This window comes from Eucyclogobius newberryi, unplaced genomic scaffold (genome assembly GCF_026437365.1).
Source record: "Eucyclogobius newberryi isolate DKJ021-1_F unplaced genomic scaffold, fEucNew1.0.hap1 SCAF_13, whole genome shotgun sequence".
Lineage (NCBI taxonomy): Eukaryota > Metazoa > Chordata > Actinopteri > Gobiiformes > Gobiidae > Eucyclogobius > Eucyclogobius newberryi.
Genome location: NW_027315757.1, coordinates 29,048,237 through 29,190,546, shown reverse-complemented (window position 1 = coordinate 29,190,546; position 142,310 = coordinate 29,048,237). Strand labels below are relative to the sequence as shown.

Genomic DNA, 142,310 nt, shown 5'->3' with positions numbered 1-142,310 from the left:
TGCAGGTCTAAAAATTGCTCCCATTTGATCAAAACCAGTCCGATTAGGACCAAATTTGAATCAGTTGTTAAACTTTCTAGTTTGGACCAGTTTAGGCTGACAAAATTGAAATGGCAGTGATAGCGCCCCCTACAGAGTGACCTTTAAATTAACATTGAAGGTCAAAAATTAGTTTTACCAAAATTGTCTAAACTTTACCCAAAATTCTATTTTGCCGTCCCGATCACAAAAGCCAATCACAAAAATGCCTAAATTTTTACGCCGTAGTCGTAGCGATGACAGAAACCTCCCATGTTATCCCTATGGGAAAACCACAAAATCTCTCAAATTACCACATTTTTATGTTTTACACTTTAACGAAGTCCTCCTAGTGCGTTTTGCCCACCAACCTCAAAATCGGTGTACGTCCTCTAGACAAGTGGTGTATCTAAAGTTATCCAAATTTTAAGGATAACTTTTACGGTCTTTGTGCGACGGAGCCGCAAACGTTTCCCAGAATTCTGACTATTTGGCCTTCAGAGTGGCCTATAAACAATAGAGTTTTTCCAAATGACATGATATTTTGAACGAAATTCTAATTTGCCATCCTGATCATACAAGTATGAGAGCCAAAGTCATATTTTGTACGGCGTAACCGTAGCGTTGACAGAAACATCCCATGTTATCCTTATGGGAAAATCGTAGAATCGCTCAAATCACCACATTTTTACGCTTCACACTTTAACAAACTCCTCCTAGGGCGATTGTCCGATCAAGTTCATATTTGGAGAATATCATCTACACAAGCGGGGCATCAAAACTTACCCATATTTTGATTCTAAGTGCTACGGTCTCTGTGTGGCGGACCCGCAAATATATGTCAGAAATGGGAAAACAGCGAAATCTCTAAAATCACCACATTTTTACGCTTCACACTTTAACGAACTCCTCCTAGGCCGATTGCCCGATCAAGCTCATATTTGGGGAAAATCATCTACACAAACGGGGCATCAAAAGTTATCCATATTTTGATTTTAAGTGGTACGGTCTCTGTGCCGTGGAGCTGCAAATATACTGTCACAAATGGGAAAAACGCCAAATCCTTGAAATGTTCACATTTACGCTTCACACTTTAACAAACTCCTCCGTGGGCAATAGCTCGGTCAAGCTTTACTTTGGGAAAAATCATCTACACAAGCGCGGCATCAAAAGTTATCCATATTTTTATTCCAAGTGCTACGGTCTCTGTGCGGCGGCGCAGCAAATTTGACTGACACTTGTGTTCATTTGCACTGGATTGGCCATGTCCATTGTGTCGCCGTCTGTCAAGTTCTTTTTTTATTCAACACACAATAAGGGCGCCATCTTTATCAAGTCAAAAGCGCAGAGTCGGAAGGCCGGCGGCCCGCGAGGGCCGTTGGATGCCGCTTGCGGCTTTAATTTTTATTATTTTTCTTGTTCTTCTGCTTTTTGAGCTCTAATTTTACCACCTGAACATGCTCAAAAACTCACCAAACTTTACCCAAAATTCCAAATCGGCGAAAAATTTTGTTTTTTCTGGGCCATTTTTTTTTTCGTTAAAAAATGGCGTGACAACGCCACCGACAAAAGTCAAAATACATTGCGCCTATGGGAGACGCCCCGAGGTCAACTTTGTCGTAGAGCTACGAAATTCGGAACACGCATTCCTCTTGTGAGGACAAAAAACAAATATTATTGTGGCCACGCCCCCAGAATTACCCTATGCCCGCCATCTTCCTTTGAAAATGAAAACACGCTGTGTTAGCCATTTTGTTCACGTCAAACTTTGACGAACTCCTCCTAGGGCGTTTTGCCCACCGACTTCAAAATCGGCGGACATCCTCTGGACAAGTGGGGCATCTAAAGTTATCCAATTTTTTGAGATACCTTTTACGGTCTGTGTGCGGCGCAGCCGCAAAGTTGGACAACTTATTTTGGGATATTGCAGATCTAAAAATTGTTCCCATTTGATCAAAACAAGTCCGATTAGGACCAAATTTGAGTCAGTTGTTCAACTTTCTAGTTTGGACCAGTTTATGATGACAAAATTGAAATGGGCGCGATAGCGCCCCCTACAGAGTGACCTTTAAATTAACATTGAAGGTCAAAAATTAGTTTTACCAAAATTTTCTAAACTTTACCCAAAATTCTATTTTGGCGTCGCAATCAAAAAAGCCAATCAGACAAATGCCTTAATTTTTACGGCGTAGTCGTAGCGATGACATAAACCTCCCATGTTATCCCTATGGGAAAACCGCTAAATCTCTCGAATATCCACATTTTAATGTCTTACACTTTAACGAAGTCCTCCTTGTGCGTTTTGCCCACCGACCTCAAAATCGGTGTACGTCCTCTAGACAAGTGGGGCATCTAAAGTTATCCAAATTTTAAGGATAACTTTTACGGTCTCTGTGCGACGGAGCCGCAAACGTTTCCCAGAATTCTGACTATTTGGCCTTCAGAGTGGCCTATAAACAATAGAGTTTTTCCAAATGACATGATATTTTGAACAAAATTCTAATTTGCCATCCTGATCATAAAAGTATGAGGGCCAAAGTCATATTTTGTACGGCGTAACCGTAGCGATGACAGAAACATCCCATGTTATCCTTATGGGAAAATTGTAGAATCGCTTAAATCACCACATTTTTACGCTTCACACTTTAACAAACTCCTCCTAGGGCGATTGTCCGATCAAACTCATATTTGGAGAATATCATCTACACAAGCGGGGCATCAAAACTTATCCTTATTTTGATTCTAAGTGCTACGGTCTCTGTGTGGCGGACCCGCAAATATATGTCAGAAATGGGAAAACAGCAAAATCTCTGAAATGTTCACATTTACGCTTCACACTTTAACAAACTCCTCCTAGGGCGATTGTCCGATCAAACTCATATTTGGAGAAAATCATCTACACAAGCGGGGCATCAAAAGTTGTCCATATTTTTTTTATTCCAAGTGTCACGGTCTCTGTGCGGCGGACCCGCACATTTTACCGACACTTGTGTTCATTTGCACTGGATTGGCCATGTCAATTGTGTCGCCGTCTGTCAAGTTCTTTTTTAATCCAACACAATAAGGGCGCCATCTTTATCACGTCGAAAGTGCAGTCGGAAGGCCGGCGGCCCGCGAGGGCCGTTGGATGCCGCTTGCGGCTTTAATTAGGCCCGAGCGCCACAAGCTGGCGAGAGGCCTATTAATCTCGTAAGGCCGTGCGAAGCACGGCTGCGAAAGTGCGCACGTAGTGCGCACGAAATCGAGCGCGAAGCGCTCGCCCACTTCCAAACACTCACTAACGCACTCCTCCACTCATGCACGCCCCGTGCATACTAATTAGTTGTAGGAAAATGGAACATTACCGTTGTAAACGGGCGAAGCCCGTGCAAAAGTTCGCACTAAACGAGCACTTTACATTGGGATGACGACCGCGAAGCGGTCGTCATCCCCATATAAAGCACTCATTTGCGCTAAGTAGCTCACGAATACGTTCCCCATCTCTTGCATGTTCCGTGCATATAAGCATGTAATGCAAAAATTGAACATTATTACTGTATAGAGGGCCAAAAACACAAAGTGGGCGGAGCCCACTCAAAATTATCGAAAGTACCCGTCAGTGACCAGGGACCCACACCATGAGGTAGGAAAGCGCGAGCGCTTTCCGAAAATGTATAGTTTATGATATTTGAAAAATGGGAAACATTGTTTTCGCATCGGAATATTATTCTTTCTTTCTTTCTTTCTTTCTTCTTCTTCTCGGGACCAACCCCCCTATTTTTCACCCAGTGAACATTGACGAAAAGTCACAAAAATTTGCACACCTCTAAAAATCGTGCCTCTCTACATTCTGGCTATTTCCCTTTTCTAAAATAAAACAAATTGGCGCGTCAGCGCCACCAAATGTACCAAAAATGCATTGAGAGATGGGAAATGACCCAAAAAAAATCTGATCGTAGAATCATGAAATTTGGCGCAGAGGTAGATGGTGACAAGAGAAGTAAAAAATATTATTACGGCAACGCCGTCCCCCGAACCAAATGTCGGCCATATTGCTTCAAAAATGGCTAAACATGACTTCGGAGTCTTTCCAAACGTCGTACTTTTACGAACTCCTCCCAGGGCGTTGGCCCTAAAAAGCTGAAATTTGGTGAAAATGCTACTGAGGAGTGGGACATCAAAAGTTATCCAAATTACATTGATACCTCTCACGGTCTCTGTGCGGCGAAGCCGCAAACTGTAACTAAAATTTCAGAAATCTCCCATATTTAAAATTTCTGCCGTTTGCGCAGATAAAGTCCGAATTGCGTCAAATTAGAATCAGTTGTTAAACTCTTTGCCCTAAACCTACTTGAAGTGAAATAAATTCATTTGGCGCCACAGCGCCCCCTACAGATTTTATATGGAGGTTAAATGTTTAGTTTTGCGAAATTATATGAAATTTGACACACAACTCAATTTTAGCATCCCCATCAAAAAAGTCAATGAGACCCATGTCATAATTGTTATGGCGTTGCCGTAACGATGACCGAAACCTCCCATGTTATTCCAATGGGGCCAGAACATGTTTACACTTTAGACTTTCACAAACTCCTCCCAGGGCGTCAGCCCTATTAACCTGAAATTTGGTGAGACTCATCTTCAGGACCATCAAAAGTTATCCACATTTTCATTCAAAGAGTCACGGTGTCTGTGCGGCAAAGCCGCACATTTTGCCAAGAATTCAAAATAAAATAGCTTTTTGATGGTAAAACAAAGGGGAGAAGATGTGACAGCGTCACAGATTCAGCAGTAGGCGTAATAAAAGGACAATTGGGGCGCGTTAGCGCCCCCTCCTCTTGCGGCGGTGTGGCGGCGGCGTGGCGAGGGCCGATCATTGCCGCTTGCGGCTATATTTTTTATTATTTTTCTTGTTCTTCTGCTTTTTGAGCTCTAATTTGACCCCCTGAACATGCTCAAAAACTCACCAAACTTTGCCCAAAATTCAGAATCGGCGAAAAATTTTGTTTTTTCTGGGCCTTTTTTTTTTTCGTTAAAAAATGGCGCGACAGCGCCACCGACAAAAGTCAAAATACATTGCGCCTATGGGAGACGCCCCGAGGTCAACTTTGGCGTAAAGCTACGAAATTCGGGACACGCATTCCTCTCGTGAGGACAAAAAAATATATATATATTGTGGCCACGCCCCCAGACTTACCCTATGGCCGCCATCTTCCTTTGAAAATGAAAACACGCTGTGTTAGCCATTTTGTTCACGTCAAACTTTGACGAACTCCTCCTAGGGCGTTTTGCCCACCGACTTCAAAATCGGCGTACGTCCTCTGGACAAGTGGGGCATCTAAAGTTATCCAATTTTTTGAGATACCTTTACCGGTCTGTGTGCGGCGCAGCCGCAAAGTTGGACAACTTATTTTGGAATATTGCAGATCTAAAAATTGCTCCCATTTGATCAAAACCAGTCCGATTAGGACCAAATTTGAATCAGTTGTTAAACTTTCTAGTTTGGACCAGTTTAGGCTGACAAAATTGAAATGGACGCGATAGCGCCCCCTATAGAGTTACCTTTAAATTAACATTGAAGGTCAAAAATTAGTTTTACCAAAATTGTCTAAACTTTACCCAAAATTCTATTTTGCCGTCCCGATCACAAAAGCCAATCACAAAAATGCCTAAATTTTTACGGCGTAGTCGTAGCGATGACAGAAACCTCCCATGTTATCCCTATGGGAAAACCGATAAATCTCTCAAATTACCACATTTTGATGTTTTACACTCCTCCTAGTGCGTTTTGCCCACCAACCTCAAAATCGGTGTACGTCCTCTAGACAAGTGGTGCATCTAAAGTTATCCAAATTTTAAGGATAGCTTTTACGGTCTCTGTGCGACGGAGCCGCAAACGTTTCCCAGAATTCTGACTATTTGGCCTTCAGAGTGGCCTATAAACAATAGAGTTTTCCCAAGTGACATGATATTTTGCACAAAATTCTAATTTGCCATCCTGATCATACAAGTATGAGAGCCAAAGTCATATTTTGTACGGCATAACCGTAGCGATGACAGAAACATCCCATGTTATCCTTATGGGAAACTCGCAAAATCGCTCAAATCACCACATTTTTACGCTTCACACTTTAACAAACTCCTCCTAGGGCGATTGTCCGATCAAACTCATATTTGGGAAAAATCATCTACACAAGCGGGGCATCAAAAGTTATCCATATTTTGATTCTAAGTGCTACGGTATCTGTGTGGCGGACCCGCAAATATATGTCACAAATGGGAAAACAGCAAAATCTCTAAAATGACCACATTTTTACGCTTCACACTTTATCAAACTCCTCCCAGGGCGATAGCTCGATCAAACTCATATTTGGGGAAAATCATCTACACAAACGGGGCATCAAAAGTTATCCATATTTTGATTTTAAGTGCTACGGTCTCTGTGCCGTGGAGCTGCAAATATACTGTCACAAATGGGAAAAACGCCAAATCCTTGAAATGTTCACATTTACGCTTCACACTTTAACAAACTCCTCCTAGTGCGTTTGGCCCACCAATCTCAAAATCGGTGTACCTCCTCTAGACAAGTGGGGCATCTAAAGTTATTCAAATTTTATGGATAACATTTACGGTCTCTGTGCAGCTGAGCCGCAAACTTTTCGCAGAATTTAGACTATTTGGCCTTCAGAGTGGCCTATAAAAAGAGTTTTTCCAAATGACATGACATTTTGCACACAATTCTCATTTGCCATCCCCAAATTAAAAGTATGGGAGCCAAAGTCATATTTGGTAAAGCGTAGCCGTAGCAATGACAGAAACATCCCATGTTATCCCTATGGGAAAACCGCAAAATCTCTAAAATGACCACATTTTTACACTTCACACTTTAACAAACTCCTCCTAGGGCGAAAACCCGATCAAGTTCATATTTGGGGAGAATCATCTACACAAGCGGGGCATCAAAAGTTATCCATATTTTGATATCAAGTACTAGGGTCTCTGTGCGGTAGAGCCGCAAATATATGTCACAAATGGGAAAAACGCCAAATCCTTGAAATGTTCACATTTATGCTTCACACTTTAATGAACTCCTCTGTGGGCAATAGCTCGATCAAGCTCATATTTTGGGAAAATAATCTACACAAGCGGAGCATCAAAAGTTATCCATATTTTTATTCCAAGTGTCACGGTCTCTGTGCGCTGGAGCTGCACATTTGACCGACATTTGTGTTCATTTGCACTGGTTAAGCACAGCATTGTACATGTCCAATGTGTCGCTGTCTTAGTTCTTAGACAATTGCGTTAGCGCAAACTCTGTAAAATGCAGAGAGCAGAGTCGGGAGGCCGGCGGCCCGCGAGGGCCGTTGGATGCCGCTTGCAGCTTTAATTTGTTTTGTTTTTGTGTTTTTACATTTTTGAAAAAACTAAAATCAATGCAGAGTAATGATGTCACAACATCAAAATGTTTATAAATTAAATTATTGTGAGAAGAAAGTTTGATTCAAGGATTATCTTCTACGTCTATTCACATTTTAATTCCTCCTGTTTGTGACTAGCTTAAGAAATGTTTTGAGAACTTCCTGATTTGAATAAGTAAAGTTTATGTGACATAAACTGTCCACCACACCACTTTACATTTAGGTGCATTTTTATAGGACTATATTTTATTTAAATGGCTTATTTTAGTTTCTATTTTTTTGCTCTTGCTCAAGTTTACACTGTTATCTAAATAGTTGTGTTGTTTCCTTCGCACGTTTAATTTATCATTTATTCTGCTCTTAATATTTATCAAATAGATAGTTCCTTATTGTAAATTTTACATTACTGATTAATAACTGTAAAATCCTGTCATATGTTGCAGTGGAGCGTCCTGGGCTGGGCTGTAGAGAGCTCGTTGTCAGAAACCTTGGTAGACTGGTACCTGCGATCACCCACGATGTGTCTGATTGGTTGGTTGCTACTCGAGTTCGAACATCACAACTGCTCTCTGTGCTGCTCCTGCACGCGGAAGACCACTGCACACAACACCTCCAACCTCTGCTGGCCACACTTTATAGAGCCTGCATGGACGCAGAAAAGGATGTAGTTAATAACGTAAGTAAATCATATTTTATGCACATTTACTATTATACGTGTAATATTTTTGACTCACTGTCTTGACCCAAATATGTGAACACTACTAGACTGATTTCCCATCTGTTGAGCTCCATGTCAACACATTTGGTGACACACGAGTTCTCATTTTATGCTTAGTCAAACGCAGCCCAAGGACCATGGATGCACCTGTTAAATCTGGATCTTTATAGATGTGCAAGGTTAATACATTGTTTCCTGTTACTTACATCCTCTTTTATCTTTTTTGTTTATAATCTCTGCCCACATAGTGTCTGGCAGCTGCAAAACTACTGGGAACCTTTGTCCCTCCCGCCGTCTTCCTCAAGTTGATGCTGGATCATGTGACATGCCCCTCCTCTGCCTCTCATCCCTGGGTTCCCCTCATGGTTCTTGCTGCAGTGTTGGGAGGCTGCCACAAGCCCCTCCTTAAACCACATCTTGAAGAGGTGACCAACACCCTCGCTCAACCCGACGTCTGCCAGGAATATCAACAGGTCAGAAGAAGGGATTTTAATTTGGGAAATGGAACCATATTAGTGATGATAAAGTGAAAAGGAGACAATTCTGGTCAAAGAAAAGAGTGGTATCAAATCAGAGATTGTTTTCCTCAATGTTGATAATGATTGGTAATCCTCAATATTAACAATAATTTTCACCTAAAATTCGGTCCTGGACTTTTTGGTCTGCGTGGCCGTCTCCGTGATCTCGGTTATCTAGCAATTTCGTAACAAAAATATAACCTAACCTAATAACCCTAACAACAACAACATGTAGGAAATAAAAAAAGATTTATGTTTACTAACTACTAGTTCATGTCAGATTTTTATCGGGATGTCTGAAATCAAGATTTTTTTTGGAACCTCTGAGGACAGTAGCCTTTGCTCCTTTGACTTATCTTTCCTTATCATGTGAGAAATATGCTTGTGAAATAACACTTTGATAGTGCTGCATAAAAATAAATACATTTAAAATAAAAAAAATGTCAATCAGCTAAAATAACCTGAACAATGTAAATATGAGCTCTATCGACGTAAAATAAATACTGGCATGAAGATTGGGCAGTGTAGAGTGCCTTTATGGTCTCAGAAACATCCCTAGTGTTGAAATAATGGCTTATTTGCAGCCTATAATTTACCAAACTCTTTACCAGCAGCGCTTTATTGAATCCACGCTGCCACACGGCAAAGGGGCTGGTGGAAACTCCTGGTTCTCCAGCCAGTCCTGCCTACACTGAAATGCCACAACGTTATACACTAGTTTTGGCTGAACTGGATCTACCAATTTTCAAGTTTGTGGGGAACTGTTCTAGAGCTGAGCCACAATCCCAATTAATTAACCTTAATAGGTAATTTCCAACAAGTTAATTAATTAAGTAGTTAATTGACAATAGTGCATTATTCACTCCACATTCAGTGGTGGTTGCTAGCCACAGTTGCCCTGGGGCAGGCTTACAGAACCAAGGCTGACAATTCATGCCATCGGTAGCTCCAACCAACACCAATCTCTCACGTACACACCACATGGGTGAAGTGACTTGCCAGGACACAACGACTGTGGCACCTGGTGTTCCAGCGGTCTCCCATCCAAGTACTAACCAGGCCCTGTCCTGCTTAGCTTCTGAGAAGTGCTGCGATGGGACAGACTGGCAAGCTACATTTATTAACCAGGACTAAGTAGGATGAAAAGTCAAATCAAATCAGAACATGTCATGTCATGGTAATAGCTACAGTCCCAACAGTATCATTGTGGTATCTGTAACACAGAACTAAAACACTATCTTCATGTTTGTGCCTAAAAAAATCAACCAATCTGTTCTGTGTGTTCATCTTAATTCATATTGCCCATATTTCACTTTAAGCTAATTTCTTGATCAGTTTGATGTGGAGTTTCCTTTTCAATAGCACCTCTGTAAGCAGTAAGTTCAGCGAGTTTGCTCTGGAGTAGATGCTAAGTTGGCTAAAGTGACACTTTTCAAACAGTGTTTAAAACGGTCAGACTGCATATTCCAACAGAAATAACTAAGATGCCTTTTTCCAAAAACTGTGGAAAACATCAGTCACATCCTCTTTGCCGTTCTAGTTTCCTAAAATATGTTTCGCTTTAAAAAAATATTTTCAGAATGGCCCACCACTAGCTCACCTATACCACATCCCTCACTGTGGGGCTTTCAAGAATTTCCCCTCAGAGATAATAATAACATAAATCCACTAATTCCATGTGACCTCGGCATGGCTCTGGTGACCTCTGCAAATAGACGAGGCAACACAATGTCTGTTTTTATAGTTCTATGTAAGGTCGCACACAAAAAAAGACCAGAGTTCACCACCTTTTTTTCTTCCTGTCTCACTGCCAAGCCCTTAAAACAATCCCTGAAATTTCAAAGCCTGTCTGCTCGAGCCCATGTGATAAATGGGAAAGGAAACTGACCCGCTTCTCTGTTCTCTTGTTCCAATCGAGCAGGGGTCATCCAGAGAGGGGAACAACAGGACAGGATGGTCACACATTGTCACACAGATGGATGTAGACCTCTGTTTCCTCTCTCTTGATCGGCTGTGCTGTCCATTCAGGGCCGTTGTGTCTTTTATGGCAGGTTATAGGAGCATGCTCCAAAATGCACCTGCAGAATCTTTGATATTAAGTTCACTGACGGCAGCAAGGCCAGATTGCTGCAAATAGCAACACCTGTTTTATGTATCCTGTTTTTTATTCTCCATATTGAGAACTTTAATACCATTATTACCACCATTGATCTTGTTTTAACATAGCAATATGCTAAATTTAAATAACTGAATGAACAATACAGTTCTCAATGAAATGCCCACTGTTTTCATACAGCTAGTACACTATGGTAGTGAAGAAAATACATTGGTCAAGATCTATACCAGAACTCCAACTCTACAAACTATTCCTGTTTGCAGTAAAAGTGAAGAACCTGAAGGCAAATCCATACATAAGTCATATGATCATGCCAATATGGAAAAACAAGGCTTTGTAAAGTACTCCAGAAGAACAACTGCACACTTGTTTGGTCACACAAATATATTCAATATATTCAATTGTACAGACAAATATCTCTAACAAAGTTTAAAAAAAAAGAAGAGCATATACAAAAATACAGAACAGAATTTAAATAAATAAAAAGGCAGACCTAGTGATACAGGGTCCATGAGTACTCAGAACTTGATCTGATACCTATTCTGATACATGGATATCCCTTAAAACTGGTGTTAAAAGTTTACTAAGATAATTTAGAATAACAAAATGCATTGGAATTTAACGTTAACAATGTCCTCAATATCAGAATACAACTGTCCTATGATTAAGTCACATTTGCAGTGCCTCAAATTCGGCCTTGATGAAGCAGACTGTAGGTTAAGTGTAGAACTCATTAATTTATAATGGCTTTTTGGTGATTTTAAAGGTATTGCGATGCGTATCTCTGTATTGATGCACATACCGGTATTGCCAAATCAGTCACGATATATCACAATATCGATATATTGAGTACAGCCCTAATATTTATCCACCTGATATGTGTTTTATTGGACCAGATACTTTACCTGTTGTTAACAGACATAGGACGGATGTGAAACAATAAAAAAAGTATAATAATCTAAATGCCCATGTTTTATATCAGTTGTTTTCTTTTAATAAGGAATAAGTAACTTAAAATATGTGCTCTCTGATCCAGCTTTACAGAGTTATGTGCCATATGAACCAGAGGCAATGATAAATAAAAAGCATGGTTTGACTTGGATGAGATGAAGCCTGTTAAGATATGAAATATAAATAATCTTCAAAGTGTACAGAAATGGGGGCGGGACTACAAGGCCCTGTGGGGAGATTGAGGAACAAGCTGAAGCACAAGTTGTATCTAGAGGCGGATATAGGACGCTCCAACTTAACCTCTGTAGCTCTTTCATGTCACTTTTTTTTATTTGGGTGGGGAAAGTGATGACTTAAAACAATACATGACAGATGCTTGTTGAAAAGACAAACACAATGTTAAGAATGTGAGGTAGAATAACAGTAAAAGCAGTGGTCAGAAAAACCACTGGGTTCTGACCTAACCAGATTAGTGCAAAATGGTTGTTTGCTTTTCACTGATGGCTAGATGTTACAGGAATTTACAAAATAAGCATAAGCGGATAAGCAAACGAGAAACCAATGCACCTTACTTAGCCGTGCGCAAAGTTTGTGTACAAAAGATTATAAATATATGCTGAAAGAAGGAACCAGGTCATGGAAAACCGGGAGGACGGTAAATTACAAAGTATTTTTACAACCATATTTATGCACTTCAAAAAGTACCAACGTGAATTACTGTAAAGATAAATAGTTGCCCATAGCATGTCTGCTATGATTACCTTTTCATCCTGTTAAGCTAAATATATCCCAGAATTCTTTGTACTTCTCGATATGCAAACATTTGGGTTCATACATGTGTGTGCTGGCATGCCTGGGCTTTATCGCGAGTGACAAGTGCATATGACTCCCTTATTTACTGAGCGACAGATAGAGAAAAGAGAAGAAAGTCAGGTCAGCAAACGTTTCCTGACGACAAATGGCCGGCTGTTTGTTTCCCTGTTACCATGGCAGCCGTAACTGAGGAGTGGGCTTGGATAGATAGTCATGCAACGACTTCCACTTCTGCAACTGACACTACTACAATTGCATACTACTACTAATTCTAGTACTTTTGCTGATGATAGTTTTATTGTGTTACAACCTTAACACTCTAAAACTGGGTAAAGATGATGTTTGTTACTTGGTTAAATGATTTCGGATAAATATCTATATATAAACATCTTCACACAATGTTCAGGAGCATTAACATCACTCAGCCATACAAATAACTGCAACTATTGAGATTTACAACGTGCAATTTTGATTTTGTTCTCTGTTAATCTTGCAGCAGCACCATTTCAAGAATGTATAAAAGTGTGTAATGACAATGATGCAAGTTCCAAAAATGCTCTTGGGTAAATTACTCAACAAAAGTATGTAGTTACACCCCCCCTGGAATGACTATGCGTGTAGCAGGTAATTGATGTATGCTACGACTGGTGGACAGACTTTGTAACGAGCTGGAGGAGCGTGCCCAGACCAATGAAACCAGGTGTATGTTGTCTCGCTCCAGGTGTCCAACTAGTCATTACACTGTAACACTTTTTCCGTTCTCCCTTTTTCTCCCTGGACCAGCCCTAATGATTGTTTTCCAAGTGTGTGCCACCACAACATTATGTCTGCACGTTCACGTCTGCCACTGTATGTCCATATCTGACTAGTGCAACGTTCAGATCACAGGCAAGGATTTCCCTCATCAGCGGTGGATTCATGTTTGCTTCATAGCTTTAAACACATTTTGTCACTGCTTGGATTAATAACATCGTAGATAAAATGCGTCTTTCTATATTTCTTGGTGTTTTGTGTTACTGGAAACTGAAAACATTTGCATCTTTACACAAGTCCAGTCATTTCCTTGCAGACAAATGGCAAGCATTGCGCTACATACTTGGGGAACATGAACAGTGCCCCCTAGTGATACATAAGATCCACTGAGTGTGATTTTTTTTTTTTTTATTGAATTGCCCTCCAAAACCAACTCCTCATCACTAGACCAAATACCTGGAGGCGTTGTACCCTAACCCCTGCACGTATAAATGCATACACAGCCCCCTCTCCCACGTGTACCTCTATAACGACACCCTTCAATCCCTTCTACTCCAAACAAACCTAATAACAGGCCAGAACAAAACCGGAAAAGGGGCCACGATCCCAGTAATGGCATGGAAATTAGCCTGTCTTTGTTTAAACATGAGCTCACCACAACATCACAACACTGGCTGACAAGCGGCTGGCACATTCCTCTGAGGTGGAAAATCTGAAATGCATTTAGTGTGCATAGTTTATTATTTTTTAAATTGCTGTGCATGGATTTCATTGTGACCCAAACTAATAAAAAATAATAAAAAAAAAAAACACCAGAGAAATCCTCCATTAAGGCACTGGCTTTGATATAGTATTGTTAAATATATAAATAGTGCAACAATTGAGTTCAACGTTAAATGGTACTTCTCAATCTATGAACTTTGTTGAATTGTTACAATACTAATATTTCTAACTCTTATTTCAATACTGGGGAAAAGGCCCAATACTTGATCCCAACCACAAACACTTTTTTAGACAATGGAATGTACTTTTCAGCACAAACTAGATTCTGTAATTCTACTGTGAAGTCTTATCATACTAGAAAGGTTTTCAGAAAAGATCCAATTCTGTTATGAGATACATGTTTTCATGATTGATAGTTTCAGTAATAGGTTTGGTATTGATTGCCCTCTAGATTGATACTATCACCACAAATGTACTTGAATAACAATGAATTGCTTTTGGTTCTTATTGTCTCAGGTTGTGTACTTGGAGCAGTTGTTGGCCTGTGTGGACGTCCTGTTGCATCAGTGTGATTCTGAATGTAGTTCTGTCAGTCTGCAGCTCCTCAAAGTGTTGGTCACAGTGCAGTGCCTCTCCACGGAGCCAGAACTCACTGAAAAGGTAAAGAAATGATAATTATAAGATGTTATAATAATTTTATTTACTTTAACTTTATTTTACCTTGAGCCACTTTTTCTTTTGTTTCTAAAGTTGTATTAGGCAGTGGAATGTGAGGACAATTGCATCTTAGCAGTTTAGATCTAGTTCAGTGTGAAAGGGGCAGGGACGAGGCACAGTTAACCGCAGACAAAATAGTAGGAAATAGTTGATAGTGACTAACAGACTGCTTCACAGAGCAGGTGTGCGTCACCAGCCAAGTCTTATTTGTAGCTTGTCAGGTCGGCGCACACCAATGACCTAATAGATAATAGGTAATCAGTCCACAGGAGCAGTGATACAAGTGATACTGAAGTTAACTACACCCAATGTGTCTTATCTCTGTGGGAGGTTAATGACGGGGAAAGTCTTTGGACATTTGGCCCATATTTTACCCAGACGCCTCATGTGTTACCAGTGTTGGTTTTCACCAGACTATAATGCATGAATGTTGTGATATCATGCTGGAGAGGAAGCAGGGAAGAATAAATTAAAACCACCATGAGGCTGAGAATGGCCTTGGGCAGTCCCTGGACCCAAAGGAAAAAAGCAGAGTATGTTTTCCCAAAATAAAGGGACAGTCTTTCCCATCAGCCGTCTAGTCATGGTTGTCTAGCTCTCTTTAGACCCACGACTGACCCAAATGTCTGATTTAGCCTTTGTTTAGGTCCTGATCATCCCTGAGGGACCATGAAGGAACTATAAAGTGCCCTGACAGGTCACTTTCCTCCCCTGAAGAGTCGGCTAATTATTTACTCTATCTCTCATTCCGACTCCTTCCTCTCGGCTTTATTAGTGCGAGTATGTGTGACTGTGTGTGGCTCACCCAGTTCCTGTGACTTCCTGACATCCTGTTCCTTAGTTTTAGTCATGGAGTTTTTTAAGTTTAAAACTGTGTCATTTTTCCCATGGTTTCACATTATGGTTTATCATTATGTTCTTTTAGACTTTAATGTTTCACCTGAGCGTGACATTTTGATTTAAGAAGTACTATTGCATTTGTTATAAAACAAGTTTTGACTTGATCAAAATATGATTCCAATTAATGTAATAGCCGATTATTCACGATTTAATCTGATTTTATTGTTGCAGCCCTGATGCACTCCTCTATTCTCCTCCACCATTTGCATACGTGACTGTGTGTTTTTGTGCCTCTCATCCTCAGGCAGTGGACAGTATACATTTGCTGTGTAAGGTGCAGGGCCTGGCCTCGCCACAGCAGCTCTACAGAGTCCACATGGAGCAGCTGATGGACTGGCTGTGTGCCTCTGTCAACAGCTGGTCCAGTTATTCCCCGGAGAGGCTCCAGCTGCATATCATAGTCACACAATCAGGTGAGGACTGAAGTTTAAACATGCAAAGTGCCAAGTTAAACCACAGCTCCTGAAGAGACACTTAAACATAACGTGCAGAAGTGTGTGCAATGACTTATGATTTTACCACATCACATTGTTGTCTTTTATAAGCTAGTTTATCTAAATGTGTTATCAAACATACTATGCAGGGTTTGTGGACCAAGTCTTTCCAGAGCTTGTCAAGACATAACTTGTTACATCATAATATGAGCATCAGGCTGTTTGTCCTGTTCATACAAGATCCATTTTTAAGTCAACTCAGCCAGCTGTTCTTCCAAGAGTTTAGTATTGAAAATAAAGTGGTTTCAGAACTCAATATAATAATTAAGTTTAATTACAGGTCAGCCGCAGGGTCTTACAAGTATAGTAAAATAAATTAAATTCCACAATAGCACAAAAAAATAATGGTCTTACATTTTTTGTTATATTTTTGGTTTTATGATTAACTCGCATAAGTTAGGTGTCTGTCTTGGATTTATAACGTATTAGAGACTAATAATATTACATTAAAAAGATCTTGTGTGTATGTTTAGAATAACATAGATCCATTTTACGTCATTTTACGTACACAGGGGAGACACTTTTGACAATCCTTAAGTGTCCCTGTGTTTATCTGTCAGCTAGTGTCACCCGTGTCCAAAGCTTTTGTGAGTCTGTATGTGTGTGCGCAACGTTTTAAAAAGCCATGACCCCATCTTTCATACTAGGGACCTCGTATTATCTCCTTCCATGACATATAATCCTTTGTGATCAGCGCCTCCACACCAAACTTTCATCTTATTTTTCTTGCCTAGTGCTCTGCCTTATTCTAATTGACTGGGCTGCAGGGGACCAGTCTAAACCTCAAATACACACAGTGCACAGTCATTGAGCTGACTGGCCTGTCCACGCCGCTGCTGGTCACTACTTCAAAAAGCACAATAGCTCTTTGCTTTTGACCTTTCTAGAGATCAAGGTTGCTTTGATGCTAAGACCTGTGTCTGTACGGCTGGGTTTGTGTTTGTCTGCCTCGTGATTACGTTTGAACATGGTACTAATCATCCTTTAGGGGGATAGTGTGACTTCTGCATACTTCAAGGGGACTGACCGCTGCTGGACAAGTGGCAGATTTCTCTAGTAAAGGATCGGCCATTGTTTATTTTACCTGATATTTGAACCCACATAATTTTTTTCTTCAATCAAGTGTTATTTTGTCATATTGAAAAAAAACTGTGAAATTAAAACCAGACTTTCCCTTTGTATAGTTTAAGAATACACTTACTGTTTGTCTGGTTCCTTTATTTGGCGTCACCTTTGGCCAGCCACAGGATTTCCTGGATGTCTCACATCCACAGGCGCACACATATCACTCATTACAAGTATTTATACCTCTGTAAACACGCTGTTAGACGGTGTGGGTGTGTGTAAGCATGACCTGAACTAGGACGGGGGCGGGGCTGCTCGAATAGTGTTTTTTACTGAAAGTCTCACAGGTAAAGTCACTGTTGCACATCGACCTCTTTATATGTCACTGTGTGTTACTGTGGCCTGTTCCTCCTCTGATCCTCTGATCTGTCCATGCACAAAACACCAGAGACACAGGCCAGACATAACAAAATATGACTCTTTTAGATTGTTGCTTAATAATGAAATCCTTGTTGTTGAAGGTCCGGTCATTGGCGAGTTTGTGAGTTGCTTGATGCAGATTCTTCTGAACTGTCTTCAACCAGAGAAAGATCCTGAGATGAAGATGAGTATCCTCACTATGATGGCTAAAGTATTGTTGGAGGCACCGCACACTGTGGATTCTCACGGGTGAGAGTATAGCCCCTGCCTCATTTTATATTTTGATTTAGATTTGAGCAAATATTTTATGAATTTGTGACCACCAGCCATCTAGACACTGTCTTATGTTGCAGTTTGTAAAACCTGTGAATGTTACAACAGTTAGAATAATATTTTATGAAGCGCTCTCTACACCATTACTCAAACATATTTGTTTTGGCAATTAGAAAAGTAATAGGCAAAATATTCTGACATTTCTGGAGCAATTCTGAAATGAGTCTTTGCTTGAGGGAGCCGTACTGAGGAGGAGCGTCAAAAACACAAGTTGATGTTCATGCGCTCCATGCTGGAAGTCTGATATGGCCTCTGAGGTCCAGTCCTCAGCTGTGGAGCTCTCAGCGCAGGCTCAGCGCTTAATCTTAGGGAATGTGTTCAGCCTCAGCTCCTCCCAAAGTGATGACAACAGCTGCTCACTTCAATCTGAAATGCAAACATTGCCCATAGTGTTACCATGGTGACATTTTTACTTCCTGTCACTCTGAAGCCAACATCCTTTATACTGGGTCATGTTAGAAGCTCAAGCTAGGTTGGTAGTTTTAGATGTAGACTTCTAACATGCCCTTTTCTAAATACACACTGAAGTGTGAATATTTTAACACTCAAAAAAGACATATCAGCATAATTTAATGCTGCATTGTTCATATTTTAGCCATCTTTTGTTCCTTTGTCTTTTTATCATTTTTGGACCATTAACTCAAAGTGGGTGTCTTTTACACCTTTTTCACTACAAATGTTTGTGTGTTCTGCCGGGACTGCTCCAGTCCAGACCCAGTTCTCAGACACAAAGGCAATATTAGCCATCGAAAGGACCATAACAAGCACAGAAGACATGCTTCTTTCTTTGAGAGCATGTTCAATATATTCAATTGTACAGACAATGCAGAAATTAACATGGATACATTGGACTTATTACACACGCAATTTTAAAAATGTGTGAACGTTGTCATTAATGCAACTGGCAAGTGTCATTTTCCAAAAAGAGCTGGCAGAGTGTTTTTTATGGATGTGCTCTTTCAAGACTTTTATGAGAAATAAAGAAATGTTTGAATTTAAAAAAAAAAATTATATTTCAACATTTAATTATATTTTATGAATGTTACAAATACCATTTAGCTTATTGCTTAGTTCACAGCTTATTTCAAAGTTTGAGCTGCATCATAGTTTCAGGCTGTGAGGCTTTGACTAAACTGGAGACATTATTGAAAAAATGCTGAATATAAATCTTTTAGAGAACTCGGTCCTGGAATTGATCCGAGGATCGTCTTGTTGTGTGAGCAAACCTGAGTTGGACTCTTGTTGTGGGCACAAAAGTCTCTCTGTGCAGCCTCTTCTTGTACAGTCAGACTTCCCTGGCATCGGTGCACGTCTGACAAGTCATGCTCATCTTTTCTTTGGAAGTCTATAATGTGGAAAGATGTGTTTGCTTCAATGTATGACTTCAAGTTTCAACACTTATACTAATAGTAGAACTTTACACTATATGTTGCTAACATGATTCAATGGCACTACCAACTATCAATGCCTAGAATTCTAATTTATGCCAGTTTCTTATTGTCCACAGCCTTTTCCAAGAGCATTCAGAGAGGTTTCTGTGTGACATCTTGCTTCCTAACCTGGTGTGGCGTGCTGGGAGGACTGCAGCTGCTGTCCGCACAGCAGCCATCAGCTGTCTCCTGGCTCTGCTGCACGGAGGAGCCATCACACCTGCACAGGTGACTTTCATCTCTGCATTACAGATGTGCACTGCATGACCTTTTCAGCAACACAGTGAAGAGACTGACGCTGTGCTGACTGAAAGGTTTTAGAGTTGACATTTAGCTCAGTATTTCTGTTTAGGCCATTTGCTTCAAGTTAAAGTCCCACTCGGTCATTTGGGGAATAAATTATCCTGTGTCATACTGTGTTGGCCAGCAGCAAGTAGCAGGTGCACACAAGGTCAAACAGGTTCACATAACTTTGTCCCGGAGGAACAAAGCTTTCACTTGTTAAAAGCAGCACCTTTTAGCAGGACATGGCCTTGTGCACCTGCCCGCCCAATGAATGCCCACAAACTGTGTGTGTTCAGAAACAGGCCTCTTTTCCAAAGTGACTTGGCAAAACTGACTAACACGCCTTTGTGAACTGTAGAGACCCAAGATATAGCAACACAAAAATGTCCATTACCTCAGGAGCCTTTGAAGAAAAGATCAGTGTTTTCCAGATTTGTTTTCAGATCTTTCACACAGGTTTTTAATTAAGTGGAACAATGTTTCCTCCAAACTCTGAGCTGATCCAGTCGCACGTGTCATCTTTATATTATCACTGATGTCATCCCTAAGTGTCAATGCCAGGATTCCCCTTTCTCTTTTTAACATCTGTTTTGTTACAATAGTCAGATGTTTTCTCCATCCCAAAAGAATCAGTGGCCGATACATTCACTTTCACCTTGTTTATCAATATCCTGTGATAAAGACATTTGGACTTAAGTTTCATTGTACCTCTGGTGACATTTAATTTGACTACAGAATATCACGCAATGGTTTGGCAAAGACTCCTGACTTCTACTATAAGTGTTATCAAGCTTAACTTAATTCCAGGTGCTGTGTGTGGAGGAGAAACTGAGTCCTCAGGTGTTGTCGGCTCTAGAAGAAGACTCTCAGATGGCCAGACTTTTAGCTTGTCGCTCTGTGTCCACAATACTCAGACTTGTTGGATCTAGTCTTCACCCTGACGCTCTGAACAAGATTTATCCAGGTAAGTGAGATCGATCCCTTCTGATTAGAATATCTCACTCCAGTGCGTGAAGTGCATGATCTAAATGTTTGTGTCGTGCAGAGCTGCTGAAGCGTCTGGATGACAGCAGTGAGGAGGTGCGCGCTGTGGCTTTGGAGGCTCTGGGCCTGTGGATGTCCAGCCTGAGGAAAGACTACAGTCCAGAGCTGTGCGCTTCTCACCTGCAGCTCCTCTTTCAGCAACTGCTTCTCCACCTGGATGACCCCGACAGCGCAGTGCAGGACCAAGTGCTGGGTGAGAATAACTTTAAAGATCTCCTGTTCATAAGTGAAAGTGCCACAGTTAACTGGGGAGAGTAAATAAGAAATATATTTATAACCACGTTTTAAAAGATAAAGATTGATAAAGTGGATTAAAGAAGAGTTTATTTGCGGTTATTATTTACAGACCTTCCTGCTGTGCCGAAAACATTTGCAGGAGGTTGTGATTTCTTGGGTATCCTCTATCAAACAGTGGATTATGGCCCTGGCAGGCTGTCAGCAGATTCCTCCCCTTTTATTTCAAACACTTGCTAAACCAATCATCACAAAGAACAGCTTGAACAAGTCATCTGCCAAATATGTTCATAAAATCATTTAGGGATTTACACATACAGTTCATATAACATGGAAAATATGATTCCATATGTCAGTGATACATCAAACTGAATGTTTATTCGTGCTGTAGCTCATCCAGTTCACCTGAGACAACTTATGGTTTGGGGAAGTCTAAAACATTTGTAATGGCCACGTTGTAATCACCACCATATGGGGTCTTCCCCTCGGTGTCACACAAATTAATCCAACCATCTTCATGCTGTCAGCCGGCCTTCCTTCACTTAATACTGAACAGTCTGTTTGTAGTTGAGCTTCACTTTTTAAGGATGTTTGGATGGAAAGTTTGAGTGGCGTTTCCTGAAGAGGGTAACAGGCTCGAGCAGCTCTGCTCTCCCACTCACTTCACTGTTAGCTGTCATTACTTCTGACAGGCTGCAGGTGAGCGCTGATGCCTCTGCCACTGGTCCTAACTTATCTCCATAGCAACTTGGAGTTTCCAGCTCATACAGAGCCAAAATAAATCTATATTCTTTGCATGTTCAAAGCCCAAGCAAATGGAGAGTTCAGCATCAGATATGCTTTATCAAATTAGTATTACGAGCACAGAAGAAGATCCTGAGGATCAAAGGGCCTTTGAGTTTGCAATAAGACATTGTACTATGGCTCATTGTACACTCGTTTGGCTTCTTCTGTATTAGATTGTATTATATGCAGTTTAGTGCCCTTTGTGAAACCAGAGAACTTTAAATCTTGCTGAGTGATCATTTGTATCTGACAGAGCAACCACAAATATGGAAGGACTGTCTCATGCGTAGCCGCTCTTTTGCTTTGTTCTTCCTAAACGTCATCCTTTTATCTTGCTTCTTGAATTTCAGACGTATATCTGAAATGGTTTGATACTTCCAAGATGTCCCAGCAGCCTGACTGACACACAGATTGTCTTATGGCCACAGATTGTTCCATGTAATCCTTTTTTCTTGGCTGTCTCTTTCTTTTCTTTTTATCCCCTGCTTCTTATCAAACAAACCCTTCCTCTAGGTTTTACTGCACATCATTATTATTTGTTTAGCACAAGAGATCTAGAGCAAGAATCTCACTAAGTTGGGCACTTGTTGATTCAAAAGGTGAATCTCAAGTGTTGCCCAACACTGCCCCCTGCTGTCAGTTTACTGAAGTGTCTAAGTGAAATCCAAAGCAATTAATTTAATTTAAAAACTATTATTGTTTACTATCCTTAGAGAACACACAATCCTGAACATGTCAGGTACTGAGATAAGTTATTGTAACAAGAGGGAGCTGTGTCCCTTTATGGAGCCCTGGTCATACCATTTAAATTGTTGCATTTGGCTAAAAAGTGATATATCTATTGTAAAGTGGTTACAATAGATATATAAATTTGATCTAAATACGGTAAGGAAACCCAACTTAAAAAGATTCAAAGTGCACATGAAAGTGGACAAGACTGGCTTAAAAAGGTCAGAAAGGATAAAGGTGAAAGGAAAAAGTCAAAAGGAAGCAGAAGAAAAGGGACAGTGACAACTCAACATCTTCTGTGCCATATCTTTTATCTGATTTACATGAATCTCTTGGAAAATTTCTGATTCAGAGCAACATGATTTTCACTGTACAAATCATGAAACCCAGGATATTGATCATGATATTTCTCCAGTTAGTTAAAAAATGTCGAGCTCCTCTCATGAGATGCAATATACTGTAACACTAAATTCAAGAGTGACATTCATTTTCAATAATACATTTTAACAGCTCTGGTCTCTATGCCATTTTTTGAATCATATAAAGGAATATTTTGAATACATTTACAAATGTACAAATTCATACATTATAAATATAATTTGAATATCAAAATGTAACATTATGGCATTAGAGAGTTGGCACTATAGTGGGTGGAAAGTTATCTAAAAAAACAGTATCAGTGATATCTGTAAACATCTCAATTACTCAAATGTATTTGATTTGCTGATGACATGAACAGATTTGGCTCAGGAGATAATATATTACAAACTGTTACATTAGAAGTTGGCAACATTAATAAAGAGTTCATGCTAAACAAAAATAAAATTGAACCAGACGCTTATCAGAAAGAGGGTGTGGTGGTAGTTTTGAGAGTCTGCATGAAATTAAATTCCTTGGAGTGATGCTTGATCCTTGATGAAAGAATTGGCTGGAAACCTCATAATAAATATAAAACAATATTTCTATATCAAGAATTATTTCAGTAATGGCAAGCAGTAAATACCTCCACATTCTGTTCTTGGTTTTGCCACTTTTGCTCTATGGTGGGGGGCAGCACATAGAAGTTCATTAAAACCATTATTCTTCTTGCTAAAAACAGTAAAGTAATACACAAAGTTGGTTATATTGAGCACACTAAGCTACTATTTCTAAAATAAAAAGCGTTTGGCATTGATTTCCTATTTCTGTGCATTTTTTTAATCAAGTTTCAGCATCTGTACTTTTGGAAAAGGGTTACATTTCAACATCCCAAGACACAGAACAAATTCAAAGTGGAGCTGACACAATGACAAACACAAGCAAGTGCTCTTTACAAAATATAGAGAAATGACTTAATAGACACAAGGGAAAATAATATGGAGGCATTGTATTTAGTATGATATAATTGTTTTGTATGGTATATTGTAAATGAGGACATATCAGCACTTTATTCTATACTATAATACACCTTTTTCATCGGCTTGCTGGACCTTTGATGATTGATGTAAAATGCTGGACTTTGAATAATGTGTCTGATGTGCATAAGAAGCTTTAGAGTTGGATTATTTAAAAGGTTTCGACTTCTTCCTACTCTAAATGTATTGTCTGTTCATTTAACTAGTGAAATGTGTTTGTGTTTGTGCAGAGATCTTGAAGAAAGCGAGCCTGGTGCACCCGTTGCTCGTGAAGACTGAGACGGAGGCAGTGAGGGACAAACAGAGGAGTCCACTTTACTGTGACCGCCTGCTCCAGCACATCCACTCTGTGACCACTCAGCAGCTCGCCCACTCCACTGAGAAACACAGCTAATATCTCAGTTATACTTCAGTCCCATCCAGGAAAACAAAAGGGGACATTCATTGGATTTTAAAATGTGTGTCTGTAATGTTTATTGGTAATTTAACAAATGCATTCATCTTTTCTGCCTTACAGTTGTATTCAATGTTCATTATTTAATCTTTATTTTGTATCTGGACTGTTATAGCACAATAGAAAGTGTGAAGCATAATTCAATAATAACGGTGAAAATGGAAAATCTGTACTGATATTTTAAATGCATTTGTATATCCTTCACTTTTTTTAATGTCCAACTTTTCTAACCTCTAGATGGCGACAAACCATTATCTATTTTGATGTTCGTTTCAAAATCAATTTTATTTCTCTAATTTTCCATTTGGTATTCATGCAATCTTAGTATTAAAATTAGCCCTGCATATATATGATGATGAATCTGTTTTGGATTCTTGTAAACACGCCGCTCTGAAGCCCATAATACATGATCATCTCAAAGCTGCTGTGCGCTGTCCGTGGTCCTTTTCCCACTTTCAGCATTTCACCAAAATAACACTGCATTTTTCTCCACAATGCTTCAAATGGAAGATGAACTCATAACGATGTTCCGGTTCCAGCTGACCATTTTCTTCGGTGTTAGAGGCTTGATGGGCATAGCTTTAAGACAACTTGCTTGCTACGAGTTATAACCACACACTCTTTATTCCAGAACCTGCATTTAAACAATATAACGGTCTTTCTGGAGTATAAACCACAGACATTTTCTCCAGTTACCCATCTAGACCTCAAATCATCATGTCCCCTTGGTTCTATTTCAATACAATTACATACAGCCAATATTATTTCCAGCAATTGGGATCATATAATTTGTATCAAAAACAATGTTTTCTAGGTTCCTCTACATCACTTGTATAAAAAGTACCCAGGGCTTCTCAATTCAAGCATCGTTTCCTTATTTGAACCCAAAGTCATTTAAGATAAGATAAGATAAGATAAGATAATCCTTTATTGTCCCACATTGTCATTTACAGGTAATAAATGACAAAGTACAAACAACTAACTCTACGTTCAAGATTAAACATCATTCTCTTGTTGCAGATATCAGCACAAACCAGCACAGCCTCTTCATACTTTATCCATGGGTTTCAGAATGTGGAAAAATTGGGACTAATTACCATACTGATTAAAATTTTATACAAACTACATATTTTAAATGGGAACTCGTTCTCAAAATGTTATAACAAGAAGCTGAAACCCATGATAATACATATTAATTTCATGGCTTGGTTCAACTGAAAATTATGTCTTTGCATTTGTGTTCTGAAAGCTGATTGGTCAGTTAGGCCTGGGCGGGTTCTGTCTCCGCCGAATCTGAGGAAGAACCGCTTGTTCCCGTGACTGAAGCCTATCCCAGTGACTTTGGGCCTTAGGCGGGGTACAGCGGCCAGCTCGTCACAGGATAATACAGGTGATGAACAAAGCCTAAATAATCCACATCATCCCATCAGGTTGGTTGTTGGAGGCAGAGCTGAATAAACACAGTTTATGTTTGTCCAATATTAAGTGTTGCGAGACTGCAGAGTTCGTTCTATTCAACTTCAGGGTATTACTTTAGCAAAAATAGAGGCAGTAACCTTTTGTTTGATAGTAAAACATATATAGCATCTACAGCATTATTAAAGTGTTAACAACCTACTAAATTATGGAAATTGCGTTATAAAAGTATAAAGCTAACAGCTAAATAACAGAAAGTGCATCTCTAGCCAAGCCAAATAGGATTAGTGTTGTCACACCAGGTAACCAACACTTGGATGGAAATGGTGCTAAATTTGCATTTGTCATTCACTTTTCTTATGCAAATTTAGATAAGAGCATATTAGGAAGAAAATAACCTCTGAAAAAAAACGCATTTTGTTTAAAGTTGGACATTGAAGGTCGGACAAAGAGACATCGTCTTCTTATCTTCATTTTCTGGATCAAAGTGGACATATTACCCTCTCTTTAGACAGTTGTCAGCCGAAGACAGCATTAGCATTAAGCTAGCTGTGTTGCTAACATGCTAAAGCTACCACTAAATGTGACTTTTAGGTAAGTGTTTAGTTTAGTCTAATGTTGTGGACATTGTCAGTAGTGATCAGAAACTGCATTCGCGTTTTACAGTTATATTTAAAGTACAATGTGTTATGTCTGCTGTCTGTAAGAAGCTAACGGTGCGTACCTATGTTCCCCTTTTCTATGAACGGGGAACTATGCTAATACTAGCATAGCAACAACTGGTTCTAGTTCTCAGGGAACATACTGACCCCGAAACTAACGGGCTAAAGCTAGTGTATTTTTCAACTGTTCAGATAGCGAAAGCCCAGTATAAAACGGGTCTAAATTATATTTGATTGACAGGATCAGTGATATGTTCTGTTTGGTCTTGGTTTATGCTTTTATATATGTATTAATGTTTCACTGTGTGGTACATATTTGGTTATTTTACTTAGGTCTGAGGACAAGAATTTATCTGACTTTAAAACATTTTTTTAGATTATTTTGAGTTTAAACATCTTTATTATTTTGTTGTAAATGCTATGTCTATAGCTACCGTACATTTATTTTACATGTGTGTAGGAGGATATCATGTCTGTGAGAAAAGCACAGCATGTTCTGAATTAAACTTAATATCGTTTGTCCCCCAATACTAATAATAACTGCTTTCTCTCCCTCTTTCTCTTAGTTTTCCTTCATAACCGTATGGCGCAAAACACATACTTTGAATATGTACAACTACAGCAGGTGCTGGTAAAAGCCGCCATTAAAAGTAACAAAACAACAACTAATAACCTGTGATTGAATATGTATAATTGTGTTTTTTTGAAGTGATCCAGACTGCCCTGCCTCCTCCACACAGTAGTGACTCTACACTTGGCCACACACCCAAGACACATTTTACATATAGATATCCACTCACATATACACAGTTTACTTAAGACAATATTTACTAAAGCATTATTAAAAAGGTTAAATGTTGTCTAATCCACCGGTTGAGCTGTGTAGGTTATGAGCATATTCACAAATCCTCCACACAGGCAAGGACAAATTAATTCCTATCACACCTTCTTATTCAAATCTAATCTTTCTCAAATGTTTTCTGCCTCACAAATTGTACCAGGAACAATCCTTTCTTGTTTTTGTGTCGCTTTAGGAGCTTGATGCTTGAGCACAGTTCAAAGCTTACCATCCATAACCCTCCGCATCAAAAATCACAAGGTAAGCACAAAATGAGTAATAATGATTGATAACATAAAGCTTTTCTCTCTACAGTTTAATGATCTTTAGAGAACTTCACTCAGCCTATTTGAGCTTCACATGAAAGGGCAGTAAGGTAGACTTATATTGTGTATGGCTTTGATACTGTATTAAATGGGACTAGGGCTTCACATTTCTTGGAAAAAAATAATTGTAATTTTTCTGACCAGCTTTTTGCCCTACAAGTAAAAACACAGTGACTGTGTATTCAGTAGGCATTTTATCGAATAAATTGCAGCATTTGCGATTTGAGGACTATGCCAATTTAATTTGATTGCAATATTTTGCAGCCTCTGTTTTTGATTCTGCAAATTATAGTTGAGTAAATATTGTTTTAAGCAAAACTTAACGTTTTTACAGATGCTGAATGTGTCATGGCAAGTGAAGACCAGGTCTCAATGTCCTGCTTATAGTTCAAGGCATGAAGGCGTGAGGGACAAGTGAACAGAGCGAGGAGAGTATCTTAGCAGGCAGACAAGTTGTATCATGAATCCCCAGTGCACCTCAGCACATTGGCTTCACTTTTCTCTCTTCATACCTCAGCCTTTTTGTGCCGTAGTTGTTCTGGGACATTAACATGCTGCAACAACTGACAAATCACATCTAGATGATAAAATACAATTACCAGCGAGGAGTGTGGCTGCACATTCATGTGTTGTGCATGTGGTGGTGGTGTGCGCTGGCAGAGACTCAATTGAAGATGCATAAAAACTCACTATTGTCTGACTAAGTACAGAGGAGTGAAGCTGCAGAAGAGACAGACGAGTGGGAGTGTGCATGTGTGCTCTTGTTTGAGCTGTAACCACTGAGTTTTTGCCTCAGACGTCTTGCATGCATTACCAGTCTCAGTAAAAATACAATGACGAATAATGGGATTTTTTTGGATCCAGTCCATCATCATGTCCAGTAAAACCTGAGGATGCTGGACAGAACACCACACTGCCTCTGTCTCGGTGCAGCTGGCGTGCACACTCACTGGCTTCTACTCTGCCGAGAGCGAGAGTTTTGCTTTTTTTTTTTTTAACAGAAAGATACTTTTTATTATTTAGTTTTTTCTCCAGGAAAGTAAAATTGGAATTACCACAAGAAAACTGCAAATGGGCCAGAACTGTCAAAACTGGCTCTACTCCTCTACGGACAATCAGGAAAGCCCACTGTAGACCGTCAGGACAACTTTGCAACATGCACAAGACTTGGAGACATCAATGCATGAAAACCTGCAAATGGACTTAAGACCTCTGAACCAGTGTGAAACCTGATGCTAAAGACAACAAGAGAGGTAAGCATACTTTCTAAAACATATTTACCTACTCTGTGTATATTTAGTATTGAATCCTGGACCATTTCTCATCTCATTAATATATTTAGTGGAGATTAGTTACCAGATTAGTAATGTATTGATATCATTGATCTATTATTCCCCTTGGAAATTTTGATTTATATGCCTTGATAATTACAGATATTTCATTTTCTTGGTTATAATAACACCTTATTTGTAAATGCCTCTAAAACGTCCTGTTTCTCCAAGCCAAAGATTCTTTCAACATTTCAAAGCTTGTGATTCTCTTTTACAATTTGGTTAAAAATCTTGGTCATAAACCAGTGTAAGAAGAGAAAATAAAATAATGTGTTTATAAAAAGGTGAACCCAAATGCTTGAATTATACATTTAAAAGAACATAAAACACATCTGTGGATCCACAGCGCGGCACCGGGCTAGACAATGTCCCGGTGTGACGACACATTTTCGGGTTAGGTGAAGGCAAAAAGACGGCAGCAGCAAAAGAGCGCAATTCTTTTAAAAAATAGTTTATTTTTTATCAACAGTATCTGAATATATTAAGACTTGGATACTAACGGCCAACGAGTACTTGAAAGCACAATTACAAATAACTTTGCAGCCCATCTTTAAGTGGGCGGGGCTTAAGGATTCGCTAAAAATGCCTTTATTTCAGAGGGAGAAATGTTGCGTTTGGACATTATTCAGTGTACCACACCAAAAGATCCGTATTGGAGCGACCAAATGTAGTTACACGTGTCCTCACTGTTCTACAGACTGTTAGTAGCCCATCTATTTAGTCTTTGTTCGCGTTGCTCTGGACAGCTGCAAGTCCCCAAACTTGACCTGGGACCGCTGAATCATGCTGAAAAAAGAGAGTAGAGTTGGTTGTTCTTCTCTTCGGTCTTTGTTCGCGTTGTTCTGGCACAAGCCATATCATTGCTTTATGGCACGCTGTTGAGTCAACACAGCTATGTCAGGTGTCCCTAAAATGGTCCAATGGAGCTGTCCCTTCAGCACCGCGCGTGGCAATGATGGAACATGGTGAACCATTGCACAAAGTTGTTTGTGCTGTTTCAAACAGGACACCTTCTCTTGACCCAACTGCAGTATGACGGGTAACCTATTAACAAATTGAGACAAATTTTGCTTTAAAAGTAATTTTGTATAAAATTATATATTTAAAAATATATATATTTTGTTTCTAAAATGCTGTCCCACTGCAGTAATTTGTTGTTCATTGCATTATTTATTTGAATGTGTGCATGCATTGACTTCTCATTTTCAGTAGACCACTTGTGGCAGTTTAGAAAAAAAATTGAAAAATGAAAGTTGAAAATCGCAGGAAAAGTATGATGAAAATCCTACTTCCCAACCACAATTACCGACTCGATATATATTTAGTCACTCATAACTATGGTTTAGGTATTGATTCACCAAATGAAGCAAGACGAATCCTGGACCATTATGACATTGATATCTTCGGAACAGGACAAGATAGATCTCGCCTTAAATATTAAGTGAATTTACAAATATTTCATTTTCCAGAAGCCAGTTTGTAAATGCAGAGAAACTATACAAAGATGTCCTGTGTTAATGCTGATATTAGTAGCACAATGCCAAAACCTGCTCAACACAACTGTCAATAGAAGTAGAATGAAGTCTGCAATCAAGTTTGGTGTTGATTGTCAGAGCAGCCATTTGTACAATTAAACAATAGTAAGGCAGCTCATATTTTAATTATTTTATTATCACCTTTGGCATTATATCAGTTATAAGGTATTATTGGTACTAATAGTTCTTTATTTAGTGACTCAATTGTTAGAACAAATGCAGTCACTATTTGAGTTCTTGTAGTTGAGTGACTGTAATTATGTTTTGGCACACATCACAGGTCCCATCTTTTGTTTGATTTTTGACAGTCAAAGTTAGTTTTGTAGATAATCTTTGTCTGATTCTTGCTGTTGTTGTTGTTGTTGTTGTTTTATGGCGGTTGGCATCCAATTGTTGCATTACCGCCAGACTTTATTCCTCAGACTTTTCGTAGTCCTTGCTGTTGTTGTTGTTGTTGTTTTATGGCGGTTGGCATCCGAGTGTTGCATTACCGCCAGACTTTATTCCTCAGTCCTTGCTGTTACTTTTGGTTTTCTTTAGTCTTGTTTTTGCAGGATCCGTCGTCAAAGTTGTGATTTTTCCGTATCTCTTAGAGTGGCAGAATGTTAGCGTTGTGTGACATCATCATCATGGCAACTGTACAGAATATGGCCATGCAATTCATGTGCAATTACTGTCGTGACACATATTCATGTGCAATTACTGTCGTGACACATATTCATGTGCAATTACTGTTGTGATCACATGCAATGGTATTTATTTATTTTTATCTTTATTATTTTTCCCCTCCATCCCTTGTTGGGAAATGGGAGGTTTTGTCTATAGGAGTTTTTGTTTATAAGAGATCTTCTACTGAGAGTGTTTTTCAAACTTCCAATCTGTTCTTTTCTTCTGTATCTACCTCTGTATCTACCGGCGTTACATCAATGAAATTTCCCCATGTGGGACAATAAAGGATTATCTTATCTCCGCGACCCCGAAAGGGACCAAGCGGTAGAAAATGGATGGATGGATAGTTCTAGTAGTACTTTATTAAGTGACAATGTAATGTATTAAAGTTGTTGTTGTTTTACGCTATACCGTAATCTGAAGTATAAGGTCTAAAGAATGAAGTTTAAGATGTATAGCTACAGTAGGTGGCGGTAATGTAACACTTCGATACCAACCGCCATAAAACACCAAAGAAGAAGAGAGGAAAAACAATGTTTTCCTATTTATTAGAGTGGCGGAATGTTGGTAACACACGTTACACTTGCTTTGTGACATCATCGTAACTTTTTGTTTTTGACATTGCCTTCATTTCCACAAAATAAGTTACTCTCAATGGCGTAAAACAAACACTTTTTAAAGTACACAACAACTACGCTGCCATTGCACAGCATCTATTTTATACGATTTGTAAAGGGTTTTGAACTGGAGTTACAGCAACGCAGTCGTTTGTTTGTCGTACTACCATTGGTTCCCACAGCAACATGTGCACGGCAGCCATGGCGGCAGGAGAGGAGCATGTTTCTTCTGTGGTCTTGAAAGGAATAACCCGGCATTTAAACTGTCTAAACGAAGACAACAAGGCGACACGAAAACGAGCTATTGAACAAATCTAAAAGGAGACGATTGACAAAAATCTTTCTAGCGACATGTTACAGGAAGTTTTTACTGTCCTGCTAAAGCCTCTGCTCAAATGTCTGTCTGATCCGATGGAGAGATGCAGAGAAACGGCAATTTCAATGTTATTCGAGTTTATTCGTTGTGTTAAAAATCCGGAGGAATCGTTGCCGTATCTAATGTCGTGTTTGGCTCAGCAGTTTGGGGAGAAAGACATTGTGGAGCCCGCGGAGGAGCTTCGACTTTCGGCTTTACAGATGTTGACTCTGACCGTTGAGGTGTGCGGAAAACACCTGGCGCGTTATACGAGTGAAATGATGAATATACTGCAGAGAAGCATCGTCGACCCTTTCCCGGACGTAAAGAGAGAAGGCTGCTTGTGTACAATCCGTTTTGCTAAATGTCTGCCAGGTCAGACATTGTGTGTCTGCTATCATTGTTGACATGTATTGCTATGGTTTCAGGGGTACTTTCAAACTTCTTTTGAGTGAGGAGGTTAAGAACAACAACTTATAACTCCTTTGTGGTTCCTCTGCTGAAGCATCAATGTTCCTGTTCATTGTTTTTTCACAAATCCATAATGCTGAGCCTCACTCTGGCCGTAAACTTAACTCTTATATTATGCTATTTTTCCCATAACATAATAGTTATAAAATATCACCCACCCGTGTTACAGGTACAGAGTGCTTCCCGAAACGGGGAAGTTTGCCGTGGCACTCACCAGGACTCATCCTGGTGACTCGCCCCCCTTCGTCTGCTCATCCGAGGGGAAGGATAGAGACTGCTCTCTAGCTAAAGAACACTTTGGGCACATATGAGATACCAATAGCACTGTAAGGGTTAAAAGTTCTGAAAAGTAAATTTTGCATGATATAGGTAATAATAATAATAATACCAAATTCCTACAACAAGGCCCTAACTTAAACCCTACAACAAAGCCCTAAAAAAGGCCCTGATCTTTTCAAACAAAGAGCTAACTATAATAAATTAAAGGGACAAACAAAAGGCGGGACATGTTGGACCGTTTTCCAAATGTGGCCACATAAAAGACAGAGTTCTGTGTGAGCAAAGGTCACATTGGGCTGTGTGAGCATAGAACTGATCTCCTATTGAGCTGGGAGATATGACAGTAACTAAGGTCTTCCTCCAAAGTCTGAACTTTGCTCCAAACCATTTTTGTTTTACTTGACAGAGGATTGGGTGTAGACCTTGATCAAAAAGGCCCAAGCACATGAGTAAGACTCATGTCAAGATAGAGGCACAACTTTAAAGAAAACATCATGTTTTGGGTATTTAGTTGTAAACTGTAAAACATAGATTTAATATTTTGTTGATTGTAAACTGATGTATTGCGCAAAAACTATTCAAAACTTCAGAACAGAGAGGCCCTGACTCTTCATAGCAGCAGATTTTCGATTTTGTAAAATGCTGCATGACATTTTTGATGCCAACATGTAGGATCAGGAGTCAGAACTTTTGGAACATTATATTACTCACACATTTCATTTATCCTTCTATTTCTTCTGTGAATGTGTGTCTGGAAACTGAAAGCGCTCTTTCTGTTTCTGTCCCCTCCTACTTCAGGAAAAATGTATTGCTCTTAAGTCTCTTCATTTCTTCTGCTCTTAATATGTATCAAATGGATAGAAATGGAATACAAAAAGCCAAGTACTTAAGTTACTTAACTGCGTCATATGTTGCAGTGGAGCGTCCTGGGCTGGGCTGTAGAGAGCTCGTTGTCAGAAACCTTGGTAGACTGGTACCTGCGATCACCCACGATGTGTCTGATTGGTTGGTTGCTACTCGAGTTCGAACATCACAACTGCTCTCTGTGCTGCTCCTGCACGCGGAAGACCACTGCACACAACACCTCCAACCTCTGCTGGCCACACTTTATAGAGCCTGCATGGACGCAGAAAAGGATGTAGTTAATAACGTAAGTAAATCATATTTTATGCACATTTACTATTATACGTGTAATATTTTTGACTCACTGTCTTGACCCAAATATGTGAACACTACTAGACTGATTTCCCATCTGTTGAGCTCCATGTCAACACATTTGGTGACACACGAGTTCTCATTTTATGCTTAGTCAAACGCAGCCCAAGGACCATGGATGCACCTGTTAAATCTGGATCTTTATAGATGTGCAAGGTTAATACATTGTTTCCTGTTACTTACATCCTCTTTTATCTTTTTTGTTTATAATCTCTGCCCACATAGTGTCTGGCAGCTGCAAAACTACTGGGAACCTTTGTCCCTCCCGCCGTCTTCCTCAAGTTGATGCTGGATCATGTGACATGCCCCTCCTCTGCCTCTCATCCCTGGGTTCCCCTCATGGTTCTTGCTGCAGTGTTGGGAGGCTGCCACAAGCCCCTCCTTAAACCACATCTTGAAGAGGTGACCAACACCCTCGCTCAACCCGACGTCTGCCAGGAATATCAACAGGTCAGAAGAAGGGATTTTAATCAATGCATAGGAAAAGGAGACACTTCTGGTCAAAGAAAAGAGTGGTATCAAATCAGAGATTGTATCTATCTAGCAATTTCATAACAAAAATAACAAATGTAAAGTCTACCAATTTTCAAGTTTGTGGGGAAATGTTCTAGAGCTGAGCCACAATCCAAATTAATTAACCTTAACAGGTCATTTCCGACAAAGAGTATTTAGCTAATTAATACATTTATCAATTAATTAATGATTGGATTTATATTGCGCTTGACATTCTGTGGTGGTTTCTAGCCACAGTAGCCCTGGGGCAGGCTAACGGAAGCAAGGCTGACAATCCATGCCATCGGTAGCTCCAACCAACACCAATCTCTCAGGTACACACCACATGGGTGAAGTGACTTGCCTAAGGACACGACTGTGGCACCTGGTGTTCCAGCGGTCTCCCATCCAACTACTAACCACTATCTTCATGTTTGTGCCTAAAAAATCAACCAATCTGTTCTGTGTGTTCATAAATCTTAATTTATTTTGGCCATGTTTCACTTATTTAACTTTCTTGATAATTTTGATGTGGAGTTTCCTTTTCAATAGCACCTCTGTAAGCAGTAAGTTCAGCGAGTTTGCTCTGGAGTAGATGCTAAGTTGGCTAAAGTGACACTTTTCAAACAGTGTTTAAAACAGTCAGACTGCATATTCCAACAGAAATAACTAAGATGCCTTCTTCAAAAACTGTGGAAAACATCAGTCACATCCTCTTTGCCGTTCTAGTTTCCTAAAACATGTTTCGCTTCAAAAAATATTTTCAGAATGGCCCACCACTAGCTCACCTATACCACATCCCTCACTGTGGGGCTTTCAAGAATTTCCCCTCAGAGATAATAATAACATAAATCCACTAATTCCATGTGACCTCGGCATGGCTCTGGTGACCTCTGCAAATAGATGAGGCAACACAATGTCTGTTTTTATAGTTCTATGTAAGGTCGCACACAAAAAAAGACCAGAGTTCACCACCTTTTTTTCCTTCCTGTCTCACTGCCAAGCCCTTAAAACAATCCCTGAAATTTCAAAGCCTGTCTGCTCGAGCCCATGTGATAAATGGGAAAGGAAACTGACCCGCTTCTCTGTTCTCTTGTTCCAATCTAGCAGGGGTCATCCAGAGAGGGGAACAACAGGACAGGATGGTCACACATTGTCACACAGATGGATGTAGACCTCTGTTTCCTCTCTCTTGATCGGCTGTGCTGTCCATTCAGGGCCGTTGTGTCTTTTATGGCAGGTTATAGGAGCATGCTCCAAAATGCACCTGTAGAATCTTTGATATTAAGTTCACTGACGGCAGCAAGGCCCTGCCCCACGTGTACCTCTATAACGACACCCTTCAATCCCTTCTACTCCAAACAAACCTAATAACAGGCAAGAGCAAAATCGGAAAAGGGGCCACAATTCCAGTAATGGCATGGAAATTAGCCTGTTTTTGTTTAAACATGAGCTCACCACAACATCACAACACTGGCTGACAAGCGGCTGGCACATTCCTCTGAGGTGGAAAATCTGAAATGCATTTAGTGTGCATAGTTTATTATTTTTTAAATTGCTGTGCATGGATTTCATTGTGACCCAAACTAATAAAATCCTCCATTAAGGCCCTGGCTTTAATAAGAGTATTGTTTTATTTATTTATTTATTTATATATATATATATATATATATATATATATATATATATATATTAGTGCAACAATTGAGTTCCAGTGTAATGTTTCAGTTGAGCCACAAAGCCCTCATATCTGACCCTCATATGTTAAAATGGTACTTCTCAATCTATTAACTCATACTTTTTGGAATAGTCTCTAGTCTTGTTACAATACTAATATTTCTAACTCTTATTTCGATACTAGGGAAAAGGCCCAATACTTGATCCGATTTTTATTTCGATACTAGGGAAAAGGCCCAATACTTGATCCGATTTTGATACCATAAACACTTTTTTAGACAATGGAATGTACTTTTCAGCACAAACTAGATTCTGTAATTCTACTGTGAAGTCTTATCATACTAGAAAGGTTTTCAGAAAAGATCCAATTCTGTTATGAGATACATGTTTTCATGATTGATAGTTTCAGTAATAGGTTTGGTATTGATTGCCCTCTAGATTGATACTATCACCACAAATGTACTTGAATAACAATGAATTGCTTTTGGTTCTTATTGTCTCAGGTTGTGTACTTGGAGCAGTTGTTGGCCTGTGTGGACGTCCTGTTGCATCAGTGTGATTCTGAATGTAGTTCTGTCAGTCTGCAGCTCCTCAAAGTGTTGGTCACAGTGCAGTGCCTCTCCACGGAGCCAGAACTCACTGAAAAGGTAAAGAAATGATAATTATAAGATGTTATAATATTTTTTTTTACTTTATCTTTATTTTACCTTGAGCCACTTTTTCTTATTTGTTTCTAAAGTTTTACTAGGCAGTGGAATGTGAGGACAATTGCACCTTAGCAGTTTAGATCTAGTTCAGTGTGAAAGGGGCAGGGACGAGGCACAGTTAACCGCAGACAAAATAATAGGAAATAGTTGATAGTGACTAACAGACTGCTTCACAGAGCAGGTGTGCGTCACCAGCCAAGTCTTATTTGTAGCTTGTCAGGTTGGCGCACATATAATTTCAATTTCAAAAGATGTTTTCTTCCGGGTTTGCCGAAAACGCACCACGGGAGGAGAGGGAGAGGAGAGGGGGGGAGACGCGGCGTGCAGGAGTGTGTAACAGTAGATTTAGCGTGTTTTAGACAGACAGAACTGGCGCTTATGTGTGCACCCTCCCCCACCCACCCAGCCACGGCAAAACGCGCTGAAGAAAATGTGGTAAACGGGTTTAAAATGTGTATTTACGATATAAAGGCGCGCAGCAGATAGAGAGACGGGCGCGCGCACGCTCTCCCCAGGACCGCGCACAGGGACAGACCCGCTCCGTCTCTCACTCCCGCAGGAGTTTGGCGAGAAATTGCTTCACACACTCTTGTCTTTTGACTTAATACCGCTTTTTACATTTAATTTAATGCTATTTTGCTTTGTCGGAGATACTTTATAAAAAAAATGATAATACATTTTATTTGTATTGTATAAATCAATAATCTAAGTGCGGCGGATCCGTAAACCAAGTAATAAAATAACTAAGGCCTTACCAGTGTTGGGTTTCACCAGACTATAATGCGTGAATGTTGTGATATCATGCTGGAGAGGAGGCAGGGAAGAATAAATTAAAACCACCATGAGGCTGAGAATGGCCTTGGGCAGTCCCTGGACCCAAAGGAAAAAAGCAGAGTATGTTTTCCCCAAATAAAGGGACAGTCTTTCCCATCAGCCGTCTAGTCATGGTTGTCTAGCTCTCTTTAGACCCACGACTGACCCAAATGTCTGATTTAGCCTTTGTTTAGGTCCTGATCATCCCTGAGGGACCATGAAGGAACTATAAAGTGCCCTGACAGGTCACTTTCCTCCCCTGAAGAGTCGGCTAATTATTTACTCTCTCATTCCGACTCCTTCCTCTCGGCTTTATTAGTGCGAGTCTGTGTGACTGTCAGGAAGTCACAGTTCCTGTGACTTCCTGACATCCTGTTCCTTAGTTTTAGTCACAGTTTAAAACTGTCATTTTTCCCATGGTTTCACATTATGGTTTATCATCTTCTGTTTCTTTTAGACTTTAATGTTTCACCTGAGCATGAAAGTGAAAATTAAGTCTGTTTCTCACTGTTGTGGCTTAATAATGCAAAATGTCATGAATGTAACTAGGAAATTAAGTACTAGGAAATGACTAGGAGTGGCTCATATGTTGTGCATTTGCCCTGAATCGACTATTATGCTTGATCTGTGTACTGTAGGGCAGCAACTTAGTTATTTCAGCCAACTGCTCAAATAATTAAAAAAAAAAAAACATTTCTTATCAACTTGAGGTTGAAATATGGTGGCTGAGGGTTTTTAGATAGAAAATATTTATAAATGAAGTGTAAATGTGTTCAATTTCAGATTTAGTTTATTTATTTTATTTTTTACATTGGACAGTATACATTTGCTGTGTAAGGTGCAGGGCCTGGCCTCGCCACAGCAGCTCTACAGAGTCCACATGGAGCAGCTGATGGACTGGCTGTGTGCCTCTGTCAACAGCTGGTCCAGTTATTCCCCGGAGAGGCTCCAGCTGCATATCATAGTCACACAATCAGGTGAGGACTGAAGTTTAAACATGCAAAGTGCCAAGTTAAACCACAGCTCCTGAAGAGACACTTAAACATAACGTGCAGAAGTGTGTGCAATGACTTATGATTTTACCATATCACATTGTTGTCTTTTATAAGCTAGTTTATCTAAATGTGTTATCAAACATACTATGCAGGGTTTGTGGACCAAGTCTTTCCAGAGCTTGTCAAGACATAACTTGTTACATCATAATATGAGCAACATGAGCTGTTTGTCCTGTTCATACAAGATCCATTTTTAAGTCAACTCAGCCAGCTGTTCTTCCAAGAGTTTAGTATTGAAAATAAAGTGGTTTCATAAATCAATATAATTATTAAGTTTAATTACAGGTCAGCCGCAGGGTCTTAAAAGGGTCTTAAAAATATTAAATTTGAAAGGAAATTCATAGTAACAGTACATAAGTATACTGGTCTTATATTATCTTGTTATATTGATTTTATGATTAAATGTATCCACTCGCATAAGTTAGGCGTCTGTCTTGGATTTACAGTTATGTCGCATTATAGACTGATGATATTAAATGTCCCATAACTATATTGTGATGGGTGTTTTTAAAAAGTCTTGATCTAACTATGAACTACCCTAAATTATCCGATTCTGAATTGTAGGGTTGAAATGAAAGGTCCTAAAAAGCTCAAGTCAGTTTAGCATAACATAGATCACTTTAGTTCATTTTACGTACACAGGGGAGGCACTTTTGGCAATCCTCATGTGTTCCTGTGTTTATCTGTCATCTAGTGTCACTCCTGTCTAAAACCTTTGAGTCTGTATGTGTGTGCGCAACGTTTGGTTTACTTCATCTGGTATTTGAACCCACATCCTTTTTCTCATCAATCAAATGGTATTTCCTCATATTGAAAAAAACTGTGAAATTAAAACCAGACTTTCCCTTTGTATAGCTTAAGAATACCTTTATTTGGCATCACCTTTGGCCAGCCACATGATTTCCTATGTCTCACATCCACAGGCGCACACGTATCACTCATTACAAGTATTTATACCTCTGTAAACATGCTGTTAGACGGTGTGGGTGTGTGTGTAAGCATGACCTGAACTAGGACGGGGGCGGGGCTGCTCATATAGTGTTTTTTACTGAAAGTCTCACAGGTAAAGTCACTGTTGCACATCGACCTCTTTATATGTCACTGTGTGTTACTGTGGCCTGTTCCTCCTCTGATCCTCTGATCTGTCCATGCACAAAACACCAGAGACACAGGCCAGACATAACAAAATATGACTCTTTTAGATTGTTGCTTATAACGAAATCCTTGTTGTTGAAGGTCCGGTCATTGGCGAGTTTGTGAGTCGCTTGATGCAGATTCTTCTGAACTGTCTTCAACCAGAGAAAGATCCTGAGATGAAGATGAGTATCCTCACTATGATGGCTAAAGTATTGTTGGAGGCACCGCACACTGTGGATTCTCACGGGTGAGAGTATAGCCCCTGCCTCATTTTATATTTTGATTTAGATTTGAGCAAATATTTTATGAATTTGTGACCACCAGCCATCTAGACACTGTCTTATGTTGCAGTTTGTAAAACCTGTGAATGTTACAACAGTTAGAATAATGTTTTATGAAGCGCTCTCTACACCATTACTCAAACATATTTGTTTTGGCAATTAGAAAAGTAAAAGGCAAAATATTCTGACATTTCTGGAGCAATTCTGAAATGAGTCTTTGCTTGAGGGAGCCGTACTGAGGAGGAGCGTCAAAAACACAAGTTGATGTTCATGCGCTCCATGCTGGAAGTCTGATATGGCCTCTGAGGTCCAGTCCTCAGCTGTGGAGCTCTCAGCGCAGGCTCAGCGCTTAATCTTAGGGAATGTGTTCAGCCTCAGCTCCTCCCAAAGTGATGACAACAGCTGCTCACTTCAATCTGAAATGCAAACATTGCCCATAATGTTACCATGGTGACATTTTTACTTCCTGTCACTCTGAAGCCAACATCCTTTATACTGGGTCATGTTAGAAGCTCAAGCTAGGTTGGTAGTTTTAGATGTAGACTTCTAACATGCCCTTTTCTAAATACACACTGAAGTGTGAATATTTTAACACTCAAAAAAGACATATCAGCATAATTTAATGCTGCATTGTTCATATTTTAGCCATCTTTTGTTCCTTTGTCTTTTTATCATTTTTGGACCATTAACTCAAAGTGGGTGTCTTTTACACCTTTTTCACTACAAATGTTTGTGTGTTCTGCCAGGACTGCTCCAGTCCAGACCCAGTTCTCAGACACAAAGGCAATATTAGCCATCGAAAGGACCATAACAAGCACAGAAGACATGCTTCTTTCTTTGAGATGCCATAAGAGCATGCAGAAATTAACATGGATACATTGGACTTATTACACACACAATTTTAAAAATGTGTGAACGTTGTCATTAATGCAACTGGCAAGTGTCATTTTCCAAAAAGAGCTGGCAGAGTGTTTTTTTATGGATGTGCTCTTTCAAGACTTTTATGAGAAATAAAGAAATGTTTGAATTTAAAAAAAAAATATATATTTCAACATTTAATTATATTTTATGAATGTTACAAATACCATTTAGCTTATCGCTTAGTTCACAGCTTATTTCAAAGTTTGAGCTGCATCATAGTTTCAGGCTGTGAGGCTTTGACTAAACTGGAGACATTATTGAAAAAATGCTGAATATAAATCTTTTAGAGAACTCGGTCCTGGAATTGATCCGAGGATCGTCTTGTTGTGTGAGCAAACCTGAGTTGGACTCTTGTTGTGGGCACAAAAGTCTCTCTGTGCAGCCTCTTCTTGTACAGTCAGACTTCCCTGGCATCGGTGCACGTCTGACAAGTCATGCTCATCTTTTCTTTGGAAGTCTATAATGTGGAAAGATGTGTTTGCTTCAATGTATGACTTCAAGTTTCAACACTTATACTAATAGTAGAACTTTACACTATATGTTGCTAACATGATTCAATGGCACTACCAACTATCAATGCCTAGAATTCTAATTTATGCCAGTTTCTTATTGTCCACAGCCTTTTCCAAGAGCATTCAGAGAGGTTTCTGTGTGACATCTTGCTTCCTGACCTGGTGTGGCGTGCTGGGAGGACTGCAGCTGCTGTCCGCACAGCAGCCATCAGCTGTCTCCTGGCTCTGCTGCACGGAGGAGCCATCACACCTGCACAGGTGACTTTCATCTCTGCATTACAGATGTGCACTGCATGACCTTTTCAGCAACACAGTGAAGAGACTGACGCTGTGCTGACTGAAAGGTTTTAGAGTTGACATTTAGCTCAGTATTTCTGTTTAGGCCATTTGCTTCAAGTTAAAGTCCCACTCGGTCATTTGGGGAATAAATTATCCTGTGTCATACTGTGTTGGCCAGCAGCAAGTAGCAGGTGCACACAAGGTCAAACAGGTTCACATAACTTTGTCCCGGAGGAACAAAGCTTTCACTTGTTAAAAGCAGCACCTTTTAGCAGGACATGGCCTTGTGCACCTGCCCGCCCAATGAATGCCCACAAACTGTGTGTGTTCAGAAACAGGCCTCTTTTCCAAAGTGACTTGGCAAAACTGACTAACACGCCTTTGTGAACTGTAGAGACCCAAGATATAGCAACACAAAAATGTCCATTACCTCAGGAGCCTTTGAAGAAAAGATCAGTGTTTTCCAGATTTGTTTTCAGATCTTTCACACAGGTTTTTAATTAAGTGGAACAATGTTTCCTCCAAACTCTGAGCTGATCCAGTCGCACGTGTCATCTTTATATTATCACTGATGTCATCCCTAAGTGTCAATGCTAGGATTCCCCTTTCTCTTTTTAACATCTGTTTTGTTACAATAGTCAGATGTTTTCTCCATCCCAAAAGAATCAGTGGCCGATACATTCACTTTCACCTTGTTTATCAATATCCTGTGATAAAGACATTTGGACTTAAGTTTCATTGTACCTCTGGTGACATTTAATTTGACTACAGAATATCACGCAATGGTTTGGCAAAGACTCCTGACTTCTACTATAAGTGTTATCAAGCTTAACTTAATTCCAGGTGCTGTGTGTGGAGGAGAAACTGAGTCCTCAGGTGTTGTCGGCTCTAGAAGAAGACTCTCAGATGGCCAGACTTTTAGCTTGTCGCTCTGTGTCCACAATACTCAGACTTGTTGGATCTAGTCTTCACCCTGACGCTCTGAACAAGATTTATCCAGGTAAGTGAGATCGATCCCTTCTGATTAGAATATCTCACTCCAGTGCGTGAAGTGCATGATCTAAATGTTTGTGTCGTGCAGAGCTGCTGAAGCGTCTGGATGACAGCAGTGAGGAGGTGCGCGCTGTGGCTTTGGAGGCTCTGGGCCTGTGGATGTCCAGCCTGAGGAAAGACTACAGTCCAGAGCTGTGCGCTTCTCACCTGCAGCTCCTCTTTCAGCAACTGCTTCTCCACCTGGATGACCCCGACAGCGCAGTGCAGGACCAAGTGCTGGGTGAGAATAACTTTAAAGATCTCCTGTTCATAAGTGAAAGTGCCACAGTTAACTGGGGAGAGTAATTAAGGTCTATTCCAAGGTACTGGAGAGGAGAATCCGACCGATGGTCGAACCTCGGATTCAGGAGGAGCAGAGTAGTTTTCGTCCCGGTCGTGGAACACTGGACCAGCTCTAGACTCTCCATCGGGTGCTCGAGGGTTCATGGGAGTTTGCCCAACCAGTCCACATGTGCTTTGTGGATCTGGAGAAGGCTTTCGACTGTGTCCCTCGGGGTATCCTTTGGGGGGTGCTCTGGGAGTACGGGGTCCGGGGCCCTTTGCTCAGGGCTGTCCGGTCCCTGTATGACCGGAGCAGGAGCTGTGTTCACTGCAGTAAGTCAGACCTGTTCCCAGTGCATGTTGGACTCCGCCAGGGCTGCCCTTTGTCACCGGTTCTGTTCATAGTTTTTATGGACAGAATTTCTAGGCGGTCAGGGGTCGGAGGGTGTCCGTTTTGGGGACCACAGGATTCCATCTCTGCTGTTTGCAGACGATGTTGTCCTGATGGCTCCATCAAACCCGGACCTGCAGCTGCACTGGGACGGTTTGCAGCCGAGTGTGAAGCGGCTGGGATGAGAATCAGCACCTCCAAATCCGAGGCCATGGTTCTCAACCGGAAAAAGGTGGAACCAACATTTTAAAAGATAAAGATTGATAAAGTGGATTAATGAAGAGTTTATTTGCGGTTATGATTTACAGACCTTCCTGCTGTGCTGAAGACATTTGCAGGAGGTTGTGATTTCTTGGGTATCCTCTATCAAACAGTGGATAATGGCCCTGGCAGGCTGTCAGCAGATTACTCCCCTTTTATTTCAAACACTTGCTAAACCAATCATCATAAAACATTTGTAATGGCCACGTTGTAATCACCACCATATGGGGTCTTCCCCTCAGTCTCACACAAATTAATCCAACCATCTTCATGCTATCAGCCGGCCTTCCTTCACTTAATACTGAACAGTCTGTTTGTAGTTGAGCTTCACTTTTTAAGGATGTTTGGATGGAAAGTTTGAGTGGCGTTTCCTGAAGAGGGTAACAGGCTCGAGCAGCTCTGCTCTCCCACTCACTTCACTGTTAGCTGTCATTACTTCTGACAGGCTGCAGGTGAGCGCTGATGCCTCTGCCACTGGTCCTAACTTATCTCCATAGCAACTTGGAGTTTCCAGCTCATACAGAGCCAAAATAAATCTATATTCTTTGCATGTTCAAAGCCCAAGCAAATGGAGAGTTCAGCATCAGATATGCTTTATCAAATTAGTATTACGAGCACAGAAGAAGATCCTGAGGATCAAAGGGCCTTTGAGTTTGCAATAAGACATTGTACTATGGCTCATTGTACACTCGTTTGGCTTCTTCTGTATTAGATTGTATTATATGCAGTTTAGTGCCCTTTGTGAAACCAGAGAACTTTAAATCTTGCTGAGTGATCATTTGTATCTGACAGAGCAACCACAAATATGGAAGGACTGTCTCATGCGTAGCCGCTCTTTTGCTTTGTTCTTCCTAAACGTCATCCTTTTATCTTGCTTTTTGAATTTCAGACGTATATCTGAAATGGTTTGATACTTCCAAGATGTCCCAGCAGCCTGACTGACACACAGATTGTCTTATGGCCACAGATTGTTCCATGTAATCCTTTTTTATTGGCTGTCTCTTTCTTTTCTTTTTTATCCCCTGCTTCTTATCAAACAAACCCTTCCTCTAGGTTTTACTGCACATCATTATTATTTGTTTAGCACAAGAGATCTAGAGCAAGAATCTCACTAAGTTGGGCACTTGTTGATTCAAAAGGTGAATCTCAAGTGTTGCCCAACACTGCCCCCTGCTGTCAGTTTACTGAAGTGTCTAAGTGAAATCCAAAGCAATTAATTTGATTTAAAAACTATTATTGTTTACTATCCTTAGAGAACACACAATCCTGAACATGTCAGGTACTGAGATAAGTTATTGTAAGAAAAAGAGAACTTCAACATCGGAATAACATACAGGTGTGTAAAGGGTAAAGATGGAGAAACGCCCTTTTTTATACCGGTGTATATAGATAAAATGTCTTAAGAAAATGTAGGACAATAAACATAACATTAAAGGTATAGGGAGTGTAATGAATTAAATAATTGTAAATAAATCAAGAACAATCAATTCTCATTACTTTAAAGAAAATTATAAACTCAATATTTCATGCTTTATTTTATTATAATAAAGAAATTACCACAGCTATTGACTGAAGGAAATATTCTAGAGGGTTATTGGTTGATTTAAGCAAAGCATTTGAATGTTGTATTTTTTTTTTAAAAATTGCATTATGGGATTAGAGGGAAAGTTTTCTAAAAACAAACGTGTGAACATCTTAATTAGTCAAATTTGCTGATGACATGAACACATTTGGCTCAGGAGAAAATGTACAGAAACTATTACAAACCGTTAAATTAGAATTTGGCAACATTAATAAAAGGTTCAGGCTAAACAAAAGCACAATTATGATGTTCAGAAATTATAAGACAAGTGTACCCACAGATATGTGGGTACACTTGTCTTGTCTAATATTTTTTAGTTTTGAGAGGGTGAATATGGTGATTACTGATGAAAGAATAAGCTGGAAACCTCCCCAAAAAAATCTTTAGAAATATTTCAGTAATGGCAAACATTCTGTTCCTTGGTTTTGCCCTATTTAAATGACTGCTCTATGGTGTGGGACAGCACATATAGAAGCTCATTAAAAGCATTATGTGACTCCCGGTGTCTGGGTGGGTTCCCTCTGAGCACTCCGGTTTCCCCCATCAATTCAAAACATGCATAATATGTCAAAATCCTCCAACGAAGGTACTGGTAGTCGTAACCAAGCCTAGCTCAAGATGGAGAGTGACCTCTGCTCCAGCATTGAAGGATGGGTCAAATGCAGAAGACACATTTCCCTACAGAGACAATCCATCCATCCATTTTCTTCTGCTTTATCCGGGGCCGCAGTCTAAGCAGGGACTCCCAGACTTTCTTCTCCCCAGACACTTTGTCCAACTCCTCCGGGGGGATCCCGAGGCGCTCCCTATAGAAACGATAAAGGCTAATATAGTCTAAATGCAGTTTGTCAACCCTACTTGCAGGAATTATTTAATCAATTTATTGTGTTTTTTGTGCAGAGATCTTGAAGAAAGCGAGCCTGGTGCACCCGTTGCTCGTGAAGACTGAGACGGAGGCAGTGAGAGACAAACAGAGGAGTCCACTTTACTGTGACCGCCTGCTCCAGCACATCCACTCTGTGACCACTCAGCAGCTCGCCCACTCCACTGAGAAACACAGCTAATATCACAGATGAGCCTTAATTATGAGGGTCCGTTTGTAAAACAAGGCGATGGTTGTTGCGACTATGTTGATGGTCAATGTAGTTGTGTGGTGTGTGTTCAATTTGCTTTTACTCCAATTTAGTAATTTGCTTTTACTCCAACTTGTTTTTGTCATATGTAATCTGGCAATGTGGTTAGCCACGTTTGATACAAACGTGTTATGTCATCCTTCCATGTCGTTGTGTTTGGACGACATAATGCAATGACAGGATGTACATATACAACATCTAACAAGTACATCGACCATAAACATAGCCGCAACGACCATCGACTTGTGTTGGTACAAACGGTACCTCCATTGTTATACTGTAGGAAGCGTCAATCTTATCCAGAAAAATGAAAGGGACATTAATCGGATTTGAACATTCCTGTTTGTAATGCTCTAATATATGATTTTATTTACAAATTATTTTTATTAAAAGAAAATTGTGACTTGCATTAGCATATTGGCTATCTTTGTCACCAGCTGTGAAACAGGACTATGACCAATTTGCAGCTAAGCTTAATGACGTTTTTTGTTTTTTGTAGGAAATCATTTTTGCTTCATTTTCAAACTTTAGTCAATACAAGACAGCGCCTGTCCAAAGAACCTGTAGAAGTATATGCTGCAAGACAGAGAGTGACCTCTGCTCCTGACCTCTTGCCCCAGCAGCATTGAAGGATGGGTCAAATGCAGAAGACACATTTCCCTTCAGAGACAATCCATCCATCCATTTTCTTCCGCTTCATCTGGGGCCGGGTCACGGGGGCAGCAGTCTAAGCAGGGACTCTCAAACTTCCTCCTCCCCAGACACTTTCTGCAACTCCTCCGGGGGGATCGTTTAGAAGTTTATGCTGCTGAAGTTACTACTAAACTATGGAGAGCCAGCCATTGCCATGGGAAGCTTGGAAAAGGAGATTTGTTTTATCTTATTATGACATGTTCAGTGCCCATGACCAGGACTTTGGATGGTCTGACCTGGTTAAGCCAGGGCTTTTCAAACTTCTTCTGGTGCGCCCCGCGGTGAATGAGGTGTTTCAAGGAGGAGACGCTCTCGTATTACTTCTCTGTGGATCACTTTTACCACTGCAGGTCCACAACTGTCATACACACTGCTTTCTGTGCGGAGCTGACTTGTCCCGCTGTGCTTAAGTTTCACATTTAGCAGGAAAAACGCATGGAAAGTGGAGCAAGTTTAAAACTAAGACTCAAAGTGGAGGAGACGAGTGCAAAGGGAACCAGGACAGATGTGTGTACGGCGGGACAGTGGCGGGACAGAGCACATATTCAGACTTCCTATAAGTGATCTGTGTGTGATTGGCACAGAGGCAGGCTGACCCACAGCTCATATTTAGAGATTAACCCTGAGTGGGCATTTGGCATTTTTCTGTTCCTCAAAACACGTTTGTCATGCCTAATGTGCCACATTTCCCCAAAATGCCTCGCCCCCTCTGTATGGCTCTGCCGTCTCCCTTTCTCTTTCTCTCCTCTCTTCCCTTTTCTTTTTATGGTATAGCGTAAAACACATATTTTGAAGATGTATAACTACAGTAGGCGGCGGTAAATGCACCTTTTCAGTTGGCTGCCAACTGCCATTTAAAGTAACACAAACGGGGCCCCAAACGGGCATGGCCCACACTTTGAGAAGCTCTGGTTTAAGCATAGCATCAGGGCTGGTCCTATCAAGCAGAGAGCGTATCGGGCCTCCCCAAATATCTGAGCGGAAATTGAAAGACAAATCCAGTGGCTCCTTGAACAGGACATCATTGAGGAAAGCATGGTCCTCCCCGGGTGTTTTACTTACAGATTCTGTATAGAATACAGAAAACTCAAAGCAGTATTTAACAGCGGGAGTGGTCTTTTTCAGTTTAAAGTTATGCAGCCAAGGACTTCAGCCAAGGACTTCAGCCGGACGTGAAGAACATGGAAAAAGTATGAAAGTGGCCAACGCTCTGGACAGCCACAGAAGTTAGGGTTTTTGTTGGACTATGCTCTTACTACCGTAGGTTTGTTTAAACCGTTCCGATGATTGCTGCCACCTGCACTCTAACTCACAGAGGCACTCTTTTAGGATAGACAGTTGAGTTTGAGGAGGCATTTCAGTCACTTAAACATGCTCTTACTAACCCACAGGTTGTGGCACAGGACAGGAAAAAAGACAGGATGTCTTTTCTCAGCCTGTCTTGCTGTACATGGATGCACCACTAGAGGGCATTATTGGGTCAGTATTAGCCCAGATACAGAACCTAAAGAAAACGTTAGGTTGCCACACCTTAAGTTCCTCAGAAAGAAATGGTATACTTTTGATTGTGAACTGTTGTTGTCTGCCATCCAAACATTTTCTTTCAGGCAGTTCCATTGCTGTGATCACAAACCATAAGCTGCTGCTGAGCCTAAAGAATACTGCAGTCGACAATGAGCCCACAGGTGGACGCAGCAAATGGATCCTTGAGTTGGACGTCTGTGACTACTCTCTCATGCACCGGGAAGGTAAACCTCACGCAAAGGCCTTGTCCAAACGCCCCAGCACAGAAAGACTTGACCAAACTGTGCAGTGTGTCCCTGTGGCTGCCACAGATACTAAAGACCACATTAATCCGGACATTGACGACACCTTATCGATCGACTCTGAACGGATGAACCAACAGCAACAGAGTGATGAATGGTTAAGCACAGTTATTTCATGGGTAAAAGACAGTACATCTAGGCCCCCTATTGGTAAGCTGAGGTACTTCTCCCCTTTATAGAGGAAACTGGAGTTTCCTTATTATCAGAAATGGGATTCTCTGCCGAAAGTCAAAACCGAGTTCTCACGCATCCTGTGAACATTCAAGTGGTTTTGCCATAAGTACTTCTCCCCACAGCTTTGGCAGCTTTATATAGTAATTATTAAGTGGACATTTGAACACAGAACGGACACTACAGAGAGCTAGACGTATCTGCTATTGGCCTCATGACATGTCATGTCTTGTCAAAGCGAAGTTCTCCTGTACCACATGAGCTCGCTCCACTGCAGTCTGTTCAAGTCAGTCTGGTATTACTGAACTACCCATTACAGCTCAGGGCAATAGGTATGCCTTGGTTCACACGCATATGCAAATCTGTTTCAACTGAAAGATCAACGTGTCATTACAGTTGTAAAATGTATTTTTGAGGACAATCCAAGTCAATCCAAGACCAAGAAGATCGAAGTCAATCCACACAGACCAGAGAAGACAGTTTGAATCTGACCTTGTGAACCACTTGTGCAGGTTACTGGGGATAACCTCCTAACATGCACAGTCAGATGGCATGATGGAGAGACTGAACAGGACTCTGAAAGACCATCTTGCAAAGAACATTGCACAAACTGGTGGTGAATGGGATCAGTTTCTCCCACTAGTGGAACTCCATACCACTGCAGTGTACGTTCTAGCTCAGGATTCACCCCATTCTTTCTTCTGCATGGAAGGGAACAAAACGTGCCACTGGACATTATGTTGAACTGTGGTCCCTCTGTGACCCCACCTACAACAGGTACACCTGCAGCTTATGCCTTTCACCTGACAAATCCGATCCAGATGGAAAGGGCCATTTGTCATTTTGAAACATGTAACACAAGATAGTCGCCCAAGTGTGACCTATGACAAAACAGAGGAAAGCACGTTCACATTAGACTCAACGCTTTACAGGACATTTTCACCTGGACGCCTTCATCAGCCCCTCACCTTACAGCTTTGTCAGGGGCTCAGCCTTTTCAGCCTCCTACTCCATCACATGTGCCTACTCGGAGTAGGCAGTCTGAAGTTCCACCTGCAGAAGTGGCAGCACATTATGCCAGGCTCCACATGCAGCCGGCAGTGATGCGAGTTTGAATCCCCATTTCACACTAAACTTATCCCCATTTCACACTAAACTTTCCCATCTGAAAAAGCCTACGGGCCAAAAAATAAATAAAAAAAATGTTTGTTTGTTAATGTTTTTAAAATTGACTTGAAGACTCAAAATTGAGTTAAAGGTAAAACTTCTCAAATTCTCAAACTCATAACATGCAAATTTAATATATACAGCTACAATAAAAGTCAAAAGGTGAGGAACACCAACAATCTACCTAAGCAGAGTAAAAACGACTGCTCTGGGAGTTCTGTTAATGCCGTCAGCTTTTTTTTTACAATTGTATTCAATGTTCATTATTTAATACTTTCTATTGTTTAGTCGGTGTATCCAGATACAAAATAAAGTGTGAAACCTAATTCAATAATAACAAATTAGTGAAAGTGTAAAATCTGTACTGATATATATTAAACGCATTTGTAGTTTGTTGTTGTTGTTTTAAGCGTCTCTGCACTAATGTTTCTAACCTCTAGATGGCGACAAACATTCATCTACGTCGACGTCCGCTTCAAAATAAATACTATTTCTCTCATTTTCCATTTGTTATTCATGCAATCTTAGTTTCAAAATCACCCTGTCACATATATTTATGATAAATCTGTTCAGTATTCTTGTAAACACGCGGCTCTGAAGCCCATAACACATGATCATCTCAAAGCTGCCGTGCGCTGTCCGTGGTCCTTTTCTCACGCAACATTTCACCAAAATAACACATGCATTTTTCTCCACGATGCTTCCAAAAGGAAAAGCAGCTCATCCCTGTTTTATTTTTCCTGGTCTTGCTGTCGACGAGGAGCGCATCCGTGGCCTCCGTGCCCACCGCGGCCGTGTGCGTGTTCATAGCGGTGTTCCGGTTCCCCTCCGCTGGCCCCCGTAGCAGGCCCGGGCCAGTGCTCCGGAGAACACGCTAGCCTCCATCAGAGACGTCACTGTTGCCCTTTAGATGACTCTGATGTAATCCTGGTGTTTTCTTATTTGCTTTGCACGTGTCCTGGCTGCAGTGCAATGAGTTTAGGCTTAGTTGTGGCTTTAATTGTGGCTTTAATTGTGGCTTTAATTGTGGGATCTTGTATAGTGTAGCTGATCACAGAATGTTAGTCTTGTTTTTACACATTTGAACTGGACTCAGCATTCGTTACCTCAGATTCCTCTGTTGGTTTGGGCAAGAGCCAGAATCCTCCATTGATCACATTGTTCTTTGCCATGAATTATCTTAAAGGTAAATGTGCAAATGCTCTGATGATATCTATAAGTGACTAGACTCCTTAGCTCGTATTATATTCAAAAACAACTGCTTTTCAACAGTATTCATTTTAGCTGCCCCATCTGTAGTCAATATGATTAGCTTGTAGCATGTTGTGCTGGTGAATTACAATGGGAAACATGCTTTACTGTCAATTGATGTTATAGTTTTTACACAAAGTTGAATTTCAGATCTATTTTTTCCCTGCATCAATCACATTTTAAAAATAGTATTGATTGTCCTTGTCATGAGAAAAAAAAACAATGAAATACAGTTTAGCAACTCCCTGATCAAGCAGCAAATAGAGTGATATTATAATGGTCCTTAAAACAGTCTGAACCAGGCCTGCCATGATAATTACTGTCAACTTATCGGTCAATAACAGGGAAAAAGAACAATATATTTGCAGCTGAGCATGTGCATGTTAAGATTTGAGTCATCGAGAGTGAAATAAGTAACTGTTATTATTCACTCCTTATTGACACTACTAGAGTTGTGCTATTTATTTATTGCAGCTTATGTTTTTAACGATCCGTCACTGGCATAAAGTAGTTTCAATATCATTTATCGTGATCTTTTTCTGTAGAAACGTGTCACACAGTCCGAACTCCATTTTGTAAACATTGAAGACATACACAGTTGAGATTAATATATTGGATTATGCTGTGGGGGGTTCATTTTGTGACATGTTTTGGCTGTGATTTGACCCTTCTCAAACACACCGACATCTTTTCCATGACCACGGGATTCGTCTTTCCACATGGTCTTTCCACTCGCTGCATCAGTCGGGTTTGAACAGCTGAAAGATCCTCACCTGCAGCAGTTCTCCAGCAGGAGGAGATAACTTACTGGATTTACTTTGTTCAATCCAAGTGGTGACTTTTTGTTTTTGGACAGGAAGTGTATTTCCAGCAACTTGGATCATCTACGTGTAATGAAGCCTGCGTAAATTCAGCCTGGAAGACCTAACTCCACCCATCTACATCAAGGCCTCCATGGAAGGACCCCTCTCCCCAGCGCCATCATCGCACTCAAGCGGGCGTGGCCTGTCCGTCTGTGAGAGTCAGATCCCTCACTTCACCATGGACTCTCCCAGGTTTCTGCGCTTATCCCAAAGAGGTTATGCAGTTTTTCCTGGCCAAGAAGGAGGGTGAAAGGTCAGGGGGCGTCTGTACCATGGCCCTCGCACCTGCTCCTCATCCCCAATCAACGCTCTCAAGTGACTCCTCCCCGCTCCCAATCAGCACCAGGTGGTCACATTTAAGCCCTCAGGCAGATGGCTCGGCCGCTCAAACCGTACTGCGACCCACCACCTCCCCAGCTCCTCCTCTACATTCCCCTCATCCTCAACCTTCTCTTCACATCTACCACCACCAGTCTCCAGGCTCCGGGGGGAGACATCTAATACAAATAGATCATGGAGTGCCCATGATTGCAACGTCTTCCGCCGGGGTCTGAGCGCCAAATAACTCACGAATAAAGCTTGCTAAACAGTCCATTCTCGTGGTCTCTTTGTCTCTCCAGGGTGAATTAAAATCATGTTTCCCAGGCTGCACCAGCTCTACATCACTTGTATAAAAAGTACTCATGGCTTCACAGTTCAAGCATCGTTTCCTCATTTGAACCCAAAGTCATTTACAAGGTCATAATAAATAATAATAAACTAAACCTGCGTCTTTCTCTTGTCGCAGATGTGTCAGTCTGACCCGAGCGTGGTCACAGCTCTCACACCATCACACCGGCCCTGGACACAACAACAAACAACATTGGTCAGATGGGGACAGATGGGGACAGATGTCGTCAGCCATTTTGGATGTTTTGTTGAACCACCATCACGAGGACTCTCACTGTGAGCTACAGATACTTTATATTTCTTATTTTATTTATCACATTTACTGTCACTCACTTGATGTTTCTCTTTTTGTCAGGGATTATGTTCAGTTTTGGGCCAAACGTGGTGTGAAGGTGCGAGGCTGGACTGTCCTCTCTGCTCGGGGACTGTTGGCGTTATAACTAGATAATAACACATTTAAAGTAAGTATGTTTAAGAGAGAAGATTGTGATGTTTTATTTTTTAGTCTTCTTAAACTTGACTAAAGATGTTTCAGGTCTGTTGACATACGTGTTATGTTTTGTTTTTTGTATTGAGCTATAACATAAGTAGAGCATCATTTTACATTTTGGTCACTGTAAAACCCCAATATTGTCCTAAAACAACATAAAAAGGGACAATTGACAGTTTAAAACGGCTGAGCTCAGAATCAGAAAAGGTTTATTGTCAGTGAAACTTCACAGACTAGGAACTTGCTTTGGTGATTCGGTGCAACATACAACAATGAACAATAATAAAACCAAGATATATCAAATAAAACAAGACGCACATTAAAAAAACGAATACAATTTATATATATATATAAGATAAAAATAGAATTGACGCATTTCACCGCAGCAGATTTGTCAAGAAGAATGGCTCTGTAACGATGTCGGAGTTTGAATTTGTCAAATAATCACAGCACAGGGATGTGGGCGGGGACAGGGGGTAGGGGGTAGCACAATACAGGATTACTCAAAGTTACAAGGTTAAAAGCTCACAAAAGGCGATGGTTTGGCCCTCACTGTGTCCAGTTTCCTGCAGTGTGGGACCCAGTTTAAAGGCCCCACAAAGTCCACACATCAAGGGCCATCTCGAGCTCTCTCAACACTCCATTCCACGAGCTGATGTCATGAGGTGAGCTCTCCACCTTCACGATATCTTCAGCAGTCAAATTGCCTTCACCGCGTAAGGATAGTAGTCTAGTTTAACGCTTTTTTAGTTTTGAGTCCGCACACATTTTAATGGCATTTTGGCTGAATTAGTTTCTCTTGGTGTCCGTGCACACACATTATTTTAAACTGTATGAACTGCCAATAGCAAAGACGTTTTACTTTGAAAATCCAAATACAGTAGGGCGTTTTTGTTGTAGCTTGTATCTTGTTTGTTTGTTTGTTTATTAATTTCCGTCCTTCCTTCCTACCTGCCTTGCTTCCTTCCTTCTTTCCTTCGTTCCTTCCTACCTGCCTTCCTGCCGTCCTACCTGACTTCCTACCTGCCTTCCATACTTCCTTCCTTCCTCCCTTCCTTCCTTCCTTCCTTCCCTCCCTCCCTCCCTCCCTCCCTCCCTCCCTCCCTCCCTCCCTCCCTTCCCTTCCCTTCCCTTCCCTTCCCTTCCTCCCTTCCCTTCCTGCCCTGGACGCGCTGTCCCTTTAAGTCGTGCGGGGGGGCGTGGCGGGGGACGTTTTGCGTGCCCGTCTGGAGTGACAGCTGCGGTTCCCCTGCGCTCCGTGACATTGTCCCGTAACAATGCACATGTGTTCCCAGACCGGTCACTAAGGCTCTCGTCCGGTGCTCCGAGCCTCGTTTTGGACCAGCTCGTCTCTCTCTGTGAGTCTGTCGTTTACACAAGTGCCTTTTCCAAACGTCTCCGCGCAGCAACTGGACTTACCCAAAGTTTGCAGGTGACTTTGCCAGCTCAGTATGTACACTATTACCCGGGGTCCCAGCAAACTGGTCACTCAGCGGCGCACAGGTAACACAGGTAGGCCCGCGTCACACGTCCAATGCATTTACACAGTTCGTTGTCAAATGTGTCACGTCTTCTTCTGTCTCTCATAAGGGTCAACACAGCAACTGGAGAGCAAAATAAACGACTTCAAGCACAAGCAGACCTCGTGGAGCATGCCCGAGTGAGTAGTTACGCTGTTATTACGCTGTTATTACGCTATTATTACACTGTTATTACGCATTTGGCCACACGTTTGCAGAGTTGGCAGAACAGGAACATAAACTAGAGCCAGGCCCGGTCAAAAGATTCACAACCACATAAAGAAGTCTCTCCCAAGGTTATCTGTGCCTTCTGTGCTGTTCCCATGTGACCTTGTGACGCCAAGGTGGCCCGTGGACCTTCATCCAGCCGCTGCAACGCTACACAAACAACTTTGCACAACTACAGTCAACTTGTGTCTGTTTGATCTTTGCTCCCAGCCTCCCTGCACCCAAGATCGTTTTCAACCGCCTGAATGGAAAGAGGTACCAGCACCCTGCACCGGCGCTCAGCTGTGAGGAGCACCAGGAGGAGAGCTTCACCCCGGCACACGAGGACAACGTGAGGTTTGTCTGTGAAGGTAAAGACAGTGAAGCAGCGGTTGGACTGGTAATGCTTTAAAAAGAGGTGTTGTTCCGCCCTCCCTCTGTGCCGGGCCTCACCCTGCACTGCTGCTACACTGATATCCAGGTCTAGCAAATAACTCCATTCACAGCCAGTGTCGCACCAGGACGTCAGCGACACTTTATTTGGAACGACAACAAAAGGTTAGGGACAAATCAAGCGTTTGATCTGGTCACTGACCCAGATCTCTCCGTTTCAAAGAATGAGGTTTGTGTTTTGTTGCATTATGTTCAAAGATGCTACGTTATTTTAAAAGACTCCAGGGACCTTGATTGAAGTGCACACGAACACAATGCTTGACTCAAAAGTATCCAAGCAAGTATTTTCAGTTATATTTGCTCTACAAATGGTGCAAATGGCAAAACCAATAAACAGGCACTGTTTTAAGCAAGTTTCTGTCTGAAATGTTTGTTTTAGGAGCTCAAGTCGTTTGTTCTTGAACGTGAAGCATAACGTCTATATTGAACATGTGGGTCTAGAGATGTGAATCAATAATTGTGATTCATCAGGTTACATTATTAAAAATATAAACATTAAAAAATATATATAATTGTGACAAATGTATTACTTTTTACAATTTGATGTACTCTCCAATCAAATGTAACCTAAATGTAAAGTACTTTTTCTCTGGCTGTTTTTGATCTTTGTAAAGTTGGTAACTAATTTGAGGAATAATATGGGAATGAAAGAGAGAATAAGGATTTCACTGTAGTTTATTCTTGGTCTCAGTAATCGTGAATAGTTAAATCATTATTTTCTGTTCCACTCATCGTAACACTTCCTTCAGATCTCGTGGCTCTAGAAAAGGATATGTCAAGCTTTGTCCATTTACTCCTGAGGTTTAAACTTGAATGTTACAAATACTTTTTTTTTGTTTAGCCTGGCAAGAAGTGGTGGATAACGACTCAACTCAAGCATCAGAGGCCCAGAAGCCGGTCAAGTACGAGGAGGAAACTGCAAGTCCACACATGAAGAGTAAGACATTTCTTATTGTCACCCACTTAACTACTTGGTTAATTAAGTGAACAGGAATTGACAATTATAAGCAATTGTAACTTTTATTCTCAGGATTGTGCATATTATATTTAGATTATTTCACAAATCTAAACTACGTTCCTTTCTTTCCCCAGACTTCGTCCCCATTGACCTTGACGAGTGGTGGGCACAGCGTTTCTTAGCCAACATAGACAAGTTGTCCTGACGCACTCCTGGCATCTGTGACTCCTGTGACTGATGAAAACCAAAAACATTTAAGTCACAAACTCCACATTGTGTGCCAATGGAAGGCCCCCCGGGGACCTGAGTGGGCTCATGTGGGTCACCTGTACGGGCAGTGCTGGGTCGCTGACCGAGTGAGCGGTCACTCAAAGCCTTAAGGATCCGTCCACAATGTTTAAGCTGCACCTGATGATACGCAGCAAACCCCATTGCAGGTCATTGTACGTGTTTGAGTAAAATGCAGTAAACATGTTTTCCAAAATGTTTTGTCTCATTTAATTGCATTTCAGCTCAGTCACAAGTTCATGTAGTGAATCAGGGCTGCATTTTGTGACATTCACTGCACGCTGAGCGGAAACCAACGCTTACAGACTTCTTTTACGTCGTTGTATTTGTATATTTGGGGTGGTCAGCAGTCTCTAATCACCTCTTTTGATTCTAAAACTTGAAATAATACAAACTTAAAACTGTCAATTTAAATGTAGGGGACAAGGCATTTTTCTGACAGAACATGACCGTACAAATGAAAAAATTAAATTAGAAAAGTTTACATTATAACATATTAGGCACACTACCACGCCCGCTTTTACAGATGCAGTACATTTATAAGGAAACACTGTTCGGCATCGCTTTCTCCCCACGACACTGAACACATCCCATAAAGTAGGACAGCTTTCATTTCAGATAAAGGCCATGGAGGGACGTCCTTCAGAGTGGTGGAGAACAGGTCACCATTCCTCAGACGGACAATAAACCCCAGTAGTCTGTAACGCGTCTCAATGTTTCTGGAGAGCTTTGGTTAGAAGCTCGTTGAGGCGGGAAATCATTGGCCTGGGATCGTCGTTCAGGCCTGCTGCGATCATGGCATTGTCAAAGATCTGCCAAAAACAAGGGACATTCTTAAGGAAATGTGTCTTTAACACGTCCAATTCAAATTAAAATGCATGTATTTAGATTCAGTACAGAGTAATTAACCATTCACAGTTTCAGTTAAAAGAAGATTACATATTTGGATTGAACCTATTAGATATTATTTGTTATTATTTAACATATGTCTATAGTAACCGTACCTGTTCTAGTAAGAGTCCAGCCAGATCAGAGTTGGAATCCTTCAATTCGTGTAACTTCTTTACAAGGTCGTGCCTGGACAAAAACCACCACATATTTCTAAGTACCGTATTTTCCGGAGTATAAGTCGTATGAAAATGCAGTTGCAAGTGTGAAAATAACAAATAATATCACATACAAGTCGCACCCTGGCCAAAACTATGAAAAAAGGTGCAACTTATAGTCCGGAAAATATGGTAAATAAAATATGTCTTGTAACGGCGCGAGTTCAAATAAATAAACTAGCTGCGTGTGGTGAGCGCACTGCGAGACAACTTCTGCAACAATCTGAAAGGACTACAATGAGAAGTCTTCGATTAGTATTGAATAATCCTCTCAGGTGGTATGAACCTTATTATCATCAAGTTTATTCCTCCCGACAGGATCCGCAGCGAGGAATTGAACCTTCACTGCAGGTTTATGAGAGAGTTGCTCTGCCCCCCTGTGTTAGACACCCAGGACACTGCAGTCCGGGCGGGCAAGAAAGGGGCGCCAAAGTGCAAGTGTTTCATGATTCAACAGCCACATACTGTATTTCTAAGTAAATAAAATATGTCTTGAAACAGTGTAAGTTCAGAAGCATAATTACCCTGCGTTGATTTCTAAGGTGGGCTGCAGTATTTGGGCCCTCTCCTCTGCACTGCGAGCCAACTGCTGTGTCCGCAGGAAGTGTCGAGCGGCTCCCATTTCCAACACCGTGATCATGGCCGGATGAGTGTCCAGACGGGGAGTGATCTGAAACGCCAAATATATGCATTCATTCACTTTTTCAGACAAGTGAGGAGTCAACTACAACAGACAATGGGAAAACGTGTGTTATGTACTTTAATATTGGTGACTCGAGGTCCAAGAACATTCCTCATCCAAGCCATCAGGTCATCGGCCTGCTCCTGCGTGAGGCGCTCGGACTCTGAGGTCACAGGAAGAGAGTCATGAGGACGATGAATGCATTTTTCGATACACATTAATAGAGCAAGTAAATGTGAACAAACCGGGCTTGGTGTCCTCGAACTTCTCCTCTTTGTAATGGTCCACTACGATGTCCGTCTCCACCGAGATCAACTTCTTCTTCTCAAACTCTCGGAGGTGGAGCAGCGTCAGCTCGTCGAACTGCTCGTAGCAGAACAGCACCTGTGCACGTGACGGGAGTATTCAGCGGGACTGTGGGCGCGGGACAGTCAAAGCGGCAGAGACTGGAAGCACTTTTGCCCTCACCTCCATGTCCTTTTGCTTCATGGCCTCGAAGTAGGGCGAGTGTTCTGCCAGGTGACGGTTGGGCGCGCACAGGTAGTAGATGTTGCGTGTGCCGGCCTTCATGCGGGAGGAGTACTCCATCATGTTAGTCTGCTGACCGGCCGGCAAAGCGGACGACTCGAACCGCAGCAGCTTTGCAATGTCCTCCTAGTGGAGCAAAACGGACATTTTAAGATCATTTCACATTTAAAGTCTGGTTCTTCGCGATCTCTTGATGTGGGAGTGCAGGACAAGGGGGGAGAGGGAAATAAACTAGCTGCGTGTGGTGAGCGCACTGCGAGACAATCTCTGCAACAATCTGAAAGGACTACAATGAGAAGTCTATCGTACGTTTCGGACTTTGAGCCGCTACACTTTTCCCACGCTTTGAACCCTGCGGCTGATACAACGGTGCGTCTAATTTTTAGACTTTACTGGCTAACGGCTGCCGGGGAGCACTCGACACTGTAGAAGAAGACGTCAGTGGACAGTAGAAGTCAAATAATAATATATATATATATATATTTTAAGACTCAAAACGCCGTTTGTTTTATTACAATCAGACTCATATTCACGGAGAAATTAGTCTAATTAGACCCGTGGCGCAGCAGAGGACCGCGGGCACCCACGAGCACCCCGGTTCCACGAGCCCCCCAGTTCAAAAGACAACTGGCGTCTCACTATTGTGTACTATACGAGTAAATATTTCAGGTTACAACGTGGACAGCTGCGGCCTGTATATATATCGTTTCTATTTTCTTTGTTTATGTCATGTGCAGGGCTCTATCGACCCAAAACTACGGTAGTTTATTCTAGGTGGTATGAACCTTATTATCATCAAGTTTATTCCTCCCGACAGGATCCGCAGCGAGGAATTGAACCTTCACTGCAGGTTTATGAGAGAGTTGCTCTGCCCCCCTGTGTTAGACACCCAGGACACTGCAGTCCGGGCGGGCAAGAAAGGGGCGCCATTCTTCCAGTCTAAGTGCGAGTGTTTGATGATTCTTAACTGTCTGTAGGTTCAAATTGAGGTCAAAATAATTTGCATTTCTCTGCATTTTAAAACAGCACTATGTACATTTTAGGTGGAGGGTCCGAAACCTTCTTTTCTCCATGAAGACAATCTTATTATGGCTGGAAAATGGCATTCATGCAAGTCAAGCGGGTGACTCCACCAAAACAAATATTTGACAATGAAAATGCCTGTACTATAAATGAAAGATGGAAAACGAAAATGGAGAACTGACAAACTGCAATATTCTGACCTGACACGAGCTGAATGTGTTCTATTAACAATGACAAACTATACAAAATAAAATAAAGTAAAAGGTGAAATGTGTCGTTTTCCCTCAGCAGGATTAAGAAAGCTAAACAGGTTGATCTTAGCTGAGAGAACCTTAAGCAAGAAGATTAGCAGGGCATGTTTGTGTCAATAACAAAACAAGGGTCCACATATTTGGCTTTGAATTACACAAGCCCCAGTCCACAATCATTTGCCTTAAAAATATGCACTAAACAAACCGCATCTCTATTTGCAAAGCTCACCGCAAACGTTGGAGTACCACTAAAGCCCCGCCCCCTCGCTCACCCTGACGTCTTGCTCCTGTGTGGTGACGATGCCCTCTCTCATGAAAAGGCCGTAATCGTCGAAGAACTTGCTGTACTTCTCCGGCTCCTTCTTGCTCTGATCAAGGAGGAAACGGATGACTCGTTGCTGCAGAACGTCTCGCAGTTTTCTGAGGGAAGAAAGCAGCAGAGTTCACCAAGTCCATGTGTATCTCAGTCTTTACGCCATAATGTGAATACGGCAGGTTTCCCAAACAAATAACGGTCAACATTTGTGGATGGTACGTTCTTTCTGTACCTGATGAGTGCACTCTCCTGGAGAAGTTCTCTGCTCAAATTCAGGGGGATGTCCTCACTGTCCACCACACCTGCACAGCCGCAACAACACAACTTTAGAAACGTTCACTAGACGCAACGACGTTCTGAGCGCGCACCTCGGAGGAAGCGAAGCCACTTGGGTAAGATGTCCGCCGCTTTGGTCTGGATCAAGACCTTTCGACTGTACAGGGCCACGCTGGAGCCCATTTCCCTGCTCACGTCAAACATGCTGGGTTTCTGAGGACGGGGGCAGAAGATCACTCAACAGTTCTTCGCTCAAAACAGAGTAAAGTGTGACGCTTTTGGACTGCTCACCGATTCCGGGACGTAAAAGATGCTTCTGATGTTGAGTGGGGCGTCGGCGCGGTAGTGAAGGGTGTAGCGCGGTTTATCGTAGGCTTGGGAAATGTAGCGGTAAAACTCCTCATGCTGCCACTCACTGATTTCCTTTGGTTCCATCATCCACAGCGCCTAAAGATCCAAAAACATTGAATAACAGTCCAGTTTTTATGTCGCAGGGGAAAGTAAAACCGACAAAACAGTCCGAGACCGACCTGTAGGGTGTTGAGTCTCCGTCCATTCAGGAAAATTGGGAAACTCACAAAGTTACTGTACTTTGTCACAACCTCTGAAACAGAAATTGACGTTAAAACAATATAAGGTCAGATGCAAACCTTTTTGACGGTGCTGCGCGTTACCTTTGACTCGGTCCTCGTGAGAAAACTCTTTGCAGTCGTCTTTAAGGTGAAGTACTATTTTGGTGCCCTGCTGGACCCCACTGGCTTCAGCAATCTCAAACACTCCGGAACTGCAAAACGGGAATCATTTTTATTTTTTTCAAATGCTAACACCTAATTGATTGAAGTTTTTTGCGTTTAATTTTCCCCTGGCGTCTCACCCATCAGAGGACCACTTGTAGCCGGGTGAGTCTGGCTCTGCCGCCCGTGAATACACCTCCACGCGGTCCGCAACCATGAAGGCGGAGTAAAAGCCCACCCCGAACTGACCGATAATGGTGCTGCTGGCCTCTGCCTGGTTCTGAAGGGCATCCAAGAAAGCCTGGGGAGAGAATATATTATTAAAGTGGTCGGCGTCGTTATGGACATTTGACTATTTCTTATACATGACGAGGAATTAAAATGTAATGAAATACCTTTGAGCCAGAACGAGCGATAGTTCCTAAGTTGTCCACCAGGTCGGCTTGGTTCATACCGATCCCCGTGTCCTGTGTCAGAGTAAAAGTGCTTTCAAATAACCGCATTAACCATTGTTTCTAATCTCTACACCGGCCAGGGATGTCACCATTATTGTGAGAAGATAGATCACAATTTAATAATGTTGTTGCTTTTAATGGCGGCTGACAGCAAACTGCAAAGGTGCATTTATCACAATTAATTCTGTACTTTATAGTTTATCCTCCTCGACTCACAGTTTAACAATGATTCATGCTTATTGACACTATCAAGAAACAACTGTGAAATCCTTCATTTTCTTTCATTCACATTTACCATTCCTCCTGTATTAGATTTGCTTTGCAGAGTATAATGAAACAGACTCAACATTGTTCATAAAATGGTCACGGATTGTATTTTGATATTACGATTAAATTGACCAAAAACTATCATGATTGTCAATAACTGATTACTCTCGGCTTCTTGATCTCAATGGTGCAGTGTTTTTTGTTGCATACAGCTTCGGGTGACACAGTGAACATTAGGAGACAAACCTGGATGGTGAAGGTGCCTTGGTTGGCGTCGGTCCTCAGATGGACCTCCATTGGGGCCGTCTCTCCTCCTCCCGTCATAAGCTTGTGCCGCAACTTTTCCAGAGCGTCACTTCCATTAGAGATCAACTCCCTGATAAAAACCTAGAACAAGTGTGATGGGTTAGTGAAGACGCTTGAGATACTACACGACTGCTTTGTCCCCCTCGCGTGTTTCGCTTACTTCTTTTTCCGAGTACAAGGATCTGGCAACAATGTCCAGCAGCTTCTTGGTCTCCGCCTGAAATTCATGTTTTGAAAAGGATCCTGGAGAAGTGAAACATGTGATTGCTAAATGCTCAAAATGGGTTATGATGAGTCGGACTGCTTGTGTGTTTTGGGTTGTACCTTGGACGGACTCTGTGTCACTGATGATGGTGTGAAGGGGCTCCTCCTCGGGCTCCTGCTCCGCTTGTTGGGTGCTGTAGTAACTCTTTGGGTTGAAGGAGAGGCACGGGCTCCACACTCTGGGTCGACTGCTCCATTTCTGCTGCTGTGTCCAGCTATTACCTGCTAAAATATAGACGGGATTACAGACTTATGTCACATTTAGTGTTATACATAGTCTATGCACAACGGAGCCAGTTGCGACAGAATGATCGGAGCTTTTGTGTAGGGATGTCAAGGTTATTCGACAACAGTACGAACCAAAAATAATAAATGTTGATGATTTAAGAAGTCTTTTTTGGTCAATATATAGTCCAAAAAATAGACTTAAAATGTACTCCTTTTATCTGGAAGTTTTTGTCAAATTTAACTTAATTGAACTTTCTGAAAGACAAAATTGTGTCAGGCCAGGAACAGTAACAAGTCAGACCAAGTTAATGAAAGACAATTAAAGATGTCACTGTTGTCAGTCTCAATAATCAAGCAATAGTCGTTAGATCGTGTTTTTCACACAATAATCGTGACACTAGCATTTTATATTATGACATCCTACTTCTGTGTCAATTTACATCGTAAAAATGAATGTAAATAAACAGATGCACGTCAGTTTAATCAAAGATGTCGGCTGTTTGTGCTAAAACAGATTACATCATTACTTACCTCTAGAGCACGAGCGCTGCTGCAGGACGGCCCGCGAGCTCAGCCCGCGTGCCGCACACGGTACAGCCCAGGGTTTGGTCCTGGACAGTCCGAGTGTGAACCGGGCCAGAGACAGACAGCGGGACATGTTTGGACACAGACCGACACACGAGAGGTCGATTGGATGTGCAGGGGACACACGCTGATCGAGCGGACGCAGGACCCCTGGTTGCGCATGCGGATGACGTCACAGAGGCGTCCAGATATCGCCTGACAAAACGTCGTGTGGATTATAAAATTTGCCGTAATAATCTAAGTGAATGCATCCACGGTTTGGTGCAAACGCGGGGACGACAGTGTAACTGTACAAAGCAACAACACATTCAGTGGCACACAGGTTTATTTAACAATATGGTAAATAAGTACGAAATGAGACATTTGTGAATTTGTACAGTGATTCTTTGTTATTTTCATAATATTTACAGTACTGTCTAGCTGCATATTTTACATTTGAGAACAGTTCATAATCAATTCAAGTTTAATGCAAGAGAAAAAAAATGCTAAAGAACTTCGGAAAGAAATCAGCAGTCAAACAGGTAATTCCCACCACAGGCAAAAGCTTTTTGCAAAAACACGGCCATTAACTATTTCAAGACAAATACTGGGAAGGACCAGTAGAAAAACAACATTCGGGCACCTGTGAACATTAAGTTTCAATGCAGGCCAGCACCTGCAAGTTGTGTTTGTGTGTGCAATAATTATTAAATCTGTACAAATATGTTAATAATCTCCCATAGACTTTGCAACAGGAAAGAAATTAAGGCTTCCCCAAAGGCAGTCTTTATGAAAATGGCATATCGGAATAAATTAGCCAGGAAGGGAAGTGAGGAAAAGGTGAAGCCTGGCAAAACGTTTTTAACAAATATTTTTTACAGTTTTCTCAACAAAGGGTACAAAAAACACAAATGATTTTTGGTGCAAGATTTTGATACAAGTCCATAGCGTAAAAACTAAACAAATTCTTTCAGAACTGGTTAAACCAAAAATGTGTCACCGTTGTCTTATTTATAACAGCATCAATTAATCACTCAGGAAGTAAAGCATCATTTGATGGAAGGAAACGTTCACAGTCTTGAGGCCTCTGATTAATTAATTGCTTGCATTTTGCAACTTTAGCAAATACAAAATATTTCAGTTGAAAACAGAACAAGGCCCATCTTCTGTCTCCAAATGCTACAACCCTTCAATAAATTTCTCTAGAGTGTCTCCTGTGGTGTCGCCCCCTAAACTCATGTCATTACTCAGCCCTCTGTTTGGTGTGAGCTGTGGCAGCATGGCACTCTGCTCCTGCGAGCTCAGGTGCCCCTGCTCCATGCCGCCAGACATAGGTCCGGCCAGGCTCGGGTGGGGGGAGGTGGAGTGGAGGGTACCGTGTTGCGGTGAGGGCTGGGGTTGTATTCGGGGGGAGGGACTCGAGTGTGACTGCTGCTGCGAGGGTGGCCGTGGCGACTGAACCGGGGCGGGGGAGCGTACTTGATTTCCGAGGGCATTGGCCATGTTCTGTCCGGATAAGTGAGCTCCAGGGGGCTGGCCCGGGAGCATGTGGGGCTGTGGGCTCATGGCGCTGTTCTGGGCAGGAGAGCCCATCTGCTGCTTCAGCATTTGTTGCTGTTGTTGCTGCTGAAGCATGCGCTGCTGAAGAAGGTTGTGGTGAGCATCCATACCCATGCCAGGCTGGCCCATGCCAGGCTGGCCCATGCCTGGCTGCCCCATTTGGGATGTAGGTGGCAGTTGGCTCATGGGCCCCCCTCCTCCTTGCATAGCCAGTTGCTGTTGCAAACGTAGCTGGGTATAATTGGGCCCTGGCTGTTGAGGAAACTGCCCATGAGCCTGCTGCATGCCCCCCTGCTGCATCCCACCTTGCTGCATCCCACCTTGCTGCATCCCCCCTTGCTGCATGCCCCCTTGCTGCATGCCCCCTTGCTGCATGCCCCCTTGCTGCATGCCCCCTTGCTGCATGCCCCCTTGCTGCATGCCCCCTTGCTGCATGCCCCCTTGCTGCATGCCCCCCTGCTGCATGCCACCTTGCTGCATGCCCCCCTGCTGCTGCTGCTGCTGTTGTTGCTGCTGCTGCTGCTGCTGCTGCTGCTGCTGCTGCAATTGCTGCATGCGGAGCATCTGCTGACGATATATTTGAGGGTTGCCATTCTGATGAGCGTTCATCATTTGTCCTTGTGGGCCCATGGGCACCATGCCTTGAGGTCCAGGGAGCTGCTGTGGAGCTGGCTGCTGAGGGGACACCCCTGGCTGTTGCACCTGGTTGGCCATGGGCTGCATCCCCACTTGGGCCCCCATCATGGCTTGAGGGCTCTGTTGAGGACCCTGCTGCTGGGCCTGGTACTTGAGAGTCCTCTGTTTGATGAAAGCGGCCATGAGTTGGGGATTGGATTTGAGGATACTAAGAACCTGTCGCTGCTGCTGGGGTGACGTGGGAGATTTGAGGGTGCGCAACAATTCCTGCAGGGCACTTGGAGCAAAGTTCCCAGGCATGCCCCGAGGCATGTTCTGCTGCTGTGGAGCCATTCCCTGTGAAGGCCCCTGAGGATTCATGACGCCAGGCATTTGAAGGCCCTGCTGTGGTGGCATCATAGGCCTCTGCATCAGCTGACCCTGGGGGGCCATGGGGCCTCCCTGAGGGGGCTGTGGCGCCATGGGTCCCTGCGGACCGGGCCCCTGTGTCTGAACACCTTGGGGTCCTTGCATCCCCCATTGGCCCTGCTGAATGGTCTGCATCACATGAGGACCACGTGGGGCCTGCATTTGCCCTGGCATTTGCCCAGGCATTTTGCCCTGCATTTTGCCCTGCAATTGGCCCTGCAATTGCCCCTGCAATTGGCTCTGCAATTGGCCCTGCAATTGGCTCTGCAATTGGCCCTGCATTTGGCCCTGCATCTGGCCCTGCATCTGGCCCTGCATCTGGCCCTGCATTTGGCCCTGCATGTGGCCCTGCATCTGGCCCTGCATTTGGCCCTGCATCTGGCCCGGCATGGCTCCCATCATTCGAGGGTGGTTCATGGGCATTCCATTCATGGCATAATTCTGCTGTTGTCTGGCTTTAGCGACCATCTCGATCTCTTTGGCGACCTTCAGCGCAGCGAGCAGAGGCTGCTGCTGCTGCTGCTGCTGTGGCGGCTGCTGTTGGTGTGGCATGTTGGGCAGAGGAGACTGCTGCTGATGCAGAGGAGAGGAGCCAGGTTTACCATGGGACACAGGTGTAGAGGGCTGACTCAAGCGTCCGTTGTTGGGAAAGCCTTGGACCATATTTGCAGTGTGTGGTGGTTGCTGTTGTGATGGCTGATTGGGCATGGACTGGGGTGGTTGGGGGGTGATCGGCTGCTGCCCTGAGCTGGGGGCATCGGGGACAGCTGAGGTAGGTGGTGAAGGCATGGGCATGCCTCGTCCAGCCATAGTAGCCATTCTGCGCCGCATCAACTGTGCTTGCTGGAATCTCTGCTGCATCTGCTGTTGAAAGATTTTTTGCTTGATATTGAGACAGAAAGGCACAGGACACTTGTTCTCCTGACAGTGCTTGGCGTGATAGCAACACAGAGCGATTAGCTGCTTGCACACAGGACAGCCACCGTTGGTCTTGCGCTTGCAGCCCTTGGTGTGCTGGACAACCCTCTTCATCTTCTGGCAGGATGGCAGAGAACAGTTGGCATTGCGGCACTGGCAGGCGTGGACCAGAGACTGGATGCAGCGCTGGATACTGAGGCGACGGCTCTCCTGTGGACTCTTTGAGGCCTCATTATTCTGGCTGTTGCCGTCATCATCTAATCCAAGACCCCACTTAACCATCTTGTGCTCATGTTTGGTAGTGTTGTAGCAGTTAATGCATAGGTCATAGTCCTAATGGGACAAGGGGCGAAGAGAATTTGTTAGAACACAACTTATCATAAGAAATGTTTCTCTTATATACTGCATTTCACTTTTGGATCTGAAAACTCACCTCACAAACAGTGCAGTGCCAGCGGGTCTCAACGTGGTGCTTGCACTCATTGCAGGTGTAAACAAAGCGGTCCTGGCCCTGGTTATGTAGCTCCACCAGCATGCACATGGTGCTCCACTTGGTCCTTCTCAGAGAACTGAATTCCCAGTGTTTGTCTCGGGCCAGAGTCAGAAAAGCATCGCGGCCGTCCATCAGGTCACAGGACATCAGAGGGTCCGGGTCAGAGATGGGGGGCAAAGTGTTAATCACAGGCCCAGCATGAAGGTGAATCACAAAAAATACCTGATATGGACAAAAAGACAAGAAAATTGTTATTAAACTTTGGAAAGGCTTCAGAGACCTGCAGGGACACAAATGATTACCGTCAGTACTTCTCTTACCTCCTTATGTTTTTCCATTGTGGCATACAGCTTTTGGGACAGATCGTTTGCTACATTCGGCATCCCAGGTTTTTTCTTGTTGGCTCTGCTGACACTGCTCTTGTTTTTGTTTGTTTTTTTATTATTTTTCTTTTTACCATTTTTGCTGTCAGCCTGAGCTCCCTAGATGTACATTGAAAAGATGTTGAGAACAAAGCATTGGGTAGTAAACATGATTCTCTATTATTCATCTAACCTCCACGGTCTCGGATGATGCGGTGTTCTCCTCCTTTTTCCTCTCCTCCTCCTCTTGCTCCAGCTCCTTAATGCTTTCCTCCAAGACATTAGGCCAAAAGTCGCCCTCAAAATACGGCAACTCATTGGCACTTGTCAGCCTATCGTCAGTTGCCTGCTTGAAAATATCCTGAAGATATAAACGTTCATGTCGATCATTGTTAATGCTTATTTTAAAAAAAATATATCTTTCACAAAATCATCAATGCATATACGGTTAGGGTAATTGGGCATTTGTCTGCATTAAGCCATTAGAAAGAATAGGAAGAGAGGTGCTTATATATATATTTCACAGACCTTATAATCATGAAGTATCCTTTCTGCAAACGCTTTGTCCAGCATTTTTCTGTACCACTCTTGCAACCTCTTGGGTTTAGGAATCTTTTGATCAGGAGGATGGCAGTGAAAGATGTAGTCATCACCTTCACTGGGTGGACACGCCCAGATATGACCCATGACATACCTAATAATACAAACATTTTAATACCACACATTGCCAGAAACAGATACTGACCTATTACTATATACAGAAACGTACCCTAGTTTCTTCACATACTCCAGGTAACCTATCAGGATCTCATGGTAGACCGCAGTTCTTAACAGCCGCGGTTTGAAGAAGTGAATACTGTCAAGGTATGAAATGTAAACCCGCCTACGACAAAAGGATAACGGTAAGTTAGACCTGAGTGAAGCAAAGTCCCACATTTTTGACAATTGCTGAACAGTCCTACCTCGTGTTTGGAAATGGACATTCAGAGCCATACTCTTGAACGTGCATACCAAAGAAACAAACATCAGCTCCGTCTATTTCTTCAAATGCAAAAAGTGCTTTGGTTCTGTAAGGGAAAGTTTCGACCATTTCACCCGTGTCAACAAACCTGCAAAAGACAAGACTTGTTGAGAAAGCAATAAATCCATCTGACGTCTTTGTGTGGAAAACGTCACAAATTATTGAGTTGTACAAAATATGCACAATCTATACTTTACCTAGACTTCATGCCAGGCTTAATGTCAACCAATTTATCAGAACTGGCCACCACTCGCACAAAAACCTCCCCAGCTTCTGGATGGTTTTGTCTTTTTAAGTATTTATTGACTCGATCTTCAAGGTAAGTACCCAATCTTGTAGACGGCAATCCTTGAGGAAAAAGAAATCCGTACATTCACAACATTGTATAAATTGAACTTTTTTTCCTTTTCTTTTTTTTTACATACTTTTGGCTGAAAATTTGTTATCCTTTCTAGTTTTTCCAGACTTCTTGAGACAGTTGTCACAGATAAATCTGGAGAAAACAAATTTGGCAGACATTCTGTTTACCGGTAGTTCAACACATTTTAAATAAACTATATAAGCAGAAGACCTACCCTGTGGGCCAAATGACATCATAGTGCAGCACACAGATCTGATGCATCTTCCGGCCACAGTCTTTACATTCCACAAAACTGCAAGTAAAATATATGAATAAGTAAATGGTGACAATGGGAGTCCAGTTGATAGGATAGACGGCAAAAATAACTCACGGTTCAGCGTCTAAAGTGTCATTCTTCTTCTTTTCAAATTGCTCTTTGGCAATCATACTGCAGAAAAGAGAAATTGGTCATCACATTTTTGTTTAACCTAAAAAAATGTTATAAAAGCAAAGATGAGATTTCTTACGTCTGGGATTGCGATGGGTCCTCCCCCAGGGTCACACTATTGCCCTGGATCTCATTGAAGCACTTTTCGCAGAAGTGATACCTGTCGGCGATAAGGCCATATTTAGGTGAATTGCGGGCAGCACACACAGTAGTAGCAGCACAGGGGGCACAATGCAGAGTGAATGGAGAACACAGCAACAACCCATAGAGCATGGACAGCAAACAGCACAGCCACAGGTTAGTCACAATGTTTATCATTAAGACTCAGCCATCATTCAAACAGGAAAAGAAATGGAGGTAAATGCTACATGCTTTCATTGTATTACCAGAGGTGGAAAGAATAAAGAAAACTTAAAGCATTGTTAGAAATACAGGACTGGCGTAGTAAGAAATATTACAATAAAAAAACCTATACAATGAATTCTGGATTTATGATTTATTACTTCCATCTCTGTAAGGCCATCATGATTTTGTCCCATGCATAGAGATGAAAATAATGATAACTACAACAGGTAATGCAATGCATAAGGACATCAGTCAAATAAAAGGAACACTTTTTAAAAATTGAACATAAACTGGTTACACACTTGAATTGTCTGCAAACCATACTTGACAGGACAGAAACAACACAATAATGTGGGGGACCAAGAAAGTGTCATGTGATGTGATTTTTAACTTATTTAGAGTGAAAAGGGAATAAAAATAAACATGTAAATAAAATCCTGATTGTAAAGGCCCCACAGGCGCGGTGTAGTCACTCTGCAGTGTGAGCTTCAGGTAAGGAGCCTTTTCTACAGTTTATAAGCTGTCACCAGGTAACGGGTGGTGCTGTCTGGCTGCTCTAATTGGCTGCTGTAAAGTTGATCACAAGTGACAATCGTAAAATTACAACATATCAGAACCTTACAATTTGAGGTTTTGGAGTTGTGACACGCCAAACAGAAGTAACAGAAAGGTACCGACAATACAGGCATAAGGAATGCCACGGCAAATAATCACTTACTCTGGCCGCACTCTCTCCAACTCAGAGATGCAAATCAGACATGAATTTGGGCTAAAAATCCTCTAGAGCAGAGGGGCCAGGCCAGTCTAGTTCAGGGGGGCTTCAAGGAAAACAGGATTGGGAGCATTGTGTGAAGCAAGTTTTAGTGTGTTAACCAGGAATCCTTCACCTCAAAATAACCTTTAATACATATATTTTCCACACAGTAGATACATTGTGAAAATCAATGCTTCAAGACATTGATTTGACATTTTATTGACAACTGAACTGCAGTAACAAGTTCTACACAGCAGGGGGAGCAGTAATCTGGGTATTGCATGGACACCATGCAGAAAAATACTAGTCTGTGAAAACACTAAAACTGAGTGCGAGTCCGTGCTGCTGGCGACATTACCTGTTTTGGTAGCTGTAGTAAGTCCCATCCCTGGAAATGGTACACAATTGTTTGCCATAGCAACACAATGTCTGAGGGGAAAACTCAAACTGAGGAAAACAGTACAACAATTTTACATTTACAGAAGATATAACAATTTGGTCTTCATTTAGGTCTTGAAAAATACATTTCCATAACTTGCAGACTTTTTCTCACCTTGCGTCCACAGCAGTAGCCCAAGCTCTGCATGACAGGATCAATCTCTGACTCGAACACTTCTGCCAGTTTAGTGCAGTATTTGTAAACTCGAGAGGTCTTACGGTTGTACAGCCAGGCATTGTTGAACATGAGCCATATGTCGTCCACATACTGCCAAGGCTCTTGGTACTGACCCGTGTCCAGTTTGCGTTTAATGGTTGACAAGTCAATTGGAGTCTTTATTATGTCAAAATAGTCCTAAAAATAAAGAATAGAAATATTTGAGGTCAGTCGAATGCAAACACTTTGTATGACTTGCGTCAAACTGGATGAATTGATGGAGACATACAGGAATGCCCAGGAGCATTGGGTCTACAGGTTGTCGAAATGGTAAGGACTCTGGGTCTTGTCTGTACAGAGCCTCTAGTGTTGGCATCAGAGCTTGTCTTAGTTCCTCTGGCTTGAAGACTGAACACACAGACAATCAAAATCATGAGCACGTTAGATAACCCAAAGCTACAAAATGATTTGCTTACCCTTTTTACGGTTAGCTGCGGCTGCTGACGTGCCGCTAGCCTCATTCTCCTCCTCTTCTTTGGGTTCCTTCTTCACCTCTGGCTTTTTCTCCTCAGTCTCCATTGGTTCTTGCTTTGGCTCTTTTATCTCCGGCTCTTCCTTCTTCACAGGGAGGGGCTTGGTTTCCTCCTCCTTCAGAAAGAAAAGTTGTTTACTTATTTAGTAAAGGAGAATCATGGGTAAAATCAAATGATCACAAATTGCGACATACTTCAGTTTTTATGTCCGTTTCCTTGGAGGAGGAGGTGTCGTCCTCTTCCTGTTTTATTTCAACTTTGGGTTCAGCACTGCTTATCTCAGGTAAGGCCTGCTGGGATGGCAGTTCAGCCACAGAGCCAGGAGTGGGGACTTTGTCTACACTTGCAGCTGCCTGGGACATCTAATTATGAAAGAATGATTTTAATATAAAGTTGAACAAATTCATCCCTGTATTTTAAACAGTGTATATGACCTCACCGGTGTGCTCGGGTGCTGTGCCTGGGCTGAATGTGGTTGCTGTAGTTGGGTGGGTGCTTCAGGCGGGGGATGAAGAGGAGTGAGCGGCTGGACTGGCTCAGAGGGCGTTCCCGCAGCAGACAGAGGCCCGGGCAGGTGGTTTGGGATGTGGGTTGGAGTAGAGGATGGGCCCCCTGTGGAGGCTGGTGTAGAGGGCTGGGCCAGGATCTGGGCTGATGCTGGAGGGTGATGTTGCATCTGCTGCTGAGGCTGCAGTCCGGCAGAACCATTAGGGGGTGGGGTGCTACTCAGGCTGGACTGGGCAGTTGAACCACCAGGCAGCAGTGTCCCATAAGAACCCATTGCATTTAAGGAAAGGTTAGAGTTTTGTACCTGCTGAAAAAGACATAGTGAGTTTATAAATTGCATACAACAGACCATATTATTGTGTAGTGAGTGAGTGTCTCCATTTACCTGTGAGTTAGGAGCCTTTGCCATCGTCTGACTCAGGCTCGCATTCACATTCATTGACCCTCCTGGTGCTGTAGGGAACTGGCCCTGTTGGGACATAAATTGCCCTTGGTTGGTTTGCTGCCCAACCATATTGTTAGGATGATTACCCATGATGCCTTGAGGTTGAGGCATTCTTGGGGACATGTTCATCTGAAGAGAAACAAAAGGATAGGTACTTGACTTTAAAAAGGGAAGTAAAGTCAACAGTGTATAAAGAGTATGACCATTCTTACCATTGGGACAGAGTTCAGATTCATTTGCTGTGGATGGTTCATAGAAGGAACGTGTCCTCCCTGAGACATCTGCGCATTTGGCATTGCCATAGGATTAAACTGGTTCATTCCTGTGGGTAAAGCACATTATTTTGTTCAACCAGTGTGAGTATAAGGAGTGTATGCATTACAGTTCATCATACCTTCATAGTTAATACAATTCAAATCCCATGTGGGATGTGCAGTGTGAAATAGATAGAAACCAAATACATATGTTCAGCTCTATCAAACACAACACATACGAATGACCACAAACTACTAAGAGTTTTTTTATGCATAAGGCCAAGAATTCTCCCATCACAGTGTGTGTGCCATGGTGTTGTGTCACACTTTTTATTTTTTACATTTTTGAACCATTTATAGCTGTATGGACAGGTGATGCTGATGATTTGGAGAAAGACTGGGGGGACTGGGCTAAACAATGCCAAACGCAATCATGTCAAAATGATGACTGTATTTAAACATTATACTAGCAGAAAGACAGGGAAAGTTTGTCTTATTTAAGATGTTTAATCTCACCTTGAGGTCCTTGCATTCGGTTCATCATCTGATTTGGCATGTTGGGCATGGATACAGGCCCATCTGTGGGGAAAACAGACAATTAAGCACAATGCAACACTGACATCAAAAATAAATTGTTTAACTGTATGTGTACTAACTGAGAGCACGAACAGCCGGCCCTTGGCCCATGCCGTTGGGCTGAGATAGTCCAGGATGCTGAGGACCAGCAGGACCAGCCATGCCAGGCTGTTTCTGGATCCTTAGCCGCTTTTTCTCTTCCAATTCCTTTTGGATTTTGTAGATTTTTTCAGCAAGAAATTGGTAATACTCATCCTTCAGAAAAGTGTATAAAATGTTAGAAGGAGGCACTCCCACATTTCCCCCCACATCTTTTTATACCAGTAATTCATAATATAATATATCCTTAATGTTACCCTGCTGTTTGCAGTCTCGTACATATCCCCCTCAACTTTTCTTGCATATGCCACAAGGTTCTCCATCCGCCGGTCCCTCAGTGTTTGTGGGTCTGGGGTGGGGAAGATGGCATGTACACTGCGGAGAGGATACAAACTTAGAGAAAGTACTGAAAATGCTACAACTGAGGTCAAAAACAATAAAACTGTTTTTGTTTGTTTGTTGTAGCTCTTACAGTTTGTGCACCAGGTGGGTGCGCAGGTCCTGAGTGATGTGCTCATGCCAAGGCTTTCTAATCCCAGATGTCACAAGGGGCGTGGCAGCAGGCAAGTTTCCTAAACTTCCTGTCCCATCTGGCATCAGCTGACTATAAAGGGAAACATGCATCAAGATCAGATATCGAGTAATGATGAATTTTAAACAAGTTGAAGGGACGCACTTGAGTGCCGCAGGTAGAGAGTCGTGGAGCAGGCCAGTCTCTGAAGATGGGACACCCATGCCTCCTCCCATTTTATTCATCTGATTACCACCTGATGTAACAAGCAGAGGGTGTGTTTAAAATTAATGATATAAGCATTACAAAAAATGTATTAGTCGTAACAACATACCTATAGAGTTCATATGCTGGGAAGCTTGGTTTTGGCCCTGAACCCGAGCAGGGGACTGGTTCCCATAAGTCAGACCCAGAGCGTCAAAAGCCTTCTGCATGGAGCTGGGGTCCATATGTGTAGAGGCGCTGTTGATGGCTGTGGCACTGGATTGACCAGGGCCCACATTGTTGACAGCATTCTGCAATCCCGCTCCAGGTGAGTTAAGTAGAGCTACAGAGAGGAAAAGAAGCTCTTAGCTCTTCTAAAGCAATTTTCTTTCTTTCTCTCTTCCTTTCAATATATCTTTCTATTATAAAAGTATCATATATATATAAATATCATATATATAATTATTATATTTATATATGATTATATATATTTTTTAAAGTTGTAGATACTGAACAATTGTCTACATTTGCCTACATCTGTCTAATATATCTAAATAAATGTGGGCATAGAAATAGGTCTAGTAACACATTTTTCTTGTTATTGTCTAGTTTAAATTAAGAACAACTGCAAAGTGCCATCGTCAACAGCATCAATATTAATGTCATTACAGGGTTTACATTAGGAAATCTACCGTGTAATCATTTAATTTAATTATATTTCATAACATCAACTTATATAATAAAAAAAATATTATTTATAACTTTCTAAAAATAAAAGCTCTATATAAAATATATATTATATAAATATAACCCTAACCCATTTTTAAAAGTCTAAAAGCAATGCACCATTATCTCTGTTTACTGCAGCTCACTGGGAGCATGCTACCTCGGTGGGGGATTTAAAGCCGTCATTGGGCCTTAGACCAATCAGAAACCAGTTTGTGAAAAGGCCCAGCCCACTGGTGGTAGAGCCACAACGCCCCTCCCCCAGCGTTGAATTACAGGCCCAGCCTTTGTGAAGGAATCCTTTGCAGAGACGCACAGCCTGCAGATGGCTCCATATTGTTGAACAAATGCTTGTATTTTAACGTGAGATTCCGATACTGGATGTGCGTTACTAACCCTGTTGAGTTCTTTTGTCATTGGCATTTTTCAGAGGTAAGCAGACGGGGCAGTCCTGTCGTGTACAGTTCTTCCAGTGGGAGATGATCTGTCTGGAGGATGCACAGTGGGCCACTAGAAGGAAAAAACAAAATTATTCTTATAGATTAATTGATTTCAATGCATTTGTGTATACCACAAATACATTATTATTTCCTACTCTTCCAATGCATAAACTGTATTATAATGGTAGAAATGAATTAAATTATATAAATGCAGTAATTGTTGCAAAAGTTGGAAGATGTTTCATACAATACTTAAAATCCCTTATATTCAAACATTTATTGTATTGTAGAGAATAAATAAACAGCAGCCATAGCCACACCGAAGTACACCGAAGCGAGGCTGCCAATTTACCTACCTTATTAAAAGGCAGGGTTTGCAGCATGGGCCCTTTCTGGTTTAAAAAATAAAATACAATCACAACTGAATCTGTGTTGCCAGTGCCTTAACCTGCAGATAGAGGACACACGCGTGTTTTTTAAAAATTCTTAAATAAAGTAAAAGGCCAGGCAACGTTTCATGTTCAGCTCAGAACCTCCAGAATTCCAGGCTCACTGAGCAGCAGAGGCTGCACTAGCTCCGATTCATGACCAGTGCATGTGCTGGGCTTTAGGTGGAAACCATTCAGAGAGGGGACGCATAGGTTTAAACAAACTGAATTTAGAGATCAGAACTGGCAACCAAAATGAGAGATTCGTGTGAGGCTCATTAAACCAACCAATCATCTATAAGGCTTCTAGGGTTGTTTTCACACTGCCACTAGTTAGGTCAATGTAAAGGCGCTTTCACTATCCCAGTGTGAACACGCCAGCCGCATTCTGGTGCGGGTCGAGCGTGGTGTGAAAGCAGTCGACCTCGGGTCGACCTAAACGTCACCGCACAGTACGTGATGAGAGCGAAAGCGCTTGGACTTTGATCAAATAATGCATGGATTGTGTACATTTACATGAATGGACGCTGCAGGGCAGTCCATTTGCAATCTGTATCTGGCAAGAACCGGCGAAAGCACCGGAGAACGTGAGCATGTGCGTGCGCATCCACAAGGCTCTTTTCGCTTGAAGCCCGTTGTCATGGAAATAAGTGCGGCGGTCAGCTAATGACTCGCGTGGCTCATGGTGCCGCGTTTTGGGCTGAATGAGGAGCGGTGCATGCGAATAGGACCGACAAGCGCTACAGCTGCTCCAGGGGGCGCTCTCCCATGTGTGTAAAGACCTAAATCACAGTGTCTAGAACTGAAGTTGTGCTTCGTTAATGATTATCATGAGTGCGACTTGTTGTTATGTGTCTCACTGTTTTTAACTGAAGGCACTACAGTCCAAAAGACAAATTTCCTCATGGGGAAAATAAATATATTGTAATGTATGTTTTGAATGTCTCCTCCTGCCCATCTGCGCAGTTAAGCCTTGGTTTGTCTGTGAGCGCTTCGTAAAGCATTGCCCACATCAGTGTCTTTAGCCACAAGTGAAAGAAAAGCCCAGAGTGTATAACACCAGGGAAGAGAGCCTAAGCATCCACTGGGCTCTGTTTGCTTGAAGCCCGTTGTGGAAATAAGTTTTGATCAGCTCAGCTGATCACCTCTCACATGGCTCATGATGCAGTGTTTGGGGTAAATGATGAGCGATGCTGAAGTAAATAAACTAAATCTAGTGCCCATTGGGACATCTCCGCAGAGCACAAGTGAAAAAGCTTAGAGCTGTATTTTGCCCCAGATCTTGGCGGCAACAGAAGCCTTTTGCTAGGGGGGGTTCCAGGTCGGGCTCCTGCAACCTTCATGCCGTTAGTGCTGGCGTAAAGAGGCTGTACTTGGCCACTGGAGGCAGGAGTGGGATGGTGCAAGAACATATATAACTAGAAAATCTGCAATGGCTGAAGCCATTGCTGGAGTTTCTGCGTCTCTCCCTCTCCCCCCCATCTCCCTCTCACTCCCTCTCTCTCTCCCTCCCCCCCTCCCTCTCGCTCTACCTCCCTCTTCCCTCTACCTCCCTCTTCCCTCTCCCTGTCTCTCCCCCCTCCCTCCCTCTCCCCTTCTCTCTCTCTCTTGCTCGACTCCGCCACAAAATTCTAAAGAATAAAGCCTAAAGAATAAAGTCTAAAGAATTCCGCAGACACTCATAATGCCCAAATTCATTTAAATGGGGAAAAAGTACTAACACTTTTGAAAATTAAAAAATTCTGCAAAAAGTACAAGTTGTTTAAATGTCAAAAGTAATAGCACACGTACTAACTGTGAAAGCGATCATAATGAGGTATAACATGTTGAAATCGGTTGAAGCGTTAAGGAGTTGAAACTGGCTAAAAAGGAAAATCAACACAAGATTACCTGTTTTTGACAGAGAGCCCAAACTACTAAAGAATAAAGCCAAAAGAATAAAGTCTACCTCTCCCCCCCTCTCTCTCTCTCTCTCCCTCCCTCTCACTCCTTCCCTCCCTGAATAAAGCCTAAAGAATAAAGTCTACCTCTCTCCCCCTCCCCCCCCTCTCTTTCTCTCTCTCTCTCTCTCGCTCGACTGGCTCCGTCAAAAAATTCTAAAGAATAAAGCCTAAAGAATAAAGTCTAAAGAATTCCGCAGACACTCAATGCCCGAATTCATTTAAATGGGGAAAACTAATACTTTTGAAAATTCGACAATTCTGCAAAAAGTACAAGTTGTTCAAATGTCAAAAGTAATAGCACACGTACTACTGCGAAAGCGATCATAATGAGGTATAACATGTTGAAATCGGTTGAAGCGTTAAGGAGTTGGAAACTGGCTAAATGGAAAATCATGGAAAATATAATAATAAAAAATACGAGAAATACAAGAACATATAGTGCCTGCGTGACATCACGCAGACACTCAATGATACCATTTGATCCAATGACTGATAACTGTGGCATTCAAAAGCACCACCTGTGTGTGATGTTTGCAGTTATGGCCTCATAGCCAGAATGAGCCATAAAATAGTTCGATTTTCTTGTTTTTCCATTCATTCTTTCAATAAATGCATATTTTCAATGTAGTTTGACTGAAAACTGCTTCACTGCGCAAGTCTCGAGTGGGAAAGATACGCTTGAAGTGTACTTTGAGTTAACGAGAGGCTTTGGCTGCATCCCAGGGCACGGCGCTTTGGCGTGCCGTCTGCAGCCATTCCGCTCGTGCAGTGCGTGTCAGGCGTAACAGTCCGCTCAGTGCGCCGTGTATCTGTGGGGTATCACAACGCCGCATCGCCGCATTAATGCCATACTGACAAATCCGAGCATCAAATAACTATCTCCTCATGTTTGTATCCGCATAACATGCTCGACACCGCTTTGACAACACGCGCAGTCAGAAACTATTCTCCGTGCTTCAAACTTCCTCCTCTGCATCTGTGAGGCGAGCTGTGAGCGGGGGGCGGGGCAGACGTCCGCGCACACACACACGCACACAGGGACGAACTGCACCGGGACAAAGTGTGTACACGGACAAAGCAGATGGTGGTCAACAGAGTGTTTCCAACAAGTATATCAGTTTGTAACGAGTTGGCCACTGTCCAGGATGTACCCCGCCCAAGGCCCGAAGTCACTGGGATAGGCTCCAGTCACCCGCGACCCCGAAAGGGAACAAGCGGTAGAAAATGGATGGATGGATATCTGACTTATCATTTCATCACCCAATATGAAGAAGATTTAAAGGCGCAATGGACGATTTTTCGGTGATTTGAGAACGCAGACGGAAGTGCGCATGCGCACTCCACCGTGCGGACTGATACAACACACACGTGCGTTTGTGTATTAGCACAATGGAGTGCATCGCATCACTCGTCTCCCGTAGATTTCTGTCCACTTCTGCGTCAGCTCGAACTGTCTTTCTCCGTCTTCATTTTGCCCCGTACACTGAGGGAACTATATTATGATAGATCCATGCGCTTAGGCACGCGGAAACGTGGGGACGGACCGCACGAGGCTGCAGGTGAGCGATAGGTGCGTTTTATGATTGATACGTGGCAGGACAAATGATTTATCCACGCCACGAGGAATTATGATAACAAATTTGATGAAAAAAATCATCCATTCCACCTTTAACTAAAATATTATTAGAGCCTATATTAAGTCCTATATGAAATAGAAAATGTGATAAACTAAAAGAGGCTACATTTGTTGCAACTGAAATATTATTATTTACAATAAACAAAAAAGTGGGAATACATTTTCATTATTTCACGAATCGTGACAGAATTGTCTATCCATCCATCCATCCATCCATTTTCTTCCGCTTATCCAGGGCCGGGTCGCGGGGGCAGCAGTCTAAGCAGGGACTCACTCCCAGGCTTCCTTTTCCCCAGACACTTCCTCCAACTCCTACGGGGGGATCCCGAGGCGTTCCCAGGCCAGCCGAGAGACATAGTCCCTCCAGCGTGTCCTGGGTCTTCCCCGGGGCCTCTTCCCGGTGGGACATGCCCGAAACACCTCCCCAGGGAGGTGCCCAGGAGGCATCCAGAACAGATGCCGGAGCCACCTCAGCTGGCTCCTCTCGACATGGAGGAGCAGCGGCTCTACTCCGAGCTCCCCCCGTGTGGCCGAGCTCCTCACTCTATCGCTAAGGGAGCGCCCAGCCACCCGGCAGAGGAAACTCATTTCGACCGCTTGTATCCGCGATCTTGTCCTTTCGGTCATTACCCAAAGCTCAAGACCATAGATTGACCGGTAAATTGAGAGCTTTGCCTTTCGACTCAGCTCCTTCTTCACCACAACGGTCCAATGCACCGATCCGCCTGTCAATCTCATGCTCCATCCTTCCCTCACTCGTGAACAAGACCCCGAGATACTTGAACTCGTCCACTTGGGGCAAGGACTCCCCTCCCACCCGGGCAAGCCACCTTTGTCCGGTTGAGAACCATGGCCTCGGATTTGGAGGTGCTAATTCTCATCCCAGCCGCTTCACACTCGGCTGCAAACCGTCCCAGTGCATGCTGAAGGTCCGGGTTTAATGGAGCCATCAGGACAACATCGTCTGCAAACAGCAGAGATGAGATCCTGTGGTCCCCAAACCGGACACCCTCCGACCCCTCACTGCGCTTAGAAATTCTGTCCATAAAAACTATGAACAGAACCGGTGACAAAGGGCAGCCCTGGCAGAGTCCAACATGCAGTGGGAACAGGTCTGACAGAATTGTGACCAAATTATATGTCCTGAATATTGAAATTCTGAATCGTTACACTGCTATTAACAACAATAAGATAATGATGTCATTATGCTGACTTACCTTGGCAGGTTTTGCCTGCCTGGCAATGGGTCATGTGATTGAGGACGTTCTTCATGGTGCGGCAGTGGGGCAGACTGCAGGCTCTCATGTCTCCATTGGCCTGTTCCCGCCGCTGACACTTGTGGGCATGAAGCAGCAGAACCAGCTGCTGCTGGATAAGTTTGCGTTTCTCTGGGTCTGCTGTTGGACCTGCCCCTGGGACCCCCACTACTGCCTGCTGCTGCGGGTGTGACAGCAAACACATAAGTAAATTAAAGTTCTAAATAAGGTTCAGTTAGAATTCAACAACAAAATACAATGTGACTCACCATGTTCGGTGCATTTGAAGATCCCTTTAAGTCTCCAGAAAACTGGCTGAGATTGTTTGACAGAGTCACTTTGTTTTGTAGCTGTTGGGCATTGACTCCAGTAGAGGCCATCTGCTGAAGCCCAGTTTGTCCATACTGCTGGCCAAAGAGACTTCCTGACATCCCCATCTACAGCGAACAGAAGAATTCGTATGTATTTGCAGAACCAAATGTTGATTTTTTATCCCAACAATTATTTTATCCAATTATTAATCAATTATTCGCTATAGTTAAAAGCAAGAGGACCTTTGTTTTTTGTTTGTTTCTTGCACTGGCAATGGACTTTCTGTGTAGATTCTGGGCTATTTGCTGAATTTCCACCCAGCTCTTCTCCCCCATTTTACGCTATACTGTCCGATGCGAAGTATACAGGGACAGAAAATCCTATAAAAAGGTGGTGTGCAGAACAAACTACAAGAAGGTGACTACTGATAGTTTAGTATATAAACATTGGTAGGCCATGCAAAAAAAGCTAAAAAAAAAAAAAAAAGCTTAAAAGCAGATTGTACAATAGCCCAACCAATATGGATTTTGGGGTCCTGATATCGATATAAAAAGGAGGTTGGGGTGCAGACAGCGAATATAACTACCAACATATTTAGTGGTTTGATCATCAGTGGTTACAATGGCGGGAGTGTCTACAGAGCCGCGGCACGCGGCCGAAACTGCCATGTTATTTTGTGTCGCGACTCCTGAAACTGCTGCGCTATTTGACCGCGCGGTTTTAGACCGTGCAGGGTTAAGGTTAGGGTTAGGGTTAGCCATGAGGCTATATGGCAGTGCCGCGGTTCCTGAAACTGCTGGGCCATTTGACCGCGGCTCTGCAGCCACGGCCTAAAATGGCAGCTGTTTATAAAAATCCAGGCGCTAAAGAGTATAAACTGAAAAATAGCATATGACATTTGTAGGCGTGTTACACATGCTTTACCTTTGGGAGGTGCTTACTACACTGTACGCTGAAAGTGAACCCAGCATCCTTCACTGGAACTGTGGTTCTGTGGAAGACTTAACTGTGGGAGTGTTGCAGGTGAGCGCAATTTATTACTACTGCTTTGAAAATATTATTTTATCTTTGCAATTGGGTCCTTTTAGATCCTTTAAAATCACAATCGCGCACAAATTGCAGCGACTATTCTGTGCAAACAGTTTGCACCAGTCTCTCTGACGTACTACATTATCAAAGTTTTAGGTCTCATGATTGTACAAAATCAGGCAGCACTCGCTAAACCACTTAATTTGAATTTTCATCAACTACATTTTTTCAATGTGGGTCCAGTAAACAGATAAAGCTTTAATCACTTCACAGTGGCTAATGTGAGAGCAGACAGGCAATGATTACGTGTAGCATTTCATGAGCTGTGCACTAACAAAACTGAAAGAAATAAAGTAGGGTCAAAATTGACATTTCCAACACTCACAGCTTTTAATCCCGAAGTAAGAAAGTCAGTGTTTGGTGAAAAATTATGATTTTGCCAAGTCTGTGTTCCCTCTCACCCAAGCAAGTGTTCAGTGAGCCAAAATGACCCAAGCCGCTTCGAAAGCTAGTACCACTCACGCCCCCTTTGTTTCACTTAAATAGAACACTTAAAGAGATCTTCTCGATCCTCCCCAAAGTGAACAAGTCGAAAAACAAGCCGAACCAAACCGCTCCATAGCAAACTAATGGAAACAAGGCTAAAGTTTGTATAATTGGCTACTTTTGAGAATAAATCCTAAAAAACTGAATTTCAGCAGCAATAGATAGGTCATCGTTTTAAAAATCTTACCTTGTTCATGTTTCCTGCTTGCTGTGAGTTCATTGCAGTGTGAGGGCCCATGTGCAGGCCTCCTGGTGCCAGAGCCTCTGGCAGAGGACTGTTCCCCACACCCGCAGACCCATGTGTCCCTTGGCCTTGATACTGCATTCCAGAACCCGGTCTCCCTCGACCCGGTGCTCCTAGAGCTCCGTTCAGTACCTGCCCCGTTTGGCCCATCACTCCGTGGCCTTGTCCACTGTTCATTAATGCTTGATTGAAACCATTGCCTTGTCCCGTAGCAGAAGGAACCTTCTGAGGCTGTGGAGACTGATGGTTTGGAGATCCGTGTCCAAGAGGACTTTTACCAAGAACAGGTCCAAGCTGGTTGCCCCCCATGCCCCCTTGCTGAGTTGATCCCAGGATGGATGAGCTTCCTGGTCGCAGTAGTTCAGATAGCTGTTTGTGTTTGGCTGCTGCGTCAGGGATAGCAGAGTTGAGGGCAGGAGTCCCAGAGCCTCCTGGGACACTGGAGGGGAACCCCATGTGGGATAAGTCTCCATTTGGGATGAGCTCGTCTGGAAGGTCATTTTCCAAGTCAAAAAGTGAAACAAGATCTGGAAAATATTAAAACATTACAATGCAATGAATATTAAACATCACAGAGATTCCAGTTAAGGTACACTTTATTGTCCCTGTAGGGAAATTTGTCCTCTGCATTTGACCCATCCTCAAATGCTGCAAAAGCAACATGTCAGGAGCAGTGGTCGCTGCAGTGCAGAACCAGTGGACCCATTTTTAGATCTTAGTTATTTTTAGATCTTAGTTATCCTGACCAAGCCAAGCTTGGTCAGGATAACTTTAGCAGGTTATTGAGGGTTTTACCCATGGGCATGTTTTGAGTTGACGAGAGAGACCAAAGACTCAAAAAGGAAACCCACCCAGACACAGGGAGAAACATGGAAACTCCACACAGAAAGACCTGGGTGGCCCGGGAATAGAATATGGGATCTTCTTGCTGTGAGGTGAGAGTGCTATCCGCTCATCAACCATTTAAAAAGGTTGAATAGAGGATTTTTGGCTGATGTCTTTTTTTTTTTTTAATGCGCATGCGCACACTCACCCCAACCCTCCTGTTCTCTCAGAGAGGTTGCCTGCCATCAAACCTCGTGCATGGGCACGCTATAGCTCCGCTGCTACATGTGCGTTTGTTTATTAGCGCAACTGGATCACATCGCATCTCTTGTCTCTGCAGATTTCCTTCTGAGCCAGCTCGAACAGAGTCTTTCTCCGTCATCCATCAGCCATTTTTGTACTTCACGGTCCGAAGCGTGGAGCTACACTGAAGGAACTCGCTGCTAGCTACGCTAAACACACACCGGCATATCAACCACGCATTCGCAGCAAGGTGACCGCGCTGATATCCTGGGAACGAGCCTGCAGGTGTGCACTAGCATGCAGGGAATGATTTAAATGCGGGAAACTGCTCATCTGTCCACGCCTCTATTCAACCTTTAATGTTTAAGAATTATAGTATCTACCAACATCCAATTTTAGATTGACTGATTTTTTAATCCAGAGAAACCATTGCAGATATTCTTTAGCAATACAGTGAGGAAAATAAGTATTTTAACACCCTGCGATTTTGCAAGTTCTCTCACTTAGAAATTATGGAAGGGTAGGAAGGGTAGTAGTTTATTTGCTATTGCTTCAAATAAGTATTTGAACACCTGAGAAAATCAATGTTAACATTTGAAGGGGTCTCGCTACGTACATTCAGCCATCCCTAACATGTTAAACCAAAATGGCCCGCCATAAGATTTGACATGGGGGGGAGATAAAACCATCCCTAAAACCCGACATCATCCCATATTTTAGGTACCGCTATCATTAAAATACTACTTCAAATAAACAAGTCTGGCATTCACACCGCCGCACCAAAGCGTCCAGTTTACATTCAAGATCTATGTGGATGTGCGTCTTGGGCGTCCAGCATTTTTGCGGCGCGTTTTGAGCACCGGACTCTTTGTACGCAGCGCGGCCGTCGCAGAAAAGTTGGAAAAGCTTAACGTTTTTGAGGCAGACGTGGCGCAGCAAACAAAGCGACGATAAAAAAAATCCTCAAGACGCAGCTCTTGGAGCAAATGAAGATATCCACTAAACTCTGCTCACCTCTGAAGTATCTGCGGGAACTCTGATGATCTTGACTATGAGGCTGCCTTTGTCCAATGGATGAAAAGACCAAGAAGAGTTGATGTGTCTAAATGATTTCAGCATTATAACATATTGCCTTCACCAATTAGCTAAAACTGTACCAATTTTCATTACATACAAACATTTTGAATAAAATGGTGTATTATGATACACTGCTCACTGGTAATACATTTAAATGACTGTCTTTGTGTTTATTTTTCATTTCCATGATTCCATAATGTTTTGGGTAGCCAATATTCAAATTTCTTGATGGTGGATAGGCCTATACACCATGTAATAGTATGTTTAGGGTGCATGTACCTTTGGAAATAATGAAGGTACATTAAACCATCTTTGGAGGGAAAATGCAACCCCATATGAGCCATATTTACCATCCCTTTAAAGGATTCTGGGTAGAGCACCGATTTGGTACAGAAGCCACACAATTACAGAGGTCAAACATTTCTTGTAGTTCTTGACAAGGTTTGCATACACTTCAGCAGGGATTTTGACCCACTCCTTCAGTTTCAGCTCTTCCAAAGATTTTCTATTGGATTTCGGTCTGGAGACTGGCTAGGCCACTCCAGAATCTTGATATGCTTCTTACAGAGCCACACCGTGGTTCTCCTGGCTGTGGCTGGGTCATTGTTATGCTGGAAGACCCAGCCACGACCCATCTTCAGCACTGACTGAGGGAAGGAGGTTGTTATCCAAAACCTCGCAATACATGGCCCCATTCATTCTCTCCTTAATACAGTGCAGTAATCCTGTCCCTTGTGTAGAAAAACACTCCAATGCTTCACAGTAAGGTTGGTGTTCTTGGGATGGTACTCATCCTTCTCCAAACACGGCGAGTAGCGTTTATACCAAAAAGTTTTATTTTGGTCTTATCTGACCAAATGACTTTCTCCCATGACTCCTCTGGATCATCCAGATGGTCATTGGCAAACTTCAGACGGACCAGGACATGTGCCGACTTCAGAAGGGGAACCTTCTGTGCGATGCATGATTTTAAACTGTGACGGTATAGTTCATTACCTATAGTAACCTTTGAAACTGTGGTCCCAGCTCTCTTCAGGTCATTACCCAGCTCCCCCCCCTAGTTCTTGGCTGATCCCTCACCTTTCTTATCATGGTTGACACCCCAGGAGGTGAGCTCTTGCACGGAGCCCGTCCAAGGGTCATCTTTAGCCTCTTCCATTTTATAACAATTTCTCCAAAAATGTATCTTTTTTCACCAAGCTGCTGGCCAATTGCCCCGTAGCCCTTGGAGACTGACTGATTTGGGGGGTGGACAGTGTCTTTATGCATCTAACGAGCTCAAGAGGTGGACTTTTAAAAAACAACCGGTCTTTGAGAGTCACAATTCTTACTGATTGGCAGGTGTGCAGCAATATCATGCAAATGAAGTATATAATAAAGTAAAGTATCTATAAATCATACAATGTGATTTCCGGAACTGTTTCTCACAGTGGAAATGCACCGACAATGAAAATTTCAGACCCTCCATAATTTATAAGTGGGAGAAAATCCAAATCACGGGGTGTTCTAATACTTATGTTCCTCACTGTATGTGGGGCTAATTTAGCCAATTTCCTACAAAAATATCATTTGAAATTCAACCAGCTCAATTACGGTTTTTGTCCAGCGCTGCATTTGGAGTGGACGATCTTCACTTTAAAGTACCCCAATAACAATATTGAGACAAAATTATGTCACTCCGGCAGGAAAGTGTTGAAACAAATGCATTAGTTAAAGTTCAGCTATCAGACAAATGTGAAATATCTGTAAAATAATCTGAAATGTGCAGAAATATCTCTTAATATTTTATTTGAACATTTACAACTTATTTTTCAGTTTGTTTTGTTTTTTTAAATCAGCTCTTGTTTAGCACTGTGTAGTGTTTCTTACTAAAAACAATAAACTTGATATAAAAATGTTGCAAATCTTCAAAACATCCATCCATCTTCTTCCGCTTATCCGGGGACGGGTCAAGGGCAGTCTAAGCAGGGACTCCCAGACTTCCCTCTCCCCAGACACTTCACCCAACTCTTCCGGGGGGATCCCGAGGCGTTCCCAGGCCAGCCGAGAGACATAGTCCCTCCAGCGTGTCCTGGGTCTTCCACAGGGACTCTTTCCGGTGGGACATGCCCGAAATACCTTCCCAGGCAGGCACCCAGGAGGCATCCGGAACAGATGCCCGAGCCACCTCAGCTGGCTCCTCTTGACATTGGAGGAGCAGCGGCTCTACTCCGAGCTCCTCCCGTGTGACTGAGCTTCTCAGCCTATCTCTAAGGGAGCGCCCAGCCATCCGGCGGAGGAAACTCACACTCGGCTGCAAACCGTCCCAGTGCATGTTGCAGGTCCGGGTTTGATGGAGCCATCAGGACAACATCGTCTGCAAACAGCAGAGATGAGATCCTGTGGTCCCCAAACCGGACACCCTCCGACCCCTGACTGCGCCTAGAAATTCTGTCCATAAAAACTATGAACAGAACCGGTGACAAAGGGCAGCCCTGGCGGAGACCAACATGCACTTCAAAACAACATTCACGATATATTACCCACCTTTACTGCATAATAAATGTATAATAAGGTAAAATAGCATCAATAGATACTGCATTGCTTTCATATCTACAGTAACCCTTTTCCACTTAAGTGTTCAAATGAAGCATCTTCTTAATAAGCAGTTGATCGGCCCAGATCAAAATATCGGCCTGCGCTGGTGCGTTAAGGCTGAAAACCCCTGTAATTTTTAATATTGTTTCGGCTAACTATTATAAAAGGAGAATTATTACGTAAAATAGAGATTTTAATCATATTATAACTGTTTCCTCATCATTGGCAAACTGAAAGTTGTATTCAGAATGATTCATGCAAGTATTGTCCTGCATTTGATGCTTGAATATTCAGAAAAGTACAGTTTTCACCCACCCCCTATCCCTGCCTACTACCTGTACTTGGGATTATTCAAAAAAAAAAAAAATCCTAACAACGGGTCAAACATTTACGGTGTAATTATGTCAGTTTCAACAATAAAACCATATAAATGAAAATCTGCTGCTTGCTACAGTGGAATGTCACTTTGAAGAGGCGGAGCTCATCAGTTCTGCAGTTTAGAACAGGAAGTCAAAGGACCCTTCTCTAATATTAAGCGATTTACATTGAAAAAAGTTTTAAATCATGATATGTGTAATTACATTTGTGCCATTTGTCCATAAACTAAACTAATTACATCCATGGGCCGAACGCATTCTTGAAATTACTCTCAAACTACTAATTTCATCCATAGAAAGAAGAAGAGGTCAACCAAATAAGAGCAACAACCAATAAATGCTGCTGATATATTGGGCCAATTTTAATTATTTTAATTGGTTCTTCAAAATTAAATGATTATTAACCCCAGTCCCAGCACAGGGAACTGGTCCACATAAAAGAGAGGATAGTAAGGATGTAAACTTTGGCCCAAGACAGCAGTGAAACAACATTCAGAAGAGTAGAAGTTCCTTGTGGTGGAGTGAATCAAGCCTGTACATTATTATGATAGCCACCAACCATCACTCACAAACAAGGTCTTTTACTTTATGCTGCTGAACAACATATTACGTCCAACATTAGCAAGAACATTTTTGGAGGTACTAATGACTGAATAGAAATCGTTTCACGAAAGTAGCACATGGACATAACACAAACAAACCTACTGCACTTTAACACATTCCAGCAGTACAATTACGTTAATTATATATATTTTTTAATAAAAGCAAAGATAAGGTACACCAGTTGTGTCCTCAAATGACACTCTAGTCTAGACCCACAGACATCCAGAGCATTCACTCCATCTGATGACAGGCCACATTGAACTAGGTGAGAAAAACATATATTGAGTTTGAAGCATTCTTTCCAAAACTTGGAAAGGGTGTTCAGGACTAGGTTAAGATGCATATACTGCCATGTGAACAGTGTGAGATAGTGTGAGGAGATCCTGCAGCAGTGATGACCCTGTCAGTCAGTCCGGGTGTAAGAGATGTCAACCTGCGCTGTCTCCTTACCTGGGCCGTCTGATCCAGAGAGGGGCGAGTTAAGCTTGGGTCGTTTTGCAGTGGGGGGTCCAACATCCAGCAGATTATCAGCCATCCTGGTCGTCATTGATCAGTAGTAAAAGCTGGAAAAAATACTTTGCGGCCGCAGGAAAAACAGCCTTGCAAAGACTGTCAACTTTTATTACGGTTTCACGCAGGGAGGCTGTTCGAGAGCTGGAACACTGGCGGATTGCTGCCCGGCGAGAGACGGATCAAAAGAAAGGCAACAGCGCCACGCTTCGCCACCGAAAATCACCCCATGATAATCCAACACCCAACACCCACATAATTATCCCCAATAATTACGCTCCAATAATATTTTAGCTTAAGATCGACGCATTAAAAAAAGCAATTATAAAATATTACAAGCAGCGTGAGTGAATCCCTTTCTTTGTAAACAGTCGGCTTCGCGACCGCCCGGAATCATCTTTTTTGCCCGTAAAAATAAGCAACAATAAATTATAGCTTTGAAATAAATAAAAAGGACAAAAATCAAAAAATATTTTCTATGAGGCGGATCATTTTTATAGCCGCTGTCTCCCTGGTAAACGAGCGTCTCGGCACAGGGATACGGCGAGAAGCGGCGCTCTCTAAAAGGGAAATCAAATATACAGTGAGCATTCGAGACGACAAAAGCCCGTTTAACCCTCGCGTTTGTCGAAAGAGCCGTCGGATTGACTAACGCTACGATTTTCAACGACAAAAAGCCATTTGAGTTCGGTCTGGATCGCTCTGGTAGGTTTTCAAAATTAATGCTCCCCCGAAATCCCGATTCTGAGCCGCGTCAAGATGGCGGCTGTTGATTCCTCCGATACAAAAAAGTTTTTTTTTCTTCCCAGTGAGACCGTAGAGGAGGAGGGGGAGGCGCGAGCGTGACGCCCTGACGTAAACCTGGCCGTGCGTCACGCACGTACGCTAGGTAGCCTCTCCGTGGTAAGCATCAAAGAAAACTGCGAATATTACTGCATTTGCCCCCAAAATGTTCAAGATTGTGTTACAAAAATGAAAAGAGGAACACCTGATCAAAACGCGTACTAAATGCATTGTCACCCAATACATGCCGCAATCACACACTGCCCCGTCGCTGTAGGTGCTAGTGCAGGATTAAAATGGACACACTTCCAGCAGCTAAGTTTATTTCATTTTACCCTTCATTTCCACACACTTAACGTGCAATATTCCAAACATTTACAAGAAAGCACAGTTCATTCATGTATTAAAAATATGGCTTTAGCAAATAATAACATCTGGACAAAATCCAGATATCTTTGCCTAGTTTAATTAGGCAACAGGAGAGTGATCAAAGTTCAGTATTTCTACAGTTCTATGTTGTAATTTTAAGAGTGAAAAAGCTGTCAAAATGAAATGCATGTTTGTTGAAATGGTAGAAACATTCCTTCTAAATACATTCGCACAGTTCAACAATCATACATTTACACACATGCACAACACCAACAATACAGAACACCATAATGCATGCATATACAATAAAAAAGATAATCAAGTACGACACAATACAAAAACATACTGAAGGTTTAATAACGTGAGTGCGTTGTGCAATAGTCTTGTGACTGAAATGATTACTTAATCAGAACAGCATAAATCTATGATATTGCACTCTTTGGCATCAAATGCATCTATTGTGCAATTGCTCTGGTTCATTTTTCAAACACGGTTACACAAAAAGAAATACAATAAAAGTTGTGTGAAAAATAAACATGAACATCAAATGCACGTTTGTACACAATGTGAATCAAGTCTCTAAAACATTGGGCAAAACAAATGCAGCCTGTGTGCGTTAGTAAAGTTGCTTGCAATATATACTAGGCCCACTGCATTTTTTTTTTACTTGTGACCCTCACAATACAATACAACGTTTTACAATATATTTGTAGAAGGATTGTGTGATCATAAGCTAAAAATGAATAGCAGTCAATGAGTGTATAACATAATATAAATATATAAAAAATATAAAAATAAGTAAGGCCCTGTTTATAGTATATGTATATATAATATAATAGATTGTGTTATCAAGGCACTGATTTATTTAAAGTTGCAGTTGCAATTAAATTAAAAGCTTAAACAATTAAAGGCACAAGCCAAAATGTTAAACTAAAACTAAACACTCAAAACAGTGCATTTGTAGACTTTAGGGAGGTGCCCATAATAACTAAATTTGGGTTTAATACATAACAATACGAATAACAGAATTATAGCACATAACAAAGATTATTTTGCTAGTGAACACACAATCCTCTAACTCATGAGACACATGAAAGGTGCGATCAGAAAGAATCAGTTTTTAGTCCAGAGATCGCATGAGCTACTTTGTGTTGTGACATGGACACTGACACAAAACTACATCTCAAACTGAGGCCAAGCCCTGCTTTTTTGTGAAGTTATAGAAATCAACAAATAAAGCTTATATACCAGAGAGCATACCTTTCTCTGTATTTTTCTATGGCTGACTGCTGATTTATTATTTCAGTCAAGAAGGCTAGGTTATCTCTTAGTTTAACCTCGTCATTTTCTGCTCTTACACAGAAACCTACATCTAATCTGAGTGAGCATGGAAATATATTTATTATGCACACCCAAATGGTCTGTGTGCACACCTCAAGTAAGCCTGCACTACTCTGTCTATTCTGATTAATCTCTTATTTCACAAATCAGAATTAATTTCCCATACAATAGCTGATAAAATAGATTCCCTTTGTAATTCTTTAAGAATGTGAGCACTTTTTAAATAAAAGATCACCTTTCGCAAATTTCATTGACGTATAGCAAAAGACACTTATTGTAAATGTAACTAGAAAATAAAAGGTTTTTCAAAATGTTTCCCTTTAGTCATTGTTTTAAAGGCTTAAATCTAAACATTTAATTTATAATCTAAGGCACTTAAAATACATAGAAAAGTATTAATACAATTCAGAGGGATTAGGATTATTAGTAGATAAATACCAGACATTGAGATCTGTAGCAGGCAAAAGAAGGTCAAGAATAATGCATTACACTGTAAACCATCTTTTTAAGATGTCACTGCACGTCAAAAATGTCTGATTTAAGACAAAAAAAGAGTCCTCCTAACATAGCAAACATATCAATTCTTAGAAATATTGACAGATAAATCCGGAAGTGTACATAGATATTAAAGGGTAGAGAGGCATAATGAGAGAGGCAATTTTATAGTCTAGTTAATGTCCCACTTTTAGTAATATGATCGTTTTCTATCTTTTTGGTGTCTTTTGCAGGATGAAGGTTGGCTGACGTTTGCGGAGAAGATGAGATGAAGTGCTGTTTAACATTTTCAGACACTGATGCTTCCACCACGTTGATTACAGATGTTAGACCACTATGAGAGACAGACCTCTTGTTAAAAGACACCTCTGGAGACATTCTCTTTTCACCTGTAACCCGATGTCCTGAGTCTTTCATGAGGGAAAGCCCTGTAGCTGATGAACCTCTACTGGCACTGGGAACCATAGTAGCAGTGCTGCATGTATTTATGTTAGGGTTGGGCACCATGCTGGCAATTTCATCCGTGGGAGATCGTCCAATACTACCATCCACTTGGGCTCTGATCTCTGGAGATACAGACAGTTGATACTGGGGCACCGGGCCACTATCACTGCTCTTAGGGTAAAGGAAGGTCTTCATTTGACCTTTGCCTTTAACATTTACTGTTCCCCGATAGTCAAACTCATAATCCATGCTACTGAACACACAGAAGCTCTCCTCACTGACCTGAACGCGGCACTCCACCCCTGTGGTGTCCATGCGACTGGCAATGTTGACTGTATCACCCCAGATGTCATAAAGAAGCTTAGTTGTGCCAATCACACCGGCAGTAAGAGGGCCATGATTGAATCCAATGCGAAGTTTGAAGCCGAAGCCTAGCATGTTTTTGTTGAAGTCATCCACGACCTGCATCATTTCCAGAGCAAATTCAAAAAGAGCTCGAAGGTGAGCATGAGGGTGAGCAGCTTCTGCACACTGCTGTGTGTTCAGCCCAGAAGCTGCCATGTATGTTGCTCCAATGGTCTTAATTTTTTCAATGTTTGAATATGCAGGTTTTCTTAAGAGCTCATCAAAGTCGCCAATGAGCTCATTGAGGACACGGTAGCACTCCTTTCCTCCTTCGTAGCTTTCTTCATAAAACTCACTGAAGTTGACTATACTTGCAAAAATTACACCAACATTGTCATGGTTTTTGGAGTAGCTCTGTGTAACCTTTAGTTGCTCTGCCACATGAATGGGAATAATGTTACGTAGCAGCCAGTCGGCCTGATCCCTCATGTTTTGAATCTTGATCCGGTGTTGATCAGCTTCTACATTCCCGTGATAATGCAGACGATAACTGACCTCAAATTCACGATTGAGGAACCAGACTAGAACCAGGAGCAGGAAAAAGGCCACACAGGCCTCTGGTGCGAGCAGCTTTTGGGAGTTCAGCTGCACATCTGCATCTCTTGGTCTGCCTGACATCACTAGTGTACTATTGCTGTCATTATGGTAGCCGTGTGACCTTATTAAAGAGGAAACCATATATTAAAAAGGTACCAGACTATTTGTTTCAGCACATAAAATGGAGTGACTTAATTGTCACGACTACTACACCACTTACCAAATCATGTTTTCCAGATCAGTAGAGACACTGTAAAATATAACAATGTTACCACATCTTTACATTTTGGTTGAACGTGTTATTCTAAGCTTACACATACCGGCATGGTGACATAAAGAGCAGGCCAAGTAATGCCAGACCAACCAATGTTGCCAGACTTGATCGCATCCAGTAGCAGAGTTGACAAAAGCTACAGTACTGAATTATGGCTATGATGACAGCATAGCAGATAAACATGGTGAGCTGTAAATAAAATTGTTTGTGTTTTTTTTCAAGAAGGTCAAACTAAATGTGGTGGTGTACGTAATACAAATCGATGAGAAAAAGGCAGGGTACCTGAATTGACATGTGCATGTTACAGGTGACATTTGAAAAGACTGCCACAGCAGGCAGAGACACCAGTACAGCCCCTGCTAAGTGACGGGGTATCCAGCCTGATATGACCCTCATCAGAGTCTTTGTGCAGGGCAGGGCTCTTTCCAGGTAAAAGGCCATGCTGTGGAGGAAGGAGGCAGCTTACTCAGACCTGTCACAATAATATTCTTTTTATAAATAATCATTATTACCCCAACTCCTAACCCTATCCCTTATTTAAGCCTACATCATTATTTTTATTCATTTGAAATGGATATGAGAGGGAAGGACATTAAGCAATTTGATACCATGGATGGGGAACTTTTTAGACAATAGAATGCAAGTTTAAAACAAAAACATGTGGTCTTATACAAGTTCAGATATGGATCAAATCATTCTAAAGCTTTTCAGAAAAGGCCTAACTTTGTCCTATTTCATTTTGGGGATTTTTGGCCAATAGGCTTTATTAGACAGGACGATTTTAGTGTGAAATGGGGATGAGAGAAGGGAGGACATGCAGTAAATTGTTGACGCTGGGATTCAAACTCTGGCTGCACATGGGGCATATGGCATATGTGCTGCTGCTTTAACCAACCACCAGGCCACACAAATATGCATTTTTTCAGTATCTATTAAAATGAGTTTCAAAACTATTTTTCAGGTTTTTTTTCAACGGGTATCTGGGTATTGATTGTTTGGACAACCGTACAGTATATACTACTCAAAGTGAAAACACTGGTCTTGAGTTTATAAGCCACAGGTTGCCTGTATGTTCCCATGTAATGTACCCCATTGACTGTGACTTCATCTCTAATTACACACACTCTAAATGCAACCAAGTGCTATCAACGTAAAACAGAATAAAAACAATTCATATAAATATTAATAAATAATACATATTGACATAACTACATCAGATAAATCCGTTAAATCTTTTTGTTTTGTCTTACCGTATTGCAAATAGCAAAGCCAGCACTTCTAGCAGGGCAGCCACAGCCGTAATAGTGAGAGGTGACATGGGCAAACTCTGCTGTGTGATGATGGGCTCAAGGAAACACGCCAAAGAGAGCGCAAAGAACACCAAGCAACACAGCAACATGTCCAAGAATGAACAGAAAGTTGGGGTGGCAAAAGTCTGCAATGCTGTCTGGGAGTCAACCTTAAATGCAAAAAAAGATATTAATTTATTATTAGCTTCTAATCAAAATAAAGTAATTTAATTCAAATCTAAATAGTCAAAAATAAAACATAAAATGACTGATAAACTGAATTAAGACAGCCAAAAATAATAATAAAAATGCACTTATTATACCAGCAGGGGGCATCCCAGGCTCATGGAAATCTATACTCAAGTCCTGCATTGGTTTGCTGCAGTCCTGGCTGGTTTGTTAAAACTCAAACTTTCTAGGGAGGCTTGAAAATAAACTACAATTTTCTTAATCCACAAAGCTAAATTTACTAATGCTGTACAGCCTTTTTTACAAGTGATGTTTTCTATTGAATACGGCACATTTCCTAATAGTAACACTGTCTTTACAGACAATGTTAAATGATGAAAATGGTGACAAATATAGTGAGTAAGCTTAAGTAAATGCCAGCAGTTTAAGTGTAAAGGGCACAAGACAAAATCGGATACACTGCAATAGAAATAAATCCATCTTTAGATGTTTGCATCATTTTAGAGTGCAAAATATGAATGGTACACATTGGCGCACACGTACCTCCTCCTGGTAGCTTATCCGGTAAGCAGACTCCAGGCTCTTTTCCAGGAAGGTGAGGCTCAGCTTGTTTATGGGAGGTTTGTAAAAATAGTCCTTCATGAGGCTGCAGTGGACAAAAGAGTACTCATTATAATCAATAATCTAACATCAAGAGTTTGTTCCGAGTTTTAACTAAATCTTTTTTTTTTCTACAAATTATTATAAAATGATGTAAAATCAATGTATTAAAAGGTGCACTCAGGCACTTTCCAGTGAGGAGTCTGCCGCCGGTTTGTTTCTATGGAGCTATTACAGTACGCATTAAACTTATCGAGCTGGCCTCAGTTGTGTTTTTATTGATAAACATTACTGCAAATGGGGTCGCCTTTCCACAGATCTGACCTGTTATGCCTGGTGGCATCACTTGCTTGTCTCCATGGAAAAATAAGTTTGAAGGGGCACTATGTAAATTGTTGGGTGGAGGCCCCCAAACTTTTCCCCGTGGAAATATGTTGCCCGGAATATTCCACATAATGGCATACAATAAACTATCTCCATAGAAAATAGAGTTTTATTGGCAATAAAACATATGTAATTGAATAATTGAAAGTTTATACCATATTGTAGAACATTCAAAACAAAGCAAAGACATTTTATGAAGCACACGGATCTTACAGAGTGCACTTATAATTAGATTTATTTATTGACTCTTTTTATAGGAGTCCTGGGCCCATAATAAAAGCCTTTTGTACATGTGCCACTCAGGAGTTGAATCCAAGACCTTCTACCAACCAAAAAACCATACTGTGGAACATGCATCTTTAAAATGTGCCACTTCATGTGCAAAGACCAGCCTCACCTGTCCTCTTTGATAACATCTACAAAGTGGGCGTCGCTCCTCTCTCTAAAGTTCTTGGAGCGCAGTGGGATGAGAGCAGAGTGGTCCATGCCCATCAACCCTCCGCCCCACGTCTTCTTCTCCTTTTCCTGTAACATCTCACACAATGAAGTCTGGCTGTTGTTCAAGGCCTCCAGGCGTGGGCTGAGCAGACCATTCAGAGCCTTAGGGGCGATCCCCATAGAAACAGCAGGCAAACACTCCAGATTAGAAGAGTCCTAGGAAAGACCATGCGTACGCTCATGACTATGGTGCTGCAAGTAAGTGTATCAAATACTTCCGTTTTTGTAATAGTTTTGACGTACCCACTTGTGTTGTGATTGATTTGGAGGTGGTATATTAAACATGGGAAACATTGCAACAGTGTTTTGGTGATATGTAGTTAAAATATCAAGTAGCTACAATAAAAAACGATTTTTCGTACACTGTCAAAAAGTGGTATGAAGTGTAATTTTTGCTCTTTAATGGATCAGTTTACAGTCCATTCACTTTTTGTGTGGTATTTGAACCTCAACCATATGAATTGCCACAACATTGTCATCAACCAGGATTTTTTTTTTTATAAATTCCATGCAATACCGATATCTAGACTTCAAGTTATCTCTGGATTGACAGACAAACCTTGACGCTATTGGCCTTCAGGTCATCATGGCAGTTGTGCGTCAGTCCTTCTTCTGCAACCTGAGTTTCCCCAGGGATCAAGGCCACACCACAAGACAAGCAGGGGGACTGGAAAAAATATTTAATGTGTGGTTAATGAGGACAAGTAGAATATTTTCGACACACCTTAATCTACCAGTATGTTTTAAAACAAATTCATACAATATGGAGAAAGCGGAAAAAGAGAAGCACTTCTTATGGACAGAAAGAAGAAGCTCACCTTCACGCTATGTGAGGAACTATGGACACTGTCGGGGGAGTGTACGCTTTGCTCCAAATGTTCTGACTCTGCAGATCCAAACTGTGTGCAGCTACACTGAGGCAGAAGCTCCACCTTTCTGCCGGATATCAGGTAGGTTTTTAATCCTGCAAAAATACAGAAAAATTACTCAAATCAGTTGAAATCCAAGTACACACCCATCTTAACAAAGTGGTGAAACTGGAAAGTCAAAGTCATTTGTAAACACAGATGAGCAGTGAATATCAAATTATGCCTGTTTATAGCAAAGGTCATCCATAAATATTGCCTTGAAAATGTTATGCAAAATTAGATATGCACAACATAAAGGTGATTTGTGGTTAAGCTGATATTTAAAAGAAATAAAGCATTACAGAGGCATGTTGATAGAATATTTTATCCCAGTGTCCTTGTCTCCTTTTCTCTTATCATGATTTATGTTCTTCACTAAAACTAAAGTTAAAACAAAAAAAAAGAAGCATTCAGTGAAATGTTTTTGGACTTGCTGAATGTTGCAGTGACCATGAGACAGTTTGAGTTCAGACACAACAGGCCAAGGTCAAATATTTGAACACCTGTGTTGGTTCTCATCTATCGGCACATTTCCATTTCTATCACCCACTCCCAGTATGTGCTCACGAGTGTGTGCAACTTCTGGTTTAAAGGTCATTCAAACAAAAACAGGAAAATGTTCTGTTTCCACCGCAGCATTTTTAACTGTGCTCAAATAACACTTCATTACTCTGACAAATGTATTTAGATTAGGAAATGAGAAGGTTTTAACGCACTTTAATTGATATGATTTAGATTGCTTAGGTCCGAGATGCTTTACTACTACTAAGTATTAGTCTTTCAATACCAATCTCAGTCTATCTGAAATGGGCTATAACGTTCAAGTATCATACAAAAAGTGAATAGACTGTACAATTTAAATAGTAGAACAGATTAATGTCATGGAGTATTCTGATATATAACCGATCAATACATCCACCTAAAACATGGTCTTAACTGTAGCAGAAAGCATGACCATGAATGCCTGATACAAGTTCACCTTTAAGACGGATAAACTCTTCTAGCTCAACTCAGTGAGCAGGTCCAGGTCAGCAAGTCTCAATGATTGAGACTCAAGAGACGGGGCAACGACACAAGACTCCAAAAGAGTAAATGTTACAAGTTACAAAAGCAAATGGAGGCACACAAGAGGATAGGCCTTCAGTACCACAGTGCAGTGATGGATCAAATCAACCTGAAGACTATTAAAGAGCTTCTAAAGACGACATGCCCAAAATGGACACTGAAATTCCAATGTTGCAAAGCACAGTTCAAGAACAGCATATATTTTGTATTATTATTGACCTTCATATCACCAAGAAGGTCCCACTGAGATGTAGCATCGCTTTTTCAGGGGAGTCCTGGCCCCAGAGGGGAGGAGCCTACTGTGCATGTTTTTAGCCGTCGGAGAAACTGGAGCCAACCTACGCAGACACTGACAGAACATGCAAACTCCACACAGAAAGGCCCTGCATCACCCGGGAATCGATCCCAGGAACGTCTCGCTGTGAAAAATAAAAACTCTCCTTTACAATTAGTGGCTTTTCATGGTGCTGGAGGCAAGCGTCGAGGAGCTTTTAAAAATGTTGTGGGTGCTCTGCTCAAATCTCTACACATCAAAAGAGGAAGTCTTTTGCCTGATCACAGAGAAGCTGTTACTCTTACTCTTTAATGTGTTTATGCATCAAATTAAGTGTTATTGTTTTACATGTCTACAATTGGGCTGATCATAGAGTATTTTAATTACTTACTTTATGGTATTTCTTCAAACTATTTTGTCAAATTGCTTACCTCTAGTATCTGTGGATTGTAGATCAGAAACGTCTTTCCAGACATCTCTTTTTCTCTTTACCTTTTGAACTTAAAAAAAATAAGTTGCTTATAGACATAGTATGGTTCTTCTGTTTTGCAACAATAATAACAACAATTGCTGAACCCATGTATGAAGACAGGAAGTCAAAGAAATTGGCCTCACTGATGTCATTCCACCTATTGTGATTCTGAAGTATAAAACTACAGTCAATGAAATGTTATTACTATAATGAGCCTGTGGCCCTATGGGGCCCCTGGTGATCAGATACCCTGCTGGGTAACTATGCCTCTGTATATATGAAATGTAGGCAGATTAAACACACCTCTTCAGTTCTATTCGATTCACTCGACTGAAAGATGTAAGTCACATGCACAAAACAGCTCTATAGATATAAAGAAAGACTACTTAAGAAAAAAGGTGCTACACAATCTCTCCCCTGCAAACGCCTCCGCAGAATCAAAACCAACACGGGAGGCGGAGGTGTAGATGGATGTGCATATTGTGCCGGGGTCGTTTGCAAGGTGGCTGGCAAAATGAAGGCAGAAAACAGCAGTAACAAAGAACTCCAGAATGGAGCGGTCATCAGCAGGACACCGAAGGGAGACTGAGAAGCAGGAGGATGTGGATCAAACAGATAGCCAGGGACAAGCATGATTTTATTAGCTCCATAATCAAATCTCATGTGATCTGCAGGCCACAGCTCTCCTACTAACGGCCAACAAGGCTAAGCTTACACTGTAATTTTAAGCCTTATGATAAATAAAGGGGTGGAGGGATTAACTGCAATGACTGATATATTTACACTTTTACAAAAACTGTAAATGAGGAGGAGTATTTTTCAGCTGTAAGGTGAGTGACGGTGAGTAATACTAGCTACCAGAACATAACAATCCTCAATGTGGATATGCAGGAGTAGTAGGAGCAGCACCATCAGTAGTAGAGAAAGTATGTATAATGTGTTTAAGTTAAGGGAGGGATTGTTGGAAAAACAAAGTAAGGTATTTCATTACACCATTAAATAGGATCATTATCTACACATCAGTTCTGTTGGACACTGTGTGGGGAAAAGGATGTGGGACACGCACATGTTTTTTGGTAATGCAGCAAATTGTCATATTTTTGGGAAGGTATTGGTGAAAAAAAATATTGGGGTACACGTTACCAAAAACAGGTTCAGTAATACATTTGGGGCATATATTTGATTAAATGTTCTTGGCAGCTTCAAAAAAAGCAAAAAGCCATACATCATAAATGGTATAAAGAAGATCCAACTCCAAGGATTTTGTGGATTAGGGTTATAAGATTGCAACAAGCAGCAAGGGAAAAGGTGACAATATATTAAAACTGATCATTTGTTCTGTATACTTCTTTGTGTTGACATATTGTATTAAAAAACCTTTAAAATACATATACATACATATATATGTCCAAAAAGACACTCCAGTGACCCAAAAAATATATCTCTTCTTATGCTTGATGGTAATATGATTGAACAAGAACCCCATTATTATGATAAACTCTGCTTCAACAAACACATACAAGAGCTGACAAATAATCTTAAAGCCAGATCCTCTTAATTGTAGAAAACAATTAATCCTTAATCCAGGCAACATTTCTTTCAGTTCTAGATTATGGTGATATTATATATGCATTCTATAGATCTAAGGTTCAGCTCTGGGGTTCATTACAGAGGAAGGAAACAGAACTCACCACTGTGAATTATATTCTAAAGTAGAATGGCAATCATTGGATGCAAGACGAGAACAGTACTGCCTTTTGTTTGTGTAGAAGGCTCTAGTTTGCATTTTGCCTGATTATTTATCAAGTGCACACCAGTTCAGGTATTCACCGTTCGAGGTCTCAGGACATTTTTATCTTACAAAGCCATCATATCAACACAGAGACAGGAGAAAAAGGCTTTCAGCAACTTTGCTCCCTCCCTGTGGAACAAAACACAGACACTTTTTAAATTGAATCATTTTATGCCTTTTAATGATTTTAAAGAACTTTTCAAGGACAGTGCCAGTGCACTTGTTTTATAATTTTATCTCATTGTATGTATGAATGTGTTTTTTTAAATGTATGTAGCTTAATTTTATTTAATGTTTTATTTGTGTTTTAGTATCCTGTGCTTGTTTGTTGTTTATTTTGTGTTGTGTTTTAACAGGTTATCCATGGAAAAGAGAACGTTTCTTATTGGGCTTTCCCTATATAAATAAATAAAATTAATAGAATTAATGAATTTGAACATACCTTTATACTTATTTTTTTATCAGTGAAGAGCTGGCCCCTGTCCAGTACCCCGCCTAAGGCCCAAAGTCACTGGGATAGGCTCCAATCACCCATGACCCCGAACGGGAACAAGCAGTAGAAAATGTATGCATTTTTACCCAGCACTTGTTGTAATATAGACAATAAACTCGATATTCACATTTGTTCACAATATTTTCTAAATTCCAATAGATTGCCCATCTCTAGTTGAAGTAGTAGTAATAATTAAGTTGGGTCAGTATTTCAATTATATATTTGTATATAAATAGCAGTAGAAGAAGAAGAAGCTGTATAAGAGTTGTAGCATGCATAGCCATACCAATTTTAGGCATTTTATGTTTTTAGGTAATCATACTCAAGCTCAAATTTGGGATAATTAGCATCTACTTATATCATCTACAAATCCGACAAGTGTACAAGCCAACCATTATTTCTCAGTTTTCATTTTGTACGCTTTTTGAGTGGGACTGTTTACTTGCTCATAATTACAGGCCAGATTGCCAGCACTTGAGTCAGAAGGACCGCTGTTGATTTCCAACACCAAACAACCGGAGCATTTCAGTCATTCTGTCATTAAGTGCATTTATTAATATGTTCGGTCACGATGGATGTAAATCTGCTGCAGATGCAATGATGCACGCCGAGTAAAAACTGCATTGAATTACGAGTCAAGATCGGCAAACTGAACGCACTGGACCATTTAACGCTATTCCATGCCCATGTAACAGCTTATTAAAGATAATGAAGCGCCTTGCCCCGGATAAAATGTGCTCCACCATCCTATTACTGAAGAAAATTGCCTGGCACCAAAAAAAAGTGCGAGGGAGTGTTTGATCAGCCATTTAAAAACGCTTTTACATGGGAAAATGTGAGTACATAAAGAATGGGCATCGCAGGTGAATTGGACTGTGGCTAGAATGTTTATGATACAGTAAAATATGCAGTATAATAATAATAATAATAATAATAACAACAGCAGCAGAAAATGATATTTGAATTGTTCTGGTGATATACTCTCTAGTATTTGAGAGTTATAAATCTCAAAACGGCCAAAATAGGCAATAAGAGCTGTGATTTGACCTGTTCGTCCTATAAAAATACTGGAGTAGAAAAACTGGTTGACAAATGCAAACACTGATGTATTCATTAAGAGCCCGCAGATGGTTATATTTGTGACTTTCCCTCTCTGAACAATTTGTGTTTATGATCTTGTGGCAGAAAGCTGAGATTGCATTGTTGTCAGGCAGTAAATGATCGTTTCTCTAAACTGACCCTGGCCGCACTCTCCTCTCAGTGCTTTTTGACGGAACATAACACCATTAGAATACAGCTGTGTGCCAAAAGGTCTCTCCATGGAGAAAGGTCACCAAACGTCACGCTGCGTGTTCACAATCATGTTCCTAGTTGCTCCCCTGTTGCGAGAGAATGACTGTGTATTGCTCTGTCTAGTGGTTTGGCCAGTCCTATTAATGATATACTACAGGAAGCAGATAGAGCTGACCATACATTTGAAGACAAGCATGCAACGTCTCACATTGCTCCCGATTTTCACCACCTTCCAGTTAAATTATGTAAATAAATCATGTTTTTTTTCCCCCGGTTTGATATTCATCATCATTTGACTTTTTTTTAATTTTTTTTATGTACATTTGGAAATCACGCATTTAAATACTCAATTAAAAATCAATTAATCAAAGCACTAACTCTTTAGGAATGACTTTAGCCAGGCCAGGCCTCCTCGTTTATTCCAATTGGCAGAGAATTGAGAAGAGTAAATTATGAGAGACACAAACCGCTGTATCTCACATGCATAAACATTTGTTGCTAGTTTTGCTGTTGGGGTCAGCATTAGTTGTTTTATGGCAATGGTACTTTCATTCTTCAGAAGGGCAACAGCACAAATAAAGATACTACGTACAGAAGACAAAGGCAATGACAATAGTATAAGTATATTTTATAGGATCTATCTTCCAGTTTTGAAAGGCAAGCTGACCATACAAAACCTAACCAACCATTTAGAGTCGGATTCCAGTTCCTCCTTCTGTCAAAAAACAAAAATACTTTCTGGTTAGGTACTATTTTTTGAGTAGAACAATTATTAACCATAAAAAGTCTGATGCAGTTGGGAATACGTTGTGTTTTTTGAGTGATTATTATAGGTTCTGGATAGAAACAAAGACCCTATTAGTTTCTATAGGCTAAAAATACAATAAATGACTCCGAGGCCACCTGGGGCGTCTGGAGTTTCATGCTTCTCCCCGTGTCTGGGTGGGTATCAGTTGATGGGTATCATCATCCTTAAAACAGTTGCCCACATCAACCCTAAACATGCACCATAGGTAAAATCCTCCAGCTAAAGCCCTGACCAGGCCTAGTTCAAGGTCTGGAGATGTGTCCCACTGCGCCTAACAGGTTGCCCCAGTGGAAATAAAGCATGGGTCAAAAGAAGAGGACATATTTCCCTACGGGGACAATATTATATATATGTATACTATTCCCTGTATATGTAGCGTATTGCCAGTGCACATTCAATCTCTCTGTCTTATTGATGTGCATTGTTAGTGACAGCCATTGGGATTTATAGGACTTGACGTGCCCTGTCCCGTCCCATCAGCTGTCATGGAAGAGCAGATAACCTTTCCCTCTGAGTGCCCGAGTGCATTATCTCCCTCTCTAAATGCTCTTGTCCTGAACCGACGAGAGGTACATGAGAAAGGAACTTTGAAACGGGTGGGGGAATTGCACAGGACAGAGGCCCTTTGGGGACAATGAAGTCCTTCTTTTCACAAGGCTGAGAGGGGCTTAGAACAGAGACAGAGCAAAACAAACATTTGAATGGAGCAGCATTGAGGCACAGCCATTTAAAATGAATGTATTTGCCTTGTGCCACAGGAGAAGTTAGTGGTTACAAAAACAACCGTTTTATAATTATAATACTAATAGTTTTTCAATTTAGATTTAAAACATACATTGACTTGGCTTAATAAGATCCTGAGCTCCTCTGGCAGGAAGTTTCATAGTTTGGGGGCTGCAACAAGTTAATTGATTATAGAAATAGTTGTCAAATAATTAAGTAATCAAATAATAATTAGCTGGTCAATACATGACTCCAAAACATGCCATGAGCTGTTGGAAGAGGTTTTATTACTATTTATTCTCCACCAGTATGTCCTCAAATAGATTAAGTTCTCATAAAATTCTCATATTCACTGGCCTGTGGCGTCCTAAACAACTTCCGTAATCGATTAATAGACTAATTGCTTACCAAAATAATCGTTAGTAGCAGCCCTAGAGGGCATACGTGACTTTGTAAAGATCTCCACAGGAGAGAAAAGGCTTTATTTTGGCAATGTTTCTCATTTGTAAAAAGCACAGCTGAACAAAATTTGTGACGTGTAAATCAAATTTGAGCTCGGGTCAAAGGTAACTCCTAAATTACAGGAATAGGGCTTGATAAGCTTGGAGAAACTACCAAGGTACAATTTTATGGTCTCAATATCAAACATCATAAATCAAACAATATTGGACAAACTTAGCCATAACAAATGAGATTCATTGGGTCGAGACTTTGATATAATTTATAATGCACAAATGTTTTGGTTCAGTTCACAATTTAATTTAATTTATTTTATATTTTTTGCTGTCATATAGAACGTTTTATAACTACAGCTTCTCATTTGATGTAACTGACACACTTAACTCTTCACCCCTTTTTGCCCAAGCCTAAGATCATTTTCAACAAGATTCAACAAGCCTAAATCAACAACAAACAAACAAGCTAAAATCGTGTGACGACACAGTCCAGATAATTATAATATGGGCAAAATGACATTTCCATTTGTTTCTCACTTACACAATTATTAGTCCGAGAGTGTGTTTCCAAAGCGAGGAGATTACAGAGGGCAGTGTGTGGAGGTGATCAAACCTGGCACATTCATCCACAACACTGAGCCATGCACGCACCAAATGACTGTGAAGTTCTCATTATGACAGGTTTGCTTTCAGGGGCCAGGTCACAGAGTAGGGGGCCAGTGAAGCAGGTGGCACTGGGACACAAGGGCCCGTCTAAACCTGTCCACGGGGCGTGCCAGTCTGGCTGATAGCCCATACCCACTCGCCTTCTTTCTCTGCCCATATTATACTGAAATGTTGAATGTCCTGTGCACGAATAAGAGGCGGAAAGGACAAGTAATAACAGTGATGACAGATACGCAAACATAGGGCTCAGAATGAGGAGGTGGGAGATTAAAAATGTATTGTTAAATTAAAATATGATGTATGTCTAGAACAGCCATTCTGAATGTCTGCAGCGCGGCTGCCCCGTTGTCAGTTCAAAGATCACACGGGCCCCTCTAATAATAATTCACACTATTAAAAGGATGCGTCATGTCATTCTTTTCTTTACATAATTATAGACGTGAAAACTAATTATAGCTGTAGGCCTGATGCAAAATGGTTAGGGTTAGGAAAGACGTAAAGTAAATAAAGTAAAAACTCATTTTTCTTCCGTTCATACTGTGAGATAATTGACTCTCACCAAGCTATGATGGATTTTGTTTGCATAGTCATCTGTCATCTGTTATTGATGGAGCAAGTAGCATCGAAATTACATGCGAACAACCACGTCATAAATATTTCTTCAATCCATCCTGCTGGACAAGTATGCATCAATAATGTAGTAGGTCACAACCGTTTGACAATTACATTTTTGTTTCACTTCATTAAGCGCCACAAATCCTGCATACATTTATGAACATAAGGAAATGTATCTGGAAGTGAGATATTGACTGTTGATATAATAAACATATGACAATGATGTATCTGCGCTGTATACAAATGTCAAAAATAATATTTTTATTTTGTTGCCCCATTAAAATGAATGGTGTAGAACATTTATATTGGTATCAGGCCGTGAGCAGGGCTTTACTGAACACGTCAGAATGGGGTGTTAAGGTAAGGAACAGTTGCCATAACGATTAACAATTCAAAAACAAATCATCAGGAGGCTGAAACCCATGAATATCACACTTCACACCGTAGGATGTGGAATTGTCGCGGCGAGCTTATTCAATCATAAAAGTAAAAAAAGACATGCATTTTTCATGAAGAATCACAAAGGAAACAGTTGCACATCTGACAGTAGAGGAGAGGCTTGTGTGTGAACCCTACGACAATCTTGTAAGTCTGAAGTTTGACCTTGCTCTCTTGCCAAAGCCAGGTTACTTCTGAAGGATATTAAACATTCACAACTCTGCAGCAGACATCACTTCTTACAGAGTCCCAAGCAGAGAAAAATGTTTGCACAGGGAAAACACAGCAGCATATGATTGTAATGGACTGTGTCTGAATTATGCATGGCAGTTCACACTAACAAACAACGGCTGTAAATATGTAATGGGACATGAATGCAGAGCTGCATTTGGAATAGAGTATTTAAAAAGGCATTCAGCAAGCAATGTACAGGAGAAAGCTAAGTGTCATTGTTTTCTAGAAATAAAGAGTTATAATGGACATAATGTTATTACTATTACAACAATACAGACCTGATTTGAACAGCAGCAGCCCTTTGCTGTTTGCTGAGTGCAGGAGAGGAGAACTGCACATCAATATCCTTTTGTAATATTAACAACAACAATATTTTATCTGTTTTATTCATTTGGAATAGAAAGGATTCACCATCAGCCGTGTCTCATAGTAATTTATTATTTACTTTCAGTTTTGATGAGCATAAAACATTTGACATATTATTGTAAATCGTCGTTATAGTAGGTCGTATAATGATAAACTACTTTTTTTTTTAAAGAAAGATGATTAAAGGGCAGGGCTAAAAAAAAATCCTGACAACAAAAAATCCTGACAACAAAAAATAAAGACCAAAATTTGAATTCTGCACCAAACCATATGCTTTTACTGACAGAGGAATGGCTGTGGTCTTCAATTAAAAAGACCCAAGCTGATCATTGACTAATTGCACAACCCTCAGCCACTCACATCTCCTTTATAGCAACCGGGCTCTCCAACATTTTATGCTCACTTACAACAACTGTGCTTTAGAAGAGATTGCCTGGTCTGACATCATCCTTAAAACACAGACTGTTTCTCTATATAATCTCTTTACACCATCTTCTCTCCTCTGCCAAAAAGCGCCTCCTGCACACTGCACAGTCCCCTGAATACTGATGGGGCCAGGCCTTTTCATCTCCCCCACGGAGGTGCCCATATGGCTCCATTCTCTATTCTCTATATCAACTCGTTCACTATTTATTACAAGGATGCAAGGACATGCACAGGTAGCCATTATTCAGCATTTTAACATAGGCTTCCAGAAATGTAAAGGGTTGTCAATCACCATATTCACATGCACAGAGAGCTCCGAGTCCAATCAAACTCAATTCAACTTTGCCCAAAACCTGTCAGAACACTCTTATCCTAATCATTCAGGGCTGATAGACGTTCAGGTTCGTCTAGTAATTTAGCATGAGCACTAAAACAGCTATAATGGCTTAAAAAAACGACAAATCAGAAACATAATCACTCTTTTATACCCAGAGCATTTGATTTTCAGACATGAGCAACTGCTTTTTTTCTCCCTGCATTGCAAATAAAGCACACTGACAGTGGTCTTTTATTTCAATTCAAGGAGGCGGATCATAACAAAACAGCACATGCTAGCCCACAGTGGAGGGTAGTCAATTCAGTTATTAAAATCACAAATCAGGGTCAGAATAGGAGTGGGGAAAGACGCGATGAAACGTTTTGTCATATTTCCCATTCCTATACGGTGCCGTACACAGTATTTATTTTTTGAACTCCCCCTGCCTGTTTTGATACAGGATATTGGTTTTGAATTGCGCATTTCAGTAAAAAATAGCAGCATTATTAGATCATAAACAGTGACCTCAGGCTGACATCTTGAGCGACAGTTTCCACCCGTGTTAGAGGACAGGATGAGGGGGAGACGATTCCTTCCAGCTGTAGGAGCCAAGTGAACAAGAGGTAGCAAATAGGGAATTGAGCAAATAAACACAACAGCTTCACTTTAATGTCCCTTTTGCTTTGGTGGGTAACTTTTCAATTAATGTTAGCTGCTAAAAATAATTTATAGCTGCTTTGTACAATCATTTTTTGTGGAGATTTGTCACTGTCTATCTATTAAATCACATTCACATCACACAACCCATTTGTTAGGTGTTTTATGTAAGTTTCTAATCCAGTTGTAAGACCAGCGTGCATTAAACTGAAACTCACGAAACAAACCCATTATTTGTGATTTATGTTTAGTAAACACAACAATGGGATACATTTTTGACCATTCAATAGTTAATTATCTGGACCTGAGATGCTTATTGACCCGAAAGTATGTGAGCAGCGCTGGGCTGTTGATCACAGCGTGTCTGCCATGACTCTTTCCTCATGATCAAAGGCGGGCCAAACACACTGTTCGTGCTTCACCTCCTTCAGTCTGCTCTCATAACACAAGAGCTGCTTACTCCACACTTTGAGTAATGGCATCTTCCCAGGGGGCTGATGATGACAATGCCTTGGGACCACTGCAGTGAATGACTCCTTAGCTCCAACAAGAATGACACAGCACACCAAAAGCAAACTGTATAAGCAGTAGAAGAGTATTCTGATTTTAAAAAAAAATCTTAAGCAGGAAAAAAAATGATCCCAATCCCCATCAAAAGTATAGAATATACACAGGGCTTTGAAGGCTGTAGTACAGACTCCAGTGACTTTCTGAAGTATTTTCTTTTAAAAATGCATTGTTCCCATTTCTTAGGAGGGTCAGGGAGTCCTGTCCCAGCTCAATTGGATAAAAAAGTCATGCAATTTCCTGTATTCTGGTGCATTTTAGATATATTATTTAGAGCTGGGTTGAAAAAATCGATTTTCCGATTTTTAATCGATTCGCATATTAGTGACCGATTATCGATTCGTATGTCCAAAGATCGATTTTTTTTTTTTTTATTGAAAAAAATTTGATTTTTATTTTTGAAAGAATTTACATTTTATACTTCCAGTTTCAGTACTGGCAGTGTGTGAGCAGTTTTAAAATAAAAATGCTTTTGGTAGCAACCGCTTTTGGGTGAATTCTTAATTATTTTCAAGCATAATAATAATGCACTGGTTAGTGTCCCAGTAGGAATCCACTGTTGCAGATGTAGTCACCTCAATGATGTCCTCCATTTATTGTCCTGGATTATCTTTCTTGAAGGTAGATTGACCCTTAACCTTTTCAGTCTTCCAGCCATCAGTAACTACCAATACCTGTAAGATTTGCTGTTTAATATTGATATAATACTAGTTTTAATATGTTGCTTCTCTACACAGTCATGATGTGAAGGAAAAGGTTCAAATACATTTTTCATTTTTAATAACATTAACCCCCGGATTGAATCGAAATTGGATCGAATCGGAAATCAGATCGAAATCGGATGGAATCGGATGGAATCTGAGAAAATCGGAAAAAAACTATTTTGAAACGTAAAAATCGGAATCGAATCGATTCTTGAAATTTAATCGAAACCCAGCTCTAATATTATTAGCAACTTATTACTCACTTGTGAGGCCCACCACAGCCCCCGACTTTCCCTGCTCAGCCACTACTCCAAAGATCATACAAAGCTTTCATTGTCTTTTCTCTGCTCTTTCGTACTGTGCAGAGAACAAACACTCCAGAAAACAGGCTGCAAACTATTTGATCTGGACATTTGAACGGACGTTTTCTGTTGCATTTATAATAACATGTTTTAGACAGGTCGAACACTACACTGTCCTGACAAAAAAGCTAAAGAAATCCTTCAGAAAATGATAGAAGAGGTGCCACTCTAGGCTGTGTTTTTTAAAGTCCCCTAGAGTGTAGTGGGTGACAATTTAATTTCATAGTAGCAATTAGCACAAAAATAAAGAGGTTTGTTATTACCAGTATGTACTGGATAGGTTTGCACCAACTAATAAGGCTTGAAAACGATTACAAATAGAATTAATGAGAGCTAGGTCCAAGTCTTTTAAGCTCCATACTCCTATAGTTTATCACGAGATCTCGTGATAAAATTGTGTGCACATGTAGAAACTAGAATAGTGCTTTTTGCATTTGGCATGGGAGCCAAAGAGTTTTGCCCTCACTGAGACAGCACCTGGTGCAGCTTCAGCGTTCTTGCGGAGGTGGCTCACATGAAGACCACAGCTCTGAGGTACTCTTGTGGTCATTGGCTTTGATCGCACACTTATGTGCTTATGCAACATTAGTACAGGGGAAAAGGCTTGTCGAGGGCTCCAGCATCAAACGGAAAAAATCTGGAGCACTGCGGCTCTCATACATTTAATTATACAGAATGTATTTTATTTTACTAACCTTCATTTAATCAGGTGAGAACCTACTGAGATGGAGCCCTCTTCTCTAAGAGTGACCTGTGGCCACCAGAGCTGCACCAGGTGCAGTGCGATTAAGGCCTGGAAGGTTATATATCTTTAAGCAGCTGTGGTTAAAAGACCCCACAGAGACTTGTGATAAAAGGATGTAACAGAACACCGTCCAAGTTTTTTATTATGTTGTGACGACTGGACTAATATTAACGAAGAAAATAAGTATGGAGGAAAAAATATAGTAAAATCTTTTCTACGATGGATCACTCCTGGATGAATGAGGGATTACACCGACTCAAACACACTTATTGAGTAATTTTTTGGTAATAATCAGTGGTGATGCATGTGGGAAATAAACAATAAATAATAATCTATAAATAAACTATTGCCTGATGACTAAAGTAAATGTAAATTATATAAAATTCCCAGCCTTAGTGAAAAATATTTAGGTCTCCAAACACAGTGCAAGATACACAGTGGATGCAATATGGATGTAAAGGGGTCATTTGAAGGAGCCGCAGTGAAATAAAGGTAACAATGTCTGCAAGATGGGGATTGGGAAAAATCAGAGAACAGGCAAATGACAAGTGGCAGCTAAGTGCTAAAAGCTGTAGGTTAGACCTCTCTAAGGAGCAGTTAAAGTGTTTGCACGCACAGTATAAGCAGTGACCTTCTGAGTGACAGCCAAAGGGATTCCTGGAGCGTTTCAGAAAGTAGCCGCAGACAAGCGAGGAACACAGGAGAGACATTCGACATTGGAGTCGCTGAAGCAGGCAGGCTCGAGGCACTGACACGAGACAGAGACCAGGCATCCCAGCAACACAAGGGCCCTGGTATAATAGACACATGCAAGCAACTAACCATAGTATTGATACAGTATATGTGTCGGCCTCGTCAGTAAAAGCAATACAGGGAATTGAGACACCAAAGCTAATTAGTCTAGATATGTTTTCATCAACATCAACAACAACAACAAAAAAGAAAAGATCCTCATGATGGAAATGATAAAACAAGTGAAAATGTGTTTTATGTATTACAGTGAAATATACAGAGTGAATTTATGTATGGTGAACTATGCCGCGAACTACAGTGAGCCGGCTTCCTGTCATCTCTCCTCATTCATAATTTACAAAAAGCCATTTATCATATGCATCAACCACGGCACGATTTCCCAGACGACAACACGGCCCTCCAACAGGAGTGGAATACTGTGGGTATTTTCCGAGTAAAAAAATGAAAAATAAACAGGGAGCTGCAAGGGTGGAGGGCGTTACCACAGCGCCTCAAAACTGAGCTATCATCAGTGTCAGTGCAGTCTGGAGCGAGGAGGAGTGCAGGCATTTTCTGTACCCTTGATCACAAAGGGAAATAGCTTAGGATGCATCAATGAGTCATAATAGCTATTCATCACCCAGGCATCTACATGGCCTTGAGGACAAAGTAGAGTTTGTGATGGTTCTGTATTAACCTTAGATTATACTAGGAGATTCTTATCATCATTGGTGTTTTCTACAGAGCAATCCATTTAAGAAAAATACAGTCTCATACAGATGCCAGTTCCAAATTCACATAAATGTATCTGGCAGGTGCCGAATCAATTCATTTATTAAGACTAGGGAGGCAGATTATTGGTTGTAGCGAATTTAGGAGGAAGATGGCAAAATAAACAGATTGAATCCCCCCTTAATGGTAAGAGAAATCTAATCAATTAATTTAGGACTTACTATAAATAAGCAAGTTTTATTCAATTTGAATTGATGAAAAATAAAGACAAAATTATAAGTAAGTTGTTTTCTTCTTTTATTATTTTATTATGTATTGCTATCAAGGTGGTGGTAATAGTAATAGTAATAGTAATAGTAATAGTAATAGTGGTAGTGGTAGTGGTAGTGGTAGTGGTAGTGGTAGCGGTAGCGGTAGTGGTAGTGGTAGTAGTAGCAGTAGTAGTAGTAGTAGGTCGGGTTGTAGAAAGTGTAAAAAAGAATAACTAACCAAAAAATATGAATTGCCTAAGCCCCAACACACTTTTCCCTCCTTTCTCCAGTCTCGGTACGAGTCCCTCTAATACAGGCCTGCAGTTTCCAGCTGACCCTCGCCCTGTTTCTACAGCCTGTTGCCATGGCAATTAGCCTTGGCAGCCCCGGACTGTGGAGTGTGCGTGTGTTTCAGCGGCTGCAGATGGGAAATGTCACACTGTGTGTGTGTGTGTGTGTGTGTGTGTGTGTGTGTGTGCAGGGCTCAGGCTCCTGTTATGACTGTGAGCCATGTGGAGGGGCACCAAACACTCAGCACTCACCAGAGCAGCCTCATGGGACATTCATCTCACTCACTCTACAAGTATCTTATTTGTCCTCGCTTTTGCTTTTCAGCTACAGAAGATGTACTTTCAGGTGTAGTTAAACTGCCCTGAAATAAAACGAATTAAAGCTGGGACCTTTCTTGTTTAAGTCCCCATAGTATTTATTGCATAATCAGAACATTGTAACAAACAAACAAAAAAACTGCTTTCTGCTTTCTGCATCTAATTATAAAGCATGATGTAATGCGCTGCCATTTTGTATTTTGGGGTGAACGCATGTTAATATCTAATGTCCTAAACAAGATGTGGGTAACAGTTTTACACAACCTCGTCATCCCACGGTTCAAAAACCAAGTAGTGTTACTAAGGTAAGAGCCGAAGCACAGCTGGCCAGTCTGAACTGCTTTAATAGTAGCTAATGAGCTGGGTGTAGGCTGATCAATAATTCTTAGACTGCTGCTGGCTGGTCAGAAAGTTCAACATATTGCGGATATACATGACGTGAAGAGATTGTAGTTTGCACACACACATATACAGTGTATCTGGCAATACAGCAAGGCATTCATTTGTCACAATGAAATACTAACATCCAGTTAACGTACGCATAGATCCAAACTGTTTGGGTGTAAATGTTACGAAGCAATGACCCTTAAACGTGAGCTTGTATGGATCCTTATCAAAACACAAGTGATATCAGCCTCTTGCTCCCCTCGCCTTGGGTCATCCATGTCAGAGCAGAAACACACATCAGAGCTGAGCCAATAGGACAGCTGCTCTCCTCAGGGAAATAGACTCAGCCATACAGTCTATCAACTGGATAACATGGACAAAATTCCTACACTATTAGATTAATAGAAAGCTTAGTGGGCCATGCAAGATAGGATTATGTGTACTGTTGGTGAAGTTCTCAATCATAAAAGTAATTAGGCCTCAATACAAATCTTCCATTCATTGGAGAGTAACGCACTCTGCTAAAGGCTTGAGAGTTTGTAAGTAGCATAAACCTGCTGAGTAACAGTGCAGCATCAGGGATAACTCAAACAAATGCAGCTGTAGTAGCCAGTTAATACACCTTCAATAACCTTGGCGCACAATGGCACAAAGTTTAATAAGCTTGACAAGGGGGTTTTATGCCTTGCAGGCTTTTTTAGGATATGAGAGAGCAAGGCAATACTGCATAGTTATAACCAAAAAAAGCATATATAATAAGCATATATATAATACATACATACATACACATACATATATATACATTATACACACACATATATATACACACACACACATTATTCAACCCTGTGACGAGCTGGCCCTGGTCCAGGGTGTACCCCACCTAAGGCCCAAAGTCACTGGGATAGGCTCCAGTCAACCACACGGCCCCTAACGGGAACAAATACAAGGCAGAACAGGATACTGTGTAATGGTATTCCATGGATCTCCCATTTTTTACTGGAGGGTTTCGTACATGGCTAGAACAGCTGTCAGCCCAGCCACAGCTCAGTGTGCACACCACTTTACACAGTCAGCCACTTGACTTGGAGTACTTTACTTTTCAGCTCTGACCCCCCTGACTTTGCGTAGTATGGCTCAATGCGAAATGTGCATACTGATTCAGAGTCTAGACAAAAATATGCAGGGTATTTAATTTCTCCCTCAGATTGCGGTGTATACAAAATAGGGTTAAGCAATTTCATACCACTTATCAATGTTAGTTTCAAAACAAGCGAGAGACAATATCACTATATCATCTATATTATTTGCATATTATTATCACTGAAGCTGCCATCAACCCCTTAGGGAGCTTACACACTGATTACGGCAAATTTGCAGATGCTAAAAACACTTGCAATGAGAGAGAAAGGATTGTGGGACCATAACTTAAATAACCTACACAAGGCAGCACTAATAGGGTTAAAGCCACAATTATTCATATTGTGATATATATCTACCTAACCAAAAATATGTGTGTGTGCAAAAAAAATACTATTTCCTCCGTGGTTGGTCTCATCCGTTTGCAAGTTCTGGTCCCCTACCGAGGTTCCTTGCCGTTTCTAGCACTGCACTTTTCTGGACTGAGATGTTTTTGCCAGGGATCTGCTGGATCCAGTTTGAGGGTCACTGGCCCGAGTGTTCCAATGACCATGGGCACAACTTTCGCTTTCACCTTCGACACCTTCTCCAGATCTTCTCTGAGCCCTTGGTATTTCTTCAGTTCCTCATGTTCCTTTTTCCTGATGTTGCTATTGCCCCGTCAACCACAACAGCTTTCCTCTGCTGTTTATCCACCACCGCACGCACAGATGTTCAACAATCACAGGCCAACACTCCAATTAAGTGCAACTTTTTGAACACACAAGGTAATAAAGGGCTATACTGAGTCATTCAATAATTATCATATTATCTCTATAGGTCCCTTTTAATTACTAAAAAACTCAGAAAAGTAAGACTTAGTCAATTTTACAAACACTATATGTACACTAAAATATGAAAGAAATTTGGACGTGCTGTTTTGAGGAACTAGACATTTGAGTATTTCCCCACAAGGCCCTGGCAGAAGCAGAAAAGTGTGTTTGACTGACAGCTCATTTCTGCCTGCGGCAACTCATGCAGAGCAGTGAAAGGCAAGTGTAAATATTAATGGAGATGTCTGTTTGAGTCACCTATAGCGGATGTTACACCCCCTGCAGTGCATGAAGAAAAAGACATTACCACACACACATCATGAATACCCCACTTCAGAAAAAAAATCCATGTAAAAAGTGCTTATCAATAATCAGAAGAAGAGGGATGATGGGAAACTGATTACATGGACAGCCGCTCACACAGTCTTCTGGTATGGTTTTCTGGGTTTATTCTTGTGTTGCCTCATTATAAATATGCAGTGTTATGACAGACTCATTATGGGGAATCAATATTATTTGCAGTGATAAACCAGTTGGCCGCAGGCTGCAGATTCTCGTGATGTTCAGGGTTATGATAAGACCCGACCAAGATGGGATAATACGATATAGAATTACTAACTAATCACTTCAGCTCAAGAGATTTGCAGTATCTGCTTAATTGGTATGTTCCACAGGGCACAGGGGCATCAGAATATAGTCCCACACCTACCCTTCTTCTGCTCAGCAGTGAACTACAAAAAGGTCATTTGGAGAAATCTGAAGTTTAATTACTGTAAAAGAGAGGGCAAAATCAAAACTGAGACTAATCAACATTCACAGAAAAATAACAGTTTTAAAAGTACATGTTTTTGCAGTACACCATTTTTTTTTTTAAATGACTGTTGTTTACAATATTGTTGCTAGGTAACAATTGTGGAATTATATCAACCTATGTCACATCTGCTGCTCGTGTCCAATCAGGAAGTAAAATTATAAACCTCATCAAAATAGTAATGTAAAGAATTTTCTTTTGGGTCAAATCTTCAATATCATGTCATAATCATGTTCATTATGTTTTAGTGAGATTTGTCATATGCACTTTAAAAACAGTGGTGTTTCACATAAGAGATAAGTGTGCAATGCAGAAGCTACTGCCCATCTCATCCCTTAGCTCACATCAGCATGTAAACAACTTTTATGTCCCACTGTAATAAAAGCCATTTGTTATTCTAAAAGAGAAAGGGGTCTGTCTCTTTGTGATTCTGTCAGGATTTGTTGGATAATAGTGCTTCCTCTCAAGAGATCATCTTGTACAGGCGCCATTATTCGGAACAACACCAAAGAAAGGCACATCTTTCCTGAGAAAACGGGCCAAAAATAGCACCTTCGGATCGAGAAAAACACACGGACAAACAGACATTTGACTTCACATTTTTCCAAAAGAACCACCTGAAGAGGGGCTACCACCGCTCAAGTCATTCTTCTTATAAAATCAGTTTGTGCAATGCAATGATTACTTATTTCTAGTCAATTTTGAGCAATCTGGATACAATTGTAGGCTGACAGCTGAACCGTGCAATCAGTGGCCCCATTCAGGAAAAGTAATTTATGTAGTTTTATATGGGGGGGAATATTTGTATTTAGAAAACCAATTATGAATCACACAATGTAATCACACAAATTAAGTATTTTAATGCAGTAAAACTAAATATACTTAACACATGTCTTCTTTTTCGTTGTAGAATTATGAATCAATAAAAACAGCAAAACCTAAAATGCCACACAAACAGAAGACATACTGCTGCAGCAATAAGTATCGGAGTAATACTGTACTGAACTAAGCTGAAACTATATCAGCAGCTGCAGCCAAAATCCATGGATGTTACCCAAGTGATTTACACAGTTTGAGTCGAGACAGTAGAGGGATTTTCATGGCACTAGAGAACAACTCTCCTGACAGCCAGCTTCTTTAGCCAATGCCAAATCCTCAGGGACAGGATGAATCTCAGAGAAATCAAAGCACCGCAGATGAAGAAAAGAAAGAAGGGAGATAAGTGTTTGACTACTGTCCCATTCATGATAAAAAAAAAAAAAAAGACTTTGATTGATGTAAAAAAAAAAAATGCCAGCCCATAAATTATTAGTAGTTGGCATGCAAAACAATAAAATAATTTTAGTTCTTTTGGGACCTCCCCACTGCAACGTTTTCCAGGACAAAATACGCTTGTTAACTGGAGCAAACGCAGGGCACCTCCCAAACCTTTTGTATTACTTCACAAGTGAACACACAATATACTGCATATATGTTTAGGACAGTATTATTAAAACTAAAGAAGGGTGATATATCCAAAACGTAATAATAAGAATAATAAGAATACCAAAAAATGTGTATTTAAGTGCAAGGGTTATGGTTTCATGGCAAAACAATTACTAAAATATAAGTACAGCAGCCAGTTGTTTATGCAAAATTGTATTAAATAAGCAATATAAAGTTGAATTCAGTTGTCTTAAACTGGAATCTGCAGTTTCTTTTAACGTTTTGCAGGTGATGCAGGGCTGATTTGTGAGTTTGTGGGTAATAAAAGGAGCAGATGCAGAGGTGAGACAACTGTGCATAGGGATGAATTTGAAACTTGGGAAATGTACCAATACAAAATCTACTCGGTAACAGTAATGCATGTATTCATAATTAATGACTTTCTACCAATGTATACATTATTAAGAAGAAACAAAATTACAGAATCATGATATAAAATTAAGATTTTTATAGCCCAGCCCAATCTCTAATTCTATAACATGGGATTTCACAAAGAAATTTACATAGAACATGTTAACGTTAAAACAAAGCCATAACAAAGCCAGATTAATCAAAGACAAGATCCGGTCTAACCTTGAATTTAAGAGTAGGAACAATTAGCTAGTTCTATCTAGAAAAGGAGAGTAAGATAAAAGTGTGGGCAAATGTCTATTAGAGAAAGGAGCACTTCTATTACATTATAAGGCAATTATATCAGGTTCAGTGCAAGGTTAAAAGAAGAGGACGCTCAGGACGTCTGCAAAGCTCTGTAACTGAATAAAGGAATAAAGGGAGAAAATAGATATAGCTACATAACACAAATGCAAAGGAGGACATTTAGATTAAAAGCAATTAACATTCTAGGTCAATCATAATATAATGCTTAAAGTCCCAGTGTTGACCTTGGCCAATGGAAATATGTCTCTCTTTAAGACACACTAGGGACAATGTGGCTATGTAGTTTAGAAAACGTCCTGGGGTAGAGCAGAAGCCTATAAAATGCTGTTTATGTTGAGAGACATTCAGCTGATGCCATTGTTGTAATGCCAGCCTTGACATTATAATCATAGACTAAGGCTGAACAAAATACAGCAAACTGATATGAGTAAATGTTATCTGTATCAATCGAAACTAAAGGAATCGTGAGCTTTTATGTGCCTCACTAGTTTCTGCTGCAGCAAAATGAATTATGCCGAGACCCAAGTTCACTCTAAGTCAATAATGGAGCTGTTTTGTTTCAGACTGCAGGTTAATGGTGTGGCAGCAGCATTGCAGTAAGTAGGAAGATTTAGAGATCCTTGGAATTTTAGATTTAAACCATTGAAGCAGTTTGTTGTCTAGCTTGAGCTGGCTGTATGGGTCGGTCTGTAATAGTTGCATTACTCCTTTTTTCAATGTTCAGGCAGAAAAATATCCATCCGTTGCTTAAATCTGTGTTGCTAGAACAATTTTAAAGGACACATTCTTCTGTAAAAATAAGCACATTGTAATGTTTTAATTGCAAGACTATATTAGACTGTACATTCAAAGTCCTACAGGGGATTTTTATTTTTTTAACTGTACAACCAGGTTAAAATAAAATAAGGAATGCCTACCTTTAAGCTGATCTGCCACAAGGCTATGTCCGAGCCTCTCTATGACGTGCCCATCTTCACATCGATAGCGGTCATCCAGGAAGTTCGCAGTGGCTTGAGACAGGTGAACTTTTCCGGCCACACCAAGTTGCTCCATCAGATTGGCCAAGTTAACGTCATTGGACCAAACATCAAACTTGAAGCGTTTCATCCCAAGAATACCACACAGTACAGTTCCCGTGTGAACGCCCACCCTCATGTTCACCATTTCCTTCTTTTCTTGGCAGAATTGCTCAATGGCTTGGATCATGCCAAGCCCCATTTCTACACAACAGTAGGCGTGATCTGGCCTGGGCTCAGGGCACCCCGCCACACAGTAGTAACAATCTCCCAGAGTGCTTATCTTTTCACAACCGGTTAGTTCACAAAGATGGTCAAAACGCCCAAATAAGTCATTTAAAAGCCCCACCAGGGCATGTGCAGACTTGTTGGCAGACATTTTAGTAAAGCCAACAATATCTGCAAAGAGAATGCTGACAGGTTCCATTCGTTTCATGTTAAAAGGCCTGAATATGATTTGACCACGAGGGATGGAGGTCTTCTTGTGTTTGTAGTTCTTAGGACTTGATAAAGCCGCTGCCGCACCACTGGTTGAGTACCGTTTGACTGAATGGTCACCAATTTCTTCATCCCCTTGTTTCATTAGATCATCAGCCACAATCCTGGGCATAACAGAATGAATCATCCTCTCCTTCAAGGCTTTCTCCACTTCCAGATCTTTACCATGCATGATAGCTTGTCCCACCTTCAGAAAGGTGCTGCGTGTGCGCACCTCTGACATGATGAATAGATGGATGCCTATCGCATGAGCACAGAGGTGGAGCAAGGCTTTGGCTGGTCCAAGCCATCTTAACGTGTCCCAGTCTGATGGAGAGGACAGACTCCAGAATTCCCCTGTTTGGGTGAGGTGCAACCAGCCCAAACCCTCAAACATCACAGAGTAGAGTAAACCCAGCATGAGAGAGGCATAAAGGCGAACATGGAGAACGCTGTAGAGCAGAAGGAGCACTTCAATGCACAGTGAAAATGTACCAACAGGAGAGAGGCAAGGTGTCCAGCTATCATTCCCCAACTGCTTTTCATATGACACATTGTACACAGGCCCCATGCCACTCTGCTCATCCTGTTCCAATGTGCCAGTGGGAGACTCCGAGTCCCTGAAACCTGCCGTCTGGATCTGCGGCACCAAGGTGAGAATGAACGTCACAAAAATTAGCAGAAGAGAGGCCTGATTGTAGCAGCGGTTATAGAGCTTGGTGAAAGTTAGGAGGAAAAGGAGCAGGCAAAAAAAGAGAAATGATGCAGTAGGAAGGAGAAAGGCTGCTCTGTTACAGCGAGAAGGCTGAACAGCAAAGTACAGTCCCCAGAGGAAACTGGCAGACACCAGGTAAAAGAGCACATAGCGAAATCTCCTTTTGGTCTGAGGGAAACACCGTTCACGGCAGGCCTCCTCCAGAATGGAGGAATCAAATTTGGGGTCCCAGAATTGTCCTGCTGATCGTTCAAAAAGCAGAGGCATTTTCTTCTGCACACGAAAGTTCTTGGCCGCAGGTCTCCTGGCCCCAGACTCCCCTGAGCTGCAGCTGGAGGAGATGCTGTATTTACAGTGTTTGGACCCCCCCATAATGCCTCCCGCAAAAGAGCCCAGTGGCCCGCCTCCTTGTTTGTGTCTGATACTGCTGCAAATTCGCACCGAGGCTCCTCCATCTCCACTGGAGTCACAATTCACTTCTGTGTTGTGTGGCAGCAGCTGCTGATGTTGGGGGGAAGCCATAATGACTTAAATTGACACCGCTTTTATTCTCTTAAAGGCAGAGTATAAAAATACTCACTGTGTAAAACCTACTTCAAAGCAGTTAATGTGGAGTGGCTGAGGTATTTTTCCAAAAATGTGAGTTGTTCAATACTGCCACAGATGTTGTAAGTCTGACTGCATTCTTTTAGGTTATGTTTTGGCTTTGCGCTTGAGATGGTATGGTTCACTCTCTGTCTTCACAGTCTCTGTCCAAATCCACCCAGCTGAAACAAATGGCTCCACTCATTGTTAGACAACCAAAAAACGTTCAAAAAACCCTATCCAGCATTGGGAAATTGTTTGTTGGTTACAAAATCAAATGTCAGCCGATAAAACATGTCCACTGTAGATTTAAGGTTTAAGTCTGTTTTCCAAATAGAAACTTGCTGCTTGAGTCAAATGGGTTGATGTATAACCTATGACTGGGCATTTTCCTTTTCTCACTTCCAAGTTATTTGCTGACCACGTGACCTGAATGGCAATTTAGGCCTGTATAATTCAGTAGGTGGCACCAGTAAACACGCTCACTTCTGATTACGCACCAACCTCAAAGCTTTGGTATCAACATGCATTAAAAAATGCTCTATTCTAAATCCAGGTACCCGCACCATAACGGCCCCTGGCAGCAGGAACAATGCAATCTTCAAAATAAATTGGGCTCCGGCCCGTGTTGGTAAAGTTTCCCCACAGTGGCTTGGTCCCTCAAGAAATGTCAGACGTCGAAAAGCCAATGAGGAGAATGTCAAATTAAAAAAGGTTTCTCTTCTGCGCGTGTCTTCATCTGCGAAGTCTGCAGCTCAAAACGGAGCTTTTCAGTCAAGATCACTCTTAACTTTGAAATATCAAATGTGAGGATAAAAAGGCAATTAATTACCTACTTTAAATTACACATTTTGAGTCTCTACTTGCTTCCATTCAGTGATCAGTCCACGTTCAGAAGAGATGAATGTTTTCCTATTCAGGGAAATATTCACGTGTTGCAGGAATATTGTGCGTCTTGCTTGAAGGTAGTAAAACATGATCCTGTCCGGGCGCGGTGAGTATCGCAGTCTGCAGCCGCCACCATCTTCTGTGTTTTCTGATGGGAGCCCAGCCGCGTGAAATGAGCGAGCGTGTGCCTCTGAGGCGGGGATGATTTATGTCAAGAGCGATGTGGCACCAAGAACGCATCCGGGATGTGCCAAAATAAAAGTTGACAGGAATTTTGCGGGAACAGCCCATGGAACAGCCACATCCAGTGTGCTCAGCGCGCTCCAAAGCAAATTGCGTTTCAGTAAAAGCAAAATGTACCTTTTAGTTTTCATGCATCAATTGTGTGAGATGTAGACAATTAAGCCCTGTGATTGTAGTCTTTCACCAGCTTTAGGTTTAAAGGTGCATTATGTAACTTTTCTAGTGGAGGGTCAGCCACCTGCTTGTCTCTCCATGGAGGCTTATGAATCTTACATTTAATCAATCATTGGTTTTAATTGCAAAAAAATAAATAATTGAAAAACATGCATTCTTACTGTGTGCGTAGTCGCCTCTCCACAGATCTGATCTGTGCCATGGCCTATTGGCATCACCTGTGTGTATCCATGAAGATAGGTACGTTTAATGCTACTTTGTGGCAGACTATCGACCCAAAATAGTGCATCTTTACTAGTTTGTCAAGTTCCTGAAGATTCAAAAGAGACATTATAAAACACTAAGGGCTTAGGTCCACCAGGTGTATCTCTCTTTATCCTAATTGAACACACACCCAACACAAAGCCAATGACCACATTTTGCTTCGAGTCAATCAGCAATCTTTATTTGGGAATCTTTGTTCAAGCTTCAAAATGATATTTTAAGTGTTTTTTTTTTTACAACCAATTCACGTAAAATGTAAAACTCTTTAACATACCAACAGGACCACCACCCTGAAATACCTGGACCTTCACGTACAATTATAAACAGCATTTATTACTAGGGTCCATGTATGGCCCTTTAGTTTACTGTTCATCCTCTTGCACTTTTACACAGCACTCTCTAGTGGCCAAACCTTTGTACAGAAGCACCACGTGGAGCAATCACATTCAAACAAGAATAGTGAGCAAAGGATTGGCTTGAATTTGTTGAAAAGGGACGACTCTCAGCCCGTTTCTACCTACCCTTCTTTGTCAATAATATCTCAATAATGTTCACATGCCATGACAGGTTTCTGCTGAATATTTTGAGGTAGGTTTAAAATGCCTTTAAGCATCTGCATCAAATGGAGTGAGGTTAGCTTTGATCCTCGCACCACAGAGGTCAGGGGCCAACTCCAAAATCCTCCAGTTGGATCATTCAACAAATTTAAAAAAGAATTGGAATAGTACAGATTGTCTTCTCTGCTAACAGAAAAGTACAACATTAAGCTTTACATGTGCAATGTAATAAATAAACACAGACACATCCTTCCATGTTATTTATGTGGTCATTCAGCTTTCAGGAAGCTTAAGGCAATGAAACAATAACACAGTAATAGATGGAAGCAGTAGAATTAAACAAAAACAGTAACAACAGATGAAGCAGAACAAACCCTCAGATTAAGTGTTGGCCCCTGACCTCTGCTTCTATATAACAACAATGTGAAGATTGTCAACACTCCGAGAGCGTGAATATAGTATTTAAATAAATGATTTATCAAAAATGAAATGAAAAGACAGCACAGACAATGGTGCTCACGGATAACCTATTGACTGAAAGGAAATGGTAAGGTAATGGTTCTAACAAACATATGGGATCTGCCTTAGGGCGGCTGTCACATTTTGCAACAACCACACTTCCACTTCCTATTTTCTTCACATAAAAGGCAACTGGTATCATTCAAATTCCATTTATTATCTGTTTTCTATTTTGTTTTTTTATTTCCCCCCCAAACTTGGGCTATGAACAGTCCAGTTGAGTTATGTATTTAAAAAAAACAATTGCCGTGCTGCCCGGGGGTCGAGCCCGTTAAGGCGGCAGCACATATGCCAGACTCCATGTTCAAATCCTGGCTCTGACAATTTACTGTATGTCCTCCCTTCTCTCATCCCTGTTTCATACTCAGCTATCCTGTCTAATAAAGCCTATGGGCAAAAAAACATTTAAAAAAGAAAAAAAGAAAATTGACTGGTGTTACATTTCTTGTCAGCACTTGTGCCTTTAAGCTGCCTTTTCACTCCTAACTTTCTAACGCCATTCGTACTCTACTGTATATTCTCAGTTGGAAAAAAACACAAATTTATTCTTTGTCCCCTTAAGAACTCAGGCATCTTAAAAAGGTCAGGCTTGTAGTAGCACCCCTCTCTTCAGCTCACTTCCCACTCACATTCATCCATTCCCTTCAGTTCTTTCGATAGCGGTTCTTTGGCTTTTCCCCACAGCCAGTGGCTTCACAGGAGGACAGGCCAGGCTGCTTGCCAGAGTTAATGCTGCTCAGAAGAGCAGGTAGCTCATTGGTGATGGCCTTCTCTATTTTGTCAAGCAAACAACCTCCAATGTAGGAGCACTGAGTGGACAAAGGCTTAAAGCTGGTGATGGCGTTGATGCCAAAGAAGTCACGATATGCATCGCGGTTGGGCAGGTCAAACTTGCTGACGTTGGTTTTGGCTAATATGGACTTGAAAATGAAGAATTTGTCTGGTTCATCAACGATCTCTTTAAAGACTAGCTCGGGATCACTGAAGAAGCTCATCTTGTCTTTAAAGGTTTGAACATATCGGTCAACCAGCAGACTGTGGATGCGCACTCGAATGGCATGCTGGCGGATGAAGGCAATTTTGTTCTCCAAGCGGTTTTCAATAACCTGGTTGAGGTCCTCCAGAAGGGAGATCTCCTCCCTCTTAAAGAGCTCTCTGCTGGTGTCAGGAGCATAGTCGTATGGCCAAAAAGAGCTGACGTAGACACGAGGAGGTTCGGTCACATTGATCAAAGGGGCCAAGCTCCAAAAGAGTGCTCCGTAGACCCTCATGAGGTCCTGGGTAGCCAAGTGGTCAGCCTTGTTCAGAATAATGCGAATCTGAGACTCCCGTCCCTTCAGCTGCCTAAAAAGCATCTCCAACTCCATACCCACGTCCAGTTTAGTGGGGTCAAACACTACAAAGATCAGGTCAGCACGGTCAATGAACCACTGGCAGACATCGTTGAAAGGGTAGCCTGTATGGAAAAAGAAAATGCTGATTAATTTGTTGTGTAAAAAGGATTTTGGCGTGTTCCACAAATATTTCACCTCGTTCTTGTTGCTTGCGGTTCTCAATGATTCCTGGTGTGTCCACAAACGTCACTCGCTCAAGCAGTTTGTGGGGCATCTCAATACCAATAAGCTTCTCCAGGAAATTCTGTCCAAACTTCTCAAGGGGGGAAAAGGAGCGGGAGCTGTCTGCGGCCATCACAATACCCTCCACGGATCGGATCTTCTCTCCATGCATAATGACGGTGAACTCAGATGTGGTGGGCTCAGCTCCTATCAAGATGAGCAGGACATCTTCAGACATTCTGACCCATAAGACCCTTTGGTACTTTAGTCCAGTGTTTCCCAACTAGGGCCACAGGGACGGGGATAATAGTAAGCATTGACTATAAGCTACTATAGTAAACATACTGATTTACCTACTGCCCGGGTTAGGGGGTAGCATGAGGCACAGTTTAAGGGGAACTTGAGACAAAAACTGCTTTAGTGGATCTACGGAACAGGACACTGTACCTGTGTAGAGCTGATATTGGCTTTCATGTAAACCCAGGAGGTAGTTGACCATTGAGGACTTCCCTACACTCCAGGGTCCAAGAAACAGCACCATGGGCTTGGATGTAATCTCTCCATCTGCACAGGCAAAACAAAAAGTTAGTTTTTTTTTGCTTTGTTGGCCGATATTGTTATTTAAACTCATTAAATAACAACAAACCACAAAGATATTAAGCAGCCAGACATTTGATTAAAGCTTAATCCCATTTTGAGAGAGACTGTAGCTCTTGAAAGCAAGCAGGTGGGGGCTGGTTGGTATTAGAGCTCTTTGTACATGGCAAAGTTTTTAAAGAAGCATTGAACATAACACAGACACTGCTCTGTACAGCAGGGCCTGTTTTGCTAGCGTCAGAAAAACACATGCTCCCCTCTCTACTATAATGATCTGTATGGTAATTTCTTCCCTTTATTTCATTTTGAAGAATCTGGGTATTTACAGCTTGTTTTATTGTGATGTGCTTTCCAGATGAATGTATCTCGAAAGTGAGGAGAACCATGTGCATTTGTAGAGACATGATGATAAATGGAGGGGAGGGAGGAGGCGAAGCAATCCCAGCTTTGCCATGCACAGAGGTAAGCCCACACCCACCTGTTGCATGTTCATCTAGGGTTCGTCCAGGGTAGGCTGTTAGATGAGGGGAACAGTTTGTGAAGGACAGGGATGAGCACAGTGAGGATGCAACATAGAAGGTGCTTTCAGAGTGCGTGAAAGAAATCCATATTTGACCCCATTTATCAAACATGGACAAGTAAATGTATGAAGGCCATTGGTGGTGAGCACAATAGCATAAATGCAGGAATATGTGAAGTTCTAACTTTCAGCACCTCTCCATAGGGGGCTTTTCAAGTGTTTAATCCAAATAGGTTAAAGTGCTGCTAAGTAACGGTAAGTGTACTGTTAAATGATCAAACCCTAACCATTTTAATTACATCAATTTGACTTTCAAAATTCTGGTGACAATATAATAATACAATAATATATATATATATATATATATATATATATATATATATATATATATATATATATATATATAATATTTTTTGATTAATTGTTTTGAATCTTGCTTTTAAGACAATAAAGGGAAAGAAATTAAAATTAGAATAAAATTATGCTTGGTTGCAAATGAAGTTGGCACAAACAAGTCTACACAAAGCATCCCACACAGGTCAATCAGGAACAGAAGTCTGCTCTACCTGAGATCTCATGCTGCCGCAGCTCGTTGTACTTGTAGGCCTGCTCCATGGGCTTGATGGAAGAGTGGTAGATCTTTCTCAGCTTTTGAAGAGCCGCTGCAATGACAATAGAAGGTTAGGTTTGGCATGGACAGAAAACTTGTGTTTGTAGACTTTTTTGACCTGCATAGTCGTTTGATTTCTCCTCAGTGGCAAGTCTCAGTGTTTCATCTATGTGAGATCTGTCCCTGAGAGGCTCAGTGGAGACATCTTCCTCTTCTGAAAACAAAGATACACACACATTTACTACTTTAAACATACATGTGTAGTACATTCTGTAGTTTTAGCACCCAACAGTTGCTCAATCACATTTATATGTACAAGCGGCGCAAAGTTATACTGGTGATTACTCAAATAAGTACATGGAGGAATATGAATGTATCATATTACTTCAATCACAGCTGTTAATGCTGTCAGCTCTTTATTTAGAAAGACAGGGACAAAAATAAACACACAAAGAGCTCCATTTGGCCTCACCATGGCTCTGATAACAGATAAAAGCCACAAAGGGACTTCCCTGCTCATACACAGATGCAGAGCTGGACTCATTGTTCCCCTAATGCATATGGACAATGTACAATCCTCTGTCTTTACTCTTCTGTATTTACTCCATTATCACAGAAAGATTCCACTGCGCGACTTGTCCGCATGTCCCCCAGTCCTAGTCCCAACCAAGATCTGTAACTCCGTCCCTCCTGTTTCACACCTACAGCCCCGTATCTTCTGCATGCTCCAACGTAAACCACTATGCTGTAGTTGATGTTTACCAAAGGGAGTAGCTGTCTAGTTTATATATATTATATTTATGATTATATTTTGTGAAAACTTGCGGTTTTCAATTCAATTAAAATACATCTGGTGAAAGCGTTATGCAGTTTTTGTCTCTGACCATGTGCAATTATCTCATATACAAAAGTATATTTGGCTATGGTCTGGCAAGATGTTCTGCCACATCTTAAAGTGTATCAAATAACCTGCATAAAATGTGTATAATTATCACCTTCACAGCGAGCCTGTAAGGTTCAGTTGACAGTTAAAGTAAGCAGTAATCAATTAAAGATATTCTGAGGTAAAATGATCGCACGTGTTTGTTCCCCTGATGGTGTAATCGGATTCAAGCTTCTGAAATGTCTCAGAGAGGAGCTGAGTCTTTTAACACTGCCCATATGAGAGGCCCTAAGTGTTGTTAACTTGTTAACACCCTTTGGTGCACTGGGCAGCACACCACAGGAATCACAGCTTGTTTTGCCTACACATGGCGTGCCTTGCCTCAGCACTCAGAATTAACCCTGCAGGCGCCAGGAGAGTTGAACCCTTGACATCTGCGGCTTGGACTATGCGTCTTTGCAAAGTCCGTTGCCCCACAACCCTGGCTGGTTTAGAGAAACACTTCACTTATAAAGTACATCCAGTGTGAATGGGGGAGATTTAAGACAAGCAGGTCTGAGCAGCGTAAGGCTATAACATCCAAACACACCGCCAATGTGAAGATGTTACAGATGGAACTTTTACATTTATTTCTGACAGGAGTCAATGTACACTACTGTGCGTACAGTACAGTACAGTGCAGGTTACCTTTCAAGTGATGATTGGATTTAGTTTTTGGAGTGGAGGGTACATCATTTCAATATAACCTTCCTCAAATTATGCCAAAAACAGAGGAAAGAAATATTATACCTTCATACAATTGTCATCTGATGTTCTTGTTCCTTTATGTTTCATAATTCAAGTTAACTTTATATATTCTTTGAGCCAGTGAACACTTGAGTGTGCTAGATCATGTTCTGCTACAGCATTGAGAGGTAATTGAATTAAAGTGAACATGAGGAGAATAGCAGAGGGAAGCCCCAGGATTTCAGCTGAGCTTTAGATTCAAGTAACTCAAATCAGGGGATTCCTCTGGTATGCATTGTAAAGGGCAAAAATATTATTTTTTGTATCTTTGTATCTTATCTTTATAAAGTTTAAGTATTTTCACAGATTCTACAACTTCACTTATGTAACCGACGTAATGTCATTAATGTAAATGTTCTTCCATACTTCCATATTATTACACTACATTATCCTTACTCCATCTGTAATTCTTTTAAACACACATTTAAAAGAAAATCACGTCACATGTATTCATTGTTTATCCAGTAGAGGTACTGCATCCACAAAAAGCAGCAGTGGAATGAATGATTTCTGTCACAGATAGTGGTGTGAGATGGGTGTGGTGCACAGATGGCAACAGGTGCTGTAGAGCGGCCCCCATTCTCACAAATATCCCACCATGGCTCATGCACCGGACTGAGCAGGAGGCACAGTGGCTGCATCCTATTTTAAGGATCTGACCGATAGCCTGACGCTTTACCATTTAGCCTAATTCATTGGGATATCAACAGTATTCTTCTGTGAACGTGGGAAAGAAATGTTCTGACAGTTCTTAAATTTAGACTTGATCTAACACTTGTGTCTGAGATCTATTTTTGATCACAGTAAGTGCTGGTAATGAGCTCACAACAGAGAAAGAAGACAATGAGAAGGGAGTAGTTTAGAGCTTTACACAGAGGTGTTGATCTCAGTCTCCCATCGGAAGCATGTGAAGGACATGCTGTGCCCTTGGTACAAGTCTTATGAAGAGATGGAGCCATTCTGGTGTCCCCCTCAAAGAGAGGGACGCCCCGCATCACATGTTATGTGATGCCAGAGGAAGTCACACGGCACTATGCGTTTCACTGAAACAGTTCAAGTTTGGGGTTTCCAGGGATAAGGGTTAATTAATAATGAATAAGTATAAATTGTTTGGTCAACCATATTATTGCAATGACCAGAACTCAGATTGGCACTGATATGTTGTACATTGTTAGGTTTGTGAGTTGTGTTGTAAAAGTTAAGTTGTTTCCCCGTGTGATGCCTTTCTACATTTGAGTTGTATACCAAATACCGGTGGTTTAGGACATGCAATATGGGCCTAAAGACGTTAACACAAAAATCCTAAATATTGTCACAGATATTTAATTTCAAAAAATGTTTCCATTTTCTAGTATGCTTAATGTACATTGAAAGAGCTATTACAATGGCCTGTCTTCTCCTATGGGGGAAGCATGTCCCTATAAGGCCAACTGCTGGGAATAAATTGTGTTTGTGACAGTGCAGAGTGACAGCAGCTGTGCAGCATATGAAAAGCCTGGTGAGGTTAGTGAGGGAGAGAGGGACGAGTGGAGCTTCACTGGACAGTGTAGGGTTTCAGACGGTCTTCCAATCTTAGACATCTGACTAAGGCCTGGACTACACGGGCCTGGGCCAGGCAAAAGGGCCAAGCCCCAAGGACAGGCAAGGGTGATGTGCAAGGGTAACACACTGAACAAGGGCAGATTCACACATGATTTTGAATGGGGGAAATCTCTATAGTACGTATATTATAATATTATGATTGTATATTATATTTATATAATACATTTAGACTCAAACTGATATTCTGTTTATAAAAAAAAAAATAACAATATTTGGTCGAGCCCTCTAAATCAATAGAAACATTCTGAAGGTGAGTACTGTTATCAAAAGTGATAATGGGACATCATTTTAAGTCAAATGTTAATCTAATACAAAACTAGTTTCAAAGCCCCATTAGCCTTAAAGAACAAAAACTTTCCATTGGCCAGTGTCATTCAAAGGCATGTGTGACCGGCTGCCACTCCACTAGTCAAAGCTCACAATGGGCACATCTAAACGCGAACGCCAACTCATATAAAAAAAATGAGTGGTGACAGACACAGTTAAAAACATCCTTTTCAACAGTGTGACACATTAAGTAATAATGTAGGACAGCTTTTAAATAGTTGAAGCTTTAAAAAGATGGTTATAAATATGTCTATCCTCTCCTGGTATTTCATTCTGTCCCCATATACTCCTGAGGCTGTATAAAGTCAGTATAGGTTATATAAAGCCAGTATAGGGTATATAAAGTCAGTATAGGTTATATAAAGCCAGTATAGGGTATATAAAGTCAGTATAGGTTATATAAAGCCAGTATATAAAGTCAATATAGGGTATATAAAGTCCGTATCGGTTATATAAAGTCAGTATAGGTTATATAAAGCCAGTATAGGGTATATAAAGTCAGTATAGGGTATATAAAGTCAGTATAGGGTATATAAAGTCAGTATAGGGTATATAAAGTCAGTATAGGGTATATAAAGTCAGTATAGGTTATATAAAGTCAGTATAGGATATATAAAGTCAGTATAGGGTATACAAAGCCAGTATAGGGTATATAAAGTCAGTATAGGTTATATAAAGTCAGTATAGGTTATAAAGTCAGTATAGGATATATAAAGTCAGTATAGGTTATATAAAGCCAGTATAGGGTATATAAAGTCAGTATAGGTTATAAAGTCAGTATAGGATATATAAAGTCAGTATAGGTTATATAAAGTCAGTATATAAAGTCAGTATAGGGTATATAAAGTCAGTATAGGGTATATAAAGTCAGTATATAAAGTCAGTATAGGTTATATAAAGTCAGTATATAAAGTCAGTATAGGGTATATAAAGTCCGTATCGGTTATATACCAACAATAATAGAAAACACAAAATATCAAATCTAATTGTGAAACCTGAATACATGACAATGACACATATAATTACACATTAACACTAGCTCTACGTGACCCTTTAAGTGGAGTAAGTCAAACATTTCCATGGATATTGAATTCAACATAAACATTTGCCTGTATGTGAATGTAATTATTGTGATTCTTACCTGTAGCGGCTTGCAAGAGCAGCAGAGAGAGCAGACAGCAGATTGAGAGTGCACCCTTCATGATGGCTGCCAGGAGAACTCTGACAGTTTCACATACTATATATACTCTTGGCAGGAAGGTCAAAGGGCGCGGAGAGGAGAGGCGGGCACTGAGGAGGCCAGCTGCTGGAGGGGCTGTGTTTGAGAGGTGTGAACGGCAAATGTACCACCAGCTGATTGTCCTATTCAGAGTTCACCGCCTGGTCGCCAATCTCTGCAGTAAATAGTGAGCAGTTAACCTTTCGATGGAAAATTGAAACATGCGCAGTGTCAGAAACAACCCAAACTCAGTGAGGTTTAGACAGGCTTGAATAGATCGAAAATGAGGGATGTGAGGGAAGTGTTTCTGATGCAATTTTCAGAAAAAAGCATGTGTTTGAGTCAGAATAAGACGTAATAAGACAGCAGCCCATAGTCCAGATGTTGTTGGCTGTTTTAGTTCAATACATAGTTGTGAACAAGGGCTAGAAGTTAGGAAATTAAGGGGTGATGCTAAAAAATAATGATACAAATTGTATTAGTTTTTTTAGTTCCAATGTGTGTCTTATTTAAACCCTATCCAGCATCAGTTTCAGTGTCAAAAATGACTTATAAATAATGTACTTACTACTCGAGTGTATTTATAGTATGATGGAATAAAAGATAATGAGGACACGCCTTGAACATAGGAAAGACCCAGGTTTAAATCCCTGACTCGGCTAAATGCAGGATGGATTACTGCTTTATCACACTCCAGCAGACACTCTGCAAACATAATCTTGAATTTACTGTCATCTCAATGATACAATAATCTACAGATGTGCCTGGAGTTGAATACTAATTTGTGTTTGCCCGAAAAAAGTTTGGCAAATGCACACCAAAAACAGAAGCAAAAACTTTGATTTGACAACAATCCTTAAATCATCTTAACAGCTTTCTTATCTTGTAATGTTTCAGAATACTGCTTGAGTTTGAACCATGATGTATTGCGACCGAATATGATTGATAATGATTATATTTGGAAGATCTGCAAAATAATGCTAACCCTGAAATGTCACCGGATTAGAGCTGGGTTTCGATTCAAATTTCAAGAATCGATTCGATTCCGATTTTTACGTTTCAAAATCGTTTTTTTCCGATTTTCTCAGATTCCATCCGATTTCCGATTCGATTTGATCCGGGAGTTAATGTTATTAAAAATGAAAAATGTATTTGAACCGTTTCCTTCACTTCACGACTGTGTAGAGAAGCAACTTATTAAAACTAATATTATATCAATATTAAACAGCAAATCTTACAAATATTGGTAGTTACTGATGGCTGGAAGACTGATGAAAAGGTTAAGGGTCAATCTACCTTCAAGAAAGATAATTCAGGACAATAAATGGAGGACATCATTGAGGTGACTACATCTGCAACAGTGGATTCCTACTGGGACACTAACCAGTGCATTATTATTATGCTTGAAAATAATTAAGAATTCACCCAAAAGTTTATTTTAAAACTGCTCACACACTGCCAGTACTGAAACTAGAAGTATAAAATGTAAACGTTGAGCATTTTTCCAAAAAAAAAACATTTTTTTTACAAAATTAAAAAATAAATAAATCGATCTTTGGACGTACAAATCGATGATCGGTCATTAATATGCGAATCAATTAAAAATCGGAAAATCGATTTTTTCAACCCAGCTCTACACCGGATTGCAAAATAAGGTCAAATAATGTGCCCATAATAATATTGCCCATCTCATATATTAAATGATAATATGGTGATTAGGAATATTGTGACTAGCCTGTGTAAAAATATAAATAAAAGCACTCAAAGTCCAAAATGTAAAAAACAAGGTAAAAACTTTATTATTCTGTCTTTACAAAGGCACAAGCCTCTTTTCCCCAAAACATTTCTCTTAAAAGAAAAAATAGCTTCTTGATGACTGTATACATTGACAGGTCAAAAAAAAAAGTACAAAAAACAAAATATATGAAAATGTGAACTTCATACTGAGACAACACAAACTTGAAAGCATGAATGTTGGCAAAATAAAAGGCGTTTAATGGGGTTAAAAGTACAAAATATATACACGGCTGTAAGGTTTTTGTTTTTGCCTCAAGTAGAAACCGTACCTTTGTCTAATACAAAGGCTCTCCTCTTGTCAAGTAGAGTAAGTGCTTAATATTTTTGATCTGCCAGGCCCACTATACTCTGATATGTCCATGCTTTTGAAAAAAAGAAAAGCAAAATATGAGACGCACAGGGCTCTACAAAAGTAAGGCATACCGCTTGATATCCCGGAAATCCCCCGCTTTCATTGATAGAGTAAGTGCCCCTTTGTTTTAACAGACAACAGTGCAGCTGACATCAATATAATTAAAGGGCAATTCTATGATAGATGCAATGTGTTGAACCCGAACACATTGTCTGTCCAGCAGCTCCATCTATGCATGACAATGACGTTGAAGAAATGCACATTTCACTTCCCGGTGATGTGTCAAAAGCTGCTTTCATAATCTCTAATGTACCAGGTTGGCTTTCCCATGTTTTACCTGGTCACAATATACTGGACAGATATGTCTAAGGAATGTTTAAAAGCTCTGCATCAGGGCACAAAAACAAGTGCAAATTCAGATCTAGATTGACACAGCGCACTCCATTAGGAGAGAGAGCATAGTTAATAAACAGCAACAAATACATTTATAGGAAAGAAATTAAACTCCATACGTAGCCTACATAAATCAGCATGTTACACCCCCAGGGTGTAAAAGCCTCTCATGGGAAGGAACCAGAGGGAGGCGGTGAACAACAGGTGCATGCATACTGGAAGTCTGTCAGAGCCCAGGGGCTTTGTTAAGGCTGACCCCACAGTGCCTCCCTGCACCAAAGTAAGGCTATAAGCCTCATTGTCCATCTGGGTCTTGAATTACCACCCTAGACATGTCAACAAAAGGAACACAGATATGGAAAATACAAGGTATAGTGATATAGTTGTGCCAGAAAATGCAGCGAGCATCTATGGGCAGTCCATTGCCTAATCAAACATTCATAGAATAGAATGAACTGATTATAAGCACGGTCTTCTCATTTGAAACTAAACTACACTTAAAGAGTTCAAATGAACTCTTCAGCAAAAAGGATGATTGTGCGTCCGTTTGTTTGTGAAATGGTTACATGGCAGAAGAGGTGCCACTAACGGCACCCACACTCCAATACACCTCTTACATACTGCCGATTCTAATCAAAGCACTGTATTCACTGTAGTCAGGTAATGACTCAAAAAAAAGAGCAAGAATTAGGATTACTGGGAACCCAGCCCAGTAAAATGGTAGCAAAAAAGGCTAAATGTAAAAGTAGTAATGAACCTTTAAGTGCACTCCTAAACCATGCTTGATTTCCTGTTAGCACCAATAAGTCATAAAAACAGTTTCTGTCAACATGATGCTTAAATCTATTACTGGTACATTCTCTTTGAAATTCTAGCTTGTAGAATCCAGGACAGACAAAATATTAGCTCTCAGAAGAATCTATAAACAAACTCAAGATCCAAAAAGCCGTTTTGGGGACAGGGGGGAAGAAAAGACAAATAGTTGCAATACTTTGCAATTCTGAATGATGTGTCATTAAAATAATGGTTATAGAGCTTTTTGAATGAAAAATAATAATGGTAATAATAATAATAAAGAAATAAAGAGGAATTGAGTAGTTGGTAAATTAATACCGTTTCCACTACAGTAATTAAATTTAGACGTGATGAACAAAAATGCAATGACTGCGAGATTTATTCATCTGAGCTGACAAAAAGTGTGTTTTTAAAAACGGCCTTAAAGAGTGCTTTAGTCTGTCTATCAGCCTTATGAAGGTCCTCATAGGGCTGTTGTACATGTGTGAGTGTGTGCGACATGCAGTACAAATAAGTCCTCCTCAGGGCAGCAAGCAGTCATCTGGCCCGTCACTGTTGGAGGCCGTGTCTGAGCCGGCGGCTTCTGAGAGAAGACGTCCTGAAGTAACAATAACTGCTCGCCTCTGCTCCTCTTCACCTGCACTTGATTTACCCTGGGTGCCTTCAATGTGCTGGATTGCCTGAAAACCAAGTTTCACTAGTTAATTTGGCACCCTCTGGTGGTCACACATTTGTTCACACTTGAGACTGCAGCTCACTTGAACAATGGTGTCCAGATTCTGTCGCGATGTGGACGCCGTGTTGATAACAGACGCTGGGCCCATGGTTACCACGGTGACTTGATGGGGTGGAGGTTGGACAGGTGCTGGGACAATAACCGTAGCATGATGAGTGGGAGCAGGAGGAGTGGCTGGGGCAAGCGCCTGAAAAACATCCATACAAATCAATTTTATACACTTAAACTGACCAAACAAAAGCACTGATGAAGGCTCCTGCTTTGTAGTCGCTCATTGTAAATAAGTGAAGTTTATTCTTAACTTTGACCAAAAAAACCCCACATTTTTTTATTCTCTGTAAATATGTTGAGGCTGTTCTAAAGCGCCAGTCATTGTTTCCTTCGACCTCAGGATTGTCCAAAAAGGTGTTTTGTTTGTAAGCTCCTGCTAATCCATTAAGTATCATGTTCAGTTAGGGTCAGCCACAGAAACCAGATCATGCGATTGTAAGACTTTTGACAGACATCACTGAGGGATGTGTTTTACTCGTCTAACCAAAGACATCTTTGTTTCTTCTCATAGAAAAAGGAAGATGGCATGAAAGTAAGAATAGTTTATATGCATCAAAAAGATCATGCATTGTGTTATTGACCTTTACTCAACCAGGAAATTCCCACTGAGATTCAGAATAGCTTTTTCCAGAGTCCTGGTCCCAGAGGGGATCTATTTTACATGTTACTATAGAATTTGAACGCATGTTGTTTTTCTGACCTGTGGGCTGTCCGCTGGACTGAGGTCCCGCTCCAGCTGCTTCTGGTGCTGCAGATGAACAAGGCTTTGCGTTTGTGGATCGTGCACATGTAAGGCAAGAGCCTTCAGCTTCTCTGGATATAACTGGGCATCGAGAGAACGCATCTGACATAGAGAAAGATTTATTTAAAATTAATAGCAACATTCACGTCAGATTTTTGAGTCCCGTTGCAAGAATGACTTACCTGTTCTTCCAGGAGCATCCTGACAGAACGCTCCTTCTCCAGCTGCTGCCTCAGTTCAATCATGTCACGTCTGAGGTCCTCATTCTTCTCCTCCTCCAGAATGTCAGGAGAGCCAATCCCTTCATCTTTCTCCTCTGCACGCCTTCTTTTGGGAGATGAGCCACTTAATTCCTGTGGAGTAAACAGAAATAGTAAATGTCCATAATAACTAAAATTGTGTTATTGATTCATAATGTTCAAGTTAAAACAGTGATCATTTACTTGTATGATTCGTTTAAGCTGATTGTTCTGTTGCAACAGCCGCGTCTTCTCCTGCTCTAAAGTAAAAATGTAGTCTGCAGTTTGTTGCAGGATAGCAGCCTGGTGGGGTAGAGACATAACATATATAAGAGGAACACAATTCAATTTCTTTGAACCTTGAGGCACTGAACACGCGACATATTTTTTCACTGCTGGACCCACCTTGCTGAGCTTCTCTCCTTCACTGTGTGGGATGAGTGTTTTCAGTGACTGGAAACCAGCATTAATGCTTTGCATACGCCGACGCTCATTGCTGTTGGCGATCTCTCTGCGTATTCGCCTTTCCTGGTCCCGGGCTGTTTCAGGTGTTAGGGGAATGTTGGCCAAACTGCAGGACAGTAGGCAGGGACATGGTCAGTTTGCACCTACTCAAATATTGTTGTGGTCTGTTTAAATAGCCATATTTTATTACATTGTTTTATACATAAACATGAGAACAAGAAAATGGGTTTGTGTAATTAATCAAATTTAAAATGATTTAAATTATTAGTGTATTTAGTCACACAAATGCTGTGATCAAACATACAATTAACTTCTGGTCAGAATATGTGCACCAGCCCCTCAAACCCTGGAGCAAAAGCAGAAGTATTCGTTTATTACAGAGACTGATGACATGCAGTCGGCAGCCCAAGTTAATTGTGAAAGGTTTCTCTCATTTAGCAGTTTCCCTTCACAGGAGTCGTCATTAAAACTAAGTGCTCGTGTATCAAACCACTAGACTACATTTCCCAGAATGCAGCGTCACAACGGAGCAGCTCTGTGTGTATCCCTCCGCGTCCATTTTCACTCGAGCTGCGGACGACGTATCAAGGGCCTTCCGCGACAACACACCCCCTTATAAATGTAACACCATTTACATCGTCCGGCTTTAACATATGTACAAATAAATATGTTTAAATCTATTAACAATGTCAGAGCGCGTGCGCTACTGTGTGAAACATTCTGATAGCGCGTGCTCCGGGAGCGCACACTTCATGTTCTCCGCCATTACAACAATGCGGCAGCAGCAGCAGCAGCAGCAGCATGGCAGAGGCACAGGGAAAAGACGCAATGCGAGAGGCGCCGGATTAGCGATGTGGCCGCTTTAAAACATGTCTGTATGTATCAACCGTTCACAAAAACACCTTAAAATGCAGGTGTAAATAAGAGTGACCGAGTGTTCACCCATAACGCCACTCACATGAAACAAGTCCAAACCCGTCGCTTTCACCCCGGCCACAAGCATGGCCGCACTGCCCACAATAACTTCTGATCCGTCTGAGGTAAAACGGTGTGTGACTGGAGAGCAAACTCCTCCACCAAAAGTGTGACACCCGCCGGGGGGCCACCGCGCGTGTTGTAATGCAAATCCCCGCACAATAGTGACACTTGAGAATAATTTAAGACAGGATAAAATGGACCGCGGACGCGCTCCAGAGCGGAGAGAGTAACAGCGTGGCGTGCACTTACCACGTGGTTTATGTTTGTTAGCCCTGAAATACATCACGTTTTGAGTGAACGTGCGATGCGGTTGGACGCGTGAATGTGCCAGTGCGGAGCGTTTACCCCGCGGTGTCATGATTAAAAGCCCGCAGCTGGTCCGCGAGCAGGTCGTGTCCACAATAACATCAGATGAGGCACGTTTCCTCCGCGCGCGTCCTACAAAGCACACGCATGACTTCCACACTCGCCTGCTATACGTACCTACACAGACCTCCAATCACTTCTTTCTCCGTTTTCCTGAAATGTTGCAAAGAGGGCACCTTCTGAGCTGGCACCATGAAATACTCCATGCTCACCCAGCTTTTTGGTCCCCCCCTCTTTTCCCCAACACACACAAAAAACAAACAAAAAAAACACGCGAAACAAACGCTCTAGATGTAGGTGAAGCTGCACCGTTTGTACAAAGAAAACTTGCTGTGACGCAACGCAGATTTGTGCTCCCGAAATATTACAATCTGCTCCGTGTCGCGTGGTAGTTTGGCGCTGCTGAGAGTTGTAATGTTACTCGTCTTCCAGCTGATGGGGTTCCCTCGTTGTGTGTGGCGCTCGCGCCCTCCCCTCTCTTTCTCCCTCCGCAAGGCCGCGTGCGTGTGTGAGTGCGCGCGCGTGTGTGTATAAGTGTGTGTGTGTGTTCTTGTGCGCGTGCGTGCAGCTGATGGGACGGCTTTCAAGGCGGGAAACAGCTGGTAGGAGTCACACTACTGCACTACCCAAAGCCTCCTTCCGCGCAGAGACGGCAGCACTGCATGTAAACAAAGGACTACTTTTGCGCACCGATTAAACTGCGTAAAGTCGCAGAGTGCAGACGCGCGCGTGCAGTGGGGTTTTGGTCGTTTCTGTGTGGCATGTTTTGCAAAAAAGGATGTTTCACTAAAACGCCCCACACAGGTTTATGCAGGCAGCAGCCCCGAAAGATAATTAATCAGTCTAATTAAAGGTGGAAGGTGGGTTCGTTCTGGTGAAGGGTCCGGCCCGACACAACTGCTTGTTGTAGTCATGACGATGTTGTTGCTTTGTGTAATGGAGCCTAGGCTATAATGTGGCATATTTTGAGTAGAAAATGGCCCAGCATATATAGAAATTAATATAGTTAAAATGCAGATTTTTGTTATAATACAAGAAGTTAATGTGTCTAGTCACTGATAGAAATCATCAGATTAAATATTTGTATTTTTTTCTTCTAGATATTTCGTGGCAAAATACAATGTAATCATTAGCGAAATTTGGCTCATGCCCCATCTGAGGTTATGACATCATCACATTCTAGAGTCTGAAAACAACCAACAGAATATCTAGGACGGACAGACAGACGCTTAATGTTGACCTCCCCAGTTTTATTGAACCTGTAGGTAAGGGGTCTGATGGTACACATAGTATTGACACATTTCAAGACATTAGTCCATTAATTAAGGGCCCCTGAATGCATTGACACGTCATTTTCTGTAATCTGGGGTATATTGCATCAACAAATCCAACTTTACTGTCGTAAATTGCTTTCATATAGTCATGATTGTAGGCTATTTTTCTCCAAGATTCAAATGGGGCCATTATTTTATGTAATAGCACAGTTTGGATTAACCTGTGTTGTACACATTGTGCTCTATCACCGTGTGTCACTGTCTGTAAGCAGCAGCCTCACACCTCAACACTAAACACCTTTGTTCAGAGATTAGAATCCTGCATGGAAAGTGCTCTTGACAATTGCAGATTTTAATACCCAGAAAAAGATAAGACAAGGTATGCTTTTATTTATCCACACAATGGGGACATTTCAGTGTTGCAACACAAGTAGGCACAGAAGTAAAAGGACAGAAAAAAACACTCTTAATAGGAAAGCTCTTATAAAAAAATGTTTATTGCACATGCATATGACAGTACAGTATTGCACATGCGTATGACAGTATTGCACATGATTAAGTCAGTATTGCACATGGGTATGATAGTATTGCACATGATTAAGTCAGTATTGCACATTGGTATGATAGTATTGCACATGATTAAGTCAGTATTGCACATTGGTATGATAGTATTGCACATGATTAAGTCAGTATTGCACATTGGTATGATAGTATTGCACATGATTAAGTCAGTATTGCACATGGGTATGATAGTATTGCACATGATTAAGTCAGTATTGCACATGGGTATGATAGTATTGCACATGATTAAGTCAGTATTGCACATGGGTATGATAGTATGCACATGTTCAGAGCTAACAGTGTTGTAAAGTGTGACAGCAGCAGGAAGGAAAGACCTGTGAAACCTCTTCTTCAGACATGCCGTGTTCTTCACAGCTGACACAAGATAAACCTGTTTGTGTGAGAAGAAAAACTTGAGACCAACATCTCCCACTGTCGAGGATCTTCTGTGTCAACAGTAGTGTACACCAAAAGCCTTTTAAATCTAGGGTTGCTGGTTCAAGTCCCAACTCAACTTTCAAAC

At 41.3% G+C, this 142,310-nt stretch overlaps 8 protein-coding genes and 2 non-coding genes across 15 annotated transcripts in view; 3 read left to right on the top strand and 7 right to left on the bottom strand.

The window, feature by feature from the left end:
* The window catches only part of dnaaf5 (dynein axonemal assembly factor 5), a 39,832-nt gene extending 15,444 nt beyond the window's left edge, over nt 1-24,388 (top strand). The window contains exons 3-11 of the mRNA XM_072443857.1: nt 7,798-8,091; nt 8,382-8,606; nt 14,524-14,667; nt 15,869-16,037; nt 17,705-17,852; nt 19,444-19,594; nt 20,459-20,615; nt 20,697-20,888; nt 24,069-24,388. Of these exons, the coding sequence (XP_072299958.1) occupies nt 7,798-8,091; nt 8,382-8,606; nt 14,524-14,667; nt 15,869-16,037; nt 17,705-17,852; nt 19,444-19,594; nt 20,459-20,615; nt 20,697-20,888; nt 24,069-24,232 (1,644 nt within the window). The 3' untranslated portion in view covers nt 24,233-24,388. The remainder of the gene's footprint in view (nt 1-7,797; nt 8,092-8,381; nt 8,607-14,523; nt 14,668-15,868; nt 16,038-17,704; nt 17,853-19,443; nt 19,595-20,458; nt 20,616-20,696; nt 20,889-24,068) is intronic.
* A 9,256-nt stretch (nt 24,389-33,644) lies between these two features.
* LOC140358806 (dynein axonemal assembly factor 5-like) lies at nt 33,645-46,889 on the top strand. The gene is made up of 9 exons (XM_072443855.1): nt 33,645-33,941; nt 34,232-34,456; nt 36,679-36,823; nt 38,505-38,672; nt 39,987-40,134; nt 41,709-41,859; nt 42,724-42,880; nt 42,962-43,153; nt 46,329-46,889. Exons 1-9 carry the CDS (start codon nt 33,645-33,647, stop codon nt 46,490-46,492), a joined length of 1,647 nt encoding a protein of 548 aa, XP_072299956.1. The 3' UTR covers nt 46,493-46,889.
* Nucleotides 46,890-54,905: 8,016 nt separating this feature from the next.
* On the top strand, nt 54,906-57,280 carry LOC140358470 (MAPK regulated corepressor interacting protein 2-like). Its single transcript, XM_072443323.1, has 5 exons — nt 54,906-55,203; nt 55,282-55,351; nt 55,650-55,789; nt 56,713-56,808; nt 56,964-57,280. Exons 1-5 carry the CDS (start codon nt 55,143-55,145, stop codon nt 57,032-57,034), a joined length of 438 nt encoding a protein of 145 aa, XP_072299424.1. The 5' UTR covers nt 54,906-55,142; the 3' UTR covers nt 57,035-57,280.
* A 355-nt stretch (nt 57,281-57,635) lies between these two features.
* On the bottom strand, nt 57,636-64,301 carry trap1 (TNF receptor-associated protein 1). 2 transcript variants are annotated; one of them, XM_072443321.1, is made up of 18 exons: nt 64,085-64,301; nt 63,386-63,550; nt 63,222-63,304; nt 63,002-63,142; nt 62,429-62,500; nt 62,174-62,334; nt 61,974-62,083; nt 61,830-61,903; nt 61,591-61,746; nt 61,392-61,512; nt 61,256-61,325; nt 60,980-61,127; nt 59,374-59,559; nt 59,151-59,289; nt 58,983-59,068; nt 58,748-58,893; nt 58,122-58,194; nt 57,636-57,929 (listed from the first exon to the last, which is right to left on the bottom strand). In XM_072443321.1, exons 1-18 carry the CDS (start codon nt 64,209-64,211, stop codon nt 57,828-57,830), a joined length of 2,160 nt encoding a protein of 719 aa, XP_072299422.1. In that variant the 5' UTR covers nt 64,212-64,301; the 3' UTR covers nt 57,636-57,827. The 2 variants fall into 2 exon arrangements, with proteins under 2 accessions (XP_072299422.1, XP_072299423.1); XM_072443322.1 differs by having other exon boundaries at nt 63,386-63,547; nt 64,085-64,298.
* On the bottom strand, nt 58,524-58,640 carry LOC140358858 (small nucleolar RNA SNORA26). The gene has a single exon (XR_011926741.1). It is a non-coding gene; the product is annotated as a small nucleolar RNA SNORA26 (small nucleolar RNA).
* LOC140358857 (small nucleolar RNA SNORA26) lies at nt 60,233-60,349 on the bottom strand. Its single transcript, XR_011926740.1, has one exon. It is a non-coding gene; the product is annotated as a small nucleolar RNA SNORA26 (small nucleolar RNA).
* Nucleotides 64,302-64,445: 144 nt separating the features above from the next.
* LOC140358471 (CREB-binding protein-like) lies at nt 64,446-90,695 on the bottom strand. Of its 3 annotated transcripts, none has more exons than XM_072443324.1 (31): nt 89,839-90,695; nt 83,630-84,213; nt 81,825-81,992; nt 81,517-81,736; nt 76,249-76,362; nt 75,257-75,469; nt 75,088-75,178; nt 74,884-75,015; nt 74,669-74,786; nt 74,393-74,567; nt 74,253-74,315; nt 73,695-73,804; nt 73,423-73,611; nt 72,970-73,344; nt 72,725-72,892; nt 72,474-72,645; nt 72,287-72,405; nt 71,956-72,195; nt 71,761-71,849; nt 70,383-70,463; nt 70,247-70,303; nt 70,091-70,168; nt 69,941-70,008; nt 69,713-69,863; nt 69,457-69,603; nt 69,264-69,377; nt 69,023-69,188; nt 68,688-68,855; nt 68,453-68,614; nt 68,073-68,354; nt 64,446-67,972 (listed from the first exon to the last, which is right to left on the bottom strand). In XM_072443324.1, the coding sequence occupies exons 1-31, from the start codon at nt 89,933-89,935 to the stop codon at nt 65,297-65,299; spliced, it is 7,587 nt and encodes a 2,528-aa protein (XP_072299425.1). In that variant the 5' UTR covers nt 89,936-90,695; the 3' UTR covers nt 64,446-65,296. The 3 variants fall into 3 exon arrangements, with proteins under 3 accessions (XP_072299425.1, XP_072299427.1, XP_072299426.1); XM_072443326.1 differs by having other exon boundaries at nt 72,970-73,341; XM_072443325.1 differs by having other exon boundaries at nt 81,517-81,733.
* A 1,409-nt stretch (nt 90,696-92,104) lies between these two features.
* Nucleotides 92,105-123,348, bottom strand: LOC140358468 (adenylate cyclase type 9-like). The gene is made up of 10 exons (XM_072443320.1): nt 120,418-123,348; nt 98,325-98,470; nt 98,066-98,173; nt 97,406-97,662; nt 96,568-96,670; nt 95,797-96,005; nt 94,829-94,988; nt 94,593-94,735; nt 94,493-94,522; nt 92,105-94,393 (listed from the first exon to the last, which is right to left on the bottom strand). The coding sequence occupies exons 1-10, from the start codon at nt 122,228-122,230 to the stop codon at nt 93,052-93,054; spliced, it is 4,311 nt and encodes a 1,436-aa protein (XP_072299421.1). The 5' UTR covers nt 122,231-123,348; the 3' UTR covers nt 92,105-93,051.
* Nucleotides 123,349-124,666: 1,318 nt separating this feature from the next.
* On the bottom strand, nt 124,667-133,079 carry srl (sarcalumenin). Of its 2 annotated transcripts, XM_072443317.1 has the most exons (7): nt 132,961-133,079; nt 128,340-128,435; nt 128,178-128,273; nt 127,570-127,605; nt 126,942-127,058; nt 126,468-126,701; nt 124,667-126,394 (listed from the first exon to the last, which is right to left on the bottom strand). In XM_072443317.1, the coding sequence occupies exons 1-7, from the start codon at nt 133,019-133,021 to the stop codon at nt 125,583-125,585; spliced, it is 1,452 nt and encodes a 483-aa protein (XP_072299418.1). In that variant the 5' UTR covers nt 133,022-133,079; the 3' UTR covers nt 124,667-125,582. The 2 variants fall into 2 exon arrangements, with proteins under 2 accessions (XP_072299418.1, XP_072299419.1); XM_072443318.1 differs by lacking the exon at nt 127,570-127,605.
* Nucleotides 133,080-134,812: 1,733 nt separating this feature from the next.
* On the bottom strand, nt 134,813-140,178 carry tfap4 (transcription factor AP-4 (activating enhancer binding protein 4)). 2 transcript variants are annotated; one of them, XM_072443315.1, is made up of 7 exons: nt 140,070-140,178; nt 138,549-138,714; nt 138,348-138,446; nt 138,087-138,257; nt 137,863-138,006; nt 137,134-137,298; nt 134,813-137,055 (listed from the first exon to the last, which is right to left on the bottom strand). In XM_072443315.1, the coding sequence occupies exons 1-7, from the start codon at nt 140,156-140,158 to the stop codon at nt 136,897-136,899; spliced, it is 993 nt and encodes a 330-aa protein (XP_072299416.1). In that variant the 5' UTR covers nt 140,159-140,178; the 3' UTR covers nt 134,813-136,896. The 2 variants fall into 2 exon arrangements, with proteins under 2 accessions (XP_072299416.1, XP_072299417.1); XM_072443316.1 differs by lacking the exon at nt 140,070-140,178 and adding an exon at nt 139,567-139,653.
* Between the last annotated feature and the right edge of the window lie 2,132 nt (nt 140,179-142,310).

What these genes read in the sequence shown, in the direction of transcription:
- LOC140358468 (XM_072443320.1), bottom strand. Translation starts at nt 122,230, where the DNA reads ATGGCTTCCCCCCAACATCAGCAGCTGCTGCCACACAACACAGAAGTG. An exon ending in GGATAAGCTACCAGGAGGAG is followed by an intron (nt 96,006 to 96,567) that starts GTACGTGTGCGC and finishes TTTGCATTTAAG; the next exon opens with GTTGACTCCCAGACAGCATT. An exon ending in CTCTTTATGTCACCATGCCG is followed by an intron (nt 94,523 to 94,592) that starts GTATGTGTAAGC and finishes TATATTTTACAG; the next exon opens with TGTCTCTACTGATCTGGAAA.
- srl (XM_072443317.1), bottom strand. Translation starts at nt 133,021, where the DNA reads ATGAAGGGTGCACTCTCAATCTGCTGTCTGCTCTCTCTGCTGCTCTTG. An exon ending in GCGGCAGCATGAGATCTCAG is followed by an intron (nt 127,606 to 128,177) that starts GTAGAGCAGACT and finishes CTCATCTAACAG; the next exon opens with CCTACCCTGGACGAACCCTA. An exon ending in CCTAGATGAACATGCAACAG is followed by an intron (nt 127,059 to 127,569) that starts GTGGGTGTGGGC and finishes TTGCCTGTGCAG; the next exon opens with ATGGAGAGATTACATCCAAG.
- LOC140358471 (XM_072443324.1), bottom strand. Translation starts at nt 89,935, where the DNA reads ATGACGACCAGGATGGCTGATAATCTGCTGGATGTTGGACCCCCCACT. An exon ending in CCGAATGCAAGGACCTCAAG is followed by an intron (nt 73,805 to 74,252) that starts GTGAGATTAAAC and finishes CTTTACCCACAG; the next exon opens with GAATGAACCAGTTTAATCCT. An exon ending in TGTCCATTTCCAAACACGAG is followed by an intron (nt 69,378 to 69,456) that starts GTAGGACTGTTC and finishes CTTTTGTCGTAG; the next exon opens with GCGGGTTTACATTTCATACC.
- LOC140358470 (XM_072443323.1), top strand. Translation starts at nt 55,143, where the DNA reads ATGTACACTATTACCCGGGGTCCCAGCAAACTGGTCACTCAGCGGCGC. An exon ending in GCGGCGCACAGGTAACACAG is followed by an intron (nt 55,204 to 55,281) that starts GTAGGCCCGCGT and finishes GTCTCTCATAAG; the next exon opens with GGTCAACACAGCAACTGGAG. An exon ending in ACCTCGTGGAGCATGCCCGA is followed by an intron (nt 55,352 to 55,649) that starts GTGAGTAGTTAC and finishes CTTTGCTCCCAG; the next exon opens with CCTCCCTGCACCCAAGATCG.
- trap1 (XM_072443321.1), bottom strand. Translation starts at nt 64,211, where the DNA reads ATGTCCCGCTGTCTGTCTCTGGCCCGGTTCACACTCGGACTGTCCAGG. An exon ending in GCAGCGCTCGTGCTCTAGAG is followed by an intron (nt 63,551 to 64,084) that starts GTAAGTAATGAT and finishes TCTATATTTTAG; the next exon opens with CAGGTAATAGCTGGACACAG. An exon ending in GGAGACTCAACACCCTACAG is followed by an intron (nt 61,747 to 61,829) that starts GTCGGTCTCGGA and finishes TTGGATCTTTAG; the next exon opens with GCGCTGTGGATGATGGAACC.
- tfap4 (XM_072443315.1), bottom strand. Translation starts at nt 140,158, where the DNA reads ATGGAGTATTTCATGGTGCCAGCTCAGAAGGTGCCCTCTTTGCAACAT. An exon ending in AAGGAGAGAAGCTCAGCAAG is followed by an intron (nt 138,447 to 138,548) that starts GTGGGTCCAGCA and finishes CTACCCCACCAG; the next exon opens with GCTGCTATCCTGCAACAAAC. An exon ending in ATCTGGACACCATTGTTCAA is followed by an intron (nt 137,056 to 137,133) that starts GTGAGCTGCAGT and finishes CTTGGTTTTCAG; the next exon opens with GCAATCCAGCACATTGAAGG.
- LOC140358806 (XM_072443855.1), top strand. Translation starts at nt 33,645, where the DNA reads ATGGATAGAAATGGAATACAAAAAGCCAAGTACTTAAGTTACTTAACT. An exon ending in CACACTGTGGATTCTCACGG is followed by an intron (nt 40,135 to 41,708) that starts GTGAGAGTATAG and finishes TATTGTCCACAG; the next exon opens with CCTTTTCCAAGAGCATTCAG. An exon ending in AGTGCAGGACCAAGTGCTGG is followed by an intron (nt 43,154 to 46,328) that starts GTGAGAATAACT and finishes TTTTTTGTGCAG; the next exon opens with AGATCTTGAAGAAAGCGAGC.